Consider the following 144179-nt stretch of genomic DNA (forward strand, 5'->3'; position numbering starts at 1 on the left):
TTCCCACCAAAACCGGGTCAAACTTCTTTCTCATACTTTCTCGTAGCACCCCATAGCTCTCTCTTATTGTATTGAACTTTTCTATTTACTTGTAAGATGATTTGCCTTGTTTCTTCCTGCTCCATGAGGGCAGGAACCTGCAAAATTCACGCTGCGTTTTCAGCAACAAGCGTTCCACAAATACATGTTGAGCGAATGAATGAACAAAAACAAAAATGTAATGCTTTGTTTTAGTCCTGTCCTCACTGTCCAGGAACCTATTGTCAAAAAAAAAATTTTTTTTTAATTTAAATCCCACAATGGGCATCTATAGAAACATCCCACTTTATCACTGTGATAGGCTGGGCTGTCTCAAGCCAGCCAACGACCTATGCCAGGTATAAATGTACTCAGAAGAAAGCCTGGCAAGGACTTTTTATGGCCATGAGGCTAATATGTAGATTAACTTAAAATTTGGACCTCGGGGTGCCTGGCTGGCTCAGTCAGTAGAGTGCACTACTCTTGATATCGGGGTTGTGGGTTCGAGTCTCACATTGGGTGTAGAGATACCTTAAAAATAAAAAATTTTTAAAAAGTAGATAAATAAAAACAAAAATAAAATGAAATTTGGACCTTAAGCTATAGGGGCTTTAAAATCCATCAGTCAGACATCACTATAAACACCTGTTCATCACGCTTTGTAACTATTGGGGTGAACATTCTGGAAATCCCCCCCTCACTGCCCCGGCTGGTACAGACAGGCACACAACAGGTCAAAAGTTAGGCCCAGTGGTAAATCCAGCTGTGTGAACACGGACTGTTAGAGCCACTTCAGCAAATGAGGACAAGGGTTGGAAGTAGGAGCCAAAATGGAAGGTCCAGTCTCCCCCAGTTTATTAGGGTCAGGGTTAGGAGCAATTGAACCCACAGTAGAAGAGGCTCTGCAATAGATTTGGGATGAGAAGGAGGGTCTTACCAATTTTGAGCCAAACTGTAGTCTTCATCCTCCATCACTGACCAGGTCCTCGTTGAGAACATGATCTGACCCTAGAGTTCAGCCATAGCCCGTCAGTGATTTGGAAGGCCAGACTCAGAGATGGCCTAGATGCTGCTCTCCCTGTATCCCAGAGGAGGAGCTGACATGAAACCTGGCGTCACTGCAGAGAGCGGGACTTTCAACGATTGTTTTCTTTGCCTAAGTGAACGCATAGGAAGAATGCTCTCTCCCCAGTTGGAAGAAGGACAGACAGTGTGACCTGGCATCCTAACTGCTCTTAACGGCCTGGAAATCTTCTAGGCAAGATCAGTATCTGCAGACTGGGCATACTAGAAAGGCGAGTCTTTACTGACATCTCAGTAGGGATTATGATCTTCTCTGCTTATGGAACATGAGAAAGCCAGGTCCTGGGTGATGGCTGAGACAAACTGCTTGTCTGAGAAACCCACTCATCAAGGAGGACTTACTTAAAGGACGTGGGAGAAGCTTGGGCTGAAGTTGACAGAATATTCCAATGAGTGTTCTATGCGTGCTCCTCAGGGTCTTCTCCTTAACCCTCCAACATTATTAGGCTTTCACTTTTCAGTCTTCCCCAAGCTCGATCGTCTCCCCCTTTGGATCTGTGTTTGTCAGTGCTTTCCGTGGTCACCCTGCCATTTCTTTTAATGGTTCTCTGCCACTGTCCCTACCTCCAGAGTCCAAGTACAGGCAAGAGGGAAATATTTTGTAGCCTTCTCACTTCGAGCGAGTCTCATGCTTGATTTATTCATGGGCTACACTGGCTGTGTGAGACAGAGTCCAATTTATTTTTTTTTATTTTTTTCAATTTTTTTTTTACTTGTGGCAATTTTTTTTCATTTTTTCTTTTCTCTTTTTTCTTTTTCAATATATGAAATTTATTGTCAAATTCATTTCCATAGAACACCCAGTGCTCATCCCAAAAGGTGCCCTCCTCAATACCCATCGCCCACCCTCCCCTCCCTCCCACCCCTCATCAACCCTCAGTTTGTTCTCATTTTTTAAGAGTCTCTTATGCTTTGGCTCTCTCCCCCTCTAACCTCTTTTTTTTTTCCCCCTTCCCCTCCCCCATGGGTTTCTGTTAAGTTTCTCAGGATCCACATAAGAGTGAAACCATATGGTATTGAGACAGAGTCCAATTTAGCCCCAAGTTCTGAGTTGTGAGAGTGTGGCTATGTACTTTGCTTAAATATCCAGCTGTGTGTCTGACCACATCCTCTAAGCTAAAAGGTTGAGGCATCTGGGCACCTAAATTACTATCACAAATGTCCCCTGTATGACTCTCCTTCCTGTATCTTATCAGAGGGGTGTGTAGTAAAAGACTATTGGCCTGAGATACACAGAGCTTAGAAGGTTTTTATGAAGAGCCTGTTGGATTGTAAAGTTTGAAGATTTCAGGCACATTTTTTAGAATGTACTGATTCTCCCTTTTGCCAAATTCAAAGGTGCCAAAACAAATAAACAAACAAACAAACAAAAGCAAAGCAAAATAAAAAACCAAACTTCTATTTATTAAGCAGTATACTGGATACTTTGCATACATGGTCTCACTTATATAGCCCTTAAAGGAGGCGTTTTAATCCCCACCAAAGTCACATCGCCAGTAAATGGAGGAGGCAGGACTCAAAGTTTATTTTTCTGAAGCTAAGTCCACATTCTTAAGAGTATCATGCTATACTTTCCTTTTCTCAGTCTTACTCTTGATTTTTTTTTATAGCAGATGACATTTTAAAGCCTTCTCTTTTCCTTTTGAAACTCTCACATTTTAAACGAAATGCCATGCTCTTCTGGTTTTCACCTACATCCTCTTTCTGTTTCTATTGTTGGTTTATTTGATCTCTTTTAAGACCCTAGAATGTGCCCCACAGCTTAGTCTTTCTCCTCACCTTTGGAAAGATTACCTATACTCATGGCTTCCGTTAACCCTTCTATGATCTCAACAGATTGTAAATGCCAGACTCACAAAGACCAGATCTGTCCTATTTTGCAAGCTTCTTGCAGAGTGCATGATATATAGTCGATTTTCAATAAATATTGTTGAATGAATGAATGCATGCCTAAATGGGTGAGTCACTTACCTGCTGAGATTTTTCAGATACTCTTTTTCCAAAGTCTAGACAAATATTTCCTGCTACCTGTCATTGCTATGAAATGGTGGTAAGAGTCTAGTAGACTGATTGACAGTTTGCTGGGGCAGCCATACCATTTGGACTCTCATCTTTTCCCACTGAAGGCAGCTATATAGACTTTCTGTACGGGAGAAGAGAAGGTTGGTTCCTTCCAACGATGTGAGTTGGAGCTTCCTTGAGAAGGTGTCGGTGCAGCTACTGGGTGGAGTCCTTGCTAAGTAGGCATGGATGAAGAAGGATCACTGGATCGAAAGCCACTGGTCACTCATTAGAAGGTGACAATATCACCACACTCATTGGTAAATGTGTCCTTGTATTGAATGCCCAGGGAGACTTAATTCCAGGTCAAGTCTAGGCATGGAAGAATAATGAGCTCATAGCTATGAAGAGTCACGATCCTATCAGAGCCTCCAGATCTGTCCCTTGGTTACCTCTTCCTGTTGTGAGTCTTCAAATATTCCCATAAAACTTGGCTGTGGATGCCAAAGTTGGTGGCTGGCCTTAAGTTACTAGGGGTGTGGTCCACTGAGGACTTGTTCATTCTTAAATAATTAATCAAACAACTTGTGGGAGGTATAATCAGAGAGAGACTTAGAGGCTGGATGACATCTACTGGCTGAGCCATGCTCTCCCCTTGTTTCATGCCTTTCCTGTATCATGTGCTTCTGGTGGGTATTAACACGTGATGCAAACCTCTGTACATTTCATGCCTGCTCTCATGTGTTTATCTTCATGCTGTCATCCCAGACCAATATGATCCCAATTTTCCTATCTTTCTCCTTCCAGGCACCGCATCAGCCAGTCAGGGCATCTGCCAATGATTCTTGACATATTTTGTTGCTGGCCCACTTCTTTTGTCCACCCAAAGCCGGTGACCAAATTCATCACTGGATACTCTGCCCATTGGAAGAATTTTTGCCTCGCCACTGTCTTCGAAGGCCACCCTGGGTGGGAAGAGAGTGCAGCTGCTGGCCATTTTTGGCTTTTATCCACATACTGAGTAGACCTATGCATAGAGCAAGCCCAGGCTTTTTCCTTCGCTGTCAGTTGGTTGTAAGTAATCCACCACATGACCGTAGGTGTGAGCAAAGGCAGAAGTGCTCATATGACAATAATAAATGGCACGAAAGCCTGAGCTACCTGTTGTGGCAGCTTTCCTATGACCTCTGGGCCAGCTCATGCTTGACCTTAGGTGTCCCACTGCCATCTTATGAATTGTGGCTGGGCCTGTCTGTACTTCAACTTGGTGGGTCTGAAAAACCCAACATGACGATGAGTGATGGGTGTTCTAGATGCATGATCACATGGTATACTAGTCAGGGTTCTCCAGAGAGACAGAAGCAATAGGAGAGAAACATTGGTTATATATTTTATATCTTACACACACACACACACACACACACACACACACACACACACACATGCATATCTATGTATTCATATGGAGAAAGAGATTTATTTTACGGAACCTGGTTCACGTGACTGTGGGCCTGGCAAGCCCAACATCTGCAGAGCAGACCAGCTGCCTAGAGGCAAGAGGAAACATTAACAATGCAATCTAGAGACTGAAAGCAGTCTGGAGGCAGAATTTTTTCCTTCTCAGAGCACCATAATTTTTTTCCTTTAAAGCCTTCAACTGATTGGATAAGGCCCACCCATATTATGAAGGATAATCTGCTTTACTCCAAGTGTGCCGATGTAAATGTTAATCACATCTAAAAAAAAATGCCTTCATAGAAACATCTCGACTAATGTTTGACCAGACATCTGGGCACCATAACCTGGCCAAGTTGATGTATAAAATTAACCATCACCATTGGTGTCTCGTAGACAAGTTCTACCTCTCTAAAAAGGCCCAGGAGCACGCTAAGATTTTTCAAAAGGCAAATAATTTTCCATTACAGAATCCCAGGACTTGCATAGTGACTCTCTCAGGGAGACTTGCCATAACCTAGCCATGACATCTTTTCCACTACTGTCTCCAGTACAACAGGGTCTTCTGGGTGATACGGCCCAAGCACTGTCACTGCTTGCACCACGATCTGGAGCCGCTGCAGAATTCTTTCCTGCTCTGGGACCCGCTCAAAGCTGGCAGCCTTCCGAGACCCTCAGTATATGGACTGGAACAGTATTTCCATGTGTGGAATATGTTGCCTCCAGAACCCAAAGGAATCTCCTGGGCATCCTTTTTAGTGGGACGACCAAGATGTAATCATTTGTCTTTCACTCGGGATGAGATATCCTAACATATCTCTAACTATTGGACCTCTAAGTTTTCCCCTCATGTGTCAAGTCCCAGAGTCTAGTTTATCTCCCAGTCCCCGGACAGACGTTAGCTATTTCTTGCTCCTTCAGCTCAGTTAACATAATGTCATCAGTGTAGCGGATGAATATCGTGTTGTGAGATAGAGAAATCGATGGCTCCCTACCATGTACCTAAGGCTTTGTTAATTCTCTCTAGCAGGGATGCTGTATCTGGTATGACAGGTGCAGTTGGGCTTGTGATCATCTGTTATCATCTTCCAAGAGATCTGCCTGATTTTTGCAGGGGAACAAGCCGGTGAATTAAGTGGAGACAATATGGGGGCTCCCCACCAATGCCTCTTTTGGATCCTTAAGGGTAGCATTCATTTCTCTTATCCCTCTAAGGAGATGAATTTGGTTTTTATTTAGCATCTTGGCCGGGGGCAGGACAGGAGCAAGTGGTCGTTTCAAAGGCTGCTCCTTGGCCTTCTGCATTATGACAGATGTTACCTCACAGGCCAAGGATCCAATGTGGGGATTGTACCACTACCAACCACGTCTACTCCACTTACACATTTGGAAATGACGGGTAGGTGGGTCCAGGGACTTACGGGCCCACTGTGAGCCAGAGTTTGGTCAACGGTCCGTTTATAACTTGACTCCCTCTGACCTCACTCTAACAGAGGATCGTGATGACACTTTGGGTCTCCATCTATCAGTGTCATCTCAGACCCCGTGTCTAGCAGTTATTGAATGCGTGGGTGTACCCGCTTAGCCCAGGAAAATAAATGAACTCTTATTACCAGCTTTATGTCTCAGCCGTCGGTCTTTAGAACTCACTCCCACAGAACTCCTCTGGCTCCTGCCTGTACCTGTAGCTGGGTGTCGTGGCTTCCTAAGGGTCCCTTTCCTCTCTTATGGTGCCTAGGACTATTTTGGCTCTGGATCATCCCACAACTCCATCCTAGTTATGCACCTCACGGCCAGAAGGGGAGGTGGGAACAGATCTTGAGGGATATTGTTTTGAGGGGGAGAGGCAGGCAGGAGGGCTTGCTCCTAATAGGAAGCAGAGTTGAATTTTGCAGGCTCGTCACGTTCAGGGAATCTGGGAATTAAAGATTTTCAGGGACATCAAGGCTGATTTCTATGCTGATTTCCCATCCACTATATCCAGGTCTGTTTTTTTTCCCAACAAGAACCTTGGCCTTGTTGTGGCAGACTGGCCTGAGTTGGGAGTTGAACCTTCTTTGCATCTCAGATCCTCTGCTAATTAAAACCTGAGCCTATTCCTCAGCCTTCTTGGCTCTTCTACTGCAGGAGGTGAGGGTGCCTTGGTTGCCAGGGGAGCCTCTGACTGTCACTGTTGGCTTTCAGCTGTCCATTAATCACCGTCAGCCTCCTGTTACCGGAGCAACAGTCACAGGGGCCATCCAGCCCACTGTCCTTGTAGTGACTACTGTGTCCATCATTTTCAAAAGCCTGATAAACTGTGTGTGCTAGTGTTTTCCCTTCCTTAGTATATTATTCCAGTCTACCATTGGTGAAAGTCTTCCCAGTTGGGCCGACCCCTTGTGCCAGGGGCTATCAACTCCACCTATCACTTCCCCGATGCCAGCTTGGGGATAAGTGATTCAGCTCCCAAATTCTATTTTACACCTGCTTTCTCAGACTACTCATGCGACTACCACAAGCTGAGTAGCCCAGGAAGCTGACCCTGAGACCAAGTTCAGTATATAGGCTATTTGATGGTGTCCTTGGGATCAACACGTGTGGATAGGGTGACCAGTGGATTCTGGTTTTCCTGGGACATTTTGATTGTAGCACTGAAAATCCAGCCTCCTAGAAACCCCCTGTGTCCTTGGAAAACCAAGACTATTAGCAACCCGATCTGTAGAAGGGAGGATGCAGAATCAGAGTTGAACGGAGGGATAAGTCAAGCTGTAACGCAGGCCTGATGGCCTCAGCTGACCCCGTGGAGAAAGAATTATTGAATTAAGTTGGCCCATCAGAAATGTCCAGTATCAGGCTGAATGGGTCTGCTTCCTCAGTCATTAGATGTGGGCTGGCCTTGGGAGAGCAGCTCTATTGCGGAGACAATCTCTGAATGGGGCTAACAGCTAAAGGCTGCCTGTGGACAGCACTCCTATGGGCTGGGGCAACAAGTCCTTCCCTGGAAAGGGATCTGGGGCTGCAGGCCTGTGTCCAATACAAATTTATGTAAACATATTCATATATCTGCATAAACATCCGTGGAGGGACGCTCAAGACCTTTGTATCATTGGTTGCCTCCAAAGAGAGGCAACCAGGCAACCAGGAGAACAAAGTGGGAGAAAGAAATACTCCAATGATACGCACCTTTGCACATTTTGCATATTTTTATCATGTTAAATGCATACGAACCTCGCAAACATGAATTTAGGTCGAAAAATCTAAGCAATAAATAAATAAACGTGGAAATAAGTTAAGAAATAACTCAACTCCTAAGGATATAAAATGTCTTTTTAAAAAATCCACTCTGGGGCTCCTGGGTGGCTCAGTTGGTTGTGTCTGACTCTTGATTTTGGCTCAGGTCATGCTTTCACAGTTTGTGAGATCAAACCCTATGTTAGGCTCTGTGCTGAGAGCATGGAGCCTGCTTGGGATTTTTCTCTCTTAACCTCTCTTTGCCCCTTCCATGCTTGTGCTCTCTCTCGCTCTCAAAATAAATTTTAAAGAAAATTTAAAATAAATAAAAAAATACTAATTTGACAAATATTTATTAAGCACCTACTATGTCCCAGGATCCCAGAGTTCCAAAAATGAAAAGTTGATAAAACCGCTGTTCTTAGAGATCTAAAAGTCTACCACACCTTTTGTTAACCAAATGGGTAAAAATATTTAGATTCCACCAAGTTTATGTTCTTTTTTTTTTTTTTTTTCAGTAGGCTTCATGGCTAAGGCAGAGCCCAATGCGGGGCTTAAACTCATGATCAATCCTGAGATCAAGACTTGAGCTGAGATCAACAGACGCTTAACCGACGGAGCCATTCACGTGCCCCTATGTTCTTATTTTTCAACCTAAACCCGCATAGCCAGCTGGCCAGCAAGAGATGAACGGTAACATCAACAAACGGGGTTGTGATGGAACTGCCACTTGATTTTACGTGAACTCCGAACAGCGTATCCACCAACACTGGGCTTTCCACATTCATTTTGTTTTAGCCTTAACTTTACCCTTCAGTATTAATATTTCCATTTCTATTTCTTCCTTTCCCTTCCCTTTCCCCACAAATCAACTTCTTATGTCAATTTTTATATGGTCCTCAATCCTTTGCAGAATGATTGTAGCTATGTATAAACAAAATATAAATGCCATCTACTATATGTATATGTATATATATACTTGTATATGTATATATATACATATACATATGTATATACATGTATATACACGTATAAAACACTATATGTATGTGGATGTATATATATGTGTATATACACACATACATATATGTGGATGTATATATATATGTATATACACACACATACATATATGTGTGTGTATATACACATACGTATATATACACACATATATGTATGTGTGTGTATATATATATTTTTTATATATATATGTATAATATATATATATGGCATATGGGGCCAACAGGGCTGAGGCAGACCACTAAACACGTTAGCATGTTTATGAGACCAGGCACCAGAATACAAATAAAAACAATAACATCACTAGTAAAAAGGCTAGCAGGGTTAACTCTCTTCCAGTGTTTGCACTGAGCAACACCGTTAATCATGTATTTCCTTAGAATTCCATGGGGTTGCCCTTCTTCTTTTAAGATGTAGTTCTTATGAGGCATTCGCTTCTAAAAGACTCTATTTTCATCAAATTGAAAATCTGATCCAGTCTGAAACCTTCCCCATTAATCCATTATGTTACGTCAGGGGAAATTTCTTCTTTGCGTCTTCATCCACACCTGCCCTGGATAGCTTAACAGAGTGAAAATACCGATGGCCCGCGAAACAATTCCATTAGCCTCCCCTTTATCCGCCCCCTCCCCTCTTCCCTCTGCTTTAAAGAATGAACTTTTGCAGCTTTTCAGCTTTTTACCCAAGGTTTTCATGCATTTCTAAGACGTTCTCCTTCATTGTGAGAGCTTCCCCTGGTTGCTTGAAAACAACGCACAGAGAAAACTTGTGCGTGAACCGACACACCTTCCGAGCCACGCCGGTGCACGGGCCTCATTTCTCTTTTTGCCACTTTCTGTATGAAGGAATGTGCCTAGAAGCCTGTAACTCATCGGCGTTCGTGTGAGTTAGCCTTTTATCTCACACAGTTGCGTAGCCTCTCCTCTTAGTCAGACACGGGATCAGTTAAGATTTTGTTATGAAAGAATACATCTCCAAATAACTGAAGTTTAAAAAAAGCAAACTTGTTCATCCCTTCTGACTCCAAAGGCTGAAAGTAAAGCCAAAGGCACTGCTGAATCCAGGTACTGAAACTCACTATTTCAGTAGATAGTTCCCTATTAGAACTCCATTTTTTTTTTAATGTTTATTTGTTTTGAGAAAAAGAGAGAGAGGGGGAGACAGAGAATCCCAAGCAGGCTCTGTGCTCTCAGCACAGAGCCCCACACTGGGCTCAGTCTCACAAAGCAGGAGATCATGACCTGAGCCAGAATCAAAAGTCGGACGCTTGATCGATTGATCCATTCGGGCACCCCAGCACTCTATTTTCATATCTGCTTTTTATGCTGCTCTTTGTGTTGGTTTCATTCTCTTCAACCAGAGACAGATTTCCTCCGTGTGGCCGGAAAGATGAGACCCAGCAGCTCTCCTTGAGTCAGGAACCTCAAACTTGGAGCAATCCCTGTGGGCAGGGGAGTGGTGTGCCATGACTGGCCAGGCCTGGGTTATGTACTCACGCCTGCACCCAGAGGGCAGGCAGGACTTTGTGACTGACCGTCGTTCCAGAATATCATGGGGTAGCAGGCAGGGTGGAAGTGAGGAGAATGGGGCAGATTCGAACTACAGCTTACCACTACCTGCAAACCAATACCTGAGTACCGAGGAAGTACTGAGTATGAAAAGAAGAATAGTTGAGGGGCGCCTGGGTGGCTCAGTCGGTTGGGCGTCCAACTTCAGCTCAGGTCATAATCTCACGGTTCGTGGGTTCGAGCCCCGTGTCAGGCTCTGTGCTGACAGCTTGGAGCCTGGAGCCTGCTTTGGCTTCTGTGTCTGCCTCTCTCTCTGTCCCTCCCCCATTCACACTCTGTCTCTCTCTCTCTCTCTCTCTTTCTCTCTCTCTCAGAAATAAATAAAGGTTAAAAAAAACCCACTATGTTTAAAAAGAATAGTTGAAGTTAGTTAAAAGAGCCTTAGGCGATGTCAGCCAAACAGTGGACGTAAGTACTTCTGCTCAAGGTCAGTGTAAAATATTAAAAGTACTAGCTGCTGAGAGATAAAAATGTCAGGAGAGAAAGTAGCCCAGAGAGAAGCTTAAAGGAATAAAACAAAAATAAAAATACATGTTTAATGAGTAAAAAGGAAGCGAAACAAGAAAAAGCACCCCCCAAAAGGAGGGGGGATAGAATAAAGCAACACACAAAATCTCCTTTATTAACAATGGGTGGGCAGAAGACATTAAAGAGAAGCAGACCAAGTAGGAAAACCTCATTCTCAGGACGTGAAAGCATTACGAAAGATTAGAAGTGATAATGCGTATACCCTTGGTTTAAGGGTAAAGTTTTGATTTCACATCGGGACTACAGGCGGTGATTTGTTTCTTAAGTAAATAGGAAAAATGCCTGATGAATATGTGAATGGCATTGAATGATTGAAGATTAACAGCTAGAAGCAGTTAAGGCCTGGGTTAAAAAAATCACACTCATGTGTAAGCTTGGTGAGTCAGAATCATTGTAAATGCTACGAGGTAATTCTTGGGAAGTCACCCTGGCCGAAGTGATATCCTTCACAGCAGCGAGCTTTCACAACAGGGTGAGGTTTTTTAACAGTCGTTCTTGGCTGGGAAGGGAAATCAGCAAATGTGATGTAAGAGTTCAGTGTTGCTTCCCAGATAAAAAGAGGCAAAGGGGAAAATGACAGCAGGTTCTGAAATTTAGGAGGCTGGAGGAAAGAAGTCTTTTTCAGAGAATTTCTATAAAAAACGCACAAGGGTTGCTGCTGTGACATTGCTGAGTATGGGTTGGAATGAGTTACTTCATTCCGTCGTGTGATAAAATCACCGGTTAGAGATGCCATGCGATTAAATTAACTGAGATAATTGTTGAAAATAAGAGCATTTAAAGGGCAGAATTCGACCTGACATGCTGTAAAGCGAATGGCTTTGAAAGTGCCGTTGGAAAGGGTCGCTTAGGTGCAGGGCCCTTAGAAGTTTGAATTTAGAACAGAATCAACACGTTTCTAAGTTACACGGGACAGAGGTTATCAGGATCTACGCATCTGCGAAAAACTACTGGACCAGAGGAGAAAGGGCAGAAATGTGCAGACCTACTGGTTAGCGTAAGTTCATTGTTAGCAATTGTAGAGAAAGGAAAATAATTGTTTCTTTAATAATACCCTAATATTCTAATACTGTGATGTTAATCACTTCTATGAATATTGTTAAAGTATGTATGCAGTTTTACTAAACTGTCAGAAAGAATACGCCTGAAATTTAAATAAGGAATAAAAACTTAGCTGTCAACCTAAAAATGTCCCTACCTGAAATTTATATAATAAAAACAGCTGTCAACCTAAAAAAGGCCCCTATGTGCATTTTAAGTCTTGGACAATTTATATAATTAAAAAAACCCATTTATTTATTTTTGAGAGAGAGAGAGGAGGAGGAGGGTCAAAGAGAGGGAAAGAGAGGATCCTAAGCCGGCTCTGCACTGTCAGCACAGAGCCCCAGGTGGGGCTCAACCTCATGGACCACAAGGTCATGACGTGAGCCAACATCAAGAGTTGGACGCTTAACCCACTGAGCCACTCAGGCTCCCCAAGTCTTGAATAATTTAAAAATGTCTAAATCGGGGTGCCTGGGTGGCTCAGTCGGTTAAGCGTCCGACTTCGGCTCAGGTCATGATCTCGCGGTCCGTGGGTTCAAGCCCCACGTCGGGCTCTGTGCTGACAGCTCAGAGCCTGGAGCCTGTTTCAGATTCTGTGTCTCCCTCTTTCTCTGACCCTCCCCTGTACATGCTCTCTCTCTGTCTCAAAAATAAATAAATGTTAAAAAAAATTTTTTAAAAATGTCTAAATCAAATGCATCTATCTGTATTTACCGAGAGAAATTTGTTCATCCAGGTTGGACAAATGCCACGGAATGTAGAGTGAAAGGCTTAGGACATATTCTTACCGCTGCTACTCATGAGTACTGGGCAAGTTAATCTTTCGAAACCCATGTTTTCATCTGTAATATCAAGGTTTACATTCAAAAAACAAGGATTGCCTGCTATGTGTGGGCACAGCGCTATAGAAATCAGTAGGACAGGGTGCTAGTTCCCTGGAAGCTTCTATGAGTGGGTGGATGGTGGTAACGCTGCACTCACAGAGCTGTTGAGAAGCTGACTAGGAGAGTAGAAGTGTTTGCTGAACTACAAGATTTTATGCAACTATTATTATTAAATAAAGTTAATGAACAAAGTGATTCATAGTTTGCTAATGGGAGGACTCATAAAATCAAAGACATTTCAATAAGGAGATATTAGATAAGCTTCATTGACTCAAGACTTTATAATCCTAGTCTTTCTAATCCCCACTTTTGCGATGCCATATATGACTGATTTGTGTATTTATAACTCCCCCTCCCAATGCTGTCTCAACCAGGGATTTAAGACTTTTCCAGGCCTAATCCATTAACTACCGTGACCAATTATGTCCATAATATAAAAGCTAATAGGGCATTCATTCTTCCTAGACTCATTTCTCTCCCGGTGGAATTGGGAGAAGGAGGTGAGGCAGACATTTCACGTGACTCCTAATTCCCATCTGCTTTAATGTCTATGGGGGAGACGGGGCAAGTGTCATTCATTCAACATCTATTGACATCTACTTACCATCCTTGGTTTGTAGCCATATCATTTGAAGGGTCAAGATTTCCCACCCAGTGTTGGGCAGGAACATTCAGTACCCTGGGGATGTCTATCTATTTCATTCCTTTGACTGCTGTATCAATCTTGTGGTGTCTTTTAGTTGATTTATATCAAGCTGATAGGCTTACAGATGACCACCAGTATTTCAAGTGAGAAAGCCATGCATTGAGCACCAACAGAACTGCCTGCTTCCAGAGAGAACTTATTGCACTAATATATTGGATTTCCTTGGGATAGGATATTTTGCTTTTTACCCAGTTTTTATAAAATAATAGAAGCCAAAATGAGCAGAAGATTACACATGCACATACACAACATTCACATACACATGCACACACAATCGCTTTATATTTATAGCGTGGGAAAGAAAAGCTTATTAATTGAATAGTTCATCCATACTTGAGGAAAGGGAAGAAATCTTAGCCAGCTAGTAAGTTCCAATTACAGTGGTATTGAATCACGTTCAAATTAACTTAAAGGGCTTGTATACCAGGACAGTATCTCTTTTTTCTTACATTAAAAGTGATGTATGCAATGAAACCTAACACCAATAATGAAGATTTGTGAAACCAATGGAAAAAATTTTTGAGTGACTTTAAAACACATTGTTCAAATAGTAGATAAATGGTTGGTGATAGGCTCGGTCAATATCCTTAAGATGGGAAATAAGTGTGATGAGGGCCATATATAAATACTTACTATTGAAAGAATGAAAAAAAACCTAGGCTAAATTCACAGATCACATACATAGTACTATACTTGATGGGTGATTTAAAGAATTTTTTTTAATTTTTTTTAACGTTTATTTATTTTTGAGACAGAGAGAGACAGAGCATGAACGGGGGAGGGGCAGAGAGAGAGGGAGATACAGAATCGGAAGTAGGCTCCAGGCTCAGAGCCATCAATCAGCCCAAAGCCCGACGCGGGGCTCGAACTCACGGACCGCGAGATCGTGACCTGAGTCGAAGTCGGACGTTTAACTGACTGAGCCACCCAGGCGCCCCTTAAAGAATTTTTTAAGGTAATTTTGACTACTGGAGATTTTCACTTTATTCATTAACTTTCTTTTTAAAAGTTTTTTAATGTTTATTTTTGAGAGAGAGAGAAAGAGACAGAGAGAGAGAGAGTGAGGGAGGGGCAGAGAGAGACACACACACAGAATCTGAAGCAGGCTCCAGGCTCTGAACTGTCAGCACAGAGCCCAACATGGGGCTCAAACCCATGAACTGTGAGACCATGACCTGAGCCAAAGTCAGATGCTTAACCGACTGAGCCACCCAGACACTCCTAACTTTCAAACCTAAGATGTAGCTCTACTGTATATTGAAAAATGATTCCTTGGTTTTACTTGCAAAAATGTGGCCCTTAATTGCGATAAAATAATATTAAGTAGGAAAGTAAAAGGTATTTAGTAAAAGTATAAGTAAACTAATAGAAGGAATAGAATATGATATTTATATTAAAAAGGATAAAAATTAATCATACAGTTGAATAGTAAGAAACTCAATGCACGATCAATAAATGATCCCCAAAGAAATTTTGGAAAGTATTAAGTCAGTAAAGCTAAAGATGCTTCTTTGCAAACATATGAAAATTCTTAGACTCCTAAGTCCCTAATGCCTATCTCAGAAGCCACATATACTTTAAGAGGCAAACTCCCTTTATACCCAAGGAACAGTTGGTATTACATTGATGACATAAAGTTAATTAATGGGGGAAAGCGCCGAGGGCTTACTGAGTGATCTTGGTAAATTTTTTATTTGGGTAATTTCACTTCTAAATTTCATTTTCTTCATCTGTAAAATGAGGGGTAATAATACTTTCAAGGGCTATTATAAAAATTGGATATAATGCATTTAAAGGTCCTTACCATATGTACTGCTTAGGCTCCTAAAAAATGCAAACTGCTATGATTACTACAATTGTACCTGGCCTTTCTAATTACATGAATAAATTCATTTTATCCTTACAACCTTTACTTGTAAATGGGAAAGTTTCAAGAACAATCATATAGGAGATTAATACAATATTTATAAGAATTGCCTTGCTTATTCTCTGGCTTTTAAAAGTCCAGTAATGAGGGGCGCCCGAGTGATTCAGTCGGTTAAGTGTCCAACTTCAGCTCAGGTCATGACCTCGCGATTCACAAGTTCGAGCCCCGTGTCAGGCTCTGTGCTGACAACTCAGAGCCTGCAACCTGCTTCAGATTCTGTGTCTCCCTCTCTCTGTCCCTCCCTCGCTTGCACTCTGCCTCTCTCTCTCTCAAAAATAAACATTAAAAAATTTGTTTAAGTCCAATAATGAAAAACTTGTAGAATTTTAAACAAGGAGACAGTATTAAAATGAAATCCACAGGCCCCAAATGGTGTCACTTAGGCCAAATCATCAAACTGGGCTTAATACCCAACCTAACTTCAGTTTCAATGGTCCCAGAAATGTAGTCTGAACTATTCAGCCAGGAATGTTCTGATCAGCACGGATGAGGCAATCTGTCACATGGGCCTCCCCATTCCTGGACCTGATAAGACACCCCCTGCCCTTCCCCTGAAGGAAAGGTGATCTGGCCTGTAACAAGCCTTTATTTTCTTTCATCAATAGCTTCTTGCCTTTTCTCCTCCCTATATAAATCTGCTTTTTTTTTTTTTTTAACAACTCCTTACAGCTCCCCTCTGCTTGCTAGATGGAATGCTGCCCAATTCATAAATCAATTAATAAAGCCAGTTGGATCTTTAAAATTTACTTAGGTGAATTTTTGTAATTTAACAGCAGTAAACGGAGGAAAACTGCATCTATTTTTAAGTCGTTTATTTTAATTTTCAGAAAATGTACTTTCCAACGACAGAATTACCCAGTTAGGACTGTGACAGAGCCAGAGATGAACATTGTTTATAACGCATAACCACACAAGAGGAACATTTTTTTTTCTGTGATTATCATCCGAAATGTGTTGATTCGATGATTATTGATGACAGATCAATGACTTAAAAACCAAATTCTCTTTCTCTCGGAGTCCTGTTTTAAAGAATCTTGGAGGGAGAATTTCAATTGCGTCTCGAGACGTGCTCCCAATAGTGAGTCCCACATCTGACCCCCTTGACCAGAATTGCTGATGAGATAAAAATGTTCTTCATCACAGGGGCAGTATCGGAACAAACTGAAATACAAGATGAAACTCTGTTTTAGGTTAGGACTTCACCTATGACTTTTTCTGGGGAACTATATCATTTTGAGGTACTTCTCACAAAAGAGAGCTGGGTGGGACAAAACAGCTCTGAAATCAGTTGAGAAAGAATGACATCCTCTTGACTAAAATACGTTAATCCCTCATTCAGTTGGAGAGTGAATGGAATGTCCCGCACTTAACGAAATGAACGTGTTTGATCTGGATCTCTTGCCAGTTGAATCCTTCATTCATAACTGACCTTTCCCCCTCCTTATTTGAAGAAGGAGGAATCATGGAGAGAACAGGTCACAAGGACGTTAGAAGGATGCTTGTTGCCTCCCTGCACAAATACTCTCAGGGCTGTGTCTGTATTCACCTTTGAACCTGGGCTTCTAGCATAGCGATCCACATCGATCCACATCGTAGGGATCTTAGAAAAACCAACTAGGTGACCCAAACTCCCACCAGCTGTTTCTCCACCGCTCAGTCAGGTTTTGCAAATCCTTTCTGCACTTCTGGTGGGAAGAAACATACAATCCGAGATGTGCTACAGTGTCACAGGCCTTCGCGGACTTACCTGCATCACAATTACCTGGAGGCTAGCTAAGTGACAGGTGTTTAGGAGAGAAATTTTAGAGCGTGCTTGGGTGCATTGACAGTTTGAGGCACTGCGGTAAGATGTTTACCTACTTTTTCGTAAATTGTACATATTTATTATTCCTATCTGAGTTTCAATTGCCTCATCCTAAAAAAAAAAAAAAAAAAAAAAAGAATGGAACAATAATACCTCCCTCAAAACACTCTCATGAGAATTAAATGGGACTTCTAGAAAGGAGGGTAATTAATATTTATTGAATTACTGAATACCTACTAAAGGTAGGTTTATTATGAGATAATGCTTTATCTCATTCATTAGCTTCATTTTATTTTTAAACATTTTTTAAATTTATTTTTGAGAGAGAGAGAGAGAGAGAGAGAAGGAGACTGGGTGGGGGAGGGGCAGGGGGCGGGAGAGAGAGAGAGAGAGAGAATGAGAGAATTCCAAGCAGGCTCCACACTGTCAGCATACAGCCTGACATCGGGCTCAGTCTCTCAAATCGTGAGATCATGACCTGAGCCAAAGTTGGACGCTCAATGGACTGAGCCACCCAGGCACCCCTAAAAAAAATTTTTTAATGAGGAAATTAAGCTGAAGTAACCAAAGCTAGAACCTAGCACCCAGAAAATAAATACTTAGTGGGTGCTTATAATGTGTCAGGCACTTTTCTTGGTTGTAGTAAATCTGTTTCAGAGAGATCTTTAGCATAAGCATCCAGAAAATGTTTGGGGGTGAGGGGAGGGTGATGGCTTATAGGGAAGGAAAATCGATAGCACTGTTTTGGGCCATGCTGGGTTTCAGATGCCTGTTAGACATCCAAGGATGAAGAGTAGGAGGTGGAGAGACAAGTCTGGAGTGTAAAGGAGAGGTCGGGGCTGGAGATAGAACACTGAGTCATCAGCATATAGATAATATTCAAAGCTGCCGCACTGAATGAGATTTCCCGGGGGTGGGGGGGGGAAATAAAGATGGAGCACAGGGTTAAGGGCAGATAGCCCTGAGGCCCTCCAACACTGTGGTGTGATAGAGGAGAAATATTCGAGAAAAGAACCACGGACATGGCCAAAGAGGTGAGTGGAAAATCGCGGGAGTTTGAGGTCATGGAAACCTAGAGAAGAATGGAGGGAATTATCACTAGTAAAGCTACGATATAAAGTCATGTAAAATACAGAGAACTGATCCCTAGTTTTGGCAAAAAGTTGGTCTTTTATTCAATAAATATTTATTTAGCACCAACTCTGTATTAGATACTGCTCAAGGGACCAGTGAACAAAACAGATGAAAATCCCTGTCCTCCTGGGGTTCATAATCTGGTGGGGGAAGGTGGAAGGTGAACAATTAAATCACAGTGTTAACCTTAAAAGTAAGACCTGCCTGTTGTTTTACCTGCGAAAGAGTTTATTTGGGAGTAAAAGAGGATTTGCAATCTGGGACACACTAGCTGTAGCAAAACCCTAGGCAAGTGGGGGAGGAGAGACAAAGGAGAGGCATGCTTAAGAAGAAAAGCGATAATTTGGAAAGGCTATTACGGACTAACAGTCCCCTGGAGTAAACTGGGAGTTCAAGCGCGGTGGCTTCTCATTGGCTGAGCTGTTGCGGGAGGGGCGGGCTTAAGGAAAGCGGGTCCTCCTCCAGCAGGCCGCGTAGAGGAGTGTCTTGGGCAGGGTCAAGTCAGTCTCTTCCTGTTGGGCCTGCAATTGACTACTGAGTGGTAAGGTGTCAATGCTCCCCCCTGTGGAAACCTCCCGACTTTATTTTAGGGAGGTTCCCCCTTACTAATTTTCACAATAGCATGCTGGTTGGTGATAAGCACTTTGCAGAAAACTAAAGCAGGGAGGAATCGAGTTCAGGATGAGGTGGGTAGGGCAGGGTGGTGATTAAAATAGGGTGAGCAGGGAGAACCACACTGGTGACTTTTGAAGACCTGAATGAGCAGAGGGCCTGAATGAGCTATGCAGGGCCCTGGAGGAAGAGCCCTTAAAGGGGGAGAACACCTGCCAAAGAAATTGCCTGGAAAGTACAAAGACTCACCAGGATACGGGCCTGGCTGGAGCAGAGTATGTGAGGAAGAGGGTAATGGGGGGGGGGGCAAATGGGGGCATGGGTAATGGGGGGGGCAAATGGGGGCATGGGGGAGGCTGTGGGGAGCCTTCACTGTGAGACAGGAAGCCAGGGATTTGAGCAGAGGAGTGACACTGGCTGAGTTCCCTGTTAACAGGCTCATGCAGGCTGCTGTGTTGGGAATAGACTCTTGGGGACGGGAGTGGGGTGCTAAGCAAAGGCTGAAGTAGGGAAGTTGGTTAAGAGGCAACTGCAATAGGTTAGGTGAGAAATGGTGTCCCCTGGGCCAGGTGGTCAAAGTGAACCCAGTGAGAAGTTGAGAGACTCTGGATACACCTTGGATCCAAAGCAGATTGGATTTGCTGATCAGCTGGGTGTGTGCGTCTGTAGCATGTGAAAGAAACCACCTAGCGTAACATCGAGATGATGGGCCTGAGCAGTTGGCAGGATGGAGTCGAGAGGAGGACTTCAGGAAATTCGAGATTCTGTTGTGGATATTGTCCTTAAACATGAGAGGGGGGCGGAGATCTGCTTCAGTGAAGGGGCCAGCCTCCGTGGGGGCGTGGACAGCTCCTCAGCAGAATACAAGCAGAAAGGTGCAAGTCCATACAAGCTCTTTTTTCCAATTAAATTTTTTTAAAAATTGAAGTATAGTTGACATACAATGTTACATGAGCTTCGGCTGTGCAACATAGTGATTCAGCGACTGGACAACTCTATACATTATGCTATGCTCTCTCTGGACGGCTTTTATTTTTCAATGAAAGAGCACTCGGGGTCATCCGTCAGAGTGAATATGCAGGGAGGAGGTGTTTGAAGTTTGAGGAGACAGTTGTTGAGGAGAGTGGGGGAATGAATGGAGGAAGGCAGTAAAATTCAGGGGGGGGGGCGGGCGGAAACAGCTCTAAAGGCCCACTTGACCTTAAGGTGGTGATGTGTTTTCCTTCAGGCACCTTAAGGCACACAGGTACAGGTGTGGAGTCAGAAGAGCCGGAATTAGCTGTGGCTGAAGGTTTGCTGAGTACCGCGGAATGAGAGCAGGGGAAAAATATTCAGTGTTCAAGGAATTCACTCACTCCATGCCTAGGGGTACGAGGAAGTGAGAATTACCACCACTTGAGAGCCTCAGGGAAAACTGTGTCTTGGGGGAGAAAAGGGTTTAATTCAAGACAAAGAAGGAAAGAAAGCATTCAAAGAGGCTGAGGAGGTGGGGGGTTTTGTTATTCTTGGTAAATCTCTTTCAGTGGAGTGGTGTGGCCTGCCTGGAGGGAGTCAGGAACAAGTGAAAATGGTTGACAGAAAAGTGGACAACTCTTTCAAAAATTTTTGCTCTAAAGGTGCTGGATGAACTGAAGGCTGGTGTGTGTGTGTGTGTGTGTGTGTGACTTAAGATAGATGATATTTCAGCATGTTTTTATACCAATAAAAAAGAGCCAGTTAAGAGAGCAAAAAATTGCCAGTACAAAAGAGAAAAGGGACTGATGTGGGGATCCTTGCAGAAGCAAAGTCCTTGAGAAGGCTAGAGGGCATTGGATCCAAGGCCTAAGTGGAAGAATTGGCCTTAGAACCAACTTTGTACAAGAAAAGTGGCAAAGAAGGCTGTAGGCAGGAAGGTTGGTGGAAACGTTAACTGGAAAGATTAGTTCTCTTTGGAATGGATCTATTTTATCTCTGTGAGTATGAGAGGTTGTCATCTGGTGTGTGTGTGTGTGTGTGTGTGTGTGTGTGTGTGTGTGTTGGGGGGTGAATATTGGAAATTTGATGAAAGATAAGGGCCAGGAGAGACAGTCCTGAGGTTGGGAGAATGAATTTACTACGGAATCATAGGAAGTTTGCTTGGCAGTATTGAGGGTCCACCTGACGTGTGTGGTCCTAGATCTGAAGCGGGATCAATCAACAGAGTTGTGTAATTTTTCCCCACAGGGCCATCCCCATCCCAGGGCGTTGGGATGTTTGCAATGAAATGCTGCAAATATGGGGCCGCCATCTGGGCTTCAAAAGGAGGGAAGCAAGGGCATGAAGGGGGTCCTGGATAACGACAAAGGGTCTGGTCGAGGGCCTGGAGTGAGAGGACTAGGGTCAATGTACTTGAAGGGGAGAGGGCAGTAAACAGAGAGGGGGGTAGGTGAGCTTCAGATTGTGCAGATGGTGCCTTATTGATTTTCTCCCCCCACTGAAAAAAGCACTAACCAAGTGAAACCTTTATGATCAAGGTGATGTTGCTTTTGGCTTCCTGAAGGAAAACGCTTTCTGATTATATCACTGGTTTGGTTAGGGTTGGTTTGGCTAGTAGAGTTGGAGTCGGTGGGAATTTCACAGTTGATTCTGGTATGAAATGAGTGCCTTTATGCTTTGTTACAAGGAAGCACTACAGCAAACAGGGGAAACCTGTAAATTGTTTTGACGTCAATATGGAGAGATACACTTGGCTTTAACTTTTCACATACGTTTCATGATGCCAATATTAAAATAAGAAAATGCTCATTTCATAATGAATGGAAATTTTCTCACGAATTTGGTATCCTCAGCAACTTTAGAGAATAAAAGGGTTTCTCTGGGAGTGTACGTAAAAAAGGAATTAATTTAAGCGAGGATATTTTGCTGTTAAGGATTTAAAAGTAAGCATAAAAAAAAACCTTCATTATAAAATTTTTTATTTCACTGCATTGCCATTTAAAATTCCAAGAATACAAGCAAATATCGTCCAACGTCAGAAGTAGATTCAGGGTAACCATCTTCAGTGTTTAGTGACTTAATAGTATCATGGGAAGGTTCAATTCATTAAAAAGAATAATCAAGTTTCATTTGCATAATAATCAAGATAGGCTTGGTGTACAGAATTACATTTTCACTTGGCTTATACGATTCCATTTTCTCCAACCGGAAGTTGTGTAGGATCCAGGCCCACTTTCTTCATGGACACGGCCACGTCAAACAAATAGTCGTAACACTCACACCTGGAAAAGAAAAAGCAAAGAACAGAAGGTCTTAGTGAAAGAGAGTTCTCCAGCCCTCCCACATTTCTCCTCTCCATCAGGCTAAGCCGGCTCCTAGTGCATTGTTTTTTTCTCAATTCCAGGCCAGATTTTTCTCATTTTGCCCCCAGCATTATTAAAACATGGAAAGGAATCATTTTGAATCATGCAACCATATTACATGCATCTCAGGAAATAAAAGGGAGTTTAAAATATACTACTTACATAAATTTAAATTTTTTACTCCATGTCACTTTTTGAAATAAATGTAGCAAATCATTATTAACTTGGGTTAGCCTTATTCTCCCTTCTAGCCTTACACTTGGGAGAAAAAGAGCTGTTTCCTTCTCCTTTGTATCAAGTGCATAGTATCTCGCCAAATAACAGCTTGTCCAATAAATATTTTGTAATAAATGAATACATAATGCAAATCAAGTATCTAGAAATAACAGACTTAAATTTAAATTTTTTTAAATGTTTTTATTCATTTAAAAAAAAATTTTTTTTTAACGTTTGTTTATTTTTGAGACAGAGAGAGACAGAGCATGAACAGGGGAGGGGCAGAGAGAGAGGGAGACACAGAATCTGAAACAGGCTCCAGGCTCTGAGCGGTCAGCACAGAGCCTGATGTGGGGCTCGAACTCACGGACCGTGAGATCATGACCTGAGCCGAAGTCGGACGCTTAACCGACCAAGCCACCCAGGCGCCCCTGTTTTTATTCATTTTTGAGACAGAGAGACAGAGCATGAGCAGGAGAGGGGCAGAGCAAAAGGGAGACACAGAATCCAAAGCAGGCTCCAGGCTCCGAGCTGTCAGCACAGAGCCCGGCACGGGGCTTGAACTCATGAACTGCGAGATCATGACCTGAGACGAAGTCGGACGCTTAACCGACTGAGCCACCCAGGCGCCCCCAGATGACTTAAATTTAAACCACTTTGACCAATAACACACAAAAAAGTCGTACTTCCTTTCAAATCATAAAACACACTTCATTCCCTCTTCACATCTGGAGTATAGTGACTTGTCCCAAATGCCCTTTGATGGATACTTACATGGTTTTGGCCTTCTCCCAGGTTTCTCCCCAGACGTACACTCCATGACGCCTGACCAGGACCGCGCAGGAGTCTGGGTATTCATTTATTGCGCGAGCCATTCGTTCTTTGAGGTCTTTCTCCTCAGGTGTATTCTCAATAATGGGTACCACTAACATATCATCATACCTATGGGACAAAACAAGCCATTTTTCCCGCTAAAACAAATAAAGGTATTCATATGTAAAATTTACAATTTTTTTCACGGACCAACTAGACATTCTCTTTGTATCTGAAAGCCACTCCACGTTATGAACAAGATTTTGCATGTTATTCTGTATATCTTGCATAGAGAGCTGTATCAAAAGACGCCTTGGGAATCTGGCAGGTATTATTCTAAGTGGCAGAAATTTGTATAGGATACCAAAACCTAACAAAGAAATTATCAAGATCATACAAGTATTTCCTTGAGGCAGAGACAATCATAGTATTTTTAATAGGAGATGAGAAATGATAGATCCGAGAAACAGAAACATAGAAAGGATTAACAATTGAACTACTTATTAAGTATGGATTTTCCAAAGATACAAAACCATTTTATTTTATCTCTGCAAGACCTCAAAGTGTCTCAGGCAAATAAATACATACGGGTGTGGTTTATAGTACTGGGTTAGCAAGAACCTTCTGGAAATAACTATTAAAGGTGTGATAGTACTTTCAGAACATTCTCAAGTCTGTGGCATTAGAACTTCTTTTACTTCCACCTGTTTTCAGTAAATATGTGTGAAAAAATCAGAATATGCATTTCCTTTCTGTTCATGTAATAATATTTACGCAAATAACTTAGATACTGGTAAAATTAAGTCTATCTCTGAGGTCATTTATACCCAGTCAAACTCGGACGTGTTTTCCCTTTTACATAAATTTCTCTTCCCTTGTTAAAGTAACATCTCCTTTTTCGCTACCTCTATAATGGCCAAACTTCACAACAACAAAAGAAGTTCTAAGTAAAGTTTTACCAAAAATTGCTACTTTAGGGCAGGTATAGGCTAAGGAGCTGTCACGTGATAAAGAGCCTGGCCAACCACTACCAGCAGCATTAAGGAGATGTATATTATTTCACTTAAGTGAAATAGAGGTAATTGAAGGATATTCTTAAATATGGAAAGAATGAATTGCTAGCCCCAAATCTTTCTTTCTTTTTTTTTTTTTTTTAATCTTTACTTATTTTTGAGAGAGAGAGACAGAGTGCAAGCAGGGGAGGGGCAGAGAGAGAGGGAGACAGAATCCGAAGCAGGGTCCAGGTTCTGAGCTGTCAGCCCCTGACGTGGGGCTCGAACTCACAAAATGCGAGTTGATGACCTGAGCCGAAGTCAGACGTTTAACGGACTGAGCCAGCCAGACGCCCCACAGATCTTTCCTAATGTTGGCCAAGAGAATCACAAACATATATTTTCCTCTAGCATACACTGAAAAGTCAGACATCTTTTCCCGAGTAAAATAATATCACAGCAAAATGAGACCTGAAATTCAACCCAAGCCACCCACTTTACAGACTGAACACTATTCCTTCTGAGTCAAATGAGGAGCAGAGCCAAGATGGTCCTCTGACCTCTAAACAGTGTGCTTTTTTCACTCTGCCACAGGCCACCCGTGTTGCTGCCGGAAGGAAGGACAACCACACTTACATACATACGGTAACCTCCCCTGAGGAGAATTAGGTGTGTATTTGAAAGTTTTTGTTTTTTAAGCTGGACTTAAAAAATACAGAGTATCAAAACCCTCCTTTGTACCTTCGTCCAGCCTTCACTGCCCCTTCTTTTGAAAACTGGACTCTTAGGATTCTCCCCAAATTCTGAAGAAAGATCACTGCCTCCTGAGCTGTGATAATGACCCTGTTACTGGCTTCCCAGCCAGGATCAGATAGAATTGCAAAAGACATTTCAAAAAGGTTTGTATTCTTTAAAATCAGAAACGTTTAAAGTGATCTATGAAGCGTGTCTGTTATGATGCATAAGAAGTGGCATGTCTTGGTTCGGGCCATTCTTTTTCTCACAGAATTCCAGAAGGCTCTCTGCTGTCCCTCTACCCGCCCTTTCATGCCTCCTTCTCACCTGCTTTTATTTCTTCACCAAAGCAACCAAACGCTGATGAAATTAATAGCACACACAATGCCTCTCCTTGGAGACCCAGAATGGAAAGGCAATGTGGGGCTATCCTTTCCTTAGTATGTACACTTCCATAATTTAAACATTTCACTTTTGTAAATAGATACTCTGCAGTGCTGAGTAATGCTGTAGGCATACAATAAATAGTAACTAAAATCAAGTCATATTGAGTTCCCGGCACACTCGTTTAAACATGTACATGGATTCTACTACGTGGATTAACAATAAGATACTGCTGTTAAGAACACTTTAGAAAAACTGGCACCCGTTTCCTCTAAGCAAGGTAAGGTAGGATCAGGCCCTCGGGCAAATTAAGCAGCTCAGGAATAAGAATGCCAGTACATTCAAATGAAATGCTTAGCTTGTACCTGAACACCGAGAACGCATTTCTTCCCATCCCTGTATTCTAGATTGGCGAACATTTTGGTGGGCTGGCGGATTTGGTTGATTTTATCTAGAAGGCCTCCATTCTATACCATCTATGCCACTTTGCATACTGAAAAATTATAAAAATATATAGATCTACTTAACTGAAATAATCGTAAATATTAAAATATTCTAGAAATACTAAATTTGAAAAAAATTAAAAATTTGTTTTAATTTTATTTATTTTTTTTATTTTTGAGAGCACGAGAGAGAGAGAGACAGAGCATGAGCAGGGGAGAGGCAGAGAGAGAGGGAGACACATGTCCAAAGCAGGCTCCAGGTTCTGAGCTGTCGGCACAGAGCCCGATGTGGGGCTTGAACTCATTTATTTAATGTTAAATAAATTTTAACATTTATTTATTTTTGAGAGAGAGAGAGAGAGAGACAGAGTGTGAGCAGGGGAGGGGCAGAGAGAGAGGGAGACATAGACTCTGAAGCAGGCTCCGGGCTCTGGGCTGACAGCCCAGAGCCCGACACGGGTCTTGAACTCACGAATTGCAAGATCATGACCTGAGCTCAAGTCAGATGTTTAACCGACACAGGCTCCCCTAGACATACTAAATTAAATCAAGATGAAGCTTCAGTCAGGGCTGAAGCTTCCTGGAGACAAAATGAAGGTGAGGGGACCACGCTCTCAGGGTGCTTCCATACAGGAACATAATCTTTCCATCTCTATAGAAAGCTCAGCCAAGGGTTTTCCACTTAACTCTGACAAACGGTTTCATTATTCATGTTGCTAATAATTTACCAAGGCTGGGGTGGTGGTGGGGAGGAGGAAGGGTGGCGTCTGATTTGTGTCACTGAGAACAGATCTGGAAGTGTAATATTAAGTGGGGTATTACTTAACATAGATCCCACAACATCTCATTAAAGGCATAAAAAAGATCAGTAGCCTCTTTATCAAAAGACAGAAAAAATACTTTTGAAATTACTTAAGCAAAAATAGAAAAAAATACCTGTAATACCCTCCCGAAGTACATTTCCTTATTCCTTTTATCATCTCTTGATGTGTAATTTTAAACTCTCGTCCTGGAAAGAGAAGGGTGGCCATGACAGCTGCTTTTGAGTGGGTATGAATCACTGCACCTGCTCCTGGAGGAGGGAGAAGAAAGTCACATACTCAGGGAAAACAAAACGATACCTTTAAAAATATATATATGATAAGTGATATATAGTATATATACATAACATATATATTATATATCACATATCATATATATATTATATATCACATACATTTATTTGTATATGATGATGACCTTGTTTTTCTTGGCATGGAATAATAAGTTGGCAGTAGACAGGAGGGGAGGGATGGAGGTAGGAAGAGAGAAATACTAACAGAAGCTGCAAAGCTGCAAAAAGCATTTAAACTTTATCAGCATCGGGGCAATGCACAATACACATGCTTAAGAAATAGCTTTTAGATGGTCTGAAGTGTAACTAGAATAATCATGGAGATCATAGTCCAATATTCCCATTTAATTAGGAGTTCCTCTGTGCCAGGCACTGGGCAAATCCCCATTACGTGTGATCTCTTGATCTTCAGTTCCCCACAACAACCAGAGATGTAAATTCTATGCCCCCGACTTAACGGTCAAGGAAACGGGGGTTCAGAGATGTTAAATCACTTGTCTGCGGTTCACAGATAGCAGTGGTGGCACTTGGGTTTAAACCGCGGTCATGGTGACCCTTAATCATGGAGTTAGGCTTCAGAGTGCGGGCCATGTCTCGGTGGCATCGGGGTTGCAGGGTTTTAACGGATTTACCTAAAAAAGGATTTGTATGCTATAAAATTCAGTAATGGCTATTTTTGCAACTGGAAGTTTATTTCGCTTTATGCTGGGAGAGATGTTTCATGCTGTTAGCATCTGTTCCTGAGATTTTACGCTGTCGGGAGCAGCTGACAGTGTCCGGGAACAGAACACAGCATGAGACCATGCTCAGAACAGATTTCATTCAGGGGCTATAAAAAGCATGGTTGTAATGACTTTATTGCTCTGGTGTTTCAGGTATAATTTTCTATTTTCACACCGTCCTCTAGGCTCAACCTTTCCAGACTGGTTTGCTATCACAAATTCTGGGAATTGAAATAAGACTCCTACTTTTATCATATGGTACACTAAAAAAAAAAAAGAGAGAGAGAGACAGCACTATTCCCACTAAAAGTAAAGGCCACAATTTTCCCTCACTTGTAATCTTACTTCTACAAGTTCCCGGAGGTAGACCTCTACACTAGAAGTAGGCATCTGATTGTAAATATAGTGTTGTCAGTCAACCTGACAATCTAGTGGAGTCATACTAGGTTGGAATTCTGGCCCCAGGACTCACTAGCTATTTATTTTAGGAAAATCTCCCAGAGCCTCTGTCCTCTCGAACACAAAGTGGAGTAACAATGGGCCTTCCACGTGGGCTGATGTGAGCACTGAAAGTGTTCACATAATTAAAGTTCTTGCACACAGTAGGTGTTCGAGAAATGTTAACTACAACAATAATTACAATTATTTAGAAAACCTACTCTGTAGCAAATAGTTCTTTATGGTGAATACATTTTCTGCCTACCTCTCATTGTGTAAGCATTCATGAAAAGAGGCGTGCACTGGCTTTTTTTAAGATTCTTATGCGGCAGAGGTCCACTTATGTCCTGTTCATTGATGTCACAAACAAACATGTCTTCAGGCTGTTTGTAGAGGGGGGCAGAGAAGAAAAAAAAGGCTTATACGATATCAATTAGAAGTGTCCCCTTTCTGGTGTGTGCTAAGATGTATGTATGCATATTTAACCCATCTTTTAAATATTCATATAATTGTTTCTCTTCCAAAATGTTTCAGCCATTTTGAGAAATAAAAACTGTTTTCTACTGATAAAAATATTCTCAAGAGAGCTGCAATTCTTCCTTTAGAATTTGAAGAAACAATTGATATGGAAAATTTCATATGCATGTAATGATACTTCATCAACTTAGCTTCTTGGCTTTCCCTTGTCATTTCACAACTATATTTCAGAGAAACTCTACAAAGAAATCATCATTCTAAGATGGGGGTTACAGTTTTTTCTTCATATGTCATCATAGGAAGAAAAATATAGAGTAGAATTTTCTTATCTCCTGAGAAAGGGAACTGGTACTCAGACATGTTAATCTCAGTAAGGTATATTATTCTTAAAGTTGAAGTAATTAAGCAGATCCACAGATTTTTCCTAGTAGTGCATGCATGCTTCTGACTTGTGACTTTCATTTGCCAGGGTTTATTACAAACTACAATATAAATGTTTTATTAATGAAGGATTATGCCTTAGGAGTTAAGTGTTATGTTTAAATTTTCAGCACTCCAGCATTAATATGGAATGAGACTTCTCAAAAATCTGAAATAAAGTTTTATAACTTAGATTGGAATAGCCTTGCTATTGTTTAATATGAGCCAGTTTGGTCCATTGAGACCATCAACGTGATCACCCTACCAGCCTGATAAAGACAGTGTTATAATGCTGCAAAATTATAATCACTTTGTAGTAGGACTTAAGATTGTGCCATTCACTTGTGCCCTCTAGAGGATGAATGACAATTCAAAAATATTAGTTGCATGGAGGTTCACCTTAAAAAAAAAATTTAATAGTTACTTAAGAAATGTTTATTGATTATTCATTTATATTATCAATATAACCCCCCCTCAAAACTTCTTTTAAAATTAATTCCATTTCACAAAACAATAATAGTCAAGTAGAGAAGAAAAGAGCTTTGGGGTCAAGAAGGAACCTTTAACATACCTGAATCCGTTCCTTTTGCACTCCTGAAGGAGCAATGTAGATCTCATCGCTGGTAACACAAAATGTAGAAATTGTATGTATTTAATTCTACTGTTCTGCTTTTCAACAAAGGCAAGTGTATTCTTACAGTCCAATCATCAATATTCTTTATAAATCAAATCACACAGAAAGCTGCTTGAATTAATTACTGATGTGTGCTGTATAGAAAGAATAACAAATTACTAATGCACTGTAATTACATGACAAATGTAATGCTGGTGATGCAGTAAAATGTTGACAGTTTTCATATATATTTCTTTATTTCTGTTTACAGTGCAAAATCAATGGTAACCAGATTTTTATCTGGTTATGGGAAATAAAACAAGTCTTTGGCATCTTTAGCATGAGATTGCAGTTTATCTCATTAAATGTGGAACAGTTACTACAAAATCCAATCAGGGGAAGATATGCTCTTGAGCAGATGATCTCTGTCTCACAAGGGATCAAGTTTAATTTTAGTGCTTGAAATGCTCTGCTTATAAAACATGAAGTTCAGGGACCCCTGCTGGACACCTTATTAAATTACAGCATTAACATTAAGCTACTTTTTGGGTGGAATCTATGCTTCCTATTTGAAAAGCACATCTTTCTTGTGAAACTATTTGGTAATAAAGCTGAAACAACTGTGGAAAGTTAAAAATACGGATAAAAGGCACGGTTCCATCTGGAGATGTGCCTGTTACAGAATGTTGTGCTAGGGGAGATGCTATAATGTACCATTTGTCAGAAAGTACTCTCAAATTTGATTGGGAAATTAATTTCAAGATCTTCTCTAAATTCTCTCCAGCCTCAACAGAGTTCCTTTGTCTCCTTTGTCAGTTTCAGTGGCTCTCAGAAGGTAGTAAAGAACTGCCACATACATGCGATTGAAAGAAATACCAGCACCTGAATGCTCCAGCTTCTGCCGCTGAGACACGGATGTAGGGACACTGGTTCCTGGTGAATAATGAGGATGATGGCCTATATTGAGTCAAGCCATCAATCCAGTTATTAATAAACCCATAGACTTGTAACTGACAAAAATGAAAGTTCCTTTAAGGGTCCACGGGTAAACTAAGATCTGGAAAAGAAATGTCTGGTAATGGGAGTGAAATCCAAACCACAGTAAGCTACATTCAGGTGTTTTCATGAAATAGCTCACTTAAGAGCTTTGTTGCATAAAAAAACCCACGACATAAGAAAACAGAGTGGCATTCCTCTGGAACCAGTGGAATCAGAGGGATCATACAGTTAGAAAGAGTTCTTTGCAAATACCGGGGATCCAAAGCTTCTTTCCTTATGTAACATGGAAGAAATTCTAGACTCATGTGTGATATATAGTCAGTGGACTTGTAGGGTAAGTCTTCTTGTGTGGGGAGAAATGTATGCAGTCCTGGGAACAGACCCAAATAAAGTTTAAAACAGCCTGTTAGTAAATACACTCCATCTACAAAGTGGGAAAATCCAGGGTATTCTGTTTATTCAAGTGATTTCGTAATCTGAATCTGTTTTTGTTGCCCCCTTTGTGAACACAAAACTGATCAACTTTGGGTAGTTAAAAGATGAGCTAAATATGTTTTAGAAAAAATACATATTTACATCTACAAAGAAGGAGGTACCTGGATAAAAATGTAAAGATGATAGAAACTCTATTTTATTTTTGAGAGACAGCGTGGGGGAGGGGTAGAGGGAGAGAGAACCTTAAGCAGGTTCCATGCCCAGCACAGAGCCTGATCTCAGGACCCTGAGGTCATGACCTGAGCCAAAATCCAGAGTTGGACACTTAACTGATGAGCCGTCCAGGCGCCCCGAGAGCCTTTATTTTAGGAGGGAAATGTGCCAAAGACTAAAAGGGAAGTATTTACTTGGTGCCGTAAGCCACAAACAAAAAGCATTTTGCATCTGAAGTATTAAGTTTTGAGATTTATTTCTCGGTACTGCCTGCTCTTTCACTATTCCATAAGGAGGGAAACAAAATTCAAGAGTTCAAAATACATCTGTGTTCAGTTGCGTCTATTTTTATTTACTGCCGAGCTATTTAAAAATATTTAAATCTAGGGGCACCTGGGTGGTTCGGTTGAGCGTCCGACTTTGGCTCAGGCCATGATCTCGTGGTTCCTGAGTTCAAGCCTCCCATTGGGCTCACTGCTGTAGCTCAGAGCCTGTTTTGGATCCTCTGTCCCCCTCTGTCTGCCCCTCCCATTTGTGGTCTCTCAAAAAAAAAATTTTTTTTTTTTAAATTTAAAATCATAATATACCTCACATATCGTGTCTACACTACAGGTTTATCAAATTTAATTTTAATAGCATGAATAGGACTGGTGTCTCTGACACGTTACAATATCACACCATGAAAACAGGAAATGCTCAATGTGAATGGTGGTGCCCCAACCTAAACACAATGGCTGCTGAGTGTCTTGGAATTGCTTCGACTACTGTCATTTTCTTGCTCTTCTATTTCCTCCTTCTGATTTAACTCTCATATGTATCTTAAGCTGTCTTTTATACACATCTTTTGGTACCACACACAAGTAGTATAATCTAAAATGGTATCAGCCAAACCTTGGAATCAGTAAATAATTTTATATCTCCAAACATAATCTATTGGGTTTGTCCTTCATTCCAAATTTATTTGCTTTAAGCATCAAAGAAAACCAAACTTCCACCTATAACACGAGAATAACATAGTAGATAGTTAATGATGTGGGTTTATGAAGTCATTTAAATATGAGGAAAAAAATTCAACATTTTACTACAAATTACCCATCTTACTTTGCAAAGCACACGTTTAATAACATTCCAAACAATGCCATAAAACTGGGGCTGTTTCCACCCGTGACCCCCAGGAGGAGCTCCTCACCCATTAAGAACCTAACCAAGGACCAAACATTTTCGCTTATGATGCAATGTCCCCATAAATTGATTGTAGTGCTGTAAAAACCACTTAATTTTAAAAGGTGCCCCGTGAGTGTTTTAGGGTGACCACACACATTTTCAGTGCATGGGTTAGTAAAGTTCTTCTAGAAAGAACATAGTCTTTTATGTCTTTATGATAAATAAATTTACTTTTGAGATTTGCATTCCATTTTCACTTTGCCATTTTTTTAATGTTTATTTGTTTTGAGACAAAGAGTGAGGGAGAGAGAGCAAGCGAGCAGGGGAGGGGCAGAGAGAGAGGGGGAAAGGGAATCCCAAGGAGGCTCCACGCTGACAGTATGGATCTCACGAACCATGAGATCATGACCTGAGCCAAAATTCAAGAGTCAAATACAACTGACAGAGCCACCCAGGTGCCCCATCACTGCCATTTATTTAAAGAGCCACTTCAAAAATGGTTATTTGAACTCAGTTTGATAGAAGTATTTTGTACATATTTGTACATACATAAATTTCTGCATATGCAAATAAAAAGCAGTTAACTAAAGGCAATGTTTAGAATATGATTTATTACAAATATAGCTGAGAAACCAAATTATTGGGAACTCAACTAAATGGATAAATGAAACAACAGTGACAAATGTCATTATCTTAGCGACAAATGTCATTATCTTAGGACTTTGCTCTGAACAGTCAACTTGAAAGCTTTGGCAAAATAATCTGAAAACCTGCCAAATGCTGAATTGGATTGATGGAGCACTGGGTTGACAGTCAGAGAGGAGGCACGGATGGATGTACGATGCACCATGAGGAACATGATCTTTCCAGACTGCGTGCATCCCTATACATGGAACTGTGACAGCTGGGTCCCTACTGACGTTGCCCACAGTTCAATTACTATTCCATGAGTTACTCGGTAATTTGAAGTAGATGAAATTTCACTGGCATCATCCTGTAGTATACCGAAAAATCTCTTTTGTTCTAAGCATTCTGATTAAATTTTCCATCCCATTCCTTTCTACGAAATGCAGCCCCCTTGGCGGTATTACTATATAGATTCGATATTATATAAATGTTATATTAATTCAATTTTGTTAAAGAAAGTGAATTAGGATAAAGAAAGAAATCAAGTTACTCAGTTTAACATTCAGCCTCCAGATAGTACTATTCCTAAAACAGTTCAGGAGAAAAAAAACATTCATCCTATTCGAGAAACACTTGAAAGAATGAGTTTCTACAACTTGTATTTTCATTACTGATAGTCACTTGTTTCTTTAACTTCTTGGAGGAAAGACACTGAACATACCTAATGAACAAGTAAAATTCTTTCTGTTTCAACCAGTCCTTCTTGTTTTATCTTCTGAGCAACAAAGACCAGCAGGTGCTATCCATGAATGATGATACATGATGCACTTAGAAAGGCATAATGTCGTCTTTTGACTTAATAAAATGTAATTTTTAGTACTTTTGATGGTTCGTAATCTGTGTTTAAGTGACTTTAAAATCCGTATCTGAACCCTTGAAACAAATCCTGCTTACCTAGAAAGGACCCTTTTTTTGTTTTAATTTTATTTTTAATTTTTTTAAATTTACGTCCAAATTAGTTAGTATATATATAGTGCAACAGTGATTTCAGGAGTAGATTCCTTAGTGCCCCTTACCCGTTTAGCCCATCCCCCCTCCCACAATCCCTCCAGTAACCCTCTGTTTGTTCTCCGTATTTATGAGTCTCTTATGTTTTGTCCTCCTCCCTGTTTTTATATTATTTTTGTTTCCCTTCCCTTATGTTCATCTGTTTTGTCTCTTAAAGTCCTCATATGAGTGAAGTCATATGATATTTGTCTTTCTCGGACTGACTAATTTCACTTAGCATAATACCCTCCAGTTCCATCCACGTAGTTGCAAACGGCAAGATTTCATTCTTTTTGATTGCCGAGTAATACTCTATTTTGTGTATATATATATATATATATATATATATATATATACACACGATATATATATATATATATACACACGATATATATATATATATATACACACGATATATATATATATATATATATATATACACACACGATATATATATATATATATATATATATATATATATATATACACACACACCACATTTTCTTTATCCATTCATCCACCGATGGACATTTGGGCTCTTTCCATACTTTGTCTATTGTTGATAGTGCTGCTATAAACATGGGGGTGCATGTGTCCCTTAGAAACAGCACACCTGTATTCCTTGGATAAATGCCTAGTAGTGTAATTGCTGGGTCGTAGGGTAGTTCTAATTTTAGTTTTTTGAGGAACCTCCATACTGTTTTCCAGAGTGGCTGCACCAGCTTGCATTCCCAAGAAGGGACCCTTTCTAATTCCAGACATAGAAACATATTTGGCAGTGTGTAATTTAACTTTGGGACTCCAAAGACCGAGGACCAAATTATTCTGTTTAGAAATTGTGATTCTTAAATCCTTAGGTATTTATTGTATGTACAACTTCTACGCACTTGTCATTCAGTTACGCAAATACTCATTTCTCCATTTAGAAACTAGATACTTTCACTATCACATAAAACTGAGTACCAGTTGTTCTTTGTACATAACACGTATTAGGCTCTTCATGGGCTACTTACATGGAGAATTCTCAGAAATGACATCAGGCAGAAACTTACCCATGTTTCAAGCTAATTCCTCCTCCAGTCCCGGTGACCCAGCCCAAGTGGTAAAACTGTTTGCAAAGCTCTGGGATCAGGTATCTTGGATGTTCCTTGTCCTTAAAAAGAACATAAGGATTTTTCAAACAGACATTATATTATTGGGTGACTTTTCTAGCTGACATCTTTGCTAAGAAGCCAAGAAAATCTACTATAGAGAGGGTACCATGAGGGAGAAAACTATTACAAAACATACTTTGTTTTTTAAAGTTTTTATAAAACTTCTTTTTTTAATGTTTATTTTTGAAGGGGAGAGAGACAGAGTGTGAGCTGGGGAGGGGCAGAAGAGAGGGAGACACAGAATCCAAAGCAGGCTCCATGCTCTGAGCTGTCAGCACAGAGCCCAATCGATGTGGGGCTCGAACCCACGAGTTATGAGGTCATGACGTGAGCTGAAGTCAGACACTTAACTGACTGAGCCACTCAGGTGCCCCCATAATTTGTTTTTGATGTTTAGAAAGTGGATCTATGTTATTTGGCAACCTGGAATTATACAGGATAGGGCCATATAGTCCAACACTATGGAATAGGCTATGAGAACAAGGTGGGGAAATGCCCAGTATATAATGCAAAGCATCTACTGCAATGGCTGAAATAAAATAGAATTTAGTGCTGAAAGGAACATGTTTTGGTCTGGCCAGCAAATTTCATTACACAAAACATCTTATTCAGTTAAGTCATGATATACATATGACAGCTATTTGTTCATATCCTGTGTTGGTCTGATTTTATTTTTATTCTAAAATGTCTTTTTTCCATAGTGATTACATTGTTTTTGCTTATTACAAAATCAATATATACTCACTATGGAATATAAAGTCAAGAAAAAAACATAGAAAGGACTCACTCAGAAGCAATCACAAGTAATACTTTCTGGGCCCATTTGTATGAAGATATGTGTGTATAGAAACAAATGTATATATGCTGGGATGAACATAGAGCTTTTATTCATGTATTTTTATTTAAGTATAATTGACATATAGCATTATATTAGTTTCAAGTGGATAACAAAGAGTAGGTATCTGGGGCGCCTGGGTGGCGCAGTCGGTTAAGCGTCTGACTTCAGCCAGGTCAGATCTCGCGGTCCGTGAGTTCGAGCCCCGCGTCAGGCTCTGCGCTGATGGCTCAGAGCCTGGAGCCTGTTTCCGATTCTGTGTCTCCCTCTCTCTCTGCCCCTCCCCCGTTCATGCTCTGTCTCTCTCTGTCCCAAAAATAAATAAAAAACGTTGAAAAAAAAAATTAAAAAAAAAAAAAGAGTAGGTATCTGTATATATTGTAAGTGATCAGCACAATAAATCTAGTTAAAGTAAGAGCTTATTTTTATTAAGTCTAATGATTACTTCTTTAGGAATAAAAAAATATGATGTTTCCCTATTTTTTAAAGTTAAAGTTAATAAAACCCAAAACAATAATGAAAAATGCAATGAATTCCATTTCTGGCAGTATGAAATCTAACTTTTATCTTGAAAACAACTGAAAATGTTGAGTAATTTTTTCTTCCTGAATAAAGTTTAAAACAAAATTTCAAATTAAATTGCTGAGCTAGCAAAAAAGTAAAGAAGGCTTCACAGTGGCCATAAAAGAAACCAGGGTGGAGGCTCCTGGGTGGCTCAGTCAGTTAAGCATCCAACTCTTAATTTTGGCTCAGGTCACGATCTCATGATTCGTGAAATTGAGCCCCACATTGGGCTGTGTACTGACAGCGGGGAGCCTGCCTGGGATTCTCTCTCCCCTCTGTGCCCCTCTCCTGCTTGTGCAAGCTCACTCTCTCTCTCAAAATAAATAAACATCAAAAAAAAAAAAATAGTTGTTAAAAAAAAAAGAAACCAGAGTGAGTCTACCCCAGAGGGCAGCTCTGAAGCCATTTCCCTGAAGGTATTTGCAGATCTCTGGTGAGCTTGACCTTCAATTTTGATAGCTATGCAAGCTGTCAGAAACACGAAATAAACCCTAGGGTGTGCTCAGAATGGGGTGCCTAATAGAAAATCCCTCCATAGGCTTGAAACCAGATAAGAGGTTATACCCCCCAGGTAAGGGTAAACAAGAAATAGACCCTCTGTGCACAAAAGCACAGCTGGGAAGCTTGCCTGTATAAATCTTGGCACTGGATAAAGGGGAGAAATACCTTTGGGCCCAGAGAGGGCTGACTCTTGAGCACACCAAATTTTTAGCTACTTCACTGGCTTTCTGAAATTATAGTGTTTTCCCCAATTCACTGTTAATATTTTACATACACTTTGTATTTTATCATAAATAATAGTTTGATGGAGTAGACTTCAAAATGTAAAATTAAGAACATGGGAATGTTAAAATTTTTTAAAGTTCTGATTCAACACAGGCTTAGGAGTTAACGGACATAAAGTCAAACCTTCGTTACACTATTTATTGCTTATATGACTATGGGTTTCGGTTTACTAATCTACAAAATGAGAATATTATGAGGATTAAAAAGAGATACAGTGCTACAGGCTTCCAGGTATAGAGTAAGTTTTTTTAAAAATGAGAAAAAATGGAGATAAAGCATCCAGGACAATGTGTGACAATGTTAGTTTCCCTCCCATTTTTTTCGATGTTATATTAGTTTTTTCAATGTACAATAAACTCTGACAATTTAGGCAATGCTCGCCACAGTAAATGCAGTTACCATCTGTCACCATACAGTGTTATTACATTATTGACTATATTCCCTATGCTGTACTTTTCATCCCTATGACTTATTTATTTTATAATTGGAAGTTTTACCTCCCTCCCATTTAAAGTGTTAAAAATTCTGGAATTAAAACTAATAATAAAGCTGTGTTGGTTTTCCTTATATCTGTCCCTACAAAATCTAGCCAGAATTATCCATGCCTTGTATAATTTGCCATTTTCTTTTTTAGTGATGCAAATGATATTTTAATTATATATTAAAGAACAGATAAGGAGAAAACTCCTACAGTTTTCCAATCCTTGAAACCATCCATTTGCATAGAAAGTTGCAAACATTACAGAAAATAGTCTGTTATTATGGGTCTCCCCTTTTCCCTTTTGTCTTCCAGTCCTGAGTTATTGTAGCAACTAGCCAGCTTCATACTACAGTGATAACCATGATAAGGCAGTTCCTGTTAATAAAGTTTCATTCATTTGTTCATACCCACAAAATTTCAATTTTAGGAAATTGTAGCAGTGGGAACTAACATATATTTGGTAAAAATGCAATCATCTAAATTGTTCAGAATGGTAAGAAAGTAAGTATCAGAATGTATATTTCACTAAGAATTGACAAGAAGCTTAGTTAGTATTTACTTCTCCCCTGAATGTCAATAATATTACTTATCTGTTACTATTATGTCTGGGTTTGTAAGAATTTTGAAAGACATAACTGAAGATAGATTGCAATCAACTTCTGACAGTAGAGGTCCTATAGTGTGAGGGAGAAACATTTAACAGTATTTTGTATATAGCAAAAACATTAAAGCCTAAAAAGTTTTTGAAGCAATACTTAATTTTTCCGATTTTTCAGTCCCGTTATTTTATGGAAATCAGTTTCACTGTCACTGAAATACTTGCTCACAGCCAACAAGGATTCTACTCCCCTCCCCCACCTTTTCTTTCAATTGAAGCATAAGAGAGGTACTGCTTGGACAGAGGTTTGCCTGGGGGACTCTCAAAACAAATATAAAATAAACACGTGTCAAATATATTATTTAACCCATCAGCTAGTGAGGGAACCAGAAACATGATACTGCTGTGTCCAAAGAGAAGGCAAAACATCACCCATATAAGTAATTAGGAATTCTGGATTTATAAATGAGGAAAAACTGGACAATATCCACCAGGCAGCAACCAACTGAATGTCCAGAATGCAGCCTGCATTTCTAGGGTCAGTAATCATCTGCATTACTGTCAGGATTCTACAATTACAGAGTTGCACAATAGCTCAAAGATAGCCCATGACACCTAGTGATCTTTTCTGCTCATTTCAGTCTTTCAAAATTCTTGACACTGGCCCAAGGGGGGGACTGGATTCAGACACGGCCAAGTTGTCGGCATTTTTTCAGTCTCTGGGCTTTGTTTCTCTCTGCACATCTCATTCTCCTCTCCGTGCGTACTGGCTTTCTTTGCAACTTTACCTCCACTGACCCTATTTCTCCCTTCCACTTTCACCACACTTACAAACTCTTTTTCACACCAGTTAGGCACTGACTGGAAGAAATGAGAAGGCGTGGAGGCTTGCTTCAGCTTTGACCCCCAACTAGCTGAATGCCCTAAGGCAAGTCCATGACCCTTTCTGGGTATCAGTTTCCTTATGCTAATAATCTGGATCAGTGATTTCCAGACTTCTGATTTTTAAAACCAGAGTTCGCAGGGGCGCCTGGGTGGCTCAGTCGGTTGAGAGTCCGACTTTGGCTCCGGTCACGGTCTCACCGTTTGTGGGTTCGAGCCTCACATCAGGCTCTGTGCTGACAGCTCAGAGCCTGGAGGCCAATTTGGATTGTGTCTCCCTTTCTCTCTGTCACTCCCTGACTCACGCCCTGTCTTCCTCTGTCTCTCAAAAATAAATAAACGTTAAAAAAAAATTTTTTTAAACCAGGGTTTGTTGTTGCTGTTGTAGTTTAAATTTTAGGGACTGACATAAGGTTGCCAAGTTATAACGGTAATTACATTTAACCATCTACTATCACCTTTTTCAAAAAAGAAAGTACATTTTAAAATTTTATTTAATTTTTTTTAAGTTTATTTATTTTGAGAGAGACAGAGTGTGAGTGGAGGAGGGGCAGAGAGAGAAAGAGGGAGAGAGAGAATCCCAAGCAGGCTCCGCAGTGCCAGCACAGAGCCCGATGCAGTGCTTGAACTCATGAAACCAAGAGATCATAACCTGAGCTGAAACCAAGAGTTGGACACTTAACCAACTGAGCCACCCAGGCGACGCCCAAAAAGTACATTTTTAACATAAAGAAAAGAGTAGGAAGGTTCATCTCAAAATAAAAGGTTGTCCTTTAAACCGAATGTGTTAATTTTGTGAAATTCACTTTTTGATTGTCCTTATTTTCTTATTTTGCAACAGTTGAGTAAAAACTCTTTCAAGGACTCATTTGGGGAGGAATAAGGTTATCTGTCCCTATTTGGTCTCCTTGCCTACAATGTCTCCTTTCTCTCCCTCTTCTCTAGCTTACCCTCCTCTCTCCCATGAGCACTAAAAGAATATACTGCTTTGATCACTGTACCCCATCCCTCCAATCACTTAATGCTCAGGTGCACCTCCTTGGTCTGTTATTTAAGTCCTTCTGCTTTCTTGCCCCAATTTTACTTTTCGCCCATTTTCTTTCAGTCCATTTTGATACAAATCTCTCAGTTCTATTCAACTTAGTTGTAGTCAGCCTCCAGGATGGCTCTTTGTGATCTCTGCCTCCTGGTATTCACACCCCGCGGTGTAGGCCCTTCTCACATCGTACTAGGGCTGCGTGGCCAACGGACTACAGTAGGACAGGGGAAGTGACAGCGTGTCACTTCTGAGATTAGGATATAAAGACACTATGGCTTCTGTCTTGGTTGCTCTCTGGGGGAGCAAGCCAGCGGCTACATGGAGAGGGTACTCAGCCTACACAGAAGGCCGTGTGGTGAAGAATTGGAGGTGTATGGACAATAATCAGTGAGAAATGGAGGCCCGCCAACGACACTGTGGCATGCCTGCAGCTCCAGCTGCAATCAGGCCTCGAGATGACAGTAGCTCCAGGGGACAGTTTGTCTGCCACCTTAGGAGAGACCCTGAGCCAGAACCTTGAGCCAAACTCCCCTAGACTCCTAATCCTCAAACTCTGCGAGACAGTCAGTGTTTGGGTTTTAAGCCCAAGTTTTGGGGTACTTGCTATGGAGAGCACTAGTTAACTAAGACATATTTTCTTTCTAACCAAGTGCGTCTTTTTTTTTTCTTTGCACTGTTATTGCTCGTGGTGGATTTTCAATTATTGCGACTCTAGCTGTCAGGCTCCTGCTTATCAGCGTTAACACCAGGCCCCCTATCGCGCTTCCCCTGTGATTCCTTCTGCCATTATCCCAGCAGGAAGTGATCGCTCCTTCCTCTAATCCCATGCCACAGCATTTGCTCTATGTACCTGTCCTTTCATTTTTTATTATAGAGTCTTCTCATTCATTCATTTGGCAAACTTCTGCAGGCCCTGAAGAAATGAATAGGAGGAAGATAAAACTCTTGCCCTCAAGAAGCTTACAATCTAGTATAGAAGTTATGAAAGGACAAAGCAATACATAATACAGGGCAGTCCAAGGAAGCCACTTACCGGTGGGAGGAAGAAGATAGTGGTGGGAGGGAGCAGGAGTCGGGCAAAGCTTCACAGAGGAGGGAAGGGTGAGTCAAGTCTCAATGAAGGATGGTGGGAGTATGCCAAGCATTTCCTGGCAATTCAGCCACTAACACTTGACAAAGTCCCTGCCCTAAAGAAATTTACATTCTGGGGGTAGTTTTAAAAGAGCAAAGAGAGGAATAAATTATAATAAGTAGGAAGAAGGAGGGGCGCCTGGGTGGCTCAGTCGGTTGAGCGTCCAACTTTGGCTCAGGTCGGGATCTCCACTCTGAGTTCAAGCCCCGCGTCGGGCTCTGTGCTGACAGCTCAGAGTCTGGAGCCTGCTTCAGATTCTAGGTCTCCCTCTCTCTCTGCCCCTCCCCCGCTCATGCTCTCTGTCAAAAATATATAAACATTAAAAAAATATTTTTTTTAAATAAGTAGGAAGAAGGAAACAAGCAACTTAAGAGAAACGTAGCAGAGATTGATTTTTTTTAATTTTTTTTTTTAACGTTTATTTATTTTTGAGACAGAGAGAGACAGAGCATGAATGGGGAGGGGCAGAGAGAGAGGGAGACACAGAATGGGAAGCAGGCTCCAGGCTCTGAGCCATCAGCCCAGAGCCCGACGCGGGGCTCGAACTCACGGACCGTGAGATCGTGACCTGAGCTGAAGTCGGATGCTTAACCGACTGAGCCACCCAGGCGCCCCGAGATTGATTTTGAATAAGGTGGTTAAGGAAAGCCTCTCTGAGCACTTGACAATCTAAAGCCAGAATGTGAAAAACAAACAAACAAACCAGTGTATAATAAATGAATGTGCTTGCACATACAAGGTTTGTCTGGGGTGCGGCAAGCACTCCAGGCAGAGAAGACAGCAGATGTAAAGGCCCTGGAGTGAGACAGTGCTTAACACATTTGATGGAAAGAAGGCCAGGTGGCCGGAGCAGAGTGCTGACAAGGAAAGTGCTGAGAGAGGGGGATGAACTTGCAGGGGCCAGGTCACGCAGGGCCTTGGAAGCCATGCTGATGAGAACAGTCTGGCCGAGAGGGGGCTGATTCACAGTAAGAGAGACAGGGAGAGGGACAGGAACAACTTCTGAATGTGAGAGGGGAGGCAGATCCTGTGCACAAGAGGAGAGATTGGGCTTCCGCCATCTTGAAAAATGAGAAGATGGGTTCCCGTTTCAGCAGGTCGCTAGGTTTTGTGCTAGGAAGGCAAGTAAGTTCATAGCCGGTGTCTTCTATTTTCTTAAGTATAAACAAAGCCATCAGCTGAGGAATGATGTGGGGGCGGGGTATGAGAGGCTTGAAAAGATAATAAAAGGTATAAACTAGTCCTCTCAGGGAGTGGGACAGTAAAGTACCGGGGAAACATGGGATGGTTGTTGGGCAGTGTTAAGGGTCAATTTGGGGTTGAAATCTTGAATATGAAGTGAGGCCGCTCAGTGCAGTTATGTAATTTTCTCTAGGAATGCAGCTCGGTGCAATCACAAAAACGATGGGTTCACTTTGGGTTTTTGCTAGGCCAACTATCTTTGTAAATTAGGTCAACCTTAAGTACGAATTGTTTTAATGGGTTGGGTGTGGAAGCCAGATCTTAGTGGGTTAAGAAGTGAATAGAACTTAGAGGCAGAGAATTCTAAAGACTCTTTCAATAGTGTGGCTATGAAGGGCCAGATGGGGAAACCAAAGGGAAAGCTGGTTAATAACAAGAGTTTTAGCATGTAAAGGAAACTCGGAAATAACCAGTTTTCCTTTCATGCTAAAAGGTAAAATTAGGGAAGGGGGAGAGATTAGCACCACAGGAAAGCAAAAGCCTAATAGGTCAATCTTTGTGGAGACAGAGCAGCTGGAATTAGACCAGGGAAATATTTATCTTAGGAGGAAGAAGAAAAGTAAGGAAGATATGTAATAATACGATTAATAACAAAAATAGTTAATATTTATTGAATACTTATTTTATGCCAGGTAGTATTCTAAAAGCTTATATATACAACTTAATCCTTATAATAGCTATATTATGCTAAGAAAGATTGAGGCACTTGGGTGGCTCAGTTGGTTGGAGGTCCAATTCTTGATTTTGACTCAGGTCATGATGCCAGGTTTGTGGGATTCAGTCCCCGTGGAGCCTGCTTCATATTCTGTCTCCCTCTCTCTGTCTGTCCCTCCCCCATTCACTTGCTCTCTCTCTCTAAAAAAAAAAAAAAAAGAAAGAAAAAAAAAGATTAATGCATCCAAAACTGCCCACGTGGCAACTGGCAGAACCAAGATTTTCGCTGGCAGTCAAATTCTAGATGTCTTGTTCTTAATCTTAACATTATAATGTAGGTGGGAACAGGAAGAAATCGAAGTTAAGATGTTCACAACTAACAGCTTCATTTTCTTTGTGTTTCTGGAGGCGAAGTCACCTTCAAAGCAGGTTTGGGGGAAAGAATGAGAGGAGATGGTGAGGTCTGAGGATAGTCACTTCAGGTAATGTGAAGGGAAGCTCCTGGGGGAGGGGGGGGGGCTCCCAGGAGGTGTCCAGGAGCCAGCTGCAGTAGGACACAATGATATTTGTAGAGACACAAATGTGTGTAGTTGAGGGACACTCCCTCAAAGCCCATCCCTTGGGGGTCTGCGTGGGAGGCATTTAAGTAAAGGCAATTAATTATTTGTAACCCAGTATGATAGATCCTATGATGGGGGCTACACAGAAAGAAGTGTCGGAGTAAAAAAAGAAAAGTCCTTCACCCCAAAAAGGTGTGAGGTGAAGGGGCAGTGGTGGAGCAGGGAAGGGTATGGCCATGGGAATGCGTTGCTAGAGTGGAGGGGAGGGGTAAAGATGTACAGAACTGATGAGGTCAAGGGAAGGGTATTGAAAGGCCTTGTGTTATAATAACAGCAAAGAACAAGTATTTATTCAGGGTTGACATATATAGGACACTATGATGTGTAAGGTAAAATTAAAAAATAGAAGTAGTTCTTGGTTTATTTCCCAGCTAAGCTTAGCGCCCTACAAAGTAGGGAACATGCTCTTGATATATACCTACCAGGATAGTGCTTTGCCCAATAAACACTGTGAATTAAGATCACATCTCCTACATTAAGAAAAGTCCTATATCAGAGCTTACGAACTGGTGGCTCACGGACCGAATGAAGCTTACTGGACGTGGTTTATTTAAGTGCATATGCAAATCTGTTGTGGGTAGGGGAGCTCTGTAACCTGGCAAGCACACTTAGGTGGTACTCACTAGTCAGCTCAACCCAGATCCCATGAAGGAATACAAGCTCCATGCCATCAGATGTACCAAAGTTTTAACAGAAGCCTGAAGTGTTCTGCATTTTGAAAGGTTGGCTGATATTTCTTATGAACAATGTGAAGCAAACACAGCTGTTGGCCCAGCTGTCTGTTGGCCACGTTTGGTTTGAGAGGTCTTGTTTATTCTCAGATCCCTTGAAAAAGGCTCTCTTTGATGGTCCTTTAGATAATATTTCACCAAGATTCACTTACTGGTGGCATGAACACACATGCTATTGAAACATCTTAGAGATTCTGCCGTTTCCACGCACGCCTGCCTAGCTATCTGACCTGTATCCAACATCTTCCCCCTTTCTATCCAATTTTTCCTGTCCAGCATTCCATCCTCACAGTTGTCTTTGCTAAGCTGTCTTTGCTTAGCTTTTGCTAAGCTGTGGGAGTATTCCCACAAGATTGACAAGTATTTCGCAATAAGATCTCCCACGTTACGACTTTTTTAACTGGGACCTTCAGTCAGTCCTAAGAAAGAACAGGAGAAATAAGGGGGCTAATTTTAGGGGGCTATCCCTGCCTCTTAAGCAGGGGTTCTCTCATTGTATTGTAATTGTTTACTCCTCTAGTTTTCCTCCAGACCGCAGGCCATTTGTCTTAATCCTCGCTGTATCCCTGGGCACACAGGTATTCCATAAAGCTGTTGGGGTGTATACCCAGTGAATGAAAAGCAGATGCAGCCCGAGGGTGGATTTTCCTTTGACTTCTGCTCAAGGATGATCATCCCATAATCACTCTAAACTGAGGCAGGCCGAGAGGGAAAGTGGGGGCTACTGAAGCACAGCCTCGGTTTGGCCACCATCTCCCGAGCGCCTACTGCCTGCCAAACGTCGGGCTGATTGCCAGGGCGCAGAAAATAAGCTCGAGGGCAGTCTTAGCTCCATTTCCACTCCAGTGCCTCCTGTTGCCTCGTTTGCCCTGTATTCCCGGTAAGTTGTTTCAAAACACACTCAAGATGCGCAGCGCTCTCCTCCGTTATTTTCCCTTTTTCAGCGTTTGGCGCCCAGCGCCCGTCATCGGAGCCCAGCCTCGGGAACGGCGACTGCCGTGGCCTCGAATCGGCCTGCGGAGCCAGGGCGGAGGGTAGCGGGGGTGGCGTCCACACCGGTCCCAGGCCCCCCAGGTCGGCGCCCCGCTCCCGCCGCCGCACGCCACCTGTGCCTCAAGTCCGGGCAAACAGGGCACCCGCGGCCCCGCCCCTACCTTAGCGCCGCAGCGCTGCGAGCAGCAGTCTCCCTCCGGAACGTGACAGCCCGACATGGCCCTGATGAGGGGAACCCACGGCCTCCTATCTTTGAGCGGCTTCGGGACCGAGGTGGGTCTGGGCTAAGAGCAGCCTGTGGCGTGACCACCTCTGCAATCGGGCGGCGCTGAGGGCAGCTCGGGGGCGGGTCCAAAAGGCGGAAGGCGGGTCTTGGAGGGCCTCGCGGACATGAGATCCAGAGGCGCGGCCTCCTGGCTGAGGGGCGGGGCCAACGAGGTTGGAGGCGGGACTAGGAGAACCTCTTGATTCCGAGACTCACGCGCACCACTGGAGCCAGGGGGTGTGGCCAACGTGACAAGAGGCGGGGCCTGGGAGGGTCTTGATGACTGGGCGATCAGGCGGTGCTGCGGGCAGCCCGCGACAAGGCCGGGAAGATGGCGGCCTCCTGGAGGCTGGGCTGTGACCCTCGGGTGCTACGCTACCTCTTGGGCTCCGGCGGCTGCCGAAGATTGGGGCTGGTGAGGGGCGCTTCCGGATGGTCTTTCGGTCGCGGAGCTAGTTGGAGATGGCTTCACAGCACGCAGTGGCTGCGGGGTGAGTGGTCGGGGCTCGCTCAGCTTCTCCGTGTAGCTGAGTAATGGGCCTGGGTCAGGGGCTTTTGGATTCAAGGCCCATCTGGGTGTGGAAGTGCCCGCGGCTCCCGGTTCCTAAGGCCTTTTCTCGGGGAGAGGTCCGCTGACTTGGCCTAGTGCATGCATGCCGCGAAGGGTTTTTCTTGGGAGTTGGGAGAACTTGACTCCATTCCTGGGCCCCTGGTTAGTGTGGCTTCTCTGTGACCTTGCCTTGGAATTTGGGTTATTTGTGACGCGCGGAGAGAGGTCCTAAACGCCTTTCTTTCAAGCCACTTCCCAGTCTCAGGTTCCCCTAAAGCTGTCAGGGTGTCGAAGCTTGCTGAGATTCAAAAGCCACTGGTAGCCATTCTTATTCATTCTCTTGGCCCCTCTCTATTGGGAGATCTTTTCTTCCAGGCCTCTCGGGTTGCCCCGCGCGACGACAAGCAAGAGACTTAATTTGTAAATACCTATGACATCACAGACATAGGTCGAGAAGAATGTTTTAAGCAAAACATGCGCTTGAAAGAGTGGAATATTAGGAGGGGAATCATACCAAGAAGTTATTACAGAAAGTAGGCATTAAGTAATGACGTTAACAGAATTAACATAATTCTTTTAATATTTAACAGGACGTAATATAGTATGCTGGGCATTATTTTTCTTTACATGAGGGTGGGGGGATATGGCTAACATTTTTTGAGTGTGATGTATTACCTGCCAATCATCTGGCACTTCACAGTATGAATTTTGATATAAAAAATTAGGGGTAGTAGGCAATGCTTACATATTCTGAGCTACCTGAGACTCAGAAAAAAAAAAAAGTTACAGAGTCACACGGTAAAGATGAGTACACTGAGATTTTAAGCTTTGGTAATGGGAACAATTTATTTCAGTTTCTTCAGTTGAATATTTCATAAAATACCTCTTGGTGTAGTGGTTTTTTTTAACTGTGTATAGAATTCCCTGTTTTCCCTTTCTCCATTTTGTGAAATATTGAACTTTCCTGTAGCTCCCAGATATTCTGTCTGGGATGGAGCTCAAGTTTTGATATTTTATGGTGGTGTTTGCTGGGCTACACTTTAAGACTCACTACCTTAGAAAATCATGACATAGTAAAATCTCAGTGTTGCAAATAATTTAGAAAGGTATCCTTTTGTTTTCTTTCAAATTTTTATTTAAATTCTAGTTAGTTAATATAAAGTGTAATACTGGTTTCAGGCATAGAATTTCATGATTTATCACTTATATTTAATACCCAGTGCTCCTCATAACAAGCGCCCTCCTTGATGCCCATCACCCGTTTTGCTCATCCCCCACCCTCCTCCCTCCATCAACCCTCAGTTTGTTCTGTATAGTTAAGAGTCTTTTATGATATGCTTCCCTCTCTCCCTTTTTTTTCTTCCCATGTGTTCATCTGTTTTGATTCTTAAATTCCACATGAATGAAATCTTACGGTATTTGTCTTTCTCTGACTTATTTCACTTAACATAATACTCTCTCGCTCTATTCATGTTGTTGCAAATGGCAAGATTTCATTCTTTTTGAGGGCCGAGTAATATTCCTGTGTGTGTGTGTGTGTGTGTGTGTGTGTGTGTGTGAGCGTGCGTGTGTGCGTGTGTGTGCGCACACACACACACTTTATCCATTCATCAGTTGATGGACATTTGGGCTCTTTCCATAATTTGGCTATTGCTGATAATGCTGGGATAAACATAAGGGTGCATATGCCCCTCCAGATCTGTATTTTTGTATCCTTTCGGTAAATACTTAGTAGTGCAGTTGCTGGATTGTGGGGTAGTTCTATTTTTAACTTTTTGAGGAAACTCCATACTGTTTCTTAACCTTGTTTGCAAAACATTCTTTTTTTTTGTTTTTTTAATGTTTGTTTATTTATTTTTGAGAGAGAGAGATAAAGAGCAAGGTCAGGTCAAGAGAGAGGGAGACAGAATCCCAAGCAGGCTGTGTGCTGTCAGCACAGAGGCTGATGCGGGGCTTGAACTCACAAACTGTGAGATCATGACTTGAGCCAAAACCAAGAATTGGACGTTTAACTGACTGAGCCAACCAAGTGCCCCGGAAAACAGATTCTTTAGAGAATCTTTGAATGCTTTAGACTCTCTCTACAGAAAAAGGAACATAGGTGGTTACAGACAGAAAGGTGCATGCAGTTTCAGGGATTTTCTTTAGAACCAGTTTAAGGACTTCTGCCTCTGGAAACTCACTTAGGCAGTCCTTATCTGATGCATCATGACATTTTTTTTTTAATTTTTTTAACATTTATTTATTTTTGAGACAGAGAGAGAAGAGAGCATGAACAGGGGAGGGTCAGAGAAAGAGGGAGACACAGAATCTGAAACAGGCTCCAGGCTCTGAGCTGTCAGCACAGAGCCCGACGCAGGGCTCGAACCCACGGACCGCGAGATCATGCATGACCTGAGCCGAAGTCGGACGCTTGACCGACTGAGCCACCCAGGCGTCCCAGATGCATCATGACATTTTACCTACTCCCCTGCACACCATGAACAACTTGGCTCACTCGGCCTGAACATCATCTGTAAGAGGGAGATCACTATATCTCATGAAAGCTAAGTTTCCCAGCTCCTCCTTCCTTCATGTATAAGGACTCTGGTGATTATATTGGGCCACCAGGATTCTTTCCCCATCTCAACATGAGCTGTTTAACAACCTTAATTCCTTCTTCAAGCTTAATGCTCCCTTGCCATGTAACATAATGTATTCGCAGGTTCTGGATGTTAGGATGTGGGACATCTTGGAGGAGTCGGGGGTGGGAGGCAGGGTTGTTATTCTGCCTACCTCAGTAGCTCTCAGTGTTGTTGGGCAGCTTTAAGTTATTTGGAAATCTTGGGTTTTTTTATTTTCTAATATACGGAGCTAAAATTTGTCTCGTAACTTTCCACATACAGGTTTTTGTTTGTCGTGGTAAATACAGGTGGTGGTCCTTGAACTATTTATTTTACAAAGCATGAATTACATGGTGTTGGCTTGTTTTTCTCTGAGCTTGTTAGAAATTGTAATTTCATAAAAATAAACAACTATTTGGTAACCTATAGACTATAGGAATTAAGTACACTTACTGAATAATTTCTCTTTTCGTACATCTAATCCAGGATCTTAAACTCTGTCCGTGGGAGTCATACTTGGAGTATTGGTTTCCTTAAATGGTGTTTGTTGGCAACATTTTTATGAGCAATGACATGTGCCCCATGCTTAGTGCCATCTATGAATTAGGAAGTGGACCCTCATCAGCCACCATATCACATCTGCCAGCATCATGATCTTGCACTTCCAGCCTCCAGAACTGTGAGAAATAAATGTTGTTTATAAGCCATCCGCCTCAGGTATTTTATGACAGCTGTCCAAATGGACTAACACACTGGGCAATGAGGTCACTAACACGGAGCACGTGTTCACAAGAAGGGTACACGATTGAACAAAATTGGGTCTCTTCCAGCAAGAAAGGAGTCGGGGAAGTGGGTTTGAGAAGAACAAGTAGCACTGAGAGCTTACTATGTACCATGCACCCTTGTCAGCACTTTACATGACTTAATTCACTTAATACTCTCAGTGGCTGATGCTGTGCTCTGGTGATAGAACTCCAATTTCAACCCCGCTCTGCCTGACACCAGAACCTGTTTCCTTAACCACAGTCTACCTCAGTGTCAGGTGGTGGCCTGGCCGTAGCCATCAACAGAACGATGTCAGCATGCTGAAGCTGTGTTTACCATGTTTATATTCTGTGTGAACACCTCCGCTTTTTTTTTTTTTAAGTGAAGTGAGACCTATTTTAGTAATATCTACATTGTGAAATAGTATTTCAGTGACAGTCGTGATATCATTTTTTTAGAACAGTTTAACAGTTACAATTCTAGACTGACTGTATAAAGGGTGGCAGAACCCTTTAAGAGTTAGAGTATATGTTAATGTCTTCCTATCTGCAAGTTTCTAATTGATACACAGTTGCCCCTCGAACAACATGGAGGTTAGAAGCATTGACCCCTCCCACCAACGCAGTGGACAATCCATGTATAATTTTGATTGCCCCAAAACTTAAGTACTAATAGCCTGCTGTTGACCAGAAGCCTTACCAATAACATAAACAGTCAATGAACACATATTTTGTGTGTTATACATATCATCAACTGTATTCTTATATACATAACTTTTTCTTAAATGTTTTGGTACTTCTAGGCTATGTGGTTTGTGAGTTCTTTCAAATTGTTGCAGATCTCCAAAAATTTTCCCAATATATTTATTTTTTAAAAATCTGCATGTAAGTGGACCTGTAAATTTCAAACTCATGTTGTTCAAGGATCAACTGTCCTCTTGAGTGTGCCTAATTGTTAATGTCTTGACCTTCATTTGCCTTTTACAGCCAATGTGTAAATCCCCAAACTTACGCATGTGTCCATTTTTTTGCTAGACTCTTAAGTAATGATTTCTTTTTGTCCTGTTCCAAGATTGCAAAATAAATGGATTTAGGTAGAATTTTAATTTTATAATTTAATAGCAAGAAGACCAGTATTGCAAGCTGAAACCTCTTCTGTCGTGTTCAGTTTCTCCCACTCAGAGGAAGTATTTCCATAGCCATGGAGTACCTACAATTCTGGCCAGCTTCCTTACAGATGCACCATTGGATACTAAGTGTATGAAAGAATTAGCAGATTCTGTAAACAAAATGGAGGGAATGGTGATTTTATTTTATTTTATTTTATTTTATTTATTTTTGTACTTGGTAAGCAGTACATTTACTATAGCTAGTGATCTGCTCAATACTTTGCTGCAATCAAGGGCTTTCTTGTATTACATGAAAAATTTTAGGGAAGAATTAAGGTTGGCACATTTCAGGAGAACTTCCTTGGGATTGTACTGGTGCTAGGTTTTAGGGGAGACACAAGTCTGTTTGAAAACTGATAAAAGTTATACCACTTCTTCAGAAAAACGTGTACGTGCAAAATTTTGTATGTAGTTTCAGGAAACTTGTGAATCTCCCTGTAATTTATCTCTAAACACCAGTTAGTCTCCAGCCTATTTCCATAAACATGTCTGTCATTTCCTACAGAAAATAGTGCTATTTTGCAAGGATATTTACCATATCTGAGAACAAGAAGTGAATGTTTTTGTATAGGGGTTCCCATTATAAATAAATGGCTAGCGAATACATTTATATAAAGCCAGTTATTTGGAAATCTTGGTTTGAACTATTTCTTCAAATAGAGTGACCTCTTCTGCGGGTTGAAATTTTTCTAATTACTTAAATGCTATTCTCCTAAATCTTCTGTAGGGTCCTGCAGGGAATTGATGGCACCGTAAAAATGGGTAATTTGAGGAGAGTTTACTAGATGACTACTTTTTGTGAATTCCGGGTGTAGAGGTGGTGCTGTGCTGCGGGGCTATTTAGAGCAAGGTGCTGAGTGGCATCATGAAGAGGCATGGGAAGGGGGCAGTTGCTAGAGCTGGAAAGGAGGGAGCCTGCGGGGAGGATCCTGTGATGGAGGTGTGTTCTTCAGTTGAAGGATCTAACCAGCCCAGGTGGCTACACGGGGAGGGAGCTGGGGAAGTAAATACCTTGACCACCCCCCTCTCCGCTCTCCCTTCATCTCCTGCTTCTACTGCCCTGTGGCTGAACCCCGGTGGGTTCAAGGCACAAGGAAGCGTGTTGTCGAGGCACGCACAGTGGTCTGGGGAAAGTCGAGGGATAGATTCAGAAGGGCAGATGGGAGATCTCTCCCATCCCCTCCTGCCTCACACCCTTCAGTCATCTCACTTTGTACTTTAGGTGAGCACTGAAATACCAAGTACTGTATTGTTTATAAATATGGTGGCTCTCATGCTAAGAGAGGGGAAAAGAGCAAGTATAAGTTCACTGGGTTGTGTCCTGAGGCCAGTGCCTTGCACAAGAGTAAGCACAGGGTCTGTGTAACTGACCTGATGTTTAGTGGGATTTTTCTGTATACGTTTGAACAACTGGATAGGAATAGAGTCTATATAGTTTATGAGGCTGTTTGGGCACTTTATACAGGTAGAAAGATTTTGTTTTTGGAGCTGTGGCATCTAATTTTGATTTTTGTTATTTCACTTGTATCACAATTAGAGTCACCCCTGACTCCTTTCGTATGGCACATCTAGTCTATCAGAAATTCCTGTTGGCTCTACCTTTGAGATGTAATCTGACCACTCCTCACCAACTAGCATGGTCTAAGCTACCATGATCTCTGCTCTAGATTATTGCGAGTGTCCCAGTAGGTATCCCTACCATTACCCTTGGCCCAGTACAGACTGTTCTCCATGCAGCTTTCACAGTGCTTTTAAATTATAAATTAGATCATGCCAGTTCTCTGCTGCAAACCCTCCAAGGCTTCTTATTAAACTCAGTCTGAGATCTGAAGTTCTGACTGTGGTTTACAAGGCCCCCTATGGTAGGAACCCTCCGTTCCCTGACTTCAGCGGACCGCGTACCTCCTCACTTTCTCACTCCACTCCCGTGCGCCGCTTTCTCTGTGTGTTTGGAACATAGCAACAAGCATACTCTCTGCTCATTCTTTGTGCTTGCTGTTTCCTCTGTTTAGAAGGCTCTTCCATCAGATACTTGCATGGCTTCTTCCATTCAGCTCTGCTCATTTTATCAAAGGAGGCCTCTGATCAACTGATAAAATAGTTCTTCCACTGTCACTGTATTCCCTTACCTGCCTTTCTTTTCTTATTTCTTATCACCACCAGACACGTCATGTTTATTTTCTGTCTCCCCTCTTTAGAATGAAAACTCCATGAAAGCAGGAATTTTTGTCCGTTTTCACTTTTGATATCTCCAGCCCCTAGAAGAACACCTAATACTTGGTAGACTCTGAATAAATATTTGTTGAATAAACAAGTGAATGAACAAACAGGTGTCCTTGTCTTTCTCCTTTCTTCACTCCACTCCTCTGCCATGAAATGATCTTCCAGAAATGCCTCCCGTTTCTCTCTACCACTTTTAGAATGGAGGCCAGACATTTGAAGATCTAATGGAAGGTCCTAGGTGCCTTTTCAGTCTCTCAGGCCAAGCGGTCTCAGTGAGTAAAGGAGAACAGGTAACACATTCATGGGTAGCTTTTTTGGTACTTGAAGCCCCTCTATTTTAATTTTTCTGCAAGATTTATAGTTGCGACCCTGTCAAAGCAACTGTGCAGTGTTATTTTTTTCTGTAAATTGCAGATTTGTGAAGGTCAGCTGTTTATGTGGAACTGCAAACAAGTTCAGTTTTTAGTTGTGGTATTTCTCTTGCTCAAAAATTCTTTCATAGTTTTCCATTGCAGTTTAAATAACGTCAACCCCATTAACGAGGTATTCAAGTTAAGCTATAATAGTGCTGTAACGTACGTTTTTAACTTACATGCCCACTTTTTATGTTCATTCTGTTCCACTCTCCAGGCACTCTGAACTGTAATTCCCGCCTCCTTCTATGGATGTGATGCTCTCCTCACCTGGAATGTCTGCTCATTTTCTCACTTTGTTTTTTTTACCTAGCACAAAGTTTTTAAATTAAAAAAAAAAAATACTGTAGTAAAATATACATAAAATTCACCATTTTAATTATTTTTATGTGTTCAGTTCCATGGCATTAAATACGTCCACATTGTTGTGCAACCATCGCCACGGTCTTTATCTCTAGAACTTTTTTCATCTTCCCAAACTGAAACCCTGTGTCCCCTAAACAAAATCTCCCCTTTCCTTTCTCTCCCCAGGCCCAGGTGACCACCTTCTTTCTATCACTATGAATGTGCCTGTTCAGAGTATCTCATGCAACTGGAATCCTACATCGTTTGTCTTTTTGTATTTAGCTAATAGCATAGTGGCTTCAGGTTTCATCTGTCCTGTTGCCTGTATTCCAATTTCATTCTTTTTTTAAGGTTGAATCATATTTCATTGTAGTTCTATAGCACATTTTGTTTATCCATTCATCTGTCGATGTACATTTGGGTTGTTTTCACCTTTTGGCTGCTGTGAATATTGCTCCTGTGAATATGGGTGTACAATATCTGTTCCAGCCCCTGCTCTCAGTTCTTTTGGGTGTATACCCAAACATAGGAGGCCTGGAGAAAATGGTAATACTTCTGTTTAATTTTTTGAGGAATCCTATGGGTTTCCATAACAGCTGCACTATTTTACTTCCTCCCCAACAGTGCACAAGGATTCTAATTTCTCCACATCTTGCTGACACTTGTTTTCTGGGGGTTTTATTTGTTAGGATGGGGTTTTTGTTTGTTTGGTTGGTTTTTTTTTTTTTTTTTTTTGGTTTTGTTTTTGATTTTTTTGATAATAGCCATAGCAGATTTTTTTTTTTCCTTTCTTGATCAGCCCAAGTCTCAGCTTTCATTGCTCTTTAGTACTCTTAGAGCATTTTTATCTACTACCCTCTAGTACTTGTGTATATATCTTGACTTCCCATTTAAACTGTAATCCTTTGGAGGTCAAGATTCTGGTCTTATATTGGTCTAGGACTAGGATAATGGGAGCTCAGGAGGCATTTACTGAGAGCCTGATTTGCTCCTTAGCTTTGGTAGTGAATGTTATGACAGCACCACTGAAGATCAAACATTTGCTGATGATTTTTTAAAAATGGTCATTTATTTATTTTGAGAGAGAGAGAGAACACAAGCCGGGGAGAGGGGCAGAGAAAAGGAGAGAGACAATCCCAAGCAAGCTCTGCACTGTCAGCACAGAGCTGGACACGGGGGTCAAACCCACAAACCATGAGATCATGACCTGAGCAGAGATCAAGAGCTTAACCGACTGAGCCACCCAGGTGCCCCCACATTTACTATTGATTTTAATGAGAATTTGGTTTCCAAACGTACACTACAGTTAAAATAGAGATCAAGAGCTAGTGTATTGTAGCTGTGAGAATGAGGCCAGGTTAGGTGAAGGAAAGAGTAGAAAGGAAACCTTCGTGTTTAGGGTTGAGATGTGAGAGGAACAGTGAATCTATTTTTCATTACTTGAGGAAGGAATTGTAATGCACGATATGGTAACACATATAGCCAACTCCGGATGTGTGCGAGTTCACCCTCTTAACCGTTTCTGTGCTACCTGTCAGTAATAATTAGCTAACGTTTTTGAGACTGACTGGCTGTTTGCCAGCCCCACCCCCACCCATGAAGACTTTGCACGTGTTAACCTTATTTAGTCCTTACGAACTGTTCTACAGAAGAGGCAACTGAGGCACAGAAGGAGTAGGTGACTTGTAAGTGGTGGATCTATACTAAACCTAGGCGGTTTGGTTCCAGCGCCTGTGCTCTAAATCACTATGGTATGCTGCTGCCGCTTGTTAGGATTTTTATAAAATTAACTAAACATGTTTATTAAATAATAAAATATTTACTTTAACACAGTAATACATGCATATAGTTTAAACAGATAGTACTGAAAGGTTATAACAATGCAGCAGATCTCCCCATCTCTCCCTGCTTTCCCAGTCTTCTTTCTTATAAGCAACAGGTTTTGTCTCTTTGTTCCAGCGTTTGTTTGTCTTCCTATTTCTGTTTTACATATTACCTGTGGGTGAGTGCTGGTCAGTGCCATCCCCTAGGTTTTCCCTCTCTTGTTCCTCCAGTGTAGTTACTTTGCAATTCTTGGTTAAATCCGCATTCAGTGTTTACACTGAATACATCTTGAGATTGTCCTATATTGTCCCAAATTATCATTGTTACCTTTCTTACTGTTGGCTTTTCCTGTATTGTTGCCTTAAAATTTTTTCTTTAGTTTTCTCTGATAACTATTACTGATTCATCCCGCAGTATCTAATAGCTTCTCAGCACAGCTTGCCGTATTGTCAGTCACATCAGATAATCTGCTAATTTCTTTATACACTTCCTGTATACCCCCACATGTGTAAGTTGATCCTTCATTCTAAAGGTCTTCTCTTTTGCCTTCTCCAGAGAAACAGTCTCCAGTGTCCCAGTCTTCTGTTGAATGAGGAAGGGTTGTTACCCAGCACTGGACTGCAGGAGGGGATCCAGTTAGCATTCAGATAGCATTCCCCAGTTCCTCGTACAGCTGGTTCCTGGGCGTTTGGGCAATTCTGTTGCATGAACGGGTGATTATCTCAGCTTTCCCCACTGCTGGCTTAGGATTCAGCTTACTGGAATCTCTTTGGACAACAATTACTCATCTCTTTACTTTTCTGCCTCCAAATTTGTGTGCTGTTACTCCTCCTTTTTGCCCTGTCCTTGTGGGGTTTATCTAAAAATAACCAAACAAAAGTACTTTTTTGTTTGTTTGTTTTGTTTTCTCAGTGTTAGATAAGTTTTGGGCACAGAGTGAAATTGGATAAACTTACCAGAGAAAACTAGTAAAATGTAGATTATAAGAAACAAAAGAAATAAAAAGCACGTATATACCATCACCAGCCAGAGAACCACTGGTGCCATTTTGGAGCACATCCTTCAGTCCGTGTGTGTACAAGCGAAGCAGGTGGGAAATGGATGATGCCGCATATACTGTTTGTGGGCCATCTTTTACCACGGCAGGACCTGTAAATGCCATTTTCACAAACTATTACGCATACATTTTCTGTTGTCCATTGACATTTTCAATTTATTCTTACACTGGTACTACACCTAAATCACTGTTTGAATAAAGAAGACTTCTACGACAAGTACTCATTTTTAAGAAAATTTGCTTTAGTTACTTCATTCTGTGTTATCTCATGCAGCCTGCAGGTGGCACAATTGTTTTATTTTTAACAGAAATTCTAAAGGTTAATTATATGTAGTGAGCTCTTGCATTGGAAAGAGAGGCGCTTAAATGAGCAACATCTCTTCCTATTAGAGAAGAAGCAAATTAGTGTTAAGAACAGGGAGGCGCACTAAGAAAGTATTGAATTATTTATTTCTTCATTTGGTCTATCTTCACGATTTTTTGTGTATTTGCATAATAGTCCCTTAAATGGACCAGAGCCTGATGCTCAAGCAATATTCATATGTAAACTGCTGAATTTCCTTAATTTCCTTCGTCAGAGTGATAGGGCTTAGATCTGCTTCATATTAACCACAAAGCAATCTGTTCTGCTTTTATATTTTAAGAGTTTGCATATATTATTATTATTTTTTTAATCTGGAGATCTTTTGGAGTTGATGTATATATCATCAATTTAAAGCTTTGATATAATTACTGAAGTATGAATGTTTTGTTCTTAGGATAAAAGAAGTTCTTTAGGGAACCAGAAGTAGAAGTAGATTAGTGTACCTTATTTGAAGTTGAAGACAATTATTCTGCAGAAAGATTGAAAGACCAGATTTGAAGAAATATAGGAATTACTTAGAGAAACTGCTGTAAAATTCAGTGATTGATAGATTGCTGTGTGCCTGATAACGACATGGAAGGCAGCAATATACTAAACAAAAAAGGTTGATTGTGTCATTCTATTAAAGAAAACAAAAGATTAGAATAGTTCTAGTGAGGGGCGCCTGGGTGGCTCAGTTGGTTAAGCATCTGACTTCAGCTCAGGTCATGATCTCGTGGTTCGTGGGTTCGAGCCCCGCGTCGGGCTCTGTGCTGACAGCTCAGAGCCTGGAGCCTGCTTTAGATTCTGTCTCCCTGTCTCTCGGCCCCTCCCATGCTCACTCTCTGTCTCTCAATAATAAATAAACATTAAAACAAAATAGTTCTAGTGATTTTTGAGGTTCCACTTTTTTTTTTTTTAATTTTTTTTTTTCATCGTTTTTTATTTATTTTTGGGACAGAGAGAGACAGAGCATGAACGGGGGAGGGGCAGAGAGAGAGGGAGACACAGAATCAGAAACAGGCTCCAGGCTCCGAGCCATCAGCCCAGAGCCTGATGCGGGGCTCGAACTCACGGACCGCGAGATCGTGACCTGGCTGAAGTCGGACGCTTAACCGACTGCGCCATCCAGGCGCCCCGAGGTTCCACTTTTTAAAATCATTATGTTTTAAATATAAACTGGAAATGTACATTGCCACAGTCCTCTTTTTTTAATTACAGAAGGACTTCACAAGCTATTAGCTATAATTTGTTAGTTTGATACAAAGGAATAAAATGCTAACACTAAAATGACTACCAGAGAGTTAAACTCTAAAATTTGTGTGTATTTTTGAGTATTAATTGAAATAACTGGTAGGACCAGTGGAGAATAAAACACATTTCCTTTATTCTTATTCATAGTTGTGCCCAGTTATTAGGAAATGTAATCTCATTTCGAGGCCTCCTCAGTTCGACAGGAAAAAGGTAGAACAGACTGCTTACTGGAATGGAAAGAGAAACTATATTTAATTTCTAATGAAAGTAAAAATATTAGGTATAGGCCAAAATTCCAAGAAGTCTAGAAAAGCCCATACTATCTGAATAGAATTGATGACAGCCATAAAGGGCAGGTATTAATTATGTGCAGCCTGTCATTCAAAGATGATATGATTGCATACTTGCTTCATCACTGGAAAAAATACATATGGAAAAGGTATGTATAATGTTCCAGTCGAAAGAGGATACACTAGAATGAAATACGTACCATTATTAGTAAATTAATGTTTATGTTTTGACGTAATTTTCTGGCATGAGAATCTGAGGGTAGATTGGCTAGATTAATCAGAAAATACATTGCACATTTTATTTTCTTTAGTAAGCTGGTGTAATCAATCAAGAGATAGTACCAAATATGAGACATGTCCAAAATGTCTTTCTTTGTCTTTTATCACCTTCACTTCAGAGCAAAGGTAGTGATCTCTTATAGAATTGTTATATTTTATTGTCATTATTCAGAGAAGCAATTTCAATTCATCCTTGAAGGGTGGCTGTGTGAGGAATGATTATGTTCTTTTTATTTTTAAAATATGAAAATTTTCAGTTCTTGATGTGGTAATTTGGAAAATAATACTTAATAAATACAAAAGTTTCGTAATATAGTCCTTAACGTCAGGAATAATGGAAATGTGAAGGTCTCGTAGGTGTGAGATTATGATAGGAGTTAGAATCATAAAATAAATATGAATTGTAACATGGTAACTAGAACGAAGGTATAAAAATATTGAAGTGAGATTTTGTTTTGGAAGACTTGATTTAGGGTTTGTCATAAATTAGAATCTGGACGTAGAATCACTGAAGTCCATTTATATTGCTGCTCTGAAGTGGAATCTATTTGCTATAAAGTTAATATATATGTGATTATGAATAATTCTGTCTCATAACACCAGCCTTCTTCTTGATGGAAGCAATGTATTAGGACTTTTTTTAAAGCTGTGTTTTTCAAGAAGAGGCTGACCTCTTATCGTCATGCTATTAGAAGGTAATTTTTTTTTTTTTCAAACCCCCTTTGTCACTATGAACTTAAAAAAATTAAATGCTGAGGCTTGGACTTGCTTAACTTTGTGAAGACAAATGTTTTTGTTTTCTAAATCAAGCCATGAAAAATATGCAAAAGGCATACACAACATAATGTAGGGAATTAGAAAGCTCATTTTATTGTTTCCAAATGTGGTTAGTTTGTCAAGCGTTGAGCACTTTTTAAGAATTCTTCCAATTAAGCATAGGCTTGTTAAGGGTTCGGGTGTGGAGGTGCATCACTAATGTTAAGTTTGCCTGTGTGTGTTGTGCTTTCTCTAAATGCACTTCCCCGAATTCTAATTTACTTCAGAATTTAGTACTCTGGTGTTTATAGACAACAGTGCACTGGGGTTGTACATAGTAGTTTGCATTCTTTTCTACCCATTCAGTATCTTAATGTGCCTTTTTTAGTCCATGAGGACTTATTTCACTACAGAAAAAATGCAAAGATTTTTGTAAGCTGTGTTACATTCATGGTTTGCATTTCAACTAAACCTAGCTTGGAAGTTAAATGAAACCGTTTTTCAGTGAAAGTTCTCGAAAGACATAATGCACAGGAGTTGATGGCTTGTGTTCGTTCGCCAGTCTCTTCTGAGATAACTGTGTTTTAACAATAAATCGGGTGTTAATAAGAAATAAGTGACTTAATAATAAGTCAATTATTAATAAATAATAAATGAGGATTTATCAGGAGTTAGGAAAGTCATTGTGGCTATTTTTACTCCGTTATTTTCAAGGTACAATGCACTTAATGATTACTTGTTTTCTGCTACATTCAGAATATTCATTGTCGGTACGAAAAGTGGTTTCTCAATGCCCGAATTCTTTAAGCCTAAGGTAGGGAAAGGGCTTTTTGGGATATTTGACTGAAGATATGAAAAATGTTCACATGGACTTGCAGTGTCTGATTTGCTGTGTTTGAATTTCTGGGTGAAGAGACAGTGATTAATTAATGATCTATATTTGTGAGGATCATCAATTAATGATGAGAGGTAGTACCATGTAGTAGAGGATAGCCTTGAGGTTTAGGCAGGAAGAATTCGAATCCCTTAATCAATGGCTTGTAGTTTTCTCATTGATGAAATGGGCATATTGACTTAGAGTTTGGTTTGGACTCCACCATTGTTGGGGTATAAGGAGTGATAATTCTACTTTTCTGTCCTTAGAGTTCGGTGCCCATTGAGAGAGAGGCAAAAAAGTCAGATGGGGATCAAAGTAACAGTTTTAATGCTGGCGGTTTTGTTGTATTGGAGAATGTGACTTAGATCTGTGGCCCTCTACAGTTAGGCTTCTCAATATCACCCCATATTTTTTCTTAATTTTTTTGGATGTTTTATTTACTTTTGAGACAGAGAGAGACAGAGCATGAGCAGGGGAGGGGCAGAGAGAGAGGGAGACCCAGAATCCGAAGCAGGCTCCAGGCTCTGAGCTGTCAGCACAGAGCCCGACGCCGAAGTCGGAAGCTTAACCGACTGAGCCACCCAGTCGCCCCAGTATCACCCCATATTTAGACTTTGGGCTTTCATTTGAGGAGAGTTCAAACACACAAACACGCATACCTGAATTGCTTCCTCACACCCAGTGGACCCTGATGGCAGAAACAGAGGTAGGCCTGCTCTCTGTCTTTGAAAGGCATATGCATTTATGCCTAGCACAGGAAGCGCTGAAAGAAAAATGCAAGTTCCCTAAGGAAGGCAATTCTTGGGTAAAATGAGGAAGAAGCTGAGGCAGGTATGTGGGCTTGGTGGAGAGAGGACAGAAACTTCCCTCCAAATGGTTCAGAGATGGAACTCCTTTACCATGAAGCTATAGGAACTTTCCCCTTGAAGTCACAGTAAATTATTAGTTTCCCAAAGGATATATTTAACCTCCTTTAACATTAGTGTTCAGTTCCCTTGCTTTTAACCCTAAAACATCAATGGGGGGAAAAAAAAGAAGAAGCCCTTTTCTGTGCTCTTCCTCATTTGAAATATTACATGTGCTATATAGGGTTTTGCTTTTTTGGGTCAGACAGTTGAATAATCTGAGGATAGAATAGGTTCTGTGGAAGGTTTCAGGGAATGTAATTTCTTACCATGGCTACTGCTGATAGCTGGAATATGCTGTTAACTGTTTTATTAGTATAAACTTTATGTGAACTTAATGTGCCGACTGTGTGCTCTTTGAGTGTAGTCCTGGACACTGGACAACTATTGGAAAAGCACATCTGGACAAATATAGAGACTGTGAGACTGTGTCCCTTTTAGACTGTGAAGCTGTGCTTCACTGAATGGTGTACCTTTTGGGGTCCCTAGTTAAATTGTGGTGGGGAACACAATCTGAGGTCGATTTAACCATGGAGGTTCGCTTGCCTGGTCATCTTTGACAAGGCAAGTCTTGACTTCAGTGCTTACCAGTAAGAACCTTTGATTCTTGAATAGTGTGATAGGAGAGGGAACTAAAAAAGACAATCAGTTTCTTAAAGTCTAATCTTGATTACTTTGTTGTAGGTTATGAGAACCCTAGTTTTTTTTCTTTTTTTCTTTTTTTTGTTATTTATCTTTTCCTTTGATCATTTTACTTGTAAATATACATACATATATATGTACATGTATATGTATATACATATATATATATGTATGTTGCGGTAACAAACATGAAGGAGAAGGAGATGAAACATAAATCAACTTTTTTTTTTTTTTTTTTCTAATCTTGTAAGCATCTGGTTTGAAAATACACAGAGAGGACTGGGGAACTATGAAAAACGAGTTGAAATATTCCGTAAGAGTGTTATTTAAAAAAATACATAAGAATTTTATGTTTTCATGCCATTTACTGGACCCTGAATTTGACCACTTGGGAGTCTTAAGTTTTGGAATATTTTCCTTCTCAAATTGAATTTGATTTTAGAGTATTTGGCCTTTTTATTGATGCCTCGTGAGGGTGCATTCTTTTTTCGTGACTAATTTTTTTTTTTTAATTTTTCAAAATGTTTATTTATTTTTGAGAGAGGGAGAGGCAGAGCATGAGTGGAGGAGGAGCAGAGAGAGAGAAAGAGGGAGACACAGAATCTGAAATAGGCTCCAGGCTCTGAGCTGCCAGCACAGAGCCTGACGCAGGGCTTGAACTCGGGAACAGCGAGATCATGATCTGAGCCGAAGTCAAACGCTTAACTCACTGAGCCACCCAGGCACCCCATCTAATATTTCTGTTTTTAAATTCCAGTTGATCCCATTAAGATACTGATGCCATCGCTGTCTCCTACAATGGAAGAAGGAAATATTGTGAAATGGCTAAAAAAGGAAGGTAAGCAAGTACTCCACTAATGCCTTGTGTTATTTCATCATTTGGGGTTCTTTTCCAATCAGTTGTGTTATACAATACATGAATTAAATCATGTCCTCCGCTCATTAATCTAAGTGTTTTTAGATAAAATTTTCCCATGGCAATATAATGTAGCAAAGGTTTTCTGATTCAGCCTGTATCTTTTCACAAGCAGAGAATGGCAAAATATTTTGGGGTTTTTGTTGTGTTTCAGTCCTTATACTTAGTTTTTAGTTTCAGCATCATAAATTTGTTGATCTCCTTATGTTAATCTGTGGCTTTATGATGATTCTGTGTATGTGTGTGTGTTTTTCCTGAAGCTAAGCAAGTTGATTATGAATGTCATTGGCAAGAACAAATAAGTAAGGATAATAAAGAAAGCTCCCAAAAGAAGAGACTGGAGAAGGAGTCTAGCCCTGCTAGATAGTAAGTGTGTTATTATGCCTCTGTCATGCAGGGACATGGGGACAATTACTGTGAAGGCATCTGGAGAAGGAGACTTTATTTTTCTGGTGGCTGCTTTCTTTTCCTTTTTTTGCCCCTCTGGCCGCTGCCATGTGCGATGGTAGAAAACCTGCGCCCACGCGGGTATTGACTGGGGGACAGCTTCTTTCAGCCATCTTTCCCTGTGCTTTACTCGGTCTGCAATACGTTAAAGTTTTGTGGAGGAAAGAGGATGCGTCTCCAGTCCCTATTAGAGGTTGTTAGACAGAGAAATGGACCAGATGAATTCCCCGTAGCCATTACTATGCTTCAGCTTGAGAAATAGTGAACCAAATGTTAAAAACAGAAAGAGGGGAGCAGAATGGATGACATGGCTTGGGATGCTATGTCTGATTCCAGAGACTGGCCCTGGCAAGGACTTCTAGGATGTCTGTATGTGACTCAGTGGGCACAGATGTCATCCAGGCAAATGCTGGTATTGGGTGGTCTAGTCTGGTGCTTATAAAATGGCACTGAGAGAATTTAGGTGGTAGGCAGGAATTCAGAGTGTGACAGTTAAGCTATGATTCCAGGACACTCCTGGTGTCACTTTTGTAAGTGATGACAGTTACGGGGATTGGGAAGAAGGCTACAAGTATTCACTTCTGAAACATAGCCAAATTGGCTTGAGAGTTTTGAGAGAAAGCCCCCTTTCTTTGAGGGAGACTAGGAGTGCTAGGAAAGGCAATACGATAGGTTACAGAATGGACCTCACGGCAGGAGCTTGGGACTATGGGTTGGGCCAATATGGAGGCTAGGAGGTATGGTACATTGAGGCTACCCAGATGACCATGACTGGTCTTGGCCGCGCTAGAGACCATGCTTGGTTGGAAGCATTACTTAATTCCGTTCCTTAGTGGGGAATATGTCTGCATTTTGATACTTCTCCTTCCCCCGTTATGACTAGCATAGTAATTGGAACACACCTGCCAGTACGGTAAGTGGTTGATCAGTAAGTGTATTAGCAGAGGGAAAGAGGAAGCTAAAAGCAGGCGGTGTGTCAGGGATATAAGAGAGCTTTGCAGATGAGGTACTATTTGCCTTGGTCCTTATAGAATACTGGGGTTTTATTTAAAAAAGAGAAATAGGGGCGCCCCGGTGGCTCAGTCGGTTGAGTGTCCGACTTCGGCTCAGGTCATGATCTCACGGTTTGTGGGTTCGAGCCCCGTGTCAGACTCTGTGGTGTCTGTTTGGAGCCTGGAGCCTGCTTCAGGTTCTGTGTCTCCCTCTGTCTCTGCCCCTCCCCTGCTCATGCTCTGTCTCTCTCTGTCTCAAAAAAATAAATAAAAACATTAAAAAATAATAAAAAAATTTAAAAAACAGAAATAAACACAAAAGTGAGGAAGGACGTGGGTAATGTAAATGATTTGGCAAGACCTTGGAAGTGAGATATCACGACATATATTTTGGCAACAGCAGGTAGCTCAGGCTGCATTAAGGGTGCCGCGTGTGTGCGGTCAGATAGGTTATAGGAAGGAACATCGATACCAATCGTCAGTTTGTCAGTCTGGGAGGGTCCCTATCCTAAAGCCAAGGTATCCACACTTAGGGTTATTTTATAGGAAGTGGTTTCTGTGTGCTTTTTTGAGCCTTGTTAGTAGCATTACACTGAACGGAGCGGGTCCTCACAGCGCTCTGGTATCAAGAGCAAACTATAGGTGATTTAAGAGCCCTCTTTGCCTGCTCACACTTGAAAAGTCAACCCTGAGGACTTTCGGTCAGTATGACTATCTAAAGAGATGGGGTAGGGCCTCTGCTCACTACTGGATAAAAAACTATAAAACAAATTTCTTAATGGTAAGTAGCGCTTAAATACAAGAAAAGGGAGTCATCAAATGCCCGCAGCATCCGTAGTGGTCGGTGGGAGTTGAAGCCATGTGCCCCACTTGGCCTGAGCTGGAAGAAGAATAAATGAGAGTGGGAACAGGTGTTTTTGAGCGGGGAGGAGGGAAGGAAGAGAAATCAAGAATTAGGTTTAGGCTTCGACGTGGTAAATTTGAGATGCTTATTAGACATTCAAGCAAAGATGTTGAATGGACAACTGGTTGTATGATTTGAAGTTCATGAGTGAAGTCATCAGCATATGGATGGAATTTAATGCCATATGATAACAGGCAAATTCATTTGTTTGACTTGATATGGAATAAGAATGCCTACTCCCTTGAAAATTTGCTCTCATAGGCATGTCCTCATGAGGCTTTGAGGTTCACATTTATAGTACTTGCATTTTCTGGAACTCACAGGCAGAGGTAAAGTGGTTCTGGGCTGATAATCTTCCTGGGTTACCTGGCAGAAGCCATTATTCTGGAAGGACACAGCCTCCAATCCAAGCCATACAAGATTCCCAGATAAAGTCCCACTTACGAAGAGTTGACAGTCTCAAATTTAATATTGTACATGGAAGCAGTCTTTTAGGAGCAAGGGTCATGAGGCATAACAAGTCTCAGGACTAGATCTCCAAGGACTTAAGTTAATTGGAATTATTAGATACATAGAGATGTATGTTTGAAATGACTAAACATGTAAGAGAAATAGTTGAAAATATGAAAAGAGACACTCTGCAGAATGTCTAGGCAGATTTGGAAAGGACAAACAGAACTTCTAAGAATGAAAAATATTGTCTCTAAAATTAGAAGAGAAAAACTCAAGGTTGGGTTGAAGTGTGACTGAGCAAAGAATTAGTGAACAGAAGTCTATCCTGAGAAGATTAGCTTACATGCAGCCCAGAGACATAAAGCAGTAGAAAATATGAACAAGACATTGAGACATGGGGAATAAGATGAAAATCATCCAGTAATCCAATAGCAGGAATTCTAGAAGGAGAAAAGAGAGAATGTAATTTTCAAGGCAAAAGTAGCAGAGAATTTTCTAGAATTTGAGAAGGACATCTATCACTAAATGAAAGAGCCAGTGCTTCATTAAGAAGCACTCTGAGCAATTGGCTCTGCGTGGCTGCTATCTTTTAAAATAATTATCAGTATCTAAGAAAGCTTCACCTTTATAAATAATGGAATCAATTGGAATCTATTTTTAGGTTTCTTGTTCCTGATGAATTACAGAGCTTTGGCTATTTCCACATTCAATATGACAGAGTGTTGGTGTCATTACATAATGATTCAGACACAGAACAGCCTTTTAGGGTTATTATAAAAAGATTAAATTTCTTCACATTTTGAGGCAACTAGATAAGAAGGATTCTTTGGAGCACATTTGTCTTTCAGACTTCTAGCTCACTGGCAATCTGGTAAGTTATTCACATCCATTAGAATATGGAGAGTATGATGAAGAGCCAGGAGACATATGGTCTCATCATTCTGTTCTTTTTTCCTTTTGATTTTACAATGTGCCGTTTTCACATAGGAAGAGCCAGGATATGCTTTAAGCCCCTGGAGCATGTTTCCCTGAAGGTTGCTCTTAAAATTGTGTTCCGCCAACTGAAGAGAAATGTTTGTTTACTGATAGACTATAAATAATTGAGAGTAATCTTAATCTTTGGTCCAAAGATTCAGTAATTCGCTGTCTTCTTTTTTTTAAGTTCCATGTTTATGATTTAATTGTGATCTTTTGAGCGTAACTTAAAACTTCATTAATGTTTATGTACTGTACACATGTGACTGTATTTCTAAGTATGTTTGGTGCTCGATACATTTATAATCACTTGGTTCAGTCATTCTGTATTAAAAACATATTCATGCATAAAACTATACCATTTTTTCTTATTAGCTGTGTTTTAAAAAAATTATCTTGAGATCTTTTTAATGCATGATCAGTGTTATTTAAAACAATGAGTTTAGACCTTCAGACATGAAGAGGACTGAATGTTTTTTCATAGAAAAGAATAGTGTTTTGCCTAATTATAAATCTAGTTTATTTTTAAGCAAAGACTAATGATCTGATGACCTTTAATGGATAGTAGTTTGGTCTTACAAACCTATAATGTTTCTCTGAGACTGTAATTCACAACTATTATTACTAATGTCATGGGGGTGTGTGAAGGGTGTGTGGGGGTGTGTTTAAGCTAAGGCAGTGGGAAGAACTCTGGTCTGGGAATCACAGTTTGTCCTTTGGGGTTCCCACTCTGGCATGAAAATATCTGGGGGTGAGTTGAAGTAGTTGAAATCTAAGGAGTATCTCTAGCTTTAGAATTCTGTAATTCAATTTCATTTCGTTTTGTTGATGGATGTCTTGGAAATACTCAATAGCACATACATTTTTCCTATTGTTGATTGTTAGTTAGCAAAGCAGTTTCATAATGAGTATTAGAGTACTTAGTTTTAGTCTGGGATTATGTAAAGAGTATGCACTGTAAAATTGGTAGAGAAGACACTTCAAAAGTGACAGGTAACACGTACAACGTCAGAATCTCTTGAAAGGTGAACTGAGCTGTAATTCCCCATCTATTTTACAGGTTTGTTACTCAGAAAAATGTGCTTCAGATATTTTCAGTTTAATTAACATGGATATAACTTATTTTTTAATCAATTGAAATCAAATCTGTTAGAATAACAAAAGCAAGAAAATATTCTCATCCCCCCCCCCTTTTGTGAGCGCATATTTGAGGGTGTGAAAGACATTGTTTTCTTTCTTGAGATATTTCAGAGTATGAACTGTCTCATGAAACACTGTGGGACAAAACTCGGTTGAGGTAGTAGTAACATGAAGTACTTCCTGAGCCACAGTGTCTGGAACGTAGCGTGTGCCTCATCAGTGATGTCTCCTGCTGCCCCTCTTCATGTTATCCCTCAGAGACTGGCATTTCATGTGGACATTCCTGGGGATTATGACTATCTCAAATAGCTTTTATCTCACTAATGCAGAGTATAAAATTCCGAAGTGAAACTGTTTTTGAAGGGGTTGATGACTGTTTGAAGTGTTATCACTAGGGCCCATTGGAGAGTTACACGGGTCTCTGGCTTCCGTACAAGAGCTCTGGTGTCTGTTATTTTTGGGGATTTGTATCCATGTTTGTGGTGCTAAAATGAAAAACTTTTGAAACATGCATTTCACAAATAGCTTCACCATTTTTTTCCAGGATACGACTATTTTAACAGCTTTATTGAGGCATGATTTACACACCATAGATTTCACCTATTTCAAGTGCACAGTTCCATAATTTTTACTAAGTAGAAAGACGTGTGTGACCTCGCCAAAATCCAGTTTCAGAACATTTTTGTCACCCAAAAGATCCCTGGTGCCTGACTGCGTTCACTTCTTGCTTCCATCCCTAGTGTGATCTGCTTTCTGGCTCTAAAATTTTGCCTTTCCTGAGCATTTCCTGTAGTAGAATCCTGTAATGTGTCGTCTGTCTTGTGACTGGTTTCTTCCATTTAGCATGATTTTGAGGTTGGTTCATGTTGTAGGCTGTTCCTTCCTTTTATTGCTGAACAGCATTCCGTCAGCACACTTTTTTACATTTATTGTTAATATTTCTGTTATGTCAGAATTTTAGAATTGGGGGGTGCCCTTACTGATTACCGCTTTGTTTAATAGAATTTTCTGTGGTGATGGAAATGTTATGTATCTGCACTGCCCCATATAGTGAGTGACCCCTAGGCACATGTGTGTTGAGCACTTGAAATGGGCCATGTAATAAGACGTAAGAGGTCAGAAGGATGTGAAGGTTAATTTTGCCCAGACGTTTCCTTCTCTAACTGCTACTCACGCCTTTAGCCTTCAGGGCAGGACCTCCTCTGTTGGCCTAGGAGCCCAGCTGCCTGGGGTCTTTGGTCATACAAATGTCTTTTTGGGTGTAATGAAGTGGAAAGGGTTGGCAAACTCTTGAGTAGGGCCCCCTCCTCTGTCTTCACACGCTGCTGGAAACACTGATTGGATGGGATTGGCAAGGCCTGCTTGTTTGTAATCTTCAGTCAAATTAGGAACTTCTTGAAGCAGGTCTGTCTCATTTTATTATTATTATTTTTTACCATACAGTCTTGTATGTCATTTACATAGGGGCAGCTCGTAAGTATTTGTCGTGTAAACAATTGAATTATTTTGTTTCTAATCAGAGCTGCCATTCTGTTTCAACTTAGCACTAAAAAGAGGGGTTTTTCTTTAATGTCCATATAGGTGTGATTTACTTGGTCTTACAGATAAAATCTAGCTCTCTCCCACCACTACCACTATATACCCCTTTTAAATAAAGACTTGTATTGCTAATTTGTGGCAGGACAGAATTCTTTTGTTAAAGCCAGAGGATGTGTTTAGTTCATAAATATCACCATTGTGTTTGATCGAGACTCTACTTTATGCCCAGAATTTAAAAAGGGAAAGGGGAGCCTCTCTATTCTGCAGTCCTCCGCTCCGGCAGCCGCCCATCTGGACAAAGGAACGGACGATGATGCTGGCTTCGGTGCTGGGGAGCGGCCCCCGGGCGGGCCTCTGCTCTGGCCCCTCCTGGGGCCCGCACTCTCGCTCCGGGCCCGCTCCACCTCGGCTGCTGACGTGCACCACAAGGAGATGGGGCAGGGACACACAGGAACACTGCAGAGCCACCATCTCCTGCAAGCTGGCTGCTGAGGAGCTGTCTGTCACCTCACACCATCCATGATGCTCTGTCCTGGCCTCTCAGCCTTCCCCTCTAGAATACAAGCTCTTTGTGGACAGAACCATGTCTTATTGTTGCGTTTCTACCCAGTGCTTAGTAGAATGCCTTGTATACTGATGTTTGTTGAATGATCTGTTTGGAATGACAGAGTATAGGATAGGGAGTGAGGAGGAGTCCTGGTTCTTAATGGTTCTCAATAACATACCTAACGTTTTTATCTAAACGTGTTGTGAAGTGTTATTTGAAGATGTATTTGAAGCGTTAACCTAACATTTCCAGTTCCATGATCTTTTTTTTAAAGCAGCTACATATTCAAAACAAAACCATCCTGAGAGTCAGAGAGATTAAGTAGTTTGGTCAAGATTACTCATTAAGTGTCAGAGCTTGGACTCAAACCTGTGTCTGAGTTGGAAAAGTTCCTTGTAACTACTCTGCTTTGCAGCTTTTCTCAATTGTAGCACTAAATTGTTGATCAGGGCCCAAACGGAGGATACTTCGAATCATCATGGCTCGTTATTAGTCTCAAAATATTTTTCTGGCATTTACATTATGTTTGATTATTGATAACTCAAAGCTTAGCTTCATAAAATGAGGGGTAATGTGCCCTCATGTAATAATATGATGTTTTAAACTTTGCTGTGGTCTCTGAGGAAAGTTCGCCACATAACGAATCGATCCTTTTCTGTTTCTTTCTATTTTCTCTCTTGGCATTCTCATATAGCTAATATATATGTCTATGTTATGTGAATAGGTGTACATAAAATTAGAACACCGTAAAAAGGAAATAGGCTACCTGAGATGTTAAATGTTAGAAGCATGCTACAAATCAAATATTAGAACCAAATGAAATGTGAATGGTAGTTTGATGTATACCTTATGATGACATGAGAATTTGTGAAATTATTGGAGTTTTGTCCTCAAGTATTTTAATCTCAAAATCATTATGTGTGAAGCACTAGCTGGAGTCCAGGGTAATGAAGTAGAATGTAAAACATTTAAGATGTGTCCTGTTCCTATCGTGAAGAAGCTCATAGTCTGGTAAATAGAGGAAAACCCGATCGAAAAAGAAAATTAACAGTAGCAACATAACATTTTATAATGCAATTTGTGATGCATTTCAAATTAATTACAGCTGCTGTAGGAATTCAGGAATAGGAAGAAAGACATCTGAGTTGATCGATGGTTGATCTGTGGTTTTTAAAGGAATTTGCAATAGGTGAACACAAGTAATAACATATCATTTTACTATTTTCCTATGGGCAGAATTTCTAGATGTCTAGAAGTATTTAATGGCCAGGTTGCCTAGTTCAACTGTTTTTTCCATGGTTACAGCAGAAACATACAAGGGTGTGATTTTTTTTCCCTTTTGAAGTACAATCTGTTTTAACTATGGAAACATCTGTCATTATGAAGAAGCATGTAAGGTGATATAATCTGCTTTCTCTGTATGACATACAAGGTTCCTTTTTGGTCTGATTTCTGCTTACCTCACCAGCCTAATCTCTCATTGCTTCTCTCAGGTACTATTAGCCAGCTCCTCCAAAGTTTCCTGTTCTCTTTTGCCTCCTGGGCTTTGGGTATGTTGTGCCTTCTTGGATCACTGCCTCATTACTTGATTGTCTTCTCCTCATCTTTTCAGGCTCAGATTATTTATATATATATATATATATATATATATATATATATATATATATATGTATACATACACACACATACAAATATGTATATAGTATACATAATGCACATAAATAATATACATAGTAATGTAAATCTGTATATGTCTCCTTGGTTTAGGAAGCCTTTCACCTTGCAAAAACTGAATTTGATACCCCTCCTGAATGTTCCTATAGCATTCTGACTTTACCTAATCCCCACCATAATTTCCAATTTGTCACTAGGTAGTAAGCAAGCTTCCTGAGCTCAGAAATCTTAACTGTTTTTCCCCCCACTGCTGTATCCTCAATGCCCTCATGCATTTGCAATAAATATTTGTTGAGTAGAAAAATCTCCTTAGGGTTAGGCCAATCACCTTTCAGGTGTTTCATAAATACCATCTAACCGATATGTTTATTTCATTAAAATAGTTTGTATTGATGGTTCTGAACTGTTTTAACTGAAGATAATATAACCATCTATGTGAACATCTTGGAATACAGTGAAGTAGTTTCTGTACAGTGAACTTCCAGAGCATATTCATCTTAGGGCTTTAGATTTTCCTTCATGTTCTTTTATTGAGTGTGCCTATTGATACTGCTATACCAGCTATTTTTGGTTTATGTGTGAGGGAATGTATTTGTATGTTACATGCTTTTCTATACCTGTATTTTTATTGTGTTTTTGGTTTTAGGTCTGTCTCTTGTAAGCCACATTTCTCCAGATTTTATTTTACTTTTATTCATTTTGATAATTTCTGCTGCTTTTAGTAGGTTGTTTTAATCCATTTACATTTATTACAATTACTGATATATTTGGACTTATTTCTACAATTTTTGTGTGTTGTTTTTCTTTTCATGTGTCTGCCTTCAATTGGATGAAGTTTTTACTTAATTTTTCCTCTGCTTTTTTAAATGCTGTAGATTATATTTCTGTATATTTTTTTGGTGTACACTATTAGGTATTTTGGGTACATATTTAATTAAATTTTGCCAATAAAGTCTAGAGTTAGTTAGCCTTTTTTTTTTTTTGACCTATTTATGTCAAAGTTCTTAGCATGCTTTAACTATCAATGAAACATTCCCTTATCCAGCTTATTGTTTTTTAGAAGTTGAGTTTTACATTTTTTAAACCCTCAGAAATTAGCTTTTAAATGATTAATAGTTACCATTCTGTGAATCTCTAGTAATTTGCTTTGTGTAGCCCATGGGTCCCCTCTGTGTCTATTTTTCTTCTTGATGAACTGCATTTTCTAATAGTTCATCAATAGGTGGTAAATTTTCTTAACCTTTATATGTCTAAAGAATCCTTTTATTTGTGAATGATGGTTTGGCTGCATATAAAATTCTACAGTTCTTTTTCCCCAGCTTTTTGAAGATACTACTTTTTTGTCTTCTGATCTTTATTACAGCTTCTGAGAAGTGAGCTGTCATTCCATTGAAGTAATCCGTTTTTGGTTTTTTTGTCTTTTTTCTCTGATAGCTTTTAAGATTGTTTTTGGGGTACCTGGGTGGCTCTGTTGGTTGAGTGTCTGACTCTTGATTTCGACTCAGGTCATGATCTCATGATTCGTGAGATCAAGCCCTGTGTGGGGCTCTATGCTGGCAGCATGGAGCCTGTTTGGAATTCTCTCTCCCTCTCTCTCTGCCCCTCCCACCCTTTCTCTCTCTTTCTCTCACTCTCAAAATAAACTTAAAAAAAAAAAAAAAGATTGTTTTTGTGTAGAATTTCATGACAGTGTATCTCATGTGGATTCATGTTTATACAGTCTAATGCTCTTTTTCTGTTTAAATTTTTTTTTAGTGAGGCATAAATTGCATAAAGTATAAGCTCAGTTAATTTTTACATACACATATATACCAGGTTACTGCTGCCTAGTCAAGATTCATAATATTTCTAGCTAGCTACAAGGCTCCCGGTGCCCCCTCCTAGTCCATACACCATAGGCTAAAATTACTCTATATTCGTTCAGAGCTCTTTCATGTTGAGGATACATATTTCCTTTCCGTTGTAGGAAATTCTCAGCAATTATCTTTTCATGTATTGCTTCTATACTCTTCCGTTGGAAAATCCATTAGACGGACGTTGTGTCTCTTAAGTGCTCTCTTCTATTTTTAATCTTTTTCTCTGCCTGTATTAAGTTCCAAGTAGTTCCTTAATGCCACCTTTAATTCACTAATTCACTTCACTATGTCCAGTCTAGAGTACATCCCATTGATTGTTTCTATTTCAGTGACTATATTTTTCATTTCCAAGATTTCTAATTAGTTCTTTCCTTCCTACGTGATATTACTTTGTTTCATTTCTGTACACTGTTTTTTATCTCTTGTTCTTGTGATGGGCCTTTTACCTTCATTTGTATTTCTGAGCATCCTCAAAATACTTACTTAAAAATCTTTGGCAGGCTGCACTAAATGAGTTGCATCTGAAATATTTTTTTTCAGTGATTGATTTTGTGGTTTTCTTTCTTAGCATTAAATTTCTTCAAATGTTTTGGAATTGCATTTTGTAATTTACTTTTCAGTGGAAGGCTTTTTGTTTGTGTTTCAATGTCTTCCTGCCCTCCCTTTCCTCACTCCCAGTCTAGGGATTTTGCTGTTGATATTGGAGATATTGGTAGGATGCAGTGATGGACAGAGGGTGGCTTGGCTCAGATCCTGGTACTAAGGCAGTGTTTTGTACCCCACCTCCTAGACTACTGCAGTTCTTTGTAAAGCCATAGTCCTAGTCAACATGTCTTCATTGCCCACTTAATCAGCCCCCTATTTTGAGTAAAGGCACTGATCCAGCCCTGGCTTTAAGGGGAGATTCTGATTTGCAAATCACTTCAGCAAATCACTTTTAGTTCTCTTTACTCCAAAGAAAACCACTGCATTCTCCCCGCTGATCACCCCCTCCACACAACACACACACCTGCTTCTGGATCCAGAAACAGCAAGGCAGGTACTGCTCAACATTTTTGAGTTTCCATACTTTCTGTTGCACAGACGTGTTTCTTATTTGACCTCAGTTGTGTCTATGACATTGTCTCATTTTGTTTAATATACTTTATTTATGCTCTGCAGTGCCAACAGGGTTTCCGAACTCACCCTACAATGTTAACCCAGAAGCGCTATTAATTGTAAAACTTTTCTCTTCATGGAATGATAGTCAAAATATATTAAAAAGAAAGGAATGGGTCTGGAATTGATTTGTTTGGAGGAGAATATGCATTCGTTGCTATTGTCTCTAAAATGTAAACTTCATTTTTTAACATTTGCTCAGTAATCTTTTGTAATTGTCTTTTATTATAACAGATATAGTTTATGTCCATTATAGAGCTTTTGGAGAATACAGCAAACCATACATTTATACACACGTGCAAACACACACACATCTACAATGAGAATTACTTGTAATTCTATAGCCTAGAGCTAGCTACCGAATATCTTGGTATTTATTATTCATGTTTTACTTAAGCACACTCCAGCCCACGTACTAATATTCATATTTTTTAAAAAAAAAAAAAAACAAACCCAGTCTTGTTTTGTAGGTGAAGCTGTGAGTGCTGGAGATGCCTTATGTGAAATAGAGACTGACAAAGCTGTGGTTACCTTAGATGCAAGTGATGATGGCATCTTGGCCAAAATAGTGGTAAGTTTATATTTTGATGTCTTCAACAGGATGAAGATCTCTTAAATGGGAAGTTCCTTGAATTAGAGTCACCCTTTATTTTTACCACTGTATTTACAGTGTTGTGTTATCTGTATGTACATAATACATTTTTAATTCAGATGTTTAAAATAGTTGAGTTTTAAGGTCTGATAATAGCCAGTGATGATCAGACAACATGGAAATATTTCAACCATGACAGTGGTACTCAGTGTTGTGGGTTTCTTCATAGAGAATGAGAAGCATTCTGGCCTGAGAAGAGAGAAGGCTCTTTGAGGTGGAATTTGAAGACAAAGCAATAGGTTAAAGCTCAACACTAGCAGTTTCCGAGTTTGTAGTCAGTTAAACCAGAAAGAAGGAACGTTTTACTGTATCACACGAAATCAAGAAATCCTCTTCATCTGTCCCCAGGACTCCCAGGATTGGAAGTATGTAAAGTGACCATCTGTTCAGCTCCTGTTCTCCAGACAAGAATATCTTAAGTTGTCCAGTGCAGATTCTTGTCTATAGGTTTCATAGCCTCACTCAGTGGCCTGGTCCAACTCTGACTCATCCTTACAGTTTGGACATTTTTGCAATCATTTAAAAATACCTATATAAAAAGATACATATGTGGTATTTTTCACATACTTAAAAATAGTTGAGTTGACAGTCTTGTCTATTGATAGTATATTTTCTGTTTCATGAGCTTTTTAATGATATATATATACTTGTGGGTTTAGCAAAACTGAAGTCATTTCCTTTGAGATCCCAATTTAAATAGATGCAGTAATTTTGAATATTCCTCTCTGGGCAATCTTTGCTTTATCACTAATTTAAAATATGGAGCTATGCCTTGAATACTGTAATGGTATTACTAGAAGTGGAAGCTATTAGTACAGACGTTCAATCAAAGTGTCTAGCAATAAAAGAAAGGTTAGTTAACAGAAGAAAACGTGGAATATCATGTAGCCATTAAAAATTGTTTCTAGAAAAAAATGTAGTTTCTTTACATGTTATACATTAGTAAAAATTTTTCAATTTTTTTGAAAAAACGCTTTTAAAATTGTATATGGGCAGGGGCGCCTGAGTGCCTCAGTTGGTTGAGCGTCTGACTTGGGCTCAGGTCATGATCTTGTGGTTCATGAGTTCGAGCCCAGCCATCGGCCTTTCTGCTGTGAGCGCAGAGCCTGCTTCAGATCTTCTGTCTGCCTCTCTCTCTGCCCCTCACCTGCTCCTGCTCTCTCTCTCAAAAATAAAACATTTTAAAAAATGAAAAAATTGTATATGGGCAGTGATTATAATCTTGTAGGACTTAAAAAAAAATTTTTTTTTAATGTTTATTTATTTTTGGGAGAGAGAAGGAGACAGGGATCCGAAATGGGCTCTGCACTGACCGTAGAGAGCCCAGTTGTGGAGCTCAAACCCACAAACCTTGAGATCATGATCGGAGTTGAAGTCAGCCGCTTAACCGACTGAGCCACCCAGGTGCCCCAATCTTATAGGACTTTAAAGAAAAACATGTATAGAAAAGACTAAAGTGTTGTAAAAATGTCAGTTGTTTTTGGGGGATGGAACTAAGATCCTCCTACCCCATATTTTCTATTTTTCTTTATTGTCTAAACTTTCTATAATAGCTATATTGTTTTTATAATGAAATAGTAGCATTTTTGTGAAAATTAAAATAAAATGCTTAAAGCCTACTTAGGGTTACATGATATATTCACTGATGGAGCGTGTTTGTTTCTTCTAGAACATGTAATAATATGTTGTAACAGCTAAGATTGTAGGCTCTGGAGTTAAACTGCTGCCTGATTCATATAGCTAATAGATTCTGCCAGTTATTAGTTATGTAATAGTTGGCAAATTCTTTAACCTCTCGATGCATTTTTCCTCGTAATGAGGATAATGACAATACCATCTACATCATGGATAGTAGTAGAGATTGAGATAATACACACATACTCATTACAAGACCTATTGCCCACCAAGTGTCAATATATGTTGCTGTCTTCATCATTATTACAATTACTCACCCAGCTCTTGGTGACCATTAGCTCGCATGTCAGTCTGTTTTTTTACCTAATAATTTGTATTCGTTGTTTGCGACTGAATGGTTAGTATTCATTTGGGCCGCTGTAGTTTGGTACAGAGATGCCGCACATCTATTAGTAGTCCATTGTTGATGGGTTTTCAGTTCTGAGACACCAGCTCACCTCTGTTTTGGGCATGGATATAACCCCTTCCTTTGTACATTTTATCCAGAGGCTACACTTTGGAATGTTACAGTCTATTTAGATGTAGATCTATATATAGTTTTCCATTCGTGTTTTCTACTAGAAACCTTTCCCCTTTTTTCTAGTCATTTATATGTTGCTTTTTACATTCTGATTATCAAACTGTCTTTACTTGTCATCTATAATATTAACGGCCACATTAAAGCACATTGTTGAAAATACTTCCTTGGAGGAAATATGAATGGAAAACTAAAATTTCTATACCTTCATAATAAGGAAAATATAAATATTGATACCAAAAGCATCCGACTTCGGCTCAGGTCATGATCTCATGGTCCGTGGGTTCAAGCTCCGTGTTGGGCTCTGTGCTGACAGCGCCTGGAGCCTGCTTCAGATTGTCTCCCTCTCTCTGCCCCTCCCCCGTTCATGCTCGTGCTCTCTCTGTCTCTCTCTCTGTCTCTCTCAAAATAATAAATAAACATTAAAAAAATTAAAAAAATAGTTTCTAACTAATTTATGCAGAGTTTGAAAAAGGAAAAGATTGCTTGAATTACAATATGTAACAAACCCAGCTACGTTTTATTGTGTATGCTTTTGGCAAGCTGTGTTCTTAGACCTAGCTCTGGGTCCTTTGACTATGAAAGTCTTTCAGAATTGATAGCTTTTCCCACTTAGCTGCTTTGTAATGCATTTCACATTGCTAACAGTGTTATAGGTCGGTAGTGCCTATTCATCTGGCCCCTAATGCTCTGAAAAGGTAGGGGGCCTAGTGGGAGTATGTGATTGATAAGGGCTTTAGCAGCACAAATGGCTACTTCCTTGCCAAAGAAAAGATTATATGTATATTTTAGGGCCTTGTGGCTTTATGATTATTCCACATGCGTTTTGGATAATAGGGATGGGAGTATATTCATGTCCTAATGTATACAGTTTTCTGGTGAAAAAAAGTCAAGGTGATATTACTGGGGATTTTTAGTCTTTCACCCTACTCCACTCTCAGCCCTCCCACCCTCCTGCCAGTTACACCTGTCTTTCACTGTGGAATAATTCTCATATGAGCAAATAATAAAATGATTTTAATAAGAATACATATAAGAGATCTTTACTTTCAGAGTCAAGGAGTTGGATGATTGATCTCATTAAAAGGCAAGTGATGACAAAAAGCTCTAGTTTTTAGTTTGCCCACGTTTTTGAAACAATTAGAAATTATTGTCTGTTTTGCTCTTCATGGAGGTTTGTTTGCATAGTCTTTGAGAGGTTTTTGTATTCTTCTCCTCCCCCTGCCCAATTTCATTCTCTTCTCATTCGTAATTTTTGCATCTGATTTCCATTTTAGATATAAACTAATAATTATTACATTTTAATTAGAACCAGAAAAAAGCTTAGAAGCTCTTAATAATGTTAATAAAGAGCAATTGCTGTCAGTGTAGATAATTTTATGATTCATTTCCAGTTTAGTTCAGTTAATGAGGGAGTTGTTAAAAAGTCTTATTTAATCACTGGTAAATTGCTGTGCGGAAAACCTTAAATTTTTACACACATGCCAGTTCATAAGCTTAGTCTTAAATTTATCTGGTAAATTGGACAGCAAGTGTTTTAAATGATAAATTAATAAAATAGCATATTAGGATGACATATTTGGAGAATTTATTAAAGATCGTCTGGTTTGGCTTCTTATATGATTTGTTACAAACCAGGATACTTTTGAGGGTGAAAAGGGTGGGGATGTTAAGATTATTTGAACTTCTATAATTTTTTGAAATTTTAATTTATTGACTAGCAAAACATTCACTGATAGATTTTATAATATTGGTAGACCATTACTATTCAAAACAATTTTCAAGAATAGAATTTTTTCTGAAATCCATGGATATTAAAGCAAAATTGTAAAACATACTTGCTGTAGGGACACCTGGCTGGCTTAGTCGGTGGAGCAGGTGACTCTTGATCTCGGGGTCGTGAGTTGAAGCTCCACGTTGGACAGGGCTTACTTGATCATCTGAAAATTAAAAAACAAAGATTCATTATTTTTGGTACTATTTGTGTTCTCCAATCAATTTCTTAGCTGCATCTCACTCTAATACTGTGTCACTGGTGTTTTTTTGAAGACTGTAGTTTTTCAATATAATTTTTATTGTTAGGTCCCTTTCCTCCCTTATTGAGCAAGTTATTTAACCTTTCTGTGCTTCAGTTTCCTCATCTGTACATGAATACTAATAGCACTTACCTTGTAATGTTGTTAGGAGAATTAAATGAGTTGACACAGTGCTAGAACAGTGCCTGTCAATTGAATGCCAAACTGTTACTCAAAGACTTAATGAGTGTTTTTTTTCTCCCCGCTGTGCATTTTTAGCTTGCCATTGATTTGTCAGTGTCAGTATTTCTTATGTGTCTTCCTTTAAAAAAATTTTTTTTTAACATTTATGCATCTTTGAGAGACAGAGAAAGACAGAGCTGAGTGGGGGAGGAGCAGAGAGAGAGGGAGACACAGAATCCGAAGCAGGCTCCAGGCTCCGAGCTGTCAGCACAGAGCCCGATGCGGGGCTCGAACTCACTGACTGCGAGATCATGACCTGAGCCGAAGTCGGACACTTAACCGACTGAGCCACCCGGGCGCCTCTATGTGCCTTCCTTTTAGACCAAAGTTCATTGTGCACATGAGTTAAAGTGTGTATATTAAAGAATACAGTTTAAAGCTGTATAATGGTTTGAACCATGATAGAAAATTGTTACTAAGTTTTCAAACCAAGTCAGCCATGCGACTCGGCTCAACTCCACTGACCACAGTGCATGCTCCTTCTGTGCTCAGCAGCTCTCACACTGTCCTATTTTACAGAAGAAAATATTTAAATAATTGCTTAACTTATTATTTTTTAACATCACAATCAAAATACAGTTTTTCCCAGCACCTTGAGTGGAGTGAACCCCCTCAAATAATTTCTCTGTTGGGAAATTCTGCTGACTTCAGCATCTCCTATTAGCGGATACACTGAGGAAGCTCCGGTGGGCAGTATGGAGCACATTTGCAGGTGATTCATTTCAGCCTATGGGAATGTCTCTTGTAAAGAAAGAGGCCCCATCCCTGGGGTCTGTGTCTGGGGATGGAGTTCAGCAGCCTGTGTGTGGTCCTGTGGAGAAATACGTTTGCCCCAGGCCTTCCTGCCTATTTTCGCTTTCGCTGCTGTCCTGCTGTCCGCTGTCCACTCCCCAGTCCTGCCAGCCTCCTGCTGGCCCTTCAAGCGCAACTTTCCAACCCTTACCAATGGGGCACTCCTCTCCTGTCCACTCTTGATCCATGTTGAGTGTGTTTTTTGTTTTAAAACACAAATTTTATTTGAAATAATATTAATTTATCCTTTTGACATAATAGTAAAAAAAAAAAACGAGTAGTCCACAGAACTAAAACTTTTCAGTATGTGACAGACAGCTAAACAAATTGTTCTTGGGTTGTTTTGTGTTTTTTTCACAGGTCGCACTTCATGAAATGTCCTTATCTTATGTACCTGTGTCTTATATATGTATAACACTTCATCAAAGTGTTATTTCTGTTCTTCTCCACCAGTAATTAGTAAACTTTGAAAGCTTCCTAACTTCCAGAACTTATGCCTTATTTATTTTTAGACTAGTGCATATACTGATAACCATCAAAATTAATGTTAATCAGAAATGTCATGCCCATTTTAGGAGTTAAGCTCTTATAATTACTCTATTAGTGAACATCCTACAGCCTCGCATTCTATTATTCACTACATTACATCGGTAATGAACTTTATTTAATGTAATTGAAAGAGAATAATACAAATTTTAAAGGAATGACATTTTCTTCCAGTACTGAACTTAAAAACATTGTCATCTGAAGGTTCTCTAGGGACTTATCTTACTAACTAAATAAAAAGCAACTCTTCCTTTATAAATGAATGCTGCTGAAATGTTTAAAATACATTGTTTTTTTTTAACTTCAATCTTATTTATTCTTTTAATTGACATTATCTATGAAAAATTGTTTGATTAGCTGAGTCACCAGTGTGTTTCTGTTGTATTTGTAAAAATTCGTGGGGTTTTATTTTATTTCTCAGGTTTTGTAAATAGATACATAGGGAAAAAATTAAATATAGGGAAAGACAGAAACCAACATTAACCAGGGTAGTTAACCAATTCTGTTTATGCGATGGGATATTCTTTTCTCCAGAGACTGTTCACTGAACATATTTTATGTTAACATTAGTCAGTAGGACTCACTTAGGAGAGTTAATTCCTCGTGAGCTCCTGGAATTCCTAAGCCATTGTGTAGAAACTGTCTGGGAAAGACAAGTAGTTGAGGGATAAAGCCATAGTCTCCTGTTTGGATTTGTACGATTGACATCAAAAGGAAGATGGTATGATCACTCTTATATATTTGAAAGCTGTCAGAGAAGAGATTCTGGATTTTTTTTTCAGGCTGTCGCATGAATAACTGGGAGAGGGAGAATGGTGAAGGAAGGCATGCATGGGGGAAGGCAGGAAAGGACGGTGGTGGGTGGAAGGAGGAGGCAGGCTGACTGGGGAGCAGATTTTAGCTCAAATTAAGATCTTTCTAATCAGTACAGAATTATGTAAACTACTTCGTGAGGTCATGAGCCTTTCCATCTCTGCAGTTATTTTCTTTTTGAAATATAGGTCGAAGAAGGATCTAAAAATATACGGCTAGGGGCACTAATTGGTTTGCTAGTTGAAGAAGGAGAAGATTGGAAACATGTTGAAATCCCCAAAGATGTAGGTCCTCCATCACCAGCTTCAAAACCATCAGTGCCTTGCCCCTCGCCAGAACCACAGATTTCTACTCCTGTCAAAAAGGAACATATACCGGGAAAACTGCAGTGAGTATGTTTATTTGGATGCTGATGTAAAAAAACAAAACAAAACCAAAAGTGATGGCAACTCCTAGGGTATCTTAATCATTATCAAACATCTTTGTACCTTATATATGAAGTGGCAGATCTTCCTTTTTTTCTCTTAGGTAACTGACGCCTAGGAATGATTATTTTATGTCATTGTTCATTCAACAAACAAATAGTTCTTGAATACCTGCCCTGTTCCAGGTAGTAGGAAAGCTCTGCTCACCTGGTGGAGAACAAAGCAGTCTGTGTTGTCCATGTTGAACTTGAATTGGGTTTTAGCCTTCTGGGATGGAATTTAATATACCAAATTTCAGATCGTGTTTTCATCCATGGAATTCTAGTTACCATAATGTGAATTCCAGTTTTAAATGTATAACTGATGTAAAATGGAATTAGCAGGAGTGCCTGGGTGGCTCAGTCAGTTAAGACTCCGACTTCGGCTCAGGTCATGATCTCACAGTTCCTGAGTTCAAGCCCCATGTCGGGGTCTGTGCTGACAGCTCAGGGCCTGGAGTCTGCTTCAGATTCTATATCTCCCTCTCTCTCTGCCCCTCCCCCACTCATTCATTTTCTCTCTCTCTCTCTCTCTCTCTCTCTCTCTGTCTCTCCCTCTCTCTCTGTGTCTCTCAAAAAATAAACATTAAAAAATTTTTTTAAGTAAAATGGAATTAGCATCTTAACATGCATTTCTTTGCAACTATTCTGCATGTGAGTGTCTGACACAGATTAGAGCTCAATTTTATCCCTGTATAACACACTTAGCAAACACCATTTCATTTCAGCTTTGCATAGCTTAAATGGATGGACTCAGAAAATTCTAACAAGTTCATTTATTTATTTTAACATTCTCTGTAATTATACAAAATTACTTTAAAGAAAAAGCTCTTCATCGAGAAGGGTCCTCTTATGAACCACTTTCAGACTTAAATAAAAGTGCAGAATTTTTCCTTTTTAAAAAATTTTTCCTTCAGCTTACCAATGTCAGCTTTTGTTAGAAAAAAATCCACAGTGATTTTGAAGTGCTGAGTTGTAAATTCCCGTCACCGTTTACACAGCACTTCTGACTTCCTTGCTTTAACTTCCCTTCATTTACCATGAAAACCAGAGGCAGGCTCCTGGCTGTGTTTACTGCTCTTCTCCTGTTGCAGAGACCACAGTGTGTACTCTGTCATTCTGTGACGATCCATCACTAGAGACTTAATGAGTCTGAGACCCGGGGGTGTAGGTTATAAAGCAGCAGACTTGCGAACCGCACGGTGTTGGCCCACACAGTGATTTTCTTAAATAAAAGTTCTGAATTGGTTATAGTTAATCTTACAAAAAATCTAAAATTTCAGTTTCTTCTGAAAAATCTAAAGATTTGATAGCACTGAGTCCATATCGCCTAGAGCTGTTTCCCGAAACTAGAGCAAGTACCACGTTCCTTCCTCTCCATTTTTTAGTTACACACTTCTGGACCCAGCCCCTTTTATTCAATTTTCAATTGTCACATCTTCATCAAACTGTATAGTTATTTGTATCTGCTGCTTTGCCTAACGGTCATAATCGAAGAGTGGACATTCAGTAGTTGTGTGGCCTTTTGGTATGTCTCAGTTTCCATGTCTAATAATCAACGTAAGTGTTTTGCCTCTTAACTCTTTGGAGTAAATCTAAAATAATGCTTTCATGTAAATACTAATGTCTTTTAGAAATCTATAAAGGATACAATTCAACAACAACAAAACAAACAATTCAATTAAAATAGGCAAAGTAGGGGTGCCTGGGTGGCTCAGTTGGTTAAGCGTCCGACTTTGGCTCAGGTCATGATCTCCCCGTTTGCAGGTTCAGGCCCCGCGTCGGGCTCTGTGCTGACAGCTCAGAGCCTGGAGCCTGCTTCGGATTCTGGGTCTCCCTCTCTCTGCCCCTCCCCCACTGGTGCTCTGTGTCTCTGTCTCTCAAAAATAAACAAACATTAGAAAATTTTTTTAAAAAATAGGCCAAGTACTCAGATATATATTTTGTCCAAAGAAGATGTATGAATGGCCAATAAACATGTGAAAAGATGCTCAGTGTCCCTAATCATTAGGGAATTGCCAGTCAATGCCACAGCGAGCTACCATTTCACATTCATTGGATTGGCTATTGTTAAAAAAAATAATAATGTGTTGACAGAGAAATTACAACAGTTGTGCACTGTTGGTAGGAATGTAAAATGGTGCAATCACTGGAAAACAGCATGGCAGTTCCTAAAAAATTAAAAATAGAATTACCATATGATCCTTTTCTTGGTATATACTCAAGCAATTCCTTTTCTCGGTATATACTCAAAAAAGTTGAAAGCAGGAACTCAGAGATATTTGTATAACCACGTATAGCAGTGTTATTCACAGTAGCCAAAAGATGGGAACAACTCAGGTGTCCAAAATGTGCCGTATACATACAATGAAATGTTACTCAGCTTTGGAAAGGATGGAAACACTGACACATATACCATGACATGGATGAACCTTGAAGACATTATGCTAAGTAAAATAAGCCAACCACCAAAAAGACAGATGTAATGTAATTCCACTTACGTGAATTACCCAGAGTAGCCAAATTGGTAAAGAGGGTAGAAAGCTGTCTGCTGGGAGCTAGGGGAGTGGGGAGTTCGTGTTTAATGGGGACAGAGTTTCAGTTTGGGAGAATGAAAGTTCTGGAGATGGCTGGTGTAATTGTACTTTATGCCACTCAATTGTACACCTAAAAATGTTTTAAATTGTAAATTTTATGTATTTTTACCACACACAGAAAAAATGAAGGAATGATTTATCTAGTTCCATATTGATGTGTTTGATTAGGAACCATTTGAAAAATTATTACTCGAAATAGAAACTCTCCTCTTTTGAATATTTACTTTTTTTTTTTTTTTTTTTGAGAGAGAGAGTGAGAGCAGGGGAGGTGGGCAGAGGGGGAGAGACAGACAGAGAGAGAGAGAGAGAATGAAAATCTTAAGCAGGCTCAGCGCGGAGCCCAACGCAGGGCTCAATCCTTGACAATCCTCATGACACAGGGTCATGACCCTGGAATCATGACCTGAGCTGAAATTAAGAGTTGGACACTCAACTGATTGAGGCACCCAGGCACCCTGAATATTTACTCTTATTGAAAGAGTATTTTGAAATAGTAACTAAGTAAATTTGTCTGAAATGTTTTGGTAGTAAAGTAAACCAGATTCGTACAGATTAATTTATTTTACTGTGACTATCTCTGGGAGTCATTTTAATTTCATTGTAAGTTTTTATTTTTCTAAGTTTCAGCAAAATTGTTGACGTTTATGTACATTTGATTCAAATGTAAGTGTTTATTGGTTTCCTTAATCTCTTCATGTTTTCTTCTTAGGTTCCGTTTAAGTCCAGCTGCCCGTAATATTCTGGAAAAACACTCCCTGGATGCTAGCCAGGGCACAGCCACTGGCCCTCGGGGGATATTCACTAAAGAGTATGTTTGTGCTTTTTTTTTTTTTTAATTAAAAAAAATTTTTTTAAGTTTATTTATTTATTTAGAGAGAGACAGAGAGGGCAGGCAAGCAGGAAAGGGACAGAAAGAGAGTCCCAAGCAGGCTCTGCACTGTCAGCGCAAAGCCCGACACAGGGCTCAAACTCCCAAAACTGTGAGATCATGACCTGAGCTGAAATCAAGAGTCAGACGTTTAACCAACCAAGCCACCCAGGTGCCCCTGTTTGTGCTTTTTGTAACAACCAATTCCATTATTTATCATGATCATCCTTTTCTGAAAGTATTTTAAGAAGAGCTTATTCAGTGTTAAGATTTAAAAGGATGTATACTGTTCTTTTGTATTTTTAATTGCTTTGGCAGTGTAAAATTATATTCTGTGCAAGGGTTGTTTCTGAATAATTACAGCATTAGTGAAGAACAGTTCTAATTTGGTAACAAGGCCAGATCCTTAGAAATGGTGATAAATGCAGAAAATTAGAGTGCAGAGTGGTGAACCTTTGTATTGTTCTACGTTTACTTGAAATAAGTTAGCGATCACATTTAAATTTTTAAAACCTAGATATATACTTTTAAAAATACTTTCATTCTTATCTGTTTGGAATTTAGTCAATGATATGACCAAAGAGATTTCCATATGCAGTTGGCCCTCTTAGGTCTTCTGTTGCACTGATCTCACTGTCCATGAGTTAGTACCTCACTTGCTTAGTACCACACTCTTAATTATAAATATTCTCAAGTAAGATTTAAAATTTGATAGAGTTATCCTTGCTCTTCTTTTTCAGTAGACCAGTTTTCTTGGTTTATTCTTATTTTATTATTCTTCCAATGAATTTTAAACCATTCATTTGCCCTGCTGACGGGACTCCGCAGGGGGATGATGGTGTTTTTATTGGGATTGTATCGCATTGTAAGTTACGTTGGGGAAGAATTGATATCTTGATGATCCTGAGTCTTCCTGTTCAAGAACGCTGATATGTTTTACCATTTGTTTAAATTTTGTTTCTTTCAGGAGTGTATGAGAACAGATAGCGCCTGCTCTATTCAAACTTGGTCTATTGGGAAGACAAAGGTTAATCCTTTAGGCATATGAACTAATGTAAAATTGCAGTAGTGATATATGTTATATTTCTATGGCAGTAATATTAAATTCTTCAAATTGAGTTAATGTCTTAAAACAATATGCTTATTCCCTGTTCGTATAATATTGATAAAAAGTGATCGGTGATACTGGCTTAAAAGTTTTTAAGTTGCGATGGGGCAAGGGTTATGAAACTATTAAGTGGCAGTGCTGGACCAAGGGACCTTTCTTTTTTTTTTTTTTTTTTTTTTTTCCATTGGTTATTTTAGTCTTCATTAAAGCATTAGTTTATGTTTGTGTATTATTTTTATGGGGAGCGATACCTCCTTAATTCTTAGATAGTCTCAGTTATCTGTATGATAGCCTTATTGATTTGCTCATCAAACATGTGTCTGTGGTTCTCTTAAACACATCCTGTGAAGTTCTGCCATACTACATGAGCAGGAAATCAGCTGTCCTGACTCCTGACTGAAAAAGAGCATCCTAGGCTGTGAATTTTTAGTTAAAGAACCTAAAAATGTAGCCGTAAAAAATTAAAATTAAGTATCTCGGTAGCCAGTTAAGCCTAGTTTTTCTCCCACATTAATCCCTATTTCGTATCTACTATTCATACCTTAATTTTATTAATCTACCAGTCTATGTTTCAGTAAACTCCCTGTAAAAATGGGATAAAGCATCTTTCTTTATAACCAGGGATACTCACCTATATTTCTGAGGGATGGGACAAAGAGTCTATATTTAATTCATTAATCATCGATTAAGATTTGGTGAAATGTCAAATAATCATAGCTGTACCTTAGAAGGATTAATTTTGCAAATTTGCATAAGATAAACTGGAGTAGGAAAATACTTGAGGTAAGGAGATGGATTAATAGGCTTATAAAGTAATTCAGGTAAAAGATAAAAAATGATTGAATGTGTGTGGAAGAAGTAAAAGAGAGATTACGGACCCAGACAGTGTTCTACGGACAGAATCCAGAAGCCTTCGTAAAGGACTGAATGTGGAGCAATAGACCAGGATAGCAACCAGTCAAGGACTGAAGTTGGGATTCTGATCCGGGTCATGAAATTTTGGCTCCATAAATACAATAAGGGCTTTGGGAAAGTATTTGTCTCAGTGGCGTGAGTGATGGGGTGGCTCTGAAGCTTATCATCAGTGCTGATGAGCCGTGCAGGCATCAGGATCAGCGAGGTGAATGTTATTTGCAGGAAACACTTTGGAACTAGAGAGGGAGGTTTGGTAGGTAGTAGAGCAATAGTTATAATTGAGATAATCGGGAGGTAAACTTTTAGAAGGCTGACATTCCTGTTTTGGAGGATTTCTAGGAACTGGATAAAAAGTTAAGAACGTGTGATCTGAGAAAAGTCTTTGAAGTTGGTTATCAGGTGGCATTTTAGAAGGCAATTCATTGGTGTGACAGCAGAGGAGTGAAATAGTGCTTTCTTCATTTCTCCCTTCTCTTTCCATGTGTGCTTAATACATAGGTGATGAACAAATACCTTTTTTTTATTTTTATTTTTAAAAAAAAATTTTTTTTTTTTTAACGTTTATTTTTGAGACAGAGAGAGACAGAGCATGAACGGGGGAGGGGCAGAGAGAGGGAGACACAGAATCTGAAACAGGCTCCAGGCTCTGAGCTGTCAGCACAGAGCCCAATGCGGGGCTCGAACTCACGGACCGCGAGATCATGACCTGAGCCGAAGTCGTTCGCTCAACCGACTGAGCCACCCAGGCGCCCCCACATACCTTTTTTTTTAAACCTCAGTTGAAGTTATAACAGTAATGTAACATTTATTAAAGAGAACAAAATGGTATTGTCTTGCTGTATACCCAAAGGCAGCACTGTTAAAATAGAGTTACATGTTTAATGTTTTTGCCATCTTCCTCCTCCTCATATCCAGTTCTCTTTCCTGTCCTTATTCTTTAACTCTGCATCCTAAGGGAGTCAACCTTTGGTCTTCAAACTTTGACACATTACAAAAGATTTCGTGAGAAAAACCGATCCTTGAAAGGATGCATTATTCAGGATTTTTGCTTGGTATGCTACTAAAGATGCCTGTGTTTTAAGTTTAACATTAAGGTGGACTTTGGGAAAACCTTTGACTTGCCGTCATCTACAAAAATGTCATATTCTGATAAGATTGAAAAACTGCAGGCTTTGACATAAGCTTCCCCCCAAATCCCTTAGCGCACATTCTTGGAATTTGGAGGGACATCCTACCTTTTTCCACTGTTAACTAAAAATGCAAGTGGAATAGAAAAATCAGTTCCAACTGCTGAAGAAGTGCCTCCGATGCACTGTATTTGTGAAGTAGATCCTAAGTGTTAGGGTTGCTATTTTAATGTTGCTCAAACACATCGCTCAGAATATATGTTGCGCAAAAGCCTATGGACTTTGTTTTGCCTGTGTATGTAGTATTTTAGGAAAACGAGCGCTGGGGCCACCTTTAGAGAGAATATATTTAAGTTCTTTGCCTGTAACCTAACATCTTTGGTATGTCTGTGTCTCAAATCATAGTTGTAGTTAATGTTTGTATTCATATCACAGCATCAAAAATCTGACCAGGGTGACAGGCAAGTGTCTAGCATTCTTGTAGTAGTATTTCTTTCGAAAACTAAGTCATTGCCCACCCAAATGAATTACTCTCTAAGGGATCCTGGTAGAGAAGATTCTACCCTGAGTGAACCACCAAGGTGCCTTCTGCCGTTGTGCAGAAGTGTGTGGTGTATTTGTTTTTCTCCTAATTTTTAGACCTTTTAATGCCTACCTAATTCTTCAGTCTAGTCTGATTAATTATTTCATGGACAGAATCATTAAAATCATTCTCTACATTATAGAAACTAAATTGTTGGCTGTTATTAAACAATAGTTAACATTTATACTTTATGAGGTATGTAAGTGTGAAATTAGCAATAAAAGCTTGACTGTGAAGCAGTGGCCAGAATTGATTTTCTGTTTTCTTGTTTATGATTAATGACTTCTTGCTTTTATTCTTTACTAAGAGCTGTTCTACCCAAGAATCTTAATTACTACAAGAATGAAACTAAACTATTTTTTTTCTTGATAAAATAGTAATACCTATGCTGATAGTGTCAGTTTAGGGGCATCTGGTGGCTCAGTCGGTTGAGCGCCCGACTGCGGCTCAGGTCATGATCTCACGGCTCATGGGTTCGAGCCCCACGTCCGGCTCTGTGCTGACAGTTCAACCTGGAGCCGGCTTTGGATTCTGTGTCTCCCTCTCTCTCTGCCCCTCCCCCGCTCGCTCTCGCATGCGCTCTCTCTCAAAAATAAACATTAAAAAAAATTAAAAAAAAAAATAAAGATGTGTCAGTTTAGTGTGACCAGTCTTAAATCAGTGTATTCAGGCATTTTAGATTCTTTAGTCTCTTTACCTGTTATTTTTATCTGCTTATTTTTAACTGATAACTGAGAGTAAACTAGTGATCCCCATATAAAGAAAATAAAATGTATTTTAGATATGCCACTCTGATACTAAACTGTAATTTGATTTAAAACCCACATTAGTAATAGGTTTTATGAGAGAGATGTATTTTATATGATGGGAAGAGACTAGTAACGTTCAGCTGTGATTTGTAAGAACCTTTAAAAGCTAAGTATCTTCTATTGAAGGCATTTTTTCTGAATCAACAGAGAGGCCTTATATATCCATGCTCATATTTTTATTTATCTGGCTAGGGTTTTGGCTCATGGCATAAATCCCCAGAAATGATGCTGCCAGTCATTTACCTCATATGTAAATGTTATCATAATTAACTGGAAACTGGTGCTTTTGGTTCTAAATCTAAATTAAAAATTAATTTCCAAACAGAAGTAAGCTTGTCCTTCAAGGCCTTATCGGTACACAAGGTCATTCCCTAGGCCACGTATCTCCTCCTCTCCCCGGTCCTTTCTGTTCCCGTCACCGTGTTGTTGCCCATGCCCTGAAAACCAGCACTGCCTCCGGTTATGCCCATGCTAACTTTTTGTGTGGTGGGTTGGAGACCATGGTCAGGAGGTCCTACGTTTAGCTTTGGATTACATAGATTGCATTTTTTCATTCAGTCCCAGACTTGCTGTTAATCCTAGATGTGCTGAATTCTATTCTGATCTGTTCATGTGAGAAAAAATTATTCTGACTCTGCCGTGGTTTATATTTGCATACTATGTGCATAGAGCTGTTAGAAAAGTGGTAGAACGTGCACAGGCTTTGAAGTTGGCCATACCTGGGTTTGATGCCAGCCCTGGCGGCTGCTTGCTGCCCACCTCTCCAGCTTCATCTTTTAACCCCCTCCCCTTGTTCACTGCTCTCTTTGTGCTGACCTGCCTTCTGTTGTTAAGAGAGGCCTTTTCCCTGGCTGCTCTCCCTGCCTGGAAACATGCTTCCCCGGGCTCTTCTCGAGGCTTGCTCCTTTGTCTTTCCAGTGAATACCACCTCCTCAGGCATTCCCTGACCATCTGCCCTATTTTATTTTATTTTTTTTAAGTTTATGTATTTTGAGAGAGAAAGAGAGAGAGAGCGCAAGCAGTGGTGGGGAGAGTGCAGAGAGAGATGGAGAGAGAGAATCTACACTGACAGCATGGAGCCCGATGCAGGGCTCGGTCTCATGAACTGTGAGATCCTGACCTGAGCCGAAATCAAGAGTCAGACACTTACCCTACTGAGCCACCCAGGCGCCCCCCATCCTCACCCGTCACTCATCCTGTTATTCTGCTTTATTTTTTTCATAGTACATCACTATCTGTCATTTGTTTGCCTGATTAACATAACAGAGAATAAAGCTGTTTGATGGGAAGTGTCTTGTTTAACGCTGTATCCTTGACACGTGGAACAGAGTAGGTGATTGAAAAATACTGACTTAGACTTGGAATTTAACCTCCCTGAGCCTACTTACTCATCTTTGAATTGGGAATAATAATACCTCCCTCACAGGCTGGTATGAAATTATGTAATTAGCATAAACACAATACATACATAAGAGGCTAATTTTTCTACTTTTACTCCCACTTAAAAAAATTTTTTTTAATGTTTATTTTTGAGAGAGAGAGACAGAGCACAAGCAGGGAGGGGCAGAGAGAGAGGAAGACACAGAATCTTAAGCAGCCTCTGGCCTCCGAGCTGTCAGCACAGAGCCCGACGTGGGGCTCGAACCCACGACAGCGAGATCATGACCTGAGCTGAAGTTGGATGCTTAACCGACTGAGCCACCCAGGTGCCCCTTTTACTCCCACTTTGAATGCTTAGTTAGGGATCCAAGATGATAAAACATTTAAGGTTTCTTCGTCAGCTGACCTCTCATATTAAATGTCAGCTCTTTAACTTTGAAGCAAGTAAGTTGTATTTGGTGTTAACTCCATGCACCCCTTTCTCGACCGGGTATAAAGCATGGACCCTCCTTCCTAAAAATGCTATTAGGACCCATTGGGGGATTCCTCTAATAATGTGCCTCAGGTTGGAGCATTCCTGCCTGGGTCAATTTTCTGTTGCTGCATAACAAATTACAACAAGCTTAGTAACTTAAAACAACGTTTATTTATCATCTAACAATTCTGTAGGTCAGAAGCCAGGGCCCAGCATGACTGGGTTCTCAGCTTATAGTCACAAGGTTGAAATCAAGGTGTTGGCCCAGGGCTTGGGCTTCATCTGAAGGTTGGAGTCCTCTTCCAGGCTCACGTGGTTGTTGGCTGAATTCAGTTCCTTGGGGCTGTTGGACTCTAGCCCCTTACTGGGTCTTAGCCAAGGACTGACTGGTCTTAGCTCCTCGAGACCTCCTTCAGGTCCTTGCCCCATGGTCATCTCCCCGGGCTGTTCACAAATGCCTGTTTGCTTCTCCGGTGCCCGCAGGAGAGTCTCTCTCCATTCAAATCTCTTCTTGAAAGAATTTCTGGTTCCTTTTAAAGGGCTTATCTGATGTGTCTGATCCTGCCAGGGTAATTTTCCTTTTGCTTTTTGATTAACTTCATGTCAGCTGATTTGGGACCTGAATCGTGTGTACAAAATCCGTCACGTTTGTCACATCATGTAACCTAATCATGGGAGCGGCATCCATCATACTCACAGGCCCACACAAGGGATTATGCAGGGTGTGTAACCAGATAATAATTCTGTGTATACAAGAATGTTGGGGTCATCCGTCTCAGAATTCTGCCTACCGTGTTGCCATATTAAGTAAAAACGTTTTGTTCGGGGAAGGATAATTTCAGACATGCCCGGCAGATGCTAGGTTTTTGCCCTCAGCAATTCTTTCAGTAAACAATAACAAATAATTAACCGTGTTTGAGAAATTTAAAGGATGTAAATTACCTTTAAATTAGTGTCACCCTGAAGTTGTTTTTAGATTACATAACCTTTTTGAAAAAGTTTTTAGATTAAAACATTTTTTTTACTATAAAATTCTGTTTTTTGAAAAGAGTTCTTTTAAATTGTCAGGTATTATAATTTTCGAGAAGGCATTTTGTTTAAGAAAATGTACTATTTCATACCCACTATAACTTAGCATGAATTGAAAGCTTGGTATGTTTAGTAATCCACTTACATCCTTTTAAAAAACAAAGATACCTTTAATGCAGGTTAAGTCTGTTACTAGTTTAGTTATCTTTCATTCTGAATGATGCTGTGGGGTAGGTTTATTTCATGAGATGATGCTGTTAACATTTTGAGCAATATTTAAAATGGTATGAGTTTCTGACCATAACAAGGTTATTTACACTAGAAAATCCAGTAATTTAGTAAATATACTAATAAAAGTCATCAGAAACTTGGCATTTTCTGAATGCCATGTGAAAATTATTTGACAAGTATAAAGAATGAGAGTATGGCTTGAGAATTGTTCGTCTACCAAATGACACCCCCCCAAGAAAAGGACTAATTTCCTTTTTAAAGGTATCTACGCCCAAAACTTTGATATAATTCAAATTGTTTGCTTTTTGAAAATGTCCAAATATTGTAGCCATTGGGTGAATAATATGAATCAGCAGACCAGATAAGATTTGCTTGTGTAACTCAAGTAATTCATTTTGCATCACAGCCTTGACATCTCTCTATTTCAGTACCTTCCCTCCTTATCTCCATTTTCTAAACGTTCTCTTCTATTCCTTGTTGCTAATCGTGGTTATCTCTCTCTTCAGGGATGCTCTCAAACTGGTCCAGTTGAAAGAAACGGGCAAGATTACTGAATCCAGACCCACCCCAGCCCCTCTAGCTACTCCCGCAGTGCCTCTGCCCCCACAGGCCATGGCCATGCCACCATACACACGGCCGATGATCCCACCGGTCTCAACTCCTGGACAACCGAATGTAGTGGTAATATCATTTGAATAGATTTTTATGTTTTCGGACTTAAGTGAGAACTAGGAACCCAATAAGAACCATTACTGTCTGTTTTTTGGTTTTTTTTTTTAGTTTATTTATTTTGGGAGAGAGAGAGAGAGACATCATGAGTGGGGGAGGGGCAGAGAGAGAGAGAGAGAGAGAGAGAGGGCGGGGGGGAAGCCCAAGCAGGCTCTGCACCGTCAGCCCAGAGCCCAACTTGGGGCTCATACTCAGGAAACTGCAAGATCATGACTTGAGCCAAAATTAAGAGTCAGACACTTAACTCACTGAACCACCCAGGCACCCCAGCTGTCTGTTTTACGTGTAATTCTACCAATCCATTTTAGTAGTAGCTAACAGTGATAAAGAAAAAATTCTCCAGATACTTCATGTCGTGCAGACTCCTAGCACAAACCCAGTTTGTGTGGTGCTAACTTTCAAGTCCAGTGCCATATAAGTAGGCTCTTTAATCATGCTGCTTTTCACGTAGCTTTTCTCTGGTGTGGTAGTAATAGTTGGTAGCCACCACTAGCCCTCATCTGTGGCTGTTTTATTTTAATGTTTATTTTTATTTTTGAGAGAGAAAGAGCATGAGCGGGAGATTGGCAGAGAGAGGGGGGGACAGAGGATCCAAAGCAGGCTCTACAGTGTCAGCTGGAGCCTGACGTGGGGCCTGAACTCACGGACCATTAGATGGTGACCTGACCCGAAGTCGGATGCTCAACAGGCTGAGCCACCCAGGCGCCCCTTGACTGAGGGAATTGATACTCTGACTGTGAAGAACTATACTGTATAGCTAGTCATTCTTTCTCAGATGGAGGCAGTAACAGCCCTTTTTTGTTGTCAGAATATTCCATTTTGCCTCTTTTTACCTCCCTTTCTTAGTATCTTTCATGTCATTTGTTTCCCATCAGAAGAAATGCAGGATAATCAGGTTCATGTAAAACTGAAAGGGAAAAAAAAAACAAAACTGGGCACTTAAAAAATAAACAAACCTATCTTGCTCTTTCTAATGGAGAAATATATTCCAGTATAGTATTTTAAAGAATTTGCAAACAGTATAAATTTCATGGGAAACAATTTTTAATGTAAATTCGTGATTCGTGACTTCATATACAAAAAATTTATGTGTAATCAAATCTTTGTTTTTAAGAAGTAGGTTATTCAAATTAGGAAGATAAACCTTACTTTCCAATTTTTATGGTATACAGAGAGCATTCATTCTATCTGAACAGATACTTTACTAACATAAAGTGTTTAGTTTCCTAAGGACTCAGGTATATTTTTAGCTGCTTGATTAGAAGTGACTGTGATCTAGTCCCAGAGTGGAGTGAAGGACAAGGAAGGAATCACAGGTAGTTTTATGTCCATCCTGCTTTTTGTTAGAGTTTCAAAGAACAGAGTGGAAAAGCTATAGTAAGTTATAGGAAGATTTTATTATCTCACTTATACTTTTTATTATGAATTTTTAGGAAATACACTCATGGGATTTCTTTTTAAATTACAAACCAAAATAGAAATAGTTTGGCAGATTATCCAGTACACTATCTTTTTCTACTGCACACCATTTTTATAAGTAGGAATTGTCTGTTGTTGGTTTGTTGATGTGTTGGATGCTTTGAGTTTTATTAAGTGATATTTGTAACAAGGTGCTTACAGTGGTATGTGTGTGTCTGTCTGTCTCTGTCCCATACACACACCCATGGGAGAATTATTCATGACCTGGTAGATTTCTTTTTGATCATCTTATACAAAGTAACATAAGATTCTCATTTATAACTAAGACATGGATTTTACCAATTTTTTCTACAGTTGTATACTATAAAATTAAAGCTCTCTGGATTTCTTATATTCCTCCTTATACTAAGAATTTTTAATAGTATTTTTCCTCTGTTAATCTTTAATTACCAAGAGTTAAGTGACTGAGACTAGATTATAGTATTAGAATTTGCTTTTTCCACTTCCATTTATGGTTTAATGGACAGATTGCAATTTCTTTGCAGGGCACATTCACTGAAATCCCTGCTAGCAATATTCGAAGAGTTATTGCCAAGAGGTTAACTGAATCTAAAAGTACTGTACCACATGCATATGCTACTACTGACTGTGACCTTGGAGCTGTTTTAAAAGCTAGACAAAGTCTGGTCAGAGGTTAGTAAAGTTAAATTTACTTAATACAGTACATGTGCTAACTGTTGTGAAATCCTTTACTTACAAAGGCACATTGTGCAGCTTTTTATTTTGGTTTCATCATCTGGGTGTATTTTAGTACTAAAGAAAAGAATTGGTTCACTTTTCTTATAAGAAACAAACCGATTCCATTGTATTGAGTAAATCATGTTTTTGGTATGATATCTGAACAAAGCAATCCTTAACATTTTAGAAAGTAAAAAATCCAAAATGATTGAAAAATGTTTTAGATTTTACATATATCTTAGATATCACTCTTCTTTATACAAGTTTTAATTTTTTATATCTTTTTCAAAATGAACTTTCAGGTTATGAAATTTGTAATGTACCTCCCAGCAAATTAGTTAAAACTAAGGTTGCTGGGAGACTTCGGAATTTTTAGCATGAACTGATGTTTTCTTTTCTTTTTTCTTTTCTTTCTTTCTTTCTTTCTTTCTTTCTTTCTTTCTTTCTTTCTTTCTTTCTTTCTTTCTTTCTTTCCAATCTGTATGGCTTTGATTTCATTTTCTTGCTTTTTTTGAACTGGCTAAGACCTCTGGTACAATGATGAATATAAATGGCAAAAGCAGACATTTTTGCCTCGTTCTTGGTCTTAGGAGAAAACATTCAGTCTTTAATGTTAGTTGTAGGTTTTTTGTAGATTCCTTAAGTTGAGGAAATTCATATTCCTAATTTGCTGAGAGTTTTAGGCATAAACGGATGTTGAATTTTGTCAAATGCTTTTGTACATCTTTTGAGATAATCTTTCCTTTTTCATTCTGTTATTTTGATGAATTATTTTGGTTGATTTCCAGATGTTGAATAAACTTGTATTCCTTGTATAAAACTCATCAATCACTAATTTTCTTATATATTTCTTGATCCCATTTTCTAAAATTTTGCTAAGAATTGTTACACCTGTGCACATGAATAATACTACCCTGTGGTTTTCTTAAAGATGTTTGTTTTTTTTTTTTCTTGGGTTTGTTACCAGATCTCACAGAATAAATTAGGAAATGTTTCCTTCTCCTTTATTTTCTGAAAGGTTTGGGTAGAATTGATTTTATTTCCTTTTTAATTATTTGGTAGAATTCACCAATGAGACTGTCTGTCTAGGCCTTTGATTTTCTTTGTGGGAAGACTTAACTACAGATTCAGTTTTTAAAAATAGATGTATCGATTTCTTCTGGAATGAGCTTGAGTAGTTTGTGTCTTTCAAGGAATTTGTTTATGTCATCTAAGTGATAAAATTTTCAGTAGTCCCTCCTCATCCACAGGGAATACATTCCAGGACCCCCAGTGGATGCCTGCAACCATTGATGGCACCAAACCCTGTATATACTATGTTTTCTCCTGTGCATACATACCTATGATAAAGCTTAACTTCAAAATTAGACATAGAGATTAACAACAATCATAATAAAATAGAACACTGTAGTAGAATACTGTAATAAAAGTTAAGCGAATGTGGTCTCTCTGTCTCTAAGTATCTTACTGTGCTGTACTCGCCCCTCTCGTTATGATGTGAGGTGATAACATGCCTACGTGGTGAGATGACACACGGTGAATGATGTAGGCATTGGGACATAGTGTTAGGGTATTGATGACCCTCTGACAGTATGTCGGAAGGAGGATCATCTGCCTCTGGGCTGCTGTTGACTGTGGGTAACTGAAACTGTGAAAAGCAGAACTATGGATAAAGGGGTCGTTGGCATAAAGTTGTTTATAATATTACCTTAGTATATAGTACTTCTAACATTATATAATCTGAAGTGATGTCTCCATTTTCAGTGTTAGTAATTTGTGTCTTTTGACTTTCTTGATCAATCTGGCTGGGGATTTATAAATTTTATTGATCTCTTCAAACAGTCACCTAATTTCATACAATTTCTTCATTGTTTTTCTAATTTTCTTTTCATTGGTTTCTGCTCCCACCTTTATTCCTTTTTTTTTTCTGTTTGCTTTGGGTTTAATTTGCTCCTTAGTTTCCTAGTTTTCTAAGGTGAAAGCTGAGATCAATATCATATAATAAACCTTGATGCTAACATAAGCATATAATGCTTTTAAGGTCCCTTTCAGCAGTGCTTTAGATGAATTCCACAAAATTTGATGTGTTTTATTTTTCTTTCTATTCAAGATGTTTTCTAATTTTCCTTGTGATGTGTCTTTTGATCCATGAATCATTTGCAAGTGTAAATATAATTTCCAAATATTTAGGGCTTTTCAGCCTTTCTTTTATGATTTCTTGCTTAACTCCATTGTGCTTAGAGAACATGCTTTGTATGATGTAAATCTTAACTTTTGTTGAGATTTTAGAGTCGTAATATGGTCTATCTTGATGAATGTTTCATGTGTATTTGAAAAGAATGTGTGTTCTACCTCTGAGGAGTGTTCTATAAATGTCAGGTGAAGTTGGCTGGGAGTAGTGTTCATGTCTTCATATCCTTTCTGATTTCCTACGTGTTCTGTCCATTCTTGAAAGAAGAGTGTTGAGAATCCCTGGTTACGATTAGGATTTGTCTGTTTTCCCTTTGAGTACTGTTGGTATTATATCATCTTGAAGATGTGTTATTAGGCACAGAACACATTTAGGATTTTATGTGTTCCTGATGAATAGATGCGTCATGGAATGTCCCTGTTCATTCCTGGCGTAATATTTCTTACTCTGAAGGCTTCCTTATCTGATATTGATACAGTCAGTCCAAATTTCTTTGATTGATGTTTTTATATCTTTTTACTTCTAATATATCTGTCTTTGTATTTTTTAATTTTTAAAAAAATTTATTTTTTTTTTTGAGGGAGAGAGACAGACAGAGCAATAGTGGGAGAGGGACAGAGAGAGGGAGACACAGAATCCGAAGCAGGCTCCAGGCTCTGAGCTGTCAGCACATGGGGCTGACATGGGGCTCGAACTCACAAACCGCGAGATCGGGACCTGAGCCAAAGTCAGACGCTTAACCGACTGAGCCACTGAGGTGTCCCTGTCTTTATATTTAAACTGACTTCTTGCAGACAGCAAATAATTTTCTTATTTTTTCAACGTTTTTTTTTTTTTTCCAACTTTTTTTTTTTTTTTTTTTTTTTTTTTTTTTTTTTTTTTTGGGACAGAGAGAGACAGAGCATGAACGGGGGAGGGGCAGAGAGAGAGGGAGACACAGAATCGGAAACAGGCTCCAGGCTCCGAGCCATCAGCCCAGAGTCTGACGCGGGGCTCGAACTCACGGACCGCGAGATCGTGACCTGGCTGAAGTCGGATGCTTAACTGTCTGCGCCACCCAGGCGCCCCCTTATTTTTTAATCTAATCCATACTCTGTCTTTTAATTAAGGTGTTTGGACCATTCACATTTAGTAATTTTGTCCTTTGTTTTTTCTTACCTTTTTTTTTTTTTTTTTGGATTGGTTGCCTTTTAATTTTTTAATTCCATTTTATTTCTGTTTTACCTTTCTCTTTCTACGTGGTGGTTTCCTTAAGGTTTACGATATAATTCTTTAACTCATCACAGCCTACCTTCAAATTTGTATCACACCCCTTCATGTGTAACGTAAGAACTTTACAACAACATACTCGATTTTCTCCCTTCTATCCTTTGTGCCTTTGTTGTCATGTTTTATTACCACATGTGGTATAAGCACCAGCATATATGTCTGATATGTTTTTGCTTTAGCAAATCAATTATGTTTCACACATAAACTTTAGTTTTAAAAATGCGGGGAAAAAAGTCTTTTTGCATTTGCCCATTTTCATTTTACCATTTTTTGGCCTTCTTCATTTCTCTATATAGATACAAAATGCTTGTCTGGTATTTACTTCCGGCTAAAGAATTTCCTTTAATGTGTCCTATAATATAGGTTGGCTGGCAATATATTCTCAGCTTTTATCTGAAAAAGTCTATTTCTCCTTCATGTATTTCCCTTTGTTTAATTATTAATTATGGCAAAATATGTGTAACATAAAATTTACCATCTTAAACATGTGTAAGTGCACAGCTTAGGGATAATAATCCTTTCACATTGCTGTGCAACCACAGCAATTGATCCACAAAAGTCTTCATGGTGCAGAACTGAAATTCTATACCCACTGAAATGATAGCTTCCTATTTTCCTCTCCTCCCAGCCTTTGTCTAGCAGCCAGCGTTCTGCTTTCTGTCTCTATGGATTTGACTATTGTTAAGTACCTCATGAGTGGAATCATATAGGGCTTGTCTTTATGACTGGCTTATTTCACTTAGTGTATTGTCTGAAGGTTCATCCATGTTGTAGTATGTGTCAGAATTTCCATCCTTTTTAAGACTGAATAATATTCTATTGTATGTATTTACCATGTTTTGTTTATTTATATGTCAGTGGACACTTGGGTTGCTTCCACCTTTTGACTTGTCAATAATGCTGCTATGAACAAGGGGGTATACATCGCTCTCTGTGTCCTTGCTTTCACATCTCTTGGGTCTATCCCAGAAGTATTGCTGGAACATATGGTAATTCTATTTGTCATATTTTGAGGAGCTGCCATGCTGTGTTCCATTGTGACTGTACCATTTTGCATTCCTATCAGGTGTGCCCAAGGGTTCCAGTTTCTCCACATCCTTGCCAACACTTGTTGGCAACCATCCTGATGGGTGTGTCTCCTTCGTTCTTGGTATTTCTGCTGGGTATAGAGTTTTGAGTAAAAAGATTTTTGGTTTCACTACTTGAAAGAAAGATCCCGTTCCATTATCTTCTGACTTGCCAAATATCTGCTGCCGTTCTTAATATCTCTGTTCCCCTCTATAATGATGTCTCCCCTCCGGCACTGTTGTCTTCAAGATTTTCTCCATTAGCAGTTTGATTATTATATGCTTTAGCGTTTTTTTTATACTATATTTATCCTGCTGGGGTTTCCTCTCAGCTTCTTGGATTTGTGGTTTGTTGTCTTTCATTAATTTCGGAAAACTCCTAGCCATTATATTTCACTTATGTTCTGCTTCATGTGTTTTCTCTTTGGAACTCTGATTATAAATACTCAATTGTTTGAATTGTCTAAAGCTCTTAGATCCCCTATTCTTTTTTTTTTTTTTTAATCTTTTTTTTTCCTCTTTGTGTTTCCATTTGGATAATTTTTGTTGATCTATCTTCAATGTCACTGACTCTTTTCTTGGCTATGTTTAGTCTGTGAATCTTAACAAAAAAAATCTTTATCTTTGATAGCATGTTTTTTTTCCCTGAGATGTCCGTTCGAATGCTGTTTTATAGTTTCCATCTGTCTGCTGATACCCCCTTTGTTCACACGCATTGTCCCATACTTTGTCCTGTACTTTCCCATATTCCAACAGCGGTTAATCATTTTGTGTGCTCGTCCTTCCTCAGAGGGGAGCCATCACCCTTGACGTTCAGTTCACTTGTTTGCCTTGTAACCTTGGCTCCCTAATGGACTCAAGAAAAGTTGTGATTTTGTAACTTCTGCTTTTCTTCTGCTCTATTAGGGTGGGAAAAACATTCTCTTCTGGGTTTCTACATGTTAAGTGACAACAGAACTGATATTTCAATTTAGATACACACTTTGAAGAATTCATACAAAGACAGCCTGACAGCTTTTAAAAGTTCAAGGAAATAAATGGAAAGCTACTTCTAAGAAAATTCTCTGTATTCAAAAAGTTAACCCTGGAATCTCTCTTTATAGATATTAAGTGTACTTGCTTAGTCATGATATAGAGATCATTAGGGGAATAATTTTCCTTGTTTCTTCCTTTCATGAGGCAGGAAACAGTACTATTTCAGTGGAGGGATGGATTAGTCTAGTATCTTTTCATGGTCCCAAGTTTGGTATGTCTTTGCAATTAGGAATTTTCGGGGAGGAGGGGCTCTTAGAGCCCACATTATTTATCTCCAGTCCTCTTTCTTGTATAGTTATAATATAGTATTCTATAAGCCTGTCTGCACTGTTTTGTAATGATAGGCAAATGAAAATGTTTGATATTCCCTCACAAACTATTTCTTATTCTTCTCAGTCAATGTCACCAACAGTCTCCTTTCTATATATTTGAAAATTTCCATAATAAAGAGTTAAAAATAAAATAACTTGAAAAAATCTCCTTTGCACTTTTTTGGTTTTCAGTGCCTAAGAGAAATGTCATGTGAGAAATTGGACATATAATAAGCCTGAAGCTCCTGATGCATGGGGATTAGAGGTAGCATTTGAAGGAATCATCAGCATATGAATGGTATGAAAGTCATGGAACAGGAAGTTCTTGCCTGGGAAGATTCCACCTTTGAGAGGAAGGGATAGAAAATGAGTAAGTGGTAAAGAGTGGAAGAAAACAATGGAGAGTATAGTGACACAGGAGCCAGTAAGAGACAGTGTTTTGAGGTGAAGAAAGTGATCAACTCAAGAGTACTAAATGTTGGAGTACAATGAGGGCAGAGAATTTAGGTGAGCACTGTGGACTCAGGCAGTAGATTGGGAATCATCAGCCGGTGGATGGTTTGGGAAGTCTTCACTGTGGATACCTATGGATAGTAGATAAAGTGAGAAGGAGGTTGAGAGAGCCATGAAGAGTAAGCATAATGAGTTCCTAATATCTGTCCATATATTGGAATTTATGTAGACCAAGTCTTTTATATGTGGTTATCATTAAAATTCTCTAAGCACTGGAAATCCACTCACATTTCTACTCATAAAGAGGTTTAAAACAAGCAAACAAAAATATGTCTCTGGAAATCTGAATTAAAAGAGCAATGATTTGGATGAGCAGGTGACTCTTACCATGACAGTTTGGCAGTATTTGGGTTTATGGTAATTCATCTAGTGTCTTTCTGAAATCACCAGCATGCCTTGGGAATGAGCTATTGTTCATATACAATTCCATGATACTATAGTAACGGGATTTGTTTATCTTGCCACATACCATTGACGAGATCTTTATCTTAAATGCTTTGTCTAGAAGCCATTGCAATAGAGAATCAAGTGTAGTTTACATTTTTCAATACTTTCCTACCCTCCTGGAAAAGCAAAAGTATAAATCAAATGCTTAAGTTATGATCAGCTCTGTGGGAAGGGAGGGGACCTCAGCTTTACCTTGAAATCATTATGTATACTGGAAGGAAATTGATTTAATGGAATCACCATAAAACTAGACAGAAAACCTCATTTTGTTCGTTGCACCAGGACCTGTGCCAACATTGCTTCATCTTTGGCCTTTGCTATATCCTGTTTTGTTAAGTTAAAAAGCAGCTCATTGGTCTTAAATTTTTTTGGTGTCCACTCCATTAGTAAGAAATTTCTTTCTAGATGGATGGATGGATGGATGGATAGATAGATAGATATAGATATCTTTAAAGTGTGTTACCACTGTTCTAGTATAATCAATATATTATAAAGCTCATGCAGAATGAAGACATTTGAAAAGGATGAGAGAAAAAAATGAATCATCTGAATCTATATAGGGAGACCATTTGTGTTTTTAGAGACATAGGAGTTGGTTCTTTCTAATTACGGTTATAATGTATCCTTCAAGTTCTTGTATATGATATCTAAGCTTTAAAAGAATTATAATCAAGTTCCAGAAGTAATTGTCTACATGTATGGCTAATATTATTTATCCAGGGCCTCATATAAGTTTTTCTAATCAGGGAAATTTTGCTAAGCGAATAAACAAAAACTTACAATATTTTTCATTATGGTTTGTTAATGAATAAGTTTGCAATCATAATGGTCAATGTTAAAGTTTCATTATGAACCCTAATTTTGATATGCTTCTTTTTCTTTCAGATGACATTAAAGTATCAGTAAACGATTTTATCATCAAGGCAGCAGCTGTTACCCTTAAAGTAAGTAGCAGACCCCAAATAATTTTGGCTTCTTTTAGTCTCATGTTGGGGCGGCTGGGTGGCTCAGTCGGTTGTGCGTCCGACTTTGGCTCAGGTCATGATCTCCTGGCTTCTGAGTTTGAGCCCCGTGTCGGGCTCTGTGCTGACAGCTCAGAGCCTGGAGCCTGCTTCAGATTAGAAGTGTTTCTCTCTGTCTCTGTCTCTGTCTCTGTCTCTCTCTCTTTCTCTCTCTGCCTCTCCCTCAGTCGTGCTCTTTCTGTCTCTCAAAAATTAATAAACATTAAAAAAAAATTTTAAATAGTCTCACGTCTTGGGATTTTTATATGATAAGTGGAACTCTGATTTTTAAGTCCCCAAAATTTTATAATGTTATTGCTAAAAATATATCATGTAGTCTCACCCCCTCAGTAATACAAATGAAACTGAGAATCAGTGGGGCTTACGACTAATTATAGCGGAACAGAGACCATTCAGCAAATACGAATTGGTCCCCAGTGTTGTGCTGAGTACTTTGTAGGCATTAGAGGTACAATAGTGAACGAACGCCTACATGTTTTCTGCTCTCCTGGGGCTTAACACTCTGGATGGAAGAGACCGGTATTTGTCAGATAGTGAAAGTATTGAGGAGCAAGAGAAAGGGGAGTAGGGGTGTCATTGTGCACAGTTAGGCAAGGAAGGCCTCTCTGGCAAGGTGATAACTGAGCCAAGGCCCAAAAAAGAGGGCGTGAGCCACAGACACACCTGGTAGAAGAGTGCTCCAGGCAGAGGGAACTGCGGACACAACACAACGGCGGCTGGGAGGGGCGAGTGCTGCCTTTCCGACATGGCCCCAGGGACAAAGTGTGCCTCGGAGAGAGAAGGTAGGAGATGAGATTGAACAGATGATATTAAAAGAGGGAATGTGGAGAGGGCCCTGACGTAGGTAAAGCCTTGGTGGCCATGGAAAGGACTAGGGATTTTATTATGAAGGGGAAGGAAGCCTTTGGAGGGGATTGAGAGAGGACTGACGGTCTACTTCACCTTTACAAAGAAAAAGGAGTGACTGTTCTGGTGGTTTGAGGAATGCAGCCCGTAGAGAGGCCAGGGGGCAGCAGTGCTCTCCTGGGAGGCTGTGGACCCTGACAGTGGTGTGGACTCAGGGGGCAGCTTGGAGGGTGGCTAGGGTGAAGGTGAGATTTTGGATACGTTTCAAAGTAGAGCCAACAAAATTTACTGATGGATTGGATGTGGGGTGTGAGAGAAAGGACAAGGCCTTTGGCCCAAGCATTGGGAGGAATGGAGCTTTCCACGTGCAGAGACTGGGAATGTGAGAGAGGAGCAGGTTCGAGGTAGGAGTTCTAGAGTTGGATTTGGACGTAACTCAGTTCGAGAAGCCAGATGGTGTCCCATTGGAGGGGCCAGGAAGGCAGGTGAGCGGTGGGGTGTCTGGCTGGACACGTAGATTGGAAACCCAGGCTTCCTGCCTTCCTGCTCTGCACCATTTTCCGTCCTGCCTTTCTTTCTATAACCAGGCTATTTTTCTGGATCACTGCGTATTAAGTGCTATCTTTAAAGTATGCTTATAAGGAATTTGTTTTTATTTCTTGGACAATACAGTAATGGAGAATATTAAAGTCATGCCTTTTCTTAGCCATTCGTATCTAAGGGTTCATATGCTTTTGTGTTTTGACCAAATAATATTTTGAATTGTATTAGTGATTTTCTAATCATGAATCATTCTTGCCCTCCTTAAGTGAATCTCCAGTGGTCATTACATTTCATTTCATAATTTTGTATTAGGAATCATGATTGTAATTTAAATTTTGTGCTAGTTTTATCAGGTTTTTTTTAAATCGGTGGTTTCTTAAAATGAATTTGGATCCTTTTTCTCTTTCCTTTCTCTGTACTTTTTTCTTTATTGTAAAGATTTTTATTTCTTGAAGTTTATAGAATTCACCAATAAAAATATCTCAGCCTAGTTCTGTTTTGAGGAGGTAGACTTGATGACTTTCTCATTTTCCCCCATAATTATTGAGCTGTTTAATTTTCAGCTTTTTCTTGAATCACTTTTGGAAACTTCTATATTCCCAGAAAATCACTCATTTCATCTGGATTCCCAAACTTAACTAGCCTAATGTTATTTAAATCTGTTTCTTCTAATATCGTAATGTCCTCAAGGCTGGCATTATTCTAGACCCTGTCTCGCTGTTATTAATGTATATTTGTGTGCTCAGTCTTTTATATTGTTTATGTATTCCTTCCGTCATTTCCTTAGCTGCAGAGTAGAATTAGATTAGACTTCGGTTGAAAATATTTTATTAGAAAATGTGAAATAATGATTATAAATACGAATAAGAAAGTTTAAGGGTATGAATTTTCCTTTGCCTACAACTGAGACCACGTCCCCTGGGCTTTTGTTGCATGGCTGCGTAATTACACTTCTTTTGCCAGATATTCCTTACTTGGGAGGGGCTTTTCTTCCCCCTCTTTTACTTTAGTGTCCTCTGTAAGAATTTAAAATCTTCGGGGGGTTTGCGACTTCGCCGTGTCTGCTTTTGACAAATGAGCTTTGATGACTTCGAATGAACAAGCAGCAGGAGTGAACATAACAGGCCGGGGAGGAGCACAGTGGGAAAGGCCTCTTCGGGGAGGGCTCAGAAGTAACTTAGGTAGGCTGTTACCCAAGCGAAGAGTGGGAAGAGAAATTCGTCTGTGTTTGCTGTTTTTCACCATCACTTTCTCCGATACTTGGCAACAGTGTCAGTATACACAGGCTCCAGGCGTTTAGCCATTTCCTCTGCTCTTTTCGTCTTCCGTGTAGTTGTATGTATATTAAACACATGCATGCTCATACACAGTATCTGTCATATGTTGGTGAAGCCTGGGAAATCTCTCTTAAATACAGAAGTCACTTATTAGGGGCCAGATGATATCCGCCAGGGCTGCGCTAGATAATTGCGCCGTCTACATGCCTCAGGAATTATGCGGCTGAATGTTGCTACCTGCTCCCCTCCCTTCTTCTCTTCTCCTTAAGGCCATGTTGGTCACTGTATGAGGCAGGAAGTATGGCAAATGTTAAATGCTTTTTAGTTATCAGATTTAACAAAGGGAGACCTTTTTTTAGCCATGATTTAGTATACAGCGATCAAAACAGGTCCATCAGTGTTTCCTGAAGCTTGCTTCAAAAAAGATGGTATGTTTATTCTTCCCAAACATAGATGACATTTAACACTGAGATCCAAATCATTGTTTCAAACCAGATCTTCATTTGTTTGCTCTGTCCACCTATATTCACTTTCAAAAATGCAGAATAATTTTAGTTATTTTTCTGTAACCGCCTTGCTCTAAAGCTGCTTCTTTAGTGACATGTTTTTTCTATTTCTGTTTCATAGCAAATGCCAGATGTTAATGTAAGCTGGGATGGAGAGGGCCCAAAGCAACTGCCCTTTATCGACATTTCAGTGGCTGTGGCAACAGATAAAGGTTTAATTACGCCAATCATAAAAGATGCTGCCGCTAAGGGTATACGGGAAATTGCTGACTCTGTAAAGGTATGTCTTAGGAAATCCTGTGCTTTCAAAATGTTAGTATTTACTCTCTGGTAAAGTCTTGACATGATCTAGTCACACTGTGATAGAGATATTTATGTATTAGTATTTTCAAGTGATTGTCAATTGTGTATGAAAGTTTTTAAGGTTTTATCTAGGTAGGAACCATTTTAAGAAAATTTAATATTCAAAAATTCAGAAATAACATACAGATAGATTAGGGTCTACTGTATTCAAGTTACAGGTGAATGCTTTATTTCCCAAAGTCTAGAATTCCACTCTAAAGATGATATTTTAGATAGTTTTAAAGTTAAAGCTGAAACTGTATTTCTGTGAAGGTGGTGAGTAGATCTCACTGTTCACAGTGTTTTATTCTTCAAAACTAATTTTATTCATTTCCTCTCTACAATTGAGACCACTAAAAGCCCTTCATTTTCCAGAAGCAAAAGTACTGGATTTTTCCTGAGTTTCTTTAAAAGCAGTTTTTCTAGCTCCAATATGGAGGAGTGTGATTTCCCCCAGAATATCCCATTGAACAGCATGGGAACACGGGCAATAGATCGGCTCTGACAGCCTGTATAATTTCCAGAGGTATTTTTTGACGGAAGTGTCACCTCTCTTACAGCGTTAGAATTGAACATTTCAGACTCATTTAGATAAATGATTCTTCTCTTTTTTTTATTTACCAAGACCAGTTGTATATACATAGTGGATGAGCAAGTATACTTTTAAAAGTAGAAGATAAGATTTCTTTGGGGAGCTGACAGTATACACGTCGTAGATGTACTTGCCCAAAATACACGAACACAAGTTAATCTGCTTTTAAAAGCATACTCTTAGAATCTTCGAGTTAGATACAGTTAATGCTGGCCTTAGTGGAATGGACATTGTTAGCTCTTTCTTTGCTCCTCTTTGAAAAGATTAGCAGAATGTGTTTTTATAGATAAAAATGCAACTGTTTTTCTTAATTGAGTGGTGACTTAGTTCAACCAATTCAGGAGTCAAAGTAGTTTACTAAGATAGTTGTGTGCCTTTTAGTCATCAAAAGTTTTCAACAACAATGAGAATATATGTATTATTAGTGTTCTTGTGAAATTCAAATGAGGTTAAATTTCACTATAAAGTTAGAATTTTCTTACGTATTTTTATATCTTTCTTATTTTTAATATTTATGTATTTCTTATATATTAAATTTTTAAAATTAAGCATTATAGGAAAGTCTCTTTGCTTTTGACCAACTTACTAATTTTACTATGATAATACATAGTTCTTAAATTAGCAGTGTTAGCGTTCCCATTTTCTTATATTCTGAAAGAAGCTAAGTTGAGGTGTAAGGAAGCAGTGTGAGCAGCCTCTCCGCAATGGGAAGGGCAGCCTTGACCCTTTGGAATGTTCTAGGGCCTCTGTGACAGTCCTTGAGGTTTTCCTGTAATTCCTGGCAACCCTTAAGTTTCAGTGTGTGCTGGCTGCTCCTCTATGCTTCTTATTCTCCCTGCTTCTCTCTCCCACCCTCTCCTACCCTCTCCCACCCCCTCCCACCCCCTCCCACCCCCTCCCACCCTGCCACCTGTGACCAACACTCCACTCTCTCTTCTTAGCATGTGTGAGACACCAGGCTAAGCACTGTATTTAATCAGCCTCGTATCTTAGTTGAAACTTTAATTCCCCCATTTTGAAATGGAGGAAATGGAGTTTTAGTGCCGTTAAGAAATCTGCCCACGGTGATGCATCTAGAAAGCAGTAGAGGTGAGGTTTTATTTAAATCAGGGCTTTTCTCAATTCACGAGCCATTTTCTTAGGGCTCCTGTGGCTTCCATTGCTGAAGTAGCTTCCTGACGTTATCCTGTGTTATTGTGTTCCTGCAGTTGATCATTCTCTGAGATCACCTCATTTCTTTATTTGTTGATCCTTCTCTGTTCCTTCCTGTCTGATGTTGACAGTCTTGCTCTTGCCATATATCCAATTCTAGAAGAAAGAGTGCATGGAGATAGTAGGTGCTCCGTGAATTTATTTGTTTAATTTTCGATAAAAACTTGTATTGAAATGAACTTTTCAAGGAGTTTGCGGGTCTCTGGAGCTCCATCTGTGGACCAGGTTAATACCTGCACTAAGTTTTTACTTCTTGACCCTCACGAACCTTAAGGATGTCATTGTGTGGTGCTAAAGGCATGCCTTAGCTAAGTTCAAGTTTTTATTCCCTAAATAAAGTAATATAGTAACAAGCCTTAGATCCCATGCTTCATTAGTTATAACATTTTAAAAGACAGAGGCAAAGTTTTCCTCGATGTACCCGGTATGTTTTTTAAATGAGTTAGTAAGGAATGTGACGTATTTTAGAAATATTTCCTAGTCATCTTGTATTACATCCTTTCGGCACGAGGCTTCAGGTAACATGTGTTTTGATTTTAAGTTTACATTGCCGGGAAATCCAGTGAGAATTAGGAATTTGTAAAACCAGTGATGCTCCTCAGAATTATTCTTATGCCAGGCTTTTAGCGTTCATTGATAGGAGTATCCTGCTGATATGTTTACAGTCTACAGAGAGAGGTTTTTTTTAAGTGTATTATGTGGGCTTGCAGTCCAGTTTTTAAAATGAACATGTGTTTTATTTGTTTTGGCCTAGTAATTCATCAGGATTGTTGTGATCATCTGCCTTTAAAGAACTGCCTTTCAATCAATCAGTCGATACCTTTCAAAGTTCATGATACATGCCTGTTTAAATCATGTGAACAGCTACATCGCTTAAGGCAGAAAAAACACATTTGTAGATTGTCCTATTTCTGATATTTCTGATAGTCCAAGGACCATACAAGTCTAAGTTCATCTTTTCAGTTTTCATTTTGGATCCAAGTAGTTTTGTAAATAACTGTATCCAACTAGTATCGATAAATATGTAGTCAATTCAGTTGTCAGTAAGTCACAGTGATATGTTGAGATCATTTTTAGACTTTTAAAGAATTTTATTTTTCAAAAATTAAATCATCGATGGTGACTATGTTAGCTCTATAGTACAGAAAATTTAGTAAGCCTCAGATTTATTTTACCTCCCCAGGTGACAGTGGCTTCATTTTTCTCTTTCTTCCCCTCCTGAATTAGTTCCTTATTAATTTTTCATACGTAATGACTCCACCTCCATTTCTTTGTCTTTAAAGCATTAAAACAAAAAATTAACACGAGGGTAGTCAATTGCAAGGGCAAGTCAAGGAATATTTAACGACTTCCTTTTTTTTAATGTTTATTTTGAGAGAAAGAAAAAGAAAGGGAGGGGCAGACAGGGGGAGAGAAAGAATCCCAAACAGGTTTGTCTGTCAACACAGAGCCCGACACAGGGCTCGAACCCACACACCTTGAGATCATGACCTGAGCCAAAATCGAGAGTTGGATGCTCAGCCAGATTTAGCCATCCGGGAGCCCCTGAACTACTTTTCTTAACGTCATTCTCAGAGTGTCATCTGTCTTTTCCTCTGTCAGTTTTTAGAAATCAATTTTGCTGAGAGTGGTATGAAGTTAATATATTCTTACAGTCCTCGTGGCAGGTGTAAATTGGACTAGCTCATTCAGGAATTGCTTCAGCTGTAGATCAACAACCCAAAAAATGTGTATGTCCTAGAGCTTTGTAATTGCACCTCTGAAGATTTTTATGAAGTAATTGAAACCAGTGGACCAAATTAAAACACTGGGGGCATGACTGAATTGTGGCAGATGTAGTCTTTAGAATGTTAAGCAGACATTTAAAAATCATTTATAAAGACTAACAACACAGAAGATGCTTATAATACTGGAGTGAAATATACAATTCTGCTTTTTTTTTTTGCAGCTGTCTGAAGTGATAGATATGATGTGTATGTTTCAGTTTTATAAAAAAGAAGGAAACATTGAAAGATGAAAACTAATATGTTGGTTGTGTGATGGTTGTCATTAGACAAAATTTATTTAAAAGCTACTGGGTCGACAAGAGTGGTTTCTTCTAATACTTTGTCTCACAAAAAAATCTTTATAGGCAGAATAATTTCATTGTATCTATAGAAAACATGCTGCATAGTTATGGTATATGGGGTAATTCTAATACTGGAAGAATTTTTAAAGGGAAGTAATTTTTGTAGAGTTTCAGTTCACATTTTTAGCTTCGTAGATGATCTGTGCTCTAACTTGTTCATTTTTGAATTGTGTTAGAGAAAATGACGTGTGTGTGTGTGTGTGTGTGTGTGTGTATGTATGTGTGTGTGTGTATATATATATATGTCTTATAGAGTCAGTGTGGGCACATCAGCGATGAGTGTGTACCCCAGACAAGTATTACAAGGGGCAAAATCAGCTGCATAACATGGTGCTGGTTGTCGTGCTCAACGTGTATTTTTCTTTCTCAGGCTCTATCAAAGAAAGCGAGAGATGGAAAACTGTTACCTGAAGAATACCAAGGCGGATCTTTTAGGTAAAATTTAAACTCTGAATTATCAGTAGCGTCAGACAGACGACCATGGGGTACCTGGGTGGCTCAGTCGGTTGGGCATTTGACTTCAGCTCAGGTCACAGTCTCATAGTTTGTGGGTTCCAGCCCCGCGTCGGGCTCTGTGCTGACAGCTCGGAGCCTGAAGCCTGCTTAGGATTCTGTGTCTGCCTCTCTCTCTCTCTCTGCCCCTCCCCCACTTGCGCGCGCGCTCTGTCTCTCTCTCTCTCAAAAATAAATAAACATTAAAAAAATTAAAAACAAACAAGCAAAACCAGACGACCAGATCTAGAAGTCCGTCCTTTTCATCTATGTTCTGAAACACGTTTGTTTTACTCTAAGCGAAATATCGAGGCTGGTAGGAGCCTGCTAGTATTAGCTAGTTAACCTGTTCGTGTGCTCTCAGAATGACATGCAGGTTCTGAAGCTTTAAAAAAGTATATTTATAGGGGTACCTGAGTGGCTCAGTTGGTTAAGCGTCCAACTTTGGCCCAGGTCATGATCACACGGTAAGTGGGTTCAAGCCCCGCGTCGGGCTCTGTGCTGACAGCTCAGAGCCTGGAGCCTGCTTCGGATTCTGTGTCTCCCTCTCTCTCTGCTCCTCCCCTGCTCATGCTCTCTCTGTCTCTCAAAAATAAATAAACATTAAGAAATATATTATAAATATGATACATTTATAAACTTCTACTTTTGTTTTCTACTTGTGCTCTTTTATTTTAAGATACTTCAGGGGAAAATATTAACATTTGGATCCTTTAGGTATTATCAGCTCTGTTTTTAAGTGTCACCTTCATACAATGTATGTAGTACACTGAGTGTAGCGTGAATGTTTCAAAAAATGGAAGAACACAGGTTTCAGTGTAACCGACCAAAGCAAGTTATAGACTGTTACCAGCATCCCAGAAGCTTCCCTTTACCCCTTCCTAATTATCCCCCTGGCAAAGGTAACCACCTTTCCGAAAATTATCACCACGGATTTGTTTTGCTACCTTTGGTCTTTATGTAAATCATATATATCCCTTAGTGTCTGACTTCTTTCACTCAACATTAATGTCTGTGAGATTACCATGCTGCCATGTGAAGTAGTTATTTATTTTTGCAGTGTATAGTATTTTGTAGCATATCGTCTGAATACGCCAGTGTCTGCTTTTACTCTTGGGCATATGTTGTTGTTTACAGTTTGGTGCTGTTACCAATAACGGTGCCGTGAACATTCTCATCGGTGTCTTACGGTGAATATATTTGTTGTATAGACCTGAAAGTGGAACTCCTGAATTAAAAGCTTTGATGGATACTGCCAGTTTTCCAAAACAGTCATACAAATTTATACTTCCGGTAACAGCGCATGAGAATTCTCGTTGCTTCATATTCTCACCAACGCTTAGTAACATTAGGTTTTAAATTGTAACAATTCTTAAGGTATGTAGTGGTACTCTTTGGGGTCAGGCAAATTAATGCTATTGAATACTATTTGCATTATCTTTCAGCCTTTAGGGTATCTGGTAACTTACCAGATAAAGTACCTGTTGATATGTCCATTTTTAAAAATGGTATGTGGAAGGCTCTTAGCTCCAGATACACAGTTCTTTATAGGATACATATTATTTCACGTATCCTTTCCCACTGCGTCCCTTGCCTTTGGAACTTTCTTCATGGATTTTTAATGAACACAAGTTGTGAATTTTAATGAAATTCTATTTTTTAGGGTTTTTTTTTGTTTTTACAGCTTGTACTATTTGTTTTCTATTTAGAATTCTTGCCTCTCCCAGAATTATGAAGTTATTTTTCTATGTTATTTTCTAGAAGTTTTACAACTTTTCACATGTAGATCACAATCCATCTAAAATTGGATTTTGTATATGGTACGAAGATAAAGGTCAAGATTCTGTACCCCCCCCCCCCCATGGATATTAATTACATTGACCCAAGATCACCTATTGAAGAGCTGACTCCTTCTCCATAGCACTGAGAAAGTGACCATGTGTGTGTTTGGTCTGTTCTGTGTTGTCTCTTCAGTTGGCCTGTGTGTTCATCCCTCTTGCTCGGTATCACCAAGGTGTAACCTTTGATACCTGGTAAGGGAGGTCTTTAATTTTGTTCACCCTTAAAACTGTCTTTCTTGGCTCTTTATATTTGCAAATACATTTCAGAATCAACTTACCACTTTTCATATACAGACACATAGATGCAAACCTTGCTGGGGTTTTGATTGGGATTGCATTCAGTCTTTTAATCAGCGTGAGAAGAATTAACATCTTTACAGTATTGAATCTTCCAGGCAGTGGACATGGTATACACCGTTGTTTATTCAGTTCTTTGGTTTCATTCAGTTCTGTTTTATAATCTTCTACATAGAGGCCTTATTAGATGTATTTCTTTTATTTATTTTTTGCTACTGTTGTAAATGGTATTGTTTTTAAATTCCATTTTTAACTACAGCAACCTGTATATAGATATAAAATGAAGTTTTACATTGGCCTTTTTATCTGGTGACTTAGCTAAATTCACTTACGTATCCTACTATTTTATCTGTAGAGTCTTAGATTTTCTGTGTACACAGTCAATTCATCTATGAATAATGACTATTTTCTTGTTTTTTCTGTTTTTTTTTTTAAGTTTATTTTGAAAGAGAGAGAGTGTGTGAGTGAGTGAGGGGCAGAGAGAGAGGGAGAGAGAGAATCTCAAGGAGTCTCTATGCTGCCAGCACAGAGCCCAATGTGGGGCTCGATCCCGCACACCGTGAGCTCATGACCTGAGCTGAAACCAAGAGTCAGACGCTTAACTGACTGAGCCACCCAGGCGTCCCGTGACCGTTTTCTTTCTTTTTTCCAGTCCTTCTCGTGCCTTATCGTTTCTTTTTCTTGTCATATTCTACTGCCGAGGTCTTCCAGTTCAATGCTGAATGAATGTTATATTAGACATACTATTTATATGTGTATCGGTACTTGTTTTTTGATACTGTTGCGAATGGTATGTTTGTCTTTGTCTTTGGTCTTTGGATAACTTGGTATTAGGTTCTGTATCAGTTTTTTAGTGAAGGAAAAACGTAGGCTTCCGGGAAAGTGTTCTTTGACTGAGGACGCGCCACGTTCAGAGTGTTCTGTTTTCCCCTAGTATTTCCAACTTGGGCATGTTTGGCATCGACGAGTTTACTGCAGTGATCAACCCTCCTCAGGCCTGCATTCTGGCCGTCGGGAGATTCCGGCCTGTGCTCAAGCTCACGCGGGACGAAGAGGGGAATGCCCAACTGCAGCGGCACCAGCTCATAACGGTCACCATGTCAAGTGACAGCCGGGTGGTGGATGACGAACTGGCTACCAGGTTTCTTGAAAGTTTTAAAGCAAACCTGGAGAACCCCATCCGACTGGCCTAGCCCTCCAACATGAGAAGTTGGTCTCTGGCTTAGTTAGTTGAGTAGCTGGTACTAGAACCTACGCTGTAAGAAAGCAATTAGGTATACAAGCGCGAAGTGGATGAGTTGTTTATTTATTTAGGGTGAACGAGTTTGTCCTCCGAGTTGTCCTCATTTTCAGCTTGAGTTTAATGTTACAGAAATAAATAACAACCCGTAACTAGTAAAAGAAAGAGAACATTTGGTTCGTCAGATTCATTTTTAACCTCTGGTGCTGTTCTAAAGTGAAATGTAAATTAAATTGTTTGGCTCATGTGAGCATTTTAGACTATTTGAGAATGTATGATAAATTGTAAAATGGGAAAAATTGTTAGAACTAATTATGTCGAAATTAGAAGTGAGCGTCAAAGAGAAGCCCGTTAATTTAAGCAGTGGGACCTCACTTTTCATAAGCACTGCTCTAGATGTACTTGAACAATTTAATATGTACAGAAGTGTATTCTGGATAATAGTAAGTAAATAAGGATCACATTGTATTAGGGGTTGTGGCAACATTATTGAATTTTTTATGTATATAAAGCCATAGGTTTTAGAGTGGTTTCTATCAGTCTTATTTTTCACTTCTATGACACTGTGAACTTATAAAGAGGAAGAATTAAAAAGTCAAAAATAAGAGAGAGAGACCAAAACATTTGTTTCAGTAATAAACTATAGTTAAAATATCTAAACTTTCTGAAATAAACTGCTCACCTTCATATTAAGTTGGAATATATTACAATAAATTATGCTATTTCCTACCAAACATTTTGAATTAGTGTTAACTTAAACACAAAATGTTGGTTTTTTAGTGCATTTGAATCAAGTTTGTATTGTGCAATAAAATGTGAGAAAATACAAAAGCTTCTATTGTATTTTAAATGTCAGGACACAGAAGTTTAGCAAATCCTTGAAGTTGGTTAGTAGTTTGCCTGGGACAGCTTATAAGGAAGTCTACAAGAGGAAAGGAAGAATTTAAACTTGATCTAACATTAGGAAAACAACGGATGTGGAATGTAAAACTTTGAAAGAGAGTAGAAGGGAAATTTTATGAAGTAGGCAGGAACTCTCCTTCTTATTCCATCAATAGTATGAACTTTTCACTAATTATTGTAAAAGTTAGAAGAGCCTCTTTCTCTCTTTTAACAGCTTTACCACGATCGGCACGTCAACTGGCCTGAAATTGGGTGCTGATTTAAATACCCGGTCACAGAAAGGCTTGTGTTGGTGTCTGCTACCCGGAATCCCCAGAAAGCAGACCACGTGGTTTGACAGCACACTGCCTACGCTCTAACCGAAGAGCTTCTAAAACCATCGGAGCCCCAGTATATCAGCTGTTAAGAATATGCTTAATCTAATTATTCTTTACAAACTGTGTTTTTCAAAGCAGTCTTAAAAACCTTTGTCATATTAACAGTTACACTAAAAATTGTCCCCAAATGCTCTTTTCAAAGTACCTCTTGCAAGTTATGTTATTCTCAGTTTTAACTGAAATTATTTGTTTTCTCTTAATTTTTATATCTGAGGAATAGAACTTGAGACAGCCATAAGCACTGGCGTGGAGCTCTGTTTTCCATAGACGGACATGCGTACATGGTAATGCACCTGTTTCCCCGGCAGGGAGCTGGGCGCTCGTAGCCACCACTGCCTGCCTTGGAAAGTCGGGAACTGCACAGCAGAAATACCGTGTATGCTTGAGGCATTTTGATTTTTCATGGGTTCACCTCGCAGCTTTTGGTACAAATTCATTCCGACTAGAAGCGTTTTCTCTAATACTTACACTGATTATGTAAGGAAATTGGCCGTAGCACTGATCTGAGTAACGCGGTTTGGGTTATTCTAGAGAATGAGCTCTATGCTGTTTGGGCAGGCTCCGTCCTCCAGTTTTTATAGATACACATATATATATGTGTATGTGTGTGTGTGTGTGTGTGTATATATATATATATATATATATATGTATGTATGTATATATGTTTATTTCTTTTTATATGTATTATTTATATCTTATTTTATTGTATGTGTGTAATAGATACTCGTTTTCGTAGTACTGAGAGGTATCACACTGAGAGGATATAAAAATTAAATTTGATATCTGGTCATCTTTTTCCTCATTTAAACAGGGAAAATGAGTAAAATGTTGGGAAGACTTCTAAGGAAAAGGCAGCACACATTTCTTTTAACACTTGGGCATGAAAAGAAATATCAATGACTGTTTATAAGTCAAATGGCCCTGCTTCTCCCCTTGCAATTTCCAGATGACCCTTACAGAGTTTGTTCACTATTTTGTGGCGTCAATATATTGCTGGCCCACCTCCTTTGTCTGCAACAATACTAAGCGATTTATATGTGTTAGTGCAGCTATCTTATGTGTAATGTCAAATGGAACTTTTATTTTTAGATTTTTTTTTCTTCTTCTTTGCGTTTCGGATTTAATTTCATGCTAAATCGTACAGGCCAGCCATTCAGACATTCTGTTAAAAGCAAGCCTAGTTTTCTAACCTTTTAATTGAAAGATAGGGGGTGCTGTGAGTTAATGGATTATATTTAGAGTGTGGAAGAAAAAGTAAAATGGCATTTAGATCTTCGTGTTCAAGGGAAACGTAGCCTCATCACACAACTGCATCATGACGGACTTTGTCTCAGGTGATGTGAAGAAGTAAAAGAACCAAATATGTTGCAGGTAACAACTGTTAATTTAGATACGGCCTTATTCATGAGAAACTTCTGTTGATTTTTCAGTCACCAGAAGTAATGGCGTAGAATTGCTGTAAGGTTAGGCTGGCCATGATATACAAGGCAGGTCAAAATGAGGAGAGGACAGCAGTCGGCAGGAACCATCTGGAAGCTTTTGCCTTAACGAAAGAGTGAGTTAACTAGACTCTGCACTAGGTCAGGGGACGTTAAAGAAGCGGGGGGAGGTGAAGAATAGTGTACATGTTAATTTGTTGCGGTGTATTACAAATATTCAGAGTGGGCGTGTGCGGTCAGATGATGCAGCAACAGTAATGTAATTTCCCGGTCCAAAACACAGGCCCACATCACCGGCATCCAAAAAATTAAGTCATGTACAGCAAATGATATATTTCAGAAGACATTTAAGCTTTCTGTAAATGGAAAAAGCAGCAGTCTTCCAATAAAATAATGTTAAATAGTTTTGTGGACTTTTAAATTTTACTTCCTAGTGTTTCCATTGGTTGCAGCAGATGGGGACAGGTGCTGGGTTTGTCTAGACTTGTAATATTGAATGAAATTATAAGGCATAAAGATGTGTTTGGAAAAATGATTAGCCTCTGTTAGTAGCAGTCTTTTATTTTTTTGATCTATGAAAAGCTTACCTTCACATTTTATCACTCATCTGTATTTTTTGCAACAAGTTCGAGCAGCCTTTTCTTCCTAGGAAAGCGGATACTTTTAAACCTCTCACCTAACCTCTACTGCACATGATACATACAATGAAAGGAAACGGGCTTTTATTAAAAGTTGAGAAATTATTCACAAAATCATTAATTAGTCATGATTTGCCTTTATTCACACCAAAAACGATTTACGTTTTCTGAAATTCCTTCGGTTGTGAAATTCTTTATTACCCCATCGCTTAAAAATAGATCTTTTAAAGATGAGGCTGTTGTGATCAAATGAGATATTCTATTAGTCAAGCACTTGATAAAGCATAAAGTATTACACGTAAGTTGTCAAAATGATAATCATATAAATTGCACTTATCCTGCTTCTTTCCAGTGGCTCATCAACAGCCCGTTTGGTAAAGAATGGCATTTGTCAGGGAACTAACTATAGGAGAGACTCAATAAGTTACTGTCCTTCTCGACAGAACTACTGCTCTTTAGTACGTACTTTGTGCTCCAAGGATTAAATCAAGAGTATTTTCGCCTGGGTTTAGCTTTATCTATATTGTGCTCTTGGTAAAAACTTTTATTTTTCTGTGCCTCAATGTGCTTACCTATGAAAAATGAGGAAATAGGAGGGAAAATTAACCGTGGTGGTGGCGGTTGCTAGTCTTGTTTAATCTCAATTCTATAAAGCGGGTCTAGCCCATTTTAACATCATCATTGCAAAGGAGGGTAATGAAACTCAAGAGATTATGTAATTTGCCCAGTGGCGCATGGTTCAGGTATCGCAACTGGGATTTGAACCCGGATCCGTGCGGCACCCAACTTCAAGCTCGCCACAGTGCAGGTGGTACCGTTGCTGAGATAGTTGGGTATTAGCACACCGCACCTTCCCCTGGGAGTAACTGAGGGGCCTGTTCCTCAGTAGTAACACTGATGTGTTTGCTACATGGCCACTCTTAAATCAGTTCATATTTTTTTCTGTAATAGTTCTCTTTGTGTCTTTCGGGTAATTGCGTGCAGAGAATGCTGAGGGATTTTTGTTTGCATTATGGACACCCCCTGTTAACTTGAAATGCTGGCTTTAAGTAATATAACTGCTCCCTCTGAATGGAAGGCTTGGAAAAATATCAACTTAAACTAGGGGCTTAGTTTCTCTACGGATAAAAATATGACATATTTCACACTTAACAAATACCTGAGAATCTGGTCCAAGTTCAGAAGCAAAAGTAGTGACTCCCAATTTTTCCTTTGGAGGCTCCAGACTTCTGTGTGGACAACCAGTATCAGTCAAGGTCTAATCTTGTATATTGACTTTATTAGTCAGGGACCACTGGTTGCGGTTCACCGTCTGGCAGAGGTCATTGGGTCGTTGAGGCCAGATCTGTCCACATTCACCATGGGAAACAGGAAGCAGCTCTCCAGGGCACAGGTGAGCCTCGGCCACTGGGCTGGTGCACTTGAAAGGGCTCAGGATGCCCCAGTGGATGGGAGGCCTGGAGCACACGGTACCTACCCTGAGAGGGCCATGGGGACATAGCGTTAGGAGGGCCATTCCGGACATATGGCAAGAACGAAGACACCTGCTTATTCCGTCACGCGCCTTCCGAGAGAGCTTAACAGATCGTTCTTGCTGTACGTTTCCTAAGAAATGCTTCAGAGAATTGCATTCATTATTTTACAACAGGCATTAAAGGGTAAATTTCAAGTTCAGAGACAATAAATCAGTAACTGGCACAATAAGCCCAACCAGGAAGGCTGGGGAGTAAAGTATGATGTCATTATTTGGAATAACACCAAATAATAAGAAATCGTAGAAAAGCATAGCAGTCTACATTAGACCTGCTTTGTGGGGAAAAACCTATCGAAAATATGGTCACTTCATCTCAAATAATTTCCCGTATTTCCTAGGTGGGACATTCATTAAAGTGTGAAACGAAAGTAAAATGTGAAATAGAGTATTCATTCAACAGTGGTGAGCATCTCCTGTGCATCAGCACTGCGGATTCATAGTTAATGGCCCTTGCCCTCACTCAGCGCAAACTCCAGAGGAGTGATACGCAATTCAGCAACTTCTGGAATCAAAGTATGTGCCTGGGCCTGGGTCGAGAGGTAGGCTTCCTAGAGGAGATAACATTTGAAGCAGGTTTTTACTGGTTTTAACCACCTCCCTTTTGGCTCTGGCTTCTCTAATTTCAGTAGCCAAATATTTAACACCTTATACACACCTAATGTACCAGTACCAGCAGTCCATCTTTTTTAACCTTGACTCAGTACCCGTGCATACCACTAGTAACTTAAACGCCAACAGTGCTTAGAAACTTCCAACAGAGTTGGAAGGAAAGGTACTCAGTGGGCAGTTGCATGGGCAGAGAAAGCTTTACACCCTGTTACCTGCAAGAAAATGTTCTTGCCAAAGTCATCGTGCCTAAAGAAAGTCATGTTCGTTTAGGAATAAGCGCTCGTGCCCTGTTTAATTGAAACACATTTTAATAATACCTCTATTCCCTAACCTCTTCCCCAGCCTCTGCTTTTTTGAAGATGCCTTGTGTGCGCAGATGCATTCTGTTAATGGAGTAAGTCATCTGCCAGGACAGATACTTTTTGGGTATCTTCACGCCCATTGTTTCACATCTCAAGGGACCATCTGTTAAATTTATTTTCAGAGTCGTGATCATCTTTGGGCTCTCCAGCTAACTAAGCAAAACTATAGGAGCAAGTGAAAATCAAGTTCTATTTTGAGCACCCAGTATCATTAATGCTAAATATCAGCTTAGTAGGTTCGGAGACCAACTTCATTCACCCACTTAGCACCACACAGCCCTTCCAGTTAACTTGATTTCTTTACTTAATACATTATGCAATCTGTGGGCGTTTCATTTTGACACCAAATCATCTGTTCATTATTGATACATTAATAACAATGTATTTTATCTCAACTTGTTAATGAAATCTAATCAGAATGTAAGTTTCCAGATATTCTACTTTTAATGCTTTGATACAAGTTGAGAAGAATGAAACTATATGGTAAGTTTTATAGATCTATCTGTTCCTGACAGTAGACCCTAATCCTCCTTCTAAAAATTTCAGTTCGGTCCCTTTTTTCAGAAGCCATGATTCCTTTGAGCTGAGAGTACATGAGCCTGTGAATTGGGCAAAATGGAAACTCCATAGTCATTGGGGGATAGGGGTTTTATATGTGTTTCCTCATTTCCTAGAGGAGTCTTCCCAATGTTGGGCAATATTGGAAGAAATCACTTCTTAAAATTGTTTTAAAAATGGAAAAACTGATAAAATGCATAAACATACATTAAGCGCAAAATATTCTTTTACTTGGGCAGTCCTCTACAGGACTTTTATTTTCCAGGCAGATATTCAATATAATTTTTCTAGTTCTTAGTTCTTGATAAGTAGGTGCAGAGCTTTTCTTTTCTTCAAACTACACATACGCTGACCATGAAAATATAATAATACTAATTGAATAATGTAATGTGTTCCAAACATTCTTCTGAATGCTCTATATGTATTATTAACTCATTAAATCCTCACAAGCCCCCAGGATAGGTATTGGTATGATCGGAACTTCGCTTGTCTGAGATCCCACAGCTAGCAAGTAGGACAAGAATCAAGATAGGCAGGCTGGCCCCAGAACCTCACAAAAGATTTCTCTTTTCAAAAATGCCAATCTGTTAGGAAATTCTGGAGCTTAGCACATGAAAAAGACATGAGTTGAGGAAATGCCTCTCTGTTAATATAGTGTTAACAGCTTGTTGAACTCAGTAGCACCTCCTACAGGAATATCATAGAAATGAGTCTTGCTAAAGCCACAGTAATATGACATTTATTGTCCTCTAGTCTTTTATATTAATGAGTGACGTGTTCCTTTAATCTTCTGATTCCTGAAGGGGGTGGTAGTTGATGTGGTTTAAAAATTGAGGGTCAGACAGGAAGACACCTTGACCTTATTTACAGGGCAAATTTTTGGGTGATGACCAGAGTTCTTTAATTTTTGTCTGAGATAACAAGTTATGGAAAAAGAAGTGTCTAATAATTTTTTTAAGAAGCATAGTAAATGTCTTTGTGCTTGAAAGTATATGTTCTTTCTGTGCAGATACCAGATAAGTTACTGATAACAGGTAAGTAGAGACATCTTGATTTTTCCCGGATTGTTTTGCAAGTTTCTTGGATATGTTTTTGTCTGAAGCATTATCACTTCACCCCTCATCCTCTATCACCATCACAGCTATTAATTCAAAATATAGAACATAAGACTCATACCTGGTAGGATTCCAGACTGGGTCTCTCCCGTCTTCCCCCGTTCCCAATCCCCTGATGTGTCAGTCTGACCTTCACCAAACACTTCCTTTTTTAAGGGCCTGGGGAATCTTGTTGGAGCAGTTCTGTGCCTAGGTTTCAAGAACATACTGATCAAGTAAGAATGTTACCATTTATCAAGACTAACCCATAACATTACGCTTTCCGTAAGATGAGTTCTGTGGCCAATTTCCCGTATATGGTGGGTAGATATATGAACATTTTCGGCTGGTAGCAGAATCCTCTCTTACTTGAAGGTCAAGGAAGTCTTGTGTGTTTATGTTTGCAATACCTTATATAAGACATTCCAAAGCAACTTGCCTTTTGAATGATGAAGTCTCCTTATCTGCATCAATTGTGTGTGTGGTTTTTTTTCATAATTGAAAGACTACAGTCTCTGTAAATGGAGGATGACTCTTTAGAAAAGGTTTCTAGCTCACAATACTCAGATAATAACATATTTGGTGGACTTTTGCCTCCTTCGCTTTTTAAGAGAAAAATCATTAAAGAGAAGATGAGGTGGGAGGAATAAGACACAAATGGAAAAATATTCATGGTATTAAATAGGCACCTAGACAGGGACTCAGGGTTAACATGGACAGTCAGTAATTTGACTTGATTAGAGACAGGACAGGCTTTTTTTCTTTTTCTTTTTAAGAAAACTTTAAAGTTTCATTGCAATCTATTTTTCCAGCACAAAAGTAAACTCCTTAGTGATCGGTGTTGGCTATTGGCCTAAAGTTACCAAACAAAACTAGGAAGTAACAGAATTTTTAACATTTCTGTACATCTTGGTTTCGTAACTGCATTTTATGTCACCTTTAGACAGACATTCTTTAAATCACAAGCAACGACAATTTAAAAATAAACATGTAAGAAGCCATGGTGTGCGTGGGTACTCTGCTGGGTGAAAAGTGGAAATCCTTACTGGTCTTTTTGTTAGGTACCCCAAACATGTACCAGATTTGACAGGAAGATTCAAACTCCTTTTGTTCCCTACTTCAACACTTTCATATTCCCCTCTTTTCTGCTCCCAGGAACCATCTGATGTGGATTCAGGCAGGAGGATATTTATTGGGCAGTGGTGGCCGAACTGCCATCTGTTAGGGTTCTTTCTTTCTTTCCACATGGCAGGTGTGGTCGGATCAGCCCAAAGCTGTCCCTGCTTGGAAGGCAACCTTCTTCGAAAGGGCTGGATTAGGCAGATTAAATTATCTGCTTCGGGTCTTTAGGAAAATCTCTTTTCCCTTTGATTCACGTTCTTGTACAATTCTTTGTATTTTTCTTGACAGGAGAATGGCAAACTTAATGGCTGAGATAAGGGTGTGGACCTATAGGATAGAAGCCAAGGAAGCTGTTCAACCTGTTTTTGTTCTTGGCTTAGGCAGTGGCCTGCTGGTAAATGTTTAACAACTGGCTCTCTGGGGGGGAATGTATAGGTGCCTATAACCAAATGTAAGTCTGTTATAAATGTTACTGATAAATAATAAAATATATAAATAACAAGTTGAAAAAGATATGCTATAAAATACAATAGTGTATAAATACATTAATAATACAATGCAATACAATATACAATTCACAAATAGTACTAGAACATACAGCACTCTTGTCAATTTTATGGAGCTCATTGATTCTCACAGAATGCATTCATTGATTTTATGGAACTCTTCTATCGGTAGCCAAACTATGGTTGCAGCTGATGAATAAGTAGGATTCCCAGCACGAATGTTGGTTGGTATTTTACTTCACATGAGAGAGTAAGATGGAAGTTAAACCAACAAAGACATATGTTGGAATTTCGCTTATTTGTCAATGAAGAGAGTCACTTATTTACTGAAATCAGATCATTTTCACATACTGGAAGCACATTTCCTCAAATTTTGTGCCATTCACAACATACCAGCTATCGATGCGACGTATTTTTAAGTTTCATCTGCATTATTTACACTTTTCCAGCACTTTCTTAAGCCTGGAGATAATCAACAATAAGCCAAGCCCTGATTTTTAGCTTTTGCCTATTGTATCAATGCTCTGACCTCAGGCTACCAATGTGATGCCACTGAATACAGAGTTGGGAAGAGGCACGTGGCCCGCGCACCGTTAGATAAATTTCGCGCCATTAGTACAGATACAATAGATGTGAAAAACATCACGCACGTAGATCACAGTACATGAGAAGGAGGTCAGGAGTGCTGGGCATTATTTGGGGTTTTGATAATTATTTAATAGTAAGCTATTGTAACAACTTTTAACAAAGTCTTGCAAAATTTCCTGAAACCATCTGCTTCCCTTAACAGTACAGCGGTACAGGCTGGGTACCGCTTGCCCAAGCTGGTGCGAGGCAGCCTCAGCGCACCACTGGCTTTTCACCCTCCAACTCCGACCGGTGCTTCCTTAATGCCCGTGGCTTGGGGGACGGGGGAGACACGTGCCAATGTGCCTTTTAAAATACAGAATCCAGGGCCCTACCCCTGGAGATCAGTCTGAGGCAAGAGGCCGGGCTGCAAAACCCAGAGCTCCCCAGGCGATTACGATGGGCAAGGAGATTCAGGAACCGTTCCTTTGGCGAGAGTGCTCATCGTCCACGCCAGTCCCCCAGGACCCACTACTCCTGAGTTTGAAGCGGGGTCCCACTAACAAGCTGTCTTTCTCGCCTGGCCTCCTTTCTCCCCTCATACACGGTGTCCCTTTGGAACCCCACGGGGCAGAGGTGAGTGTGGGGGGCCTCAGGTGGGCAAGCGTTGATGCGCTTGAGATCCTGAAACCCCTGGGCTCTGGCGGCTAGCACCACTGCTGTTCTACGGAAGTCAGGGCCAACCCGATCTTTCAGTTCCTAACCAGAAATTCGACTCTTAGAGACCACTGAAAAAGCAGAACTGGATATGAAAGGCTGTGGGCTCGTTAGTTGGAACCGTGAGATCTTTTGCTGGGGGGTGGCTACTGACTCACGGGGAAGTTTTCGTTTTTGGTAGTCCACGGTGTCAAATGTCACCATTTGGTAAAGCTGAAGAGCAAAGCTCGATTGGCTCTTGGGTTGGTGCGGAGCTGGCTCCGCAAAGGAAAGAGAATGGGGGCCTCCGTCAGTGTTTGAGATTAGGTCACGAAAACCGGAAATCAGAACCAGAATCACGAAGTAGAGATGGATACTTTTCCAAACGGCCTTTTGTTTTTTGGAAAGATCCACAGAAAGGTCCCTGGAAAATACCCTTCAGATCGTTTTTAAATGGTGCTTACAAAAATCCTTATTTGTGTAAAAATTTTGTAAAATTTTTTTTTTTAATATCTTGTAGAAACACACCGATTGCATTAAACACAGGAAACTTACATTCATCGTACAGCATCCAGAATCGGTCTTTTTCCACTTGTGAAATAGGAAATGTGACCCAAATGAGAGGAACTAGGGGGTCACATACGAGCACATAGGGTACGTTTGAGGACAGTAACGACACAACTTTTTCTTCTTTGCTATGCTGAGAGTCACTGCGCCAGCATTTTTGAAATTGTTTTTTGTCCCTGTAACACATTCTGGCCAATGAACTTACTAATGAACATTGAGGAACCTCGGCTTTGGTGAAAATCTAAAGTCCTGAAAAATCCCTCGTAAGACATTTATGGGAGGGGAAAAAAAAATCATGGGTTGATGTGGAGCGGGGAGGCTGGTATTCACGGAACCAGATAAACTAAGTTCCGCTCACTCATCAGATTCTGGTATGTATTAATTAGCTGTGCCCATAATTTCTCAAGGAAAATTTAGAAAGTCAGTGTCCAGGGAAAAACATGAAAATAATTTTTCAGGGATCGTTAGGCATCAAATTGTTCTCCTGAGCAGTTTCCCGGGTCTCTGATGAGCCTTAAGTGCATTAGTGCACCGTGGGCCATGCTACAGATCGGAACAATAATAGGAGATGATTAGGACATTACATGAGCCTTTTTTTTTTTTTTTTTTAAAGTAATGACATTTCCACTTACAAGCCTCCTTCAGCTCTGCGAAGGCATGATTTCCAAGGGAGAATGTTTAACCCGATGTGACAGGAAGGCTGCTTTGGGCATGGAGACCAGAGATTGGAAAAAAGAAGCAAGCAAACCCCAGTGCTTTGTTTTCTTAATTTTCTACTGCTTTGCCGTGTGGGCTGAGACCATTTGCTCTATCTCTTGGTACCCTGGCTTCTAGGTGGAAATGTGTAAGATTCTGTGTAGCAATACTCTCATGGAAGAGAACTAGCGAATTTTTTTTCCCCCTCTTCCCCTACCTCCCTTTATTTGAGATGTCACACGTGGGGCTTGCTGTCTCTGCACACGCTGTCTCTTCCCATCTCCAAGTGCCATTTACACGGCTCTCCACCATCTAGATTCCTTATTTCATGACCTTATGCAATGAGAGCGTGTTCCAGAAGGCTTCTGGGATGATCACTGCACAGAGCAGAATACCGAACAAGCACAACCCTCTCAGAGTTTGAAGAAGGTCATTGCTGTAAGTCTCCTGGAGAGGCAGGCTGGCACCATGAACTGGCGCTAAGCCCGGACTAGTCTCCACATGCTCTGTAAGCCATGCCTGGGGCCAAAAGGCAGTGTCAGATGAAGCAAATGGGGACATAGAATCTCACTAACTTCTGTGAACTTAGCAAAGATCTCATTCTTTCATACGTGATACCCGTCTATATTCCAATTCTGCTGTCTCTCCCCTTTGGTGGTTCCTCTCTTTTTAAAGAGAAAGTTCAAATTTCTTAGCCCACGAGACAAAGGCCTTCATGAACCGACCATGACTCCAGCCACTCCCTTGGTTATGCCCTTCTGTCTGCTGCAACCACATCAATCCACTTGTTTTTTGGACTCTTCCAAAAGGCCTGCTATTTGTCCTTTAGAGTTCAGGTCAAGCATCATTTCTTGGCCTTTGGATGGATTTTCTGGGATCTGCACACCTACAAAGGCCTTGCAGACTTTTCCTCGGAGCACGTATTGCTTTTCTAATCATGACCTTATCTTGTTCACCGTATTGTGAGCGTCCTGAGAACAGACCATGTTTCTTCATCTCTGGGTCCCCAACAAAGAATGGTTACTCTTCAACTAGTGCTGGAATGAATAAATGATCTGTTGCATCACTCAGAATCACTGAATTCTATTCATTAGAAATTAAAACTAATGAATAAGAAGAGAAGTGGGGGGAAGTTAAGAGATTGTCTCTGAGTTCTAGTCCTAAGGAATTCAGAATTTTAGCACTGTTCAGAGAGGAAAGGAAAGATGCCCCCCCCTTGCCCGTATTTGATGAAGGCGGGAAATCTGACAGTTGACTCAGTTGACTAGGAGTATAAAGCCTTGAGAAAGGACAAGCATACTGCCCAGGAAGAGCTTAAAAGAAAAATTATCATTAAACAAACACTGAGGGAGAGGTGCCTTCGGTAAGAAATAATGCCCTAAGAATGCATCAGGCTTCAGAACAAATAAATCTAGATAAAGAAGGGATTGTATCAAAAGGAACACGTTTTGTGAGCTGAAAAGTTAGGAAGGATGATTCATAGTTTTGGGTTACAAAGTACAGTAGATAAATCAGTGACATGGTGGCAAAGAATCTGTAACTTCTTATTATGGCGTGCTGTTCGCTCCGGGGAAGAAAGGTATTGCGCTCAGTATGATAGGACGTATGCCACATAGCTATTCAGTTGATATGGTCAAAGAAAGTGTCAGTACGTGGCATTCCTTCCAAGTTGGCCATAACACCTGTCATCAAACAGCACTGGTGTGTTAGATTCCCCCAAAAGGTGGTATTGACTTGCGGCTGTGCTGGTTTGCCCAAGGATAACTGCAACCTGAGTTGTTATACTAGTTCCCGGCTCAGCCCCACCCTGCTCCAAGAGGACTGAAGATGGAAAAGACCCGAAGGGCACAGAACGAAACAACGTCTAACACCCCATGATGTTTTAGCGTTGAAAAGAGGCCCCATTCAAGACCTTGGGCCCTAATGGCCATGAGCTTAGACTCAAGATAGCTTTCTACATTTTCATCACTACCTCTCTGTAGTGAACTGGCAAGAACTTTCCTCGTAGAGTCTTGTTGAGTTTGGGGTTCTTAATGGGCCTGTTTTAGAAATGAGTGAGCATGTTGTCTTTCCTGTGCAAAGATCTCCCTGGGCTAGGATTGGCTTCAATGAAAGGCACTAAATGCACTTGCTCTTGAGGGGAACAGCCAGGACATCAGAATGGGGCGGTCAGGACCTCAGGGTGGCTATGTTTGCAAGACCCCTGGAGACACAGCTTATTTCTTGAAATGGGTCTTGGGAGTGGCTCTCTTTGGCAGGTTTCTTGTGTTCCCTCATTCAGTATCACGTGAACATTTCTTACCCCGAACGACATCCATACGCTGACAGGTCGGTAGGAGGCGAAGAGATCCCAAGCTGGTCGTTTTATCTTCGTGATTCTAGGCTTTGCCTTCCAGAATCATCCTGATTCACACCACTGCCACACAGTGCTTGTGCTTATCCGTGGTAATAGGTGTCCGAAATAACGCGGGAGAACCAAGCAGGTGGTGGAGAGGGCACCGGCTGGTTCTCGTCTTGGTTCCTGCTAACTGCTATTGACTGGCAGATAAACTGTGATTCTCACCTAAGCACAATAACGTCAAGGGAGCTCGGTCCTCAGATCTGCCTATTATCCTGTATCTCTCCTGGTCTCTAGTACCTAGCTGACGGCCAGAATGTCTGAGTTCAAATCCCTTTGCACCACCCGCTGCATGACAGTTTAAGCTGCTCGACCTCTGTGTGCCATTCTCCTCACCCAGCAAATAGGAGTCACAATTACAATACTCACTCATAGGATTCTAAAGAGGATTAAATGCCTTAATACATGGAGAGTGCACGTTAGGTACTATTATTTTTAAGTCCTTCTGGAGCGTGCGGTTCTGATCTTCAACATTTCGGTTACAAAGCACAGAACGTACAGCGGAGGGGCGCCTGGGTGATTCAGTCGGTTGAGCGTCTGACTCTTGCTTTCGGCTCGGGTCACGATCCCAGGGTTGTGGGATGGAGCCCTGCACCAGGGCTTAAGATTCTCTCTCTGTCCCTCTGTTCCCCCACCCTGCTTGAGCGCTCTCTCAAGTTAAAAAAAAAAAAAAAAAAAAAAAAAAAAAGAACGTGCAGGTGAAAGAAATATGACTGCCCAGCCAGCTTCTCATTTGTAAAGAGGAGAAAACTAAAATCTAGAGAAAAGACAGGTCTTTCCCCAAAGTCAAATGGCTATTAGGGACAGAGTGAAACCTAGCTGTCCATGGGTACTGGGCAATGAGAGGAACAAGTTTCCGTGGAGTCAATGGGCCACTGCCTAGATGCATTAGTCTTGCCTGCTTAGTTAGGTCTTCTGAATGGCCGTGCTTTACAGTTGAAGAATATGATGCCAAAATCCAAGTGTGTGAGCTCAGGAGACATAAGGGTTTCAGGGGGCAACATTACAAATACCAAGTGGCCAGAGGTCCCATACTTCGAGGGCCATGGGACTTTGCTTTGGAGGTAATTGATGGCCAGGGAGGGACCGGGAGAGGAGGAGCTGCAAGTGTATTTGCCAGGAAGGGCTAAGAAAAGACCTGCAGTCCATATTCATATGTGGCAGTCGAGCAGTGCAATTGGCTTCACCAGCCAGGCGGTAAAACGGGCGCCTTCAATCTTTGGTCCTATCTCACATATCTACACTAAATCCCCCCCAGCCCACCCCAAGATCATGACTATCCTTGTCGACCAAAGTAGGCCTTCTGACCCCTCTTTACCGCCTCTTCCCCCATTCGTGGTTCCTCGACGACGCTCAGAGTTCATTTCCGTGTGGTCAAACCTGGATATAAAGATTTGAGATGGGGCACAGCATGGAACAGCCATGGCAGGAAGAGAAGAATTTAAAATCACCCTTAGAGTAAAAACAGTCCACAGATCCGAGCGGTGAGCAGAGCAAGATTATGCCTTTTTTTTTTTTTTCTTTTTTTTTTTTAAAGCAACTGTTAATTTTGCTGGCTGGGTGGTCTTTGAGAGCCAGGGACGCTGGGGCACCCTCAAAACAAGAGAAGAGGTCCTCTCCAAATCTGCAGAGCACATCACTCCTTTATTTTTATGACTCAAGATAGTCTCGAAACGCTCGCAAAAGGGATCGCAGGATCCCTTTTAGGGTGTCTCTTTTAAGTTCTCAGGAACTGGCAATTACCAAATTTTGTCAGTTAATTTGCTTCATTTATTCTTTATGCCCCACTGAGCCCCAGCACGTTGGGAAGTAAATGGTATTTTCTTCTAGAATTGAGCCTGCAGACATGTTGCAATAGCCTAGGGTAGCCCTGGTGTTGACGACAGGGGGGCTCTCCCTCTGAGGTCAGGACAACCTCCGGTTGACCTGCCTCCCCCTTTCCTCCAAACTCCAGCTTCCTTGCAGCTGAAGATGAAGCGGGGTAAGAAAATGAATAGCCTGAGAAAGCCTAGCAGGATGTGAGTAAATTAAAGAATTGGGTTTTTTCCCTTGGGGTTTTAGGCAAAGGGGAACCTACCTACTCTAAAAACTTAAATAAAAAGTACCAACATGAATGAATGTAGGGGCAAGCCCAACGCTGAGATACCATTTTTGCTCTAAGGCAAAATATCCACTGAGGGAATTTCCTCCTGTAAAAAGAAGAAGAAAAGAAGGGTTAGAAACCGCTGCTTTCACCATTCTATCTATGCCTAATTTTCCACTCTTCTAAGATAGGGCTGTGGAGGCTAATCAAGGAGAAAAATGATGGGGCACCTGGGTGGCTCAGCTGGTTAAGCATCTGACTTTGGCTCAGGTCATGATCTTGCGGTTCATGAATTTGAGCCCCACGTTGGGCTCTGTGCTGACAGCTCAGAGCCTGGAGCCTGCTTGGGATTCTGTGTCTCCCTCTCTCTCTGCCCCTCCCCCTCTTGCTCACTCTCTCTCTCTTGCTCTCTCAAAAATGAACATTTTTGTCATTGTGTTGGGTGGTGAAGAAACTAATGATTTGAGCAGACTGACATGAACCAGGCACTTGAATGTGAGGCAGAGGTCACCCATAAGGATGGGGCAGGAGTATGACCCCTATGTTACTAACGAGTAACAGAGTGATGACCTTGGTTGCTCCAAGGAAGAGGGATCTGGCTTTGGACTCGCCTGCCTCAAGCACTACACAAGCCAACTATCTCGGGTATTTTACCTGCTGACTTTCTTTATCTTAAGGGGTAGAGCTGGCTAAACATCTCAGTAGCCCAATTTCTAGGTCCCTGTGTTTTGAAAGAAAGCAGCCAACATCCTGACCCTACTCAGTTTCCTGATTACCTTGAATCAGGTGGCCAGGAAAGCCCCAGAGATTTCACTGTCTGATTTCTGGGAGTCAATTGCAAGAGAAGGTTAACAGCAGAAAACCCAAAGAAAACACAAAAGCTGGTACCTTCCGGGAGTAGCTTCTTGGTCTCCGGAGTTAGTGTCTACATGTAGCCAGCACCATTTCAAATGATGTCCCTTGGTTTGGGGAAAGGCACGTAGGGCAGCGTAACCTTTGCTTTCCCTCGGAGGTTTGCCTACTTGAGGGAGATGTTGCTTCTTTTCGTGTTGTTGCTTTGAAACACAATCGTCTTTTATTTTGCTCTTGCCACGGAAACTCATAAATAAAGGGAAGCGTGATTTCTTACCGGCCTCCATCTTCAGACGAACTTCTCCGCCCAATTACCTGGGAGAGCACACAACTATTTGGAATAAAGAAAAGGAGGAGGGAATGTGAATATTGGAAGTACTGGTCAGTAGACGTCTGGGCTTCATGTCTGGAAAATAATGTACCCTTGTGTCGCTTTCGGACATTTGGTGTCCTTTTATTTGCAAAAGATACAGTATATGCATTATGCTTTTAATTTTTTTAGAAAATGGAGTTAAATCCATTTTTTGGTGTGTGTTTTGGCCATCCTTCATGTAGCTTTTTTGCGGGGGGGGGGGTTGTGCACAATTACTTTGACGTGGTGTCACATAGGCTCATTCCAGTGGAATCCACTTAGACAGTCCTAATGCTTTCGGTCCAGCTGTGGACATGTGGTTTGATTTACATTGCGCTTGGATGGACCATGTGTATGCTTCATTCCTGTGGAAGACATAATTTGCAGCAGAAGGCTTGGGATAGCAGCATCCTGCTTTGCAAAATTATTTAAGAAAAAGAAAAAAAAAAACTTGGTTAATTCCAAAATCTTCAACTGCCCTTCAGATAGGTACCACTTCAAGAGGTTAACCCAGTGTGATTCTCAACCCTGGGTCTCTAAGAGCCTCCCCTGGCTGGAACATTGATCCCTTCCACGTCTTCCAGGAGATGAAGATTTCAGTCCCAGAGATTCCCAGCATGTCTTGGATGGGGGCCTTGGAATGGATGGATGGATACATGGATGGACAGATGGATAGATTTTTTTTTTTTTTTTAAACACAGATGATTTTGCGGCCCAGCCATGGTTGAGAACCACTATGTTAAACAATGTGGTCTTTTAAAGGCAATTTGCTTTAATGATAAATAATACACACAGCTAAGGACATGATGAGAAGGAGATGCTCACCGAAATAACAATCAAATAATGCCCATGGTCACCAGGGGGCTCGCTTCATGGTTATAACCAACCGTGCCCTTATCTCATGGGCTAATTCGCCTTTACATAAAGGTAAGTGCTACAAAACTCTATTACGTTTCATTGTGTTTTGGAGATCAGACACACGGGGCAAACTCACCTTCAGCTGCTGAAAAGTAAATAAAAAGACCACCATTTTCCTGGCTAAACCCGGCCTCATGTGCAAAGCTGACAAGGATTAGCCCATAATTAAGAGTTGTCAATTATCTGGATAGTGGTTGGCTGGTTCCCGGTAAATACAGCATCGGTCAGAGATGGACCCAAGCTTTATGGGGTTGCTCGGCACATACAAAAGATACATAAGCTGATAACGGCCACTTACCCCGTGCTAGGTACCCTTCCAATGCTTTCCTAACATCACCTCCCAACGTCTCTACGAGGTAGGTAGTATTGTTCCCATAATATAAATGGGAAACTAGGTACAGGCAATTGCCCACCACCGAGCTGGGATTTCTGGGATTGGGAAACAGATCTGCATGGCCCCAAAGCCATGCTGCAACCACTACACCGTCTGGTCTCGTCCCTGCCCTGCGGAGTGGGCCATATTGGAACAACGGAGACCACGGGGCTGACAGCCAGGTAAGCACTTGAGAGAAATATGTCGAACTTACACACAAGGATGTGCTCATACCACCCGTCATAGCAAAAGGAAAAATATTCTTGTAAATACAGCAGTGATGTATTTACACTGGGCATATATGGTGGAGTACTGCTAAAGCCGGGTGATTTTATTTACCTAGTTCTCTGTATGTTTGAAATATTTCATTGCTAATCATTCTTGGACAAAGGGAAATGGAAACAAGCCGATAAGCTCATCTGCATTATGAATTATTCGGACAGTTTTGCATAAGTCGGGGCAGATAGTTGCTGGTACAACCTCAAAAAAGAGAGAAGGTGGCGAAAGGAATGTTTGCGAATTAACTACCAAAGGAAAGAGACATGAGACAAATGTGAGAAATAATTAAATCACCTTGCTCTCTGTGCCGCTCCCAAGCCTTCTCCCCACCCAGCTCTTCGAGCTTAACAGCTGAGAGCAATTAGCCAACAATACATTCTAGTAGAAAAGGGATCTTGTTAAGTTTTGAGCTTGACCCCAGTTCTGGGTGTACTGCTTTCACAAATTACCTTAGTGCTTGTGGACTGGAATTGCAGTGCTTTAAATCCTCAAAATGATGAGGCCAGCTGTTCCCAGTGGCCGTTCAGCCTTTGGAGTGAACCTCAAAGTCAATCCTTCGCTAGGGGAGGAGTCTTCCAGATTCCAGCAGCTTTTGTTCCAGGCAGAGCACATCTCATTGACCCTTCCCTCCAAGTCCACTGTGACCCTGGAGGTTGTGCTTTGATTTTTGACTCGGTCTGTGAAAATCATAAATGAAGTTTCATTGTCTCGTCTCGTACGCCAGAGCAGCTGGCACATCTCAGCAAATGTTGTTGCACGTGCGGTATATAAGGAGTAGCCACTTGCTGTGGTCACATTCTTCTTTGAATTCCACCTGGGGTTACATAGATGCGGATGCTTCTTCAGCAACGGATTCGAATCCCCTGGTTTCCAGCTGGTTGGCCATTTTGCCGTGACACTCTTCATGGATAGCAAATGCCAAGCACATTTCATGTGCCATCGTCAAGTGTCAGAAGACACAGAAGTTTAGTATTTAATTTTCCACCAAACATACCCTTTTAGTTGAGTCAAAAATATATGGGTTTTTGTTGACTAAAGGATTGATTGCAAAATTGTCAAACAAATAGTCGTAGAGTTAAACTGTATGATTAATGACAAAAGCACTGCACAAGGCTATTCTGACTACTCCCTAGAAATTCGCTAGTAGAATTGGGCAGTCGCTATTTCTTGCATGTAATTCATAAACACCTAACCTATGATTTCCATTCTCCTCTGACTCCCGTGAATGGTGGCCTGGCATTTTCATCCATCTCATAGACTGTGGCAAGTCCCGTTGCTACATCAAGTGGCTCACAGGGACAGCAGCCGCATCAAATGGGTGTCCCAACATCACTGGAGACCAGAAGGAATCAAATTGTCCCTAAGCCCCTCTAGCTGAGCTCTTGAATAAGCCATGTTAATTATGTGAGTAGAAACCTGATTCCACTTGCATGAAACTCCGCAACAGGTGAAACTAACCTATGGTGGAAAAAAATCCGTACATGTGTTGCCTCTGGAGAGTGAGGGCAGAAGTGACTGGGAAAGGACAGGAGGGAACTTTCTCAGGTGATGGTCATGTACTAGAGCTTGGGAGGGTTGGATTATACAGCTGCATGCATTTGTCAAACCTCAGTGGATGTGCAAGATTTGCACATTCCATTGTACACAAATTATATCAAAACAGAAGTTAATGTGCATGATGAAGTGTTGGGGGTGATATGTATTGACCCCTACAAGTTTACAAAAAAAGCAGATAGATGAATGGAAAGAAGAATAGATATATATGTGATAAAAGAAGCATAATGAAAATGTTAATGGTTGAACGTAGGTGGTGGATATAGACTGCTCACTATGAAATTATTTCAACTTCTTGTTTGTTTGAAAACGTTCATAATAAGGGGCACCTGGGTGGCTCAGTCGGTTAAGCATCTGACTCTTGATCTCATTCCAGGTCTTTATCTCAGGGTCATGAGTTCAAGCCCTGCATTGGGCTCCGCACTGGGCACGAAGCCTACTTTAAAAAAGGAAAGACAAGAAAAATGTCCATAATAAAATGTTTGGGGGATGAAGCAGCTTTTGTATATATAATGGTCCAGAGGGTAGAAAGGACCACCCTTGTCTGTTCAGCCCCATCTATACCCACAGATAACAATTCTCGTTGGTATATTTTACATACACATGCATATCTACAACATATTTAAAGGATATACACCAAAAAGTCTTTTATTGAAAAGACTGTCCTTTCCCCATTGAATAGTCTGAGCACTCTTGTCAAAAATCTTTTGACCTTATATGTGAGTGTTTCTGGACTCCCCGTTCTAGTACACTGACTATATATCTGTCTTTATGCCCACCCTACACTGTTTTGTTTATTATAGCTTTGTAATCAGTTTTGAAATTAGGAAGTGTGAGACTTGTAGCATGGTCCTTCTTTTTCAAGATGGTTTTGACTCTTTGGGGTTCCTTCAGATTTTATATGAGTTTTATGGATTTTTCTATTTCTGGAAAACACATCGTTGGGATATCCAGAGGGACTCAATGGAACATTGAATCTATAGATCACCATGAATGGTATTAACAACAATCTGTCTTTTTTTTTTTTTTTAATGTTCATTTATTTTTGAGAGAGACAGAGACAGAATGCGAGTAGGTTAGGGGCAGAGAGAGTGGGAGACACAGAATCCGAAGCAGGCTCCAGGCTATGAGCTGTCAGTACAGAGCCCGACGTGGGGCTCAAACTCACAAGCTGTGAGATCACGACCTGATCCGAAGTTGGACGCTCAACTGACTGAGCCACTTAGGCACCCCAACAACATTCTGTCTTCTAATCCATAAACAATGGATGTCTTTCCACTTATTAGTGCCTTGTCTAATTTCTTTCAGCAACATTTTATCGTTTTTGGTGTATAAGTCTTTTGCCTCCCAGGTTAAGTTTATTACTAAGTATTTTACTCTTTTTGATACTATTGTGAGTGGAATTATTTTCCTAATTTCCTTTGAAATTGTTCGTTGTCAGTGTATAGAAATGCAACTGATTTTTGTGTGTTGATTTGTATCCTGCAACTTTGCTGAATTTGTAGGTTCCAAGAGTTGTGTGGGTATGTGTGTGTAATGTTTAGGGTTTCTACATGAAAGGTCATATCGTCTGCAAATAAAGATGATTTTACTTCTTCCTTTCCAATTTGGATGCCTTTTATTTCTTTTTCTTGTCTAATGGCTCTGGCTAGGCCTTCTCCTATCGTGTTGACTAGTAGTGACAAAAGTGAGCATCCCTGTCTCATTGCTGACCTTGGAGAAGAACCTTTCAGTCTTTCGCCACAGCATATGATACTACCTGTGGGATTTTCATATATGCCCCTTAGTATGTTGAGGTCATTCCCTTCTATTCCTACTTTGTTGAGAGCTTTTTCATTACCATGAAATGGTGTTAAATTTTGTCAGAGGCTTTTTCTGTATTATTTGCGAAGATCCCATGGGTTTTTCACCCTGCCTTCTGTTAATGTAGTGGAATATGCTGATTGTTTTTCATATATCGAACCATCCTTGCACTTCAGAAATAAATCCTAATCGGCCATAGTGTAAAATACTATAATATGCTGTTGGATTCTGTTTCCTAGTAGTCTGCTGAAAATGTTCACACTGATATACAATACTGGTCTCTAGTTTTCTTGTGTTTTATCTAGCTTTGGTATCAGAATAATGCTGGCCTCATAGAATTAATTGGGAAATGTTTCCTGCTTTTCCATTTTATTTGGAAGAGCTTGAAGAAGATTAGTGTTAACGCTTCTTCCGGCGTTTGGTAGAATTGAACAGTGAAGCCATCTGGCCCTGGGCTTTTCTTTGTCGAAAGGGTTCTTTGGTTACTACTTCATCCTGTTTTCTAGTTATGGTTCTGTTCGGGTTTTCTATTTCTTCATGACTCAGCCCGGGTAGATTTTGTGCTTCAGGAATTTGCCCATTAAATGCAAATTTTAAAGGGATAATCAAGGATATAAGTGGCGAGAACTTCTGCTCTCACATCCCCATCTATTCAGTTCCTCCCTTCCCCCACAGGTAGCCAAGTGTATCCATTTGGTGGGTAGTCTTCCACTGTTTTATATGCTGTTACTGTAACCTGAAGATATTTGCATGTTTGCCCTCCTTTTTAACACTAAGGGTTATTTTTTTGTTTGTTTGCTTCATTGTCTTGTTTTGTTTCTTTGTTTCACCTAAGATTGTATTAAAATGCTCTCTCCATTGTGTGCTTCCACTGTGTGAATGAGCCATACTTTATGGTGGGAGGAAAATGTTCCTGGGTTTAGAATTTCTAAATGATGGGACTGCCACCTCGGCATTTTAAAGATTTTATTTCCTTTTTCCTGGCATGCCATGTTGCTGATAAAAAGCCAGGGATCCCAAGCCAGGTGCTTTGCATACACTGTTGCTGTCTTCTCATCGTCGTATAAACCACACTTTACACATAAGGGAACTAAGGTTTAGAAAGTTTGACGGGCTTTCTCAGAGCCACACAGCCGTAATCCCAATTGCTCATTACTTTTCAGGTAATCTCTTTTATTTCTGGTTGTTTTTCATCATCTTTGACAGTTTCCTCACAAATTGTTTAGGCGTGCATTTATTCTTATTGATCCTGACCAGGACTCTTGGGTACATTTTCTGAGATCTGAAAACGTGCATCTTTCTGCCATTTTGGAAGTTTCTAATCTATTATCTTTTTTTTTTTTTAAATGACCACTTTATCCTCATCTTCTTTATTCTCTCCTTTTGGAGTTCTTATCAAATAAAGGCTGATACATTGTAAAAATCCAAAACCCACCATTTATATTGGGTTCCCAATGAATGGGATAGACTTTAGAATTGTGCATCATGGCAGCCTGATTTTATATCTGCTGGATTTTCTCAATCTAGCTTTCATATTTTCTATCCGGCCATTTGTATTTGCCATCTGCTTTCTGTGATACAGTCTAGATAGTTTCCTCAGTTCTGTCTTCCAGTTCACTAATTTTCTCAGCAGCTCTACTATCCTGTTAATTCTTTATTTTATTGACTGCATTTTCTTTCGATACTTTTGCAAATCTGTCTTTTCTTTTGCTGTACTTTCCTCTGCTCTCACTATAGATCTTATTGCCTCCTTTTTAAAAAAATTATTTATTTTCGAGAGGGAGAGAGAGAGAAAAGAGAGGGAGAGAGAGTAAGCAGAGGAGGGGCACAAAGGGAGGGAGAGGGAGAATGTTAAACAGGCTCTGCGCTCAGCATCGAGTGTGGTCCCATGACTGCAAGATCCTGACCTGAGCGGATATCAAGAGTCAGACATTTAACCTACTGAGCCACCTAGGCGCCCCTCCTTCCTCCATTCTTAAAACTCCTTAGTTACTTGAAACATGATGATTTTGTTGTCTCTTCTAGATTGTTCTATCAAGTTCAGCACCTCGGGTGCTAACCCTTTTGTTTATGGTACCTGATGATTCTCTCTAATGGCATTTACGTACTCACATAGTTTATCATTTAACTTCCTTTGATGTTGTGAGCCTTTCTTCAGCAGAAGGCCCATGTCCTCTGGATTTGGGAAGAGCCTGTAAAGAAATGTTTTGTTTTAGTTTCTGCTTCCAGGGCTTTCAATGGTTCTACAGCAGTTTTATGTTATTTCCTCAGATAAGACTTTCAGACAACACAAGTAGTAAAAATTCAAATACCCCACCTGTGTTTGCTGCGGACTTGGAGTGTTTATATCTTAAGTGCAACTTTTTTCTTCACCTATGACCTTGGCACATGGCAGGCTTCCTTGGTCTGTTTTTGCATTTTTATATAAATAATTGTATTTTTATATAATGGATCAACTCTTGAAAATTTTTATGAAAATCAGTCATCCTTTAAGTGCTATGGTAGATGTTTTTGAAAAGTAAATAATCACCTTCTAAATGATACAAGTAAGGCGTTATTTTATTTTAATGTTTATTTGTTGATTTTTGAGAGATAGAGACAGAGAGAGAGAGAAAAAATAAACATGAGTGGGGGAGGGGCAAAGAGAGGGGAAGAGAGAGAATCCCGAGCAGGCTCCACACTGTCAGCACAGAGCCTGATGTGGGGCTCAAACTCATGAACCATCAGATCAGGACCTGAGCTGCAATCAAGAGTCAGATGCTTCACCAACTGAGCCACCCAGGCCCTCCTAGGATGTTATTTTCAATTTAATTTAGTGTTGCCTATTTACCTAGGAAAGAAAATGATTGGCCCATCTTCCTGGACCCCTCTGTATCCATGCCACCCGGCCTCAAACAGCAGATTCAGCAAGACCTTAAACGTTGTTCAGTGACTCTCAGCTGTCACCAAAATTCGCTTAAGAAAACAAACAAACACACAAAAAAAACCAAAAACAAAACTAAGGTGTTGGATTTGCCTATGACTTCGGAGGTAGCTTGGGAGTTTGGGGTTTTCTGACCGTGGGTCCCCGAGGCCCTCTTTCTGGTGGTCCTGCCGGCTTCTTGGGAAAAGTCAAGCTGCCTTCTGTTTTGGGTGTGGCTCCCAAATTTTCATCTGTAAGCAGAGTGACTCATTTGTTGGGCTCACTTAATAGAAAGTGGTGGGAAGTTGTGGGAAGTGAGCTACTTGCCAGGAGAAAAATATAGTACTTTGGGGGTTTCTAATGGCTTTCCTGAGACAAGGTGTCTGCTGAGCTGAACCAGCATTAGCACTTTGCATGGGCGTGTTCTGTGTCTGACGGAAGGCCCGGGGCTGGTAGCCTCGGATGGTTTCCACGAGGAAGGAAGCTCACGCTGCTGACTGCAACCCCCATGGGTGGGATCCTGAGCCAGGTGCTTTGTAGGCATTATCGTCTTTTCAATCGCCCTACAACCCCCATTTTGTAAATTAGGGGACCAAGGTTTAGAAGGTTTGATGAGCTTGTTCACAGTCACACGGTCAGTAGGCAGGTCATGGGACTGGGAGTTTAAAACCCGTTCTCTTTCTGAATCCGCTGGGCCTGGAAGGATGTACAGGAAACTCATAAATTCAATTCACTGCTGGGAAAGTATGTGACAGGCTTAAATTAGCAACTGGACGTCCTTAAGAAAAATTAAAGAGAAAACGTATGCGGTGAAGGGAATTTTTTGTTAGCAAAAAAAAAAAAAAAAAAAAAAATGTTATCGCTTTTTCTGTATTTCCTGTATCTGATGCTCCTTCTTCCTGGGGAGACCGGGCCCAGCGTGAACATTCTTGCGCTCCATGAATCTTGCTTTAATAAATCCTCTCAGTCCCTGGACGAGGCTAAATTCTGATGCCCAGGATGAGCCCAAGCAGACGTCAAACTAGTGTGTCATTTATGAGCCTCCGAGCTAACTCCCATGAGCTGTGACTCACTGGGCTTCTAATTATACCTTGTCCTGGCTCCTCAGATAATGGGTTTGTCTCAATGGTTTCCAGGGACAGATTAGGTCAATCCTGTATTTTGCGAGTCTTGGGTGTTCTGCCAATTTGTGTTGTTCTTTGTGTAAATAGAGGAGAGATTGACATGCAGTCAAGAATTTGAGTGGGGCCCCTAAAGTTTTCACCGTCATGACAATACCTGTTAGCAAGTGCACCCAAAGTTCAGGGGTCCGCGGTGGAGTTTGGCAGTCCTGCTTCAGGTTTCGACACTAGAGTGTACAAGTCCTCAAAGGGCTTTGGCACCAAGAGGACATGAATACCCCGGGGCCATGGTGGTGATGATAGGTAGATATACTTTAAACCCCACAGAGGCGGCAACTCGGGGGACGGCATAGGTAATATCCGTGGACACAATAAAGGGCAGAGCCACAGCAGGAGACATCAGATGTCATCTGACCTGTGGAAACTGACAGAAGTCCCGTCAGTATATGAGAAGCACCTCCTGGTGACTGTTGGGAGCAACGGGGGAGATGACAAGAAGCCTCTGAAACTCAGGCTGCATTGACACAAAGTGCTGAGACTAGAAGGGACCCGAGAGGCCCTCCGCTCGATCGGCCCGCTTTACGGACCGGCCACAGCTCGGAGAGGCGAAACGGTTTCCCAACATTGCACCGCTGGTTAGAACTCACTACTTTTCAGCCCCCCAGTTGGCACCTTTGGTACCCAACAAATATCCAAGCTTTTCCTCCAAAATGAAAAGATTTTCTTGGGTTTACCAATCAGTTGACTAAACTTGAGAGGGAGTGTTTGGGGGTCGTTTAAAAAGATATGGGCGGGATAACTCGGTGGTATGTTTCCAACGGCAGGAGCTCCAGAACATGACTGACGTTCTAAATCTCTGTATCTATACCGTTCTTACAGAAATGTGCACAGAGGGCTTGAAGCTCAGGGCTCCGAGAATGGGTCTTCACTAAGACCTTTCCCGTTCCGTCCTGCCTATTGCCCCTCTCCACAGATGCCTTGTCGACACCGACCAAATCACTCCTGGAGACAGCGCAGGATGGGGTGAGGGTGAGGAAGAACTAAAAGAAGGGCAGAGAGGGGCCTGGGGACAAGTCGCAGCCTGAGCTGGAGTCAGACTTGTGAGAGACCAAGACCATAGGCTGAGTATGGAAGGTCAGAGTCAAAGTAGAACCCACGTCGAGAGCAGGGAAGAGACAGGGGTTGAGGGAGAATGGGAATGACCCAAGGGAGGAGGGTCTAGGCCTGGAAGGGCAGAGAGATTTCCTCTAGCGTCAACACTCGTCAGCTAGTCAGAGCTCCCAGAGCAGCAGATTAGGGGCCACGTGTGGGGGGATAGTTCTGTGACAGGCCAGTGGTGTCCACTCTGGACAACAAAGGAAGGGTACATGCTATGTATTTGCAGAGTATGGTGGCAGTGACGAATGGTCAAGAGCGCAAGCTCTGCAGACCTTCTCAACTCTACCCCTCTTGACTGATGACCTTGGACAAGTCGCTTGCCCCCTCAATGTATCTCTTTCCTAATTTGTAACAAGGATGAAAACCCATAAATGGGTTGTGAGCATCAAACACAGTAACAAAGGAACCGAATCTAGACCAATGCCTGGGACACGGTCAGCACTAAATAAATGTTAATTATAATTGCATTGCTATCCCTGATCTTGGATGAGTACCATGAATAGCTCTGGGGTATCTGCCATATGTAAGGGTGAGGATCAAATTAAAAGGCCATAGCAAGCATGGAGTTCATTAGACTTCTCTCTCTCTCTCTCTCTCTCTCTCTCTCTCTCTGACAATATCTATAAGGTATTTTGAATCTAGACTATTTAAAACAAAGCTTAAAAGTTTGTTTGGAACTGAATGCTGGGTGTGGGGAGCGGGGGGATGGCTCTCAAAACAATGTAGAGTTCATAAAAACAGCCTCTCCCTACTCCACATTGGTGCTAAG

The 144179-nt window shown here is 40.2% G+C and overlaps 2 protein-coding genes across 5 annotated transcripts; one reads left to right on the forward strand and one right to left on the reverse strand.

Annotated features, from left to right (window-relative positions):
• Nucleotides 1–21910: 21910 nt before the first annotated feature.
• LOC102971877 (APAF1 interacting protein) lies at nt 21911–46552 on the reverse strand. Its single transcript, XM_042957956.1, has 7 exons — nt 46036–46552; nt 35216–35316; nt 29637–29685; nt 28434–28551; nt 26831–26966; nt 23302–23469; nt 21911–22230 (listed from the first exon to the last, which is right to left on the reverse strand). Exons 1-7 carry the CDS (start codon nt 46090–46092, stop codon nt 22131–22133), a joined length of 729 nt encoding a protein of 242 aa, XP_042813890.1. The 5' UTR covers nt 46093–46552; the 3' UTR covers nt 21911–22130.
• PDHX (pyruvate dehydrogenase complex component X) lies at nt 46411–117861 on the forward strand. Of its 4 annotated transcripts, none has more exons than XM_042957952.1 (12): nt 46411–46630; nt 63191–63271; nt 75505–75605; nt 82496–82695; nt 86077–86175; nt 94399–94573; nt 96586–96733; nt 104497–104555; nt 107927–108085; nt 112450–112514; nt 115644–115850; nt 117067–117861. In XM_042957952.1, exons 1-12 carry the CDS (start codon nt 46471–46473, stop codon nt 117209–117211), a joined length of 1599 nt encoding a protein of 532 aa, XP_042813886.1. In that variant the 5' UTR covers nt 46411–46470; the 3' UTR covers nt 117212–117861. The 4 variants fall into 4 exon arrangements, with proteins under 4 accessions (XP_042813886.1, XP_007082112.2, XP_042813887.1 ...); XM_042957953.1 differs by lacking the exon at nt 46411–46630 and adding an exon at nt 46976–47222; XM_042957954.1 differs by lacking the exon at nt 46411–46630 and adding an exon at nt 46989–47007.
• Nucleotides 117862–144179: the final 26318 nt, after the last annotated feature.

Source organism: Panthera tigris, chromosome D1 (genome assembly GCF_018350195.1).
Source record: "Panthera tigris isolate Pti1 chromosome D1, P.tigris_Pti1_mat1.1, whole genome shotgun sequence".
Classification (NCBI taxonomy): domain Eukaryota; kingdom Metazoa; phylum Chordata; class Mammalia; order Carnivora; family Felidae; genus Panthera; species Panthera tigris.

Excerpts from the sequence above, each read along its gene's own strand:
- LOC102971877 (XM_042957956.1), bottom strand. The coding sequence starts at position 46,092 with ATGTCGGGCTGTCACGTTCCGGAGGGAGACTGCTGCTCGCAGCGCTGC. Across the intron at positions 28,552-29,636 it reads TGCAAAAGGAACGGATTCAG|CCTGAAGACATGTTTGTTTG; the intron begins GTATGTTAAAGG and ends CTCTACAAACAG. Across the intron at positions 26,967-28,433 it reads GAATGCTTACACAATGAGAG|GAGCAGGTGCAGTGATTCAT; the intron begins GTAGGCAGAAAA and ends TCCCTCCTCCAG.
- PDHX (XM_042957952.1), top strand. The coding sequence starts at position 46,471 with ATGGCGGCCTCCTGGAGGCTGGGCTGTGACCCTCGGGTGCTACGCTAC. Across the intron at positions 112,515-115,643 it reads TACCAAGGCGGATCTTTTAG|TATTTCCAACTTGGGCATGT; the intron begins GTAAAATTTAAA and ends GTTTTCCCCTAG. Across the intron at positions 115,851-117,066 it reads GATGACGAACTGGCTACCAG|CTTTACCACGATCGGCACGT; the intron begins GTTTCTTGAAAG and ends CTCTTTTAACAG.